Genomic DNA, 144,179 nt, shown 5'->3' with positions numbered 1-144,179 from the left:
TTGCTTTGCCAATTCTGTTGTTAAGTCTTTCTGCTGTATTTTTTGTTTGTTCCACTGAATTCTTCATTTCCAAATTTCATTTTGATTTCTCTTTAAGATCTCAATTTTGTGGGAGAAATTCTCTTTCATGTCATGTGTGGATTTCATTAGTTCATGCATCTGCTTCTGATTACTTCTAAGTAATCCTATGATCATTTTTTTAAAAATTCCATTTCTGGCATCTATTCTATTCAAATCTTATCATCTTCACAATCTAGTATTGAAGTGTTGTGTTCTTTTGAAGGCGTCATGTTGTCTTCCTTATTCTTGTTTCTTGAATTGGTGCATTTGTGGAGATATGAGATATTCATTGTGTGTGTGTGTGTGTGTGTGTGTGTTTGTCTGTGGCAGCTTTTATCTTTGGACTATGTCTGAGTGGATTAGTGGAGTGTCTGCTTTTAGGGAATACCTAGAGGGGTGTGGTGGGTGTGGCCAAGGAGCTCTGTTCAGTGCTCCAGGGTGAAAGGCATGTCTGAAGTGACACACCCAGGTTTGGCATGGTAAATCTCTCTCTCTCTCTTTTTTTTTTTTTTAAATCAGAGGGGAGGTTTGCTTTTGTTTATTTGCATAGACTCAGTTGAGCTCCTCTCCTCAAAGGAGACCAGTGCCTGGGCGCTAGCCCCACTGTGTATATTGTTTGTTTGCTCTGCCACAAGGACCACACAAAGGATCTGTGGTGTCCTCCATATAAGCTCAGATTCTTCAGCAATGTCCATCCACCAGGTAACCAGGGAGCCCTGATGGTGTGGAGCCTTCCACAGTTACTGCCCAAAGTCCCAGCCACACTGTGAGTCCTCCCACACAGCCTCTGTGTTTTCACAGTCCTGGTACACAAGCCTCCCACAGTCATGAGCATCCAGCTGTCTGTTCTCCCCACCAGACTCCAGTCTCCACCTGGCTAGTTGTTAGGCACAGACATGAGCTGGCCCAGCTGTTATGTATGTCCAAAATGGTGCCTGCTCTCTGTCAGCTTGTTACAGGATGCATTGAATGGTGATTGGGGAGAGAGAAAGGATGCCCCCTCCCCTTAGTTTTTTTCTCCTCTAGTTTGGCAGGTACACTCTCCCCCATGGGGCTCCAAGCCAGATTCCCTCTAGGCTCTTCCTGCAGTTTTTTCATCAGTGTCTTGGGCTGCTGCAGTCTGGTCTCATCTGATTCTCCAATGCTGGTGCAGAGGCTCTCGACTACTGCAGTCCTGAGTTGTGCATGTCTTCACCCTCCACATAGGTCCACTGTGTCCCTCTAATTTGCATAGTTTCCTCTGCCATTTTCTCCCTAATTCTTCCCTGAGACTGCACACTTTCCACTTTTTAAAACTATCTTCTCCTAGACTAGAGCAGCAAGCTCCCTCCCTCTTCCATCATCTTCCACACGCCCAAATAAAAAATCTTTTAAAAAATTATTTATTTGAAATTCAGAATTACAGAGAGAGACTGGGACTGGCACTGTGGTGTAGCAGATAAAGCCACTGCCTGCCATGCCGGCATCCCATATGGGAGCCAGTTTGAAACCCAGCTGCTCTACTTCCAATACAGCTCTTTGCTGTGGCCTGGGAAAGCAGTAGAAGATGTCCCAAGTCCTTGGGCTCCTGCACTTGTGTGGCAGACCCAGAAGAAGCTCCTGGCTTCTTGCTTTGGATTGTCTCAGTTCTGGCCATTGCGGCCATTTGAGGAGTGAGTCAGCGGATGGAAGGCTTTTTCTGTCTGTCTATCTGTCTCTCTTTCGCTCTCTTTGCCTCTGCCTCTCTGTAGCTCTGCCTTTCAAATAAATAAATACATCTTTTTATTTATTTATTTATTTATTTTATTTTTATTTATTTTTTGACAGGCAGAGTGGACAGTGAGAGAGACAGAGAGAAAGGTCTTCCTTTGCCGTTGGTTCACCCTCTAATGGCCGCCGCGGCCCGCGCTGCGGCTAGCGCACCTCGCTGATCCAATGGCAGGAGCCAGGTGCTTATCCTGGTCTCCCATGGGGTGCAGGGGCCAAGCACTTGGGCCATCCTCCACTGCACTCCCTGGCCACAGCAGAGAGCTGACCTGGAAGAGAGGCAACCAGGACAGAATCCGGCACCCCAACTGGGACTAGAACCCGGTGTGCCAGCGCCGCAAGGCAGAGGATTAGCCTAGTGAGCCGTGGCACCGGCTAATAAATACATCTTAAAAAAAAAGAATTTCAGAGAGGGGAGGGAGTGAGGGGGAGAGAGAGAGAGAGAGAGAGAGAGAGAGAGAGAGAGAGAGAGAATCTTCTATCTGCTGGTTCAGTCCCCAAATGGCTGCAATGACCAGGGCTAGACCAAACTGAAACCAGGAGCCAGGAGCTTCTTCCAGGTCTCCAAGGTGGGTGCAGGATCCCAAGCACTTGGGTCATCTTCTACTGCTTTCCCAGGGCATCAGCAGGGAGCTGGATCAGAAATAGAGCAGCTAGGAGGTGAACTGGCACCCATGTGGGGATGTGGAAGTCCACCCAATGTTTTGGCCTGAAAGGTCAAGCTTACTGCTTCAACTAGAGCCTTAATACTGGGAAAAGATGCCATCCCTGTGGCAGAATGGTGCAACAAGGTAAGCTGACATCTGCAGTGCTGGCCTCCCACATGGGAACTGGTTCAAGTCCTAGCTGCTCCACTTCTTCTTCTTCTTCTTCTTCTTCTTCTTCTTTTTTTTTTTTAAAGATTATTTATTTGAGAGGCAGAGTTATAGAGGGAGAGACAGAGAGATACTGGACTTCTACAACTGGAGTAAGATCCACTGTGGCGTATCTTGCTGCCTTGTGGACTTGGCATACTTTGAGGGTTACCTCTGGTGTATCCAAAAGAAGAGTCTGATATTTTCTTTCAAAGATTTTTTTATTTGAAAGACAGAGTTACAGAGAGAGGTAGAACTAGAGAGATAGAGAGGTCTTCATCCACTGGTTCACTCTCCAAATGACCACAATGGCCAGAGCTGAGCTGATCTGAAGCCAGTAGTCAAGGGCTTCTTCCGGGTCTCCCATGTGGGTGCAGGGGCCCAAGGACTTGGGCCATTTTCTGCTGCTTTCCCAGGCCATAGCAGAGCACTGGATCAGAAGTGGAGCAGCTGGGACTTTTACCAGCACCCATATGGGAAATTGGCACTGCAGGATGGGGCTTTAACCCCAGTGCTACAGCGCTGGCCCTGAGCCTGGTATTTTGTAAAGCATCCTCCTGTTAGCCACTGTTAATCTCTAGAACCCCTGTACATTGTATTTGTCGCTCCCCGTCTTCGTGGAGGAACGATACAGGACCCTGCGCTGTTCTTTCGTCTGCTCGGCCCTTCCCGGGTTTGCTGCTGGTTCTTCCCGGGTTGGCTGCTGGTCCTTCCCGGGTTGGCTGCTGGTCCTTCCCGGGTTGGCTACCGTCCCTTCCACCTCCATGGAAGGGCGGTTCCCCCTGCCACATTCCCCACTTCCGCAGGGGAGCGGCACACCGCCCGCCGTCTCTCTCGGGGGCTGCACAGGTGTTCCCCTTAGATGTTCCTGGTGCATGCCGTCTCTCTCCTCCTTTATAGTCCTCTTCCACCAATCCCAACTCTGCTACCCACACGCCGAGTACGCTGCTCTCCTCCAATCAGGAGCAGGTCCCACAGTTTATTGGTTGAACTGGAGGCAGCTGTGTAGAAGCTGTTTTCTTCTCTCCCAGCTCCATATTGTGGGAGAGCAGATGCATAGAATAAGTCTTAATTCCAGTAACTTAGTCTAGTCCGAGTTGCTCCCAGTTGCTCCCCACAGTATTGAGTTTGAACTTCAGGAAGCTGCCCCACTCAAAGTCACTTTGGTCGTTCCTTCTACCAAAAGTGCAGTAACAGTAATCCTCCCTCCCCCCACCTCCGCATCCAGGCTCTCCTGTGGCCACTAAATCCAGTTGTTTAGGAAAGTAAGTCACTGGTTGTGAAGGTGGGTCCAGTTTTAGGGTTAGAGCCCCCCGGGCTATTCCTTGCTTTTCTGTTACACAAGGGGGAAGGGCTTTTCTAGATCAGGGATTCTTTGTGCAGGGACCCCTGAAATAGATGCTTGGTTTGTTGTTGTTCTCCTGTCCATTCAAGTGAGTCAATGTCAGGATCCTTTAAGGCCTCATACAAGGGGTTGGTTTTCAACCCCAAATCCGGGAATCCCGATCCTGCAGAAGCCTTTCATGCCGGGAATGTCCGCAGCTGTTCTTCGTCTGTGGTAGCGCCATATGTAGTATAGCTTCCTTTCGATGCAGCAGGAAGGCCTTCTTTCCCATGGCGGGTCAGCCAGGGCTGTCACACTGTGGACTGTGCTGCTGCTTGCAGGTCAGCTGAGGCTGATCTGTGGCGGGTTGGCCTGAGCTGTCCTGCTGTGGGTCAGCTGTGGCTGTTCTGCAGCAGGCTGCCCTGGGCTACAGCAAGGAGGTGCTGTCGAACCTCAGCTCTCTCTGCCTTTCCACATCAAAGTAGTTGGGTTCCTGCCATCCACACGAGAGACCTGGATTGGGTTCCCAGTTCCTGGCTTCAGCCTGTCTCAGCTTCAGCCATTGCTGACATTTGTGAAATGAACCATATGGTGGAAGCTCTCTGTGTCTGTCTCAGTTTCTCAGCCTCTGAAATAAATTCTTCTTATTATTTGAGAGGCAGAGAGATAAATTATTTTATTTTAGAAGCAGACAGAGGAGAGACAGAAAGAGAGCTCCCGTTGTGTGGTTCATTGTTGGCCAGGCTGAAGCCAGATGCTGAGAACCCCATTCAGGTCTCCCATGTGGGTGGCAGGAACCCAAGTACTTGAGCCACATCAGCATGAAGCTGGAGGCAGGAGATGGAGCTAGGACTTGAACCCGTGTACTTGATGGAGGATGTGGGCATCCCAGCCGCCATCTTTTAAAAAAAGATTTATTTATTTATTTGAAAGGCATAGTTACAGAGAGGCAGAGAGAGAGAGAAAGAGAGAGAGAGAGAGAGAGGTCCTCCATCTGCTTGTTCACTCTGCAGATGGCCACAAGGGCCAGAGCTTTGCTGATCCGAAGCCAGGAGCCAGGAGCTTCTTCCAGGTCTCCCACATGGGTGCAGGGACCCAAGGACTTGGGCCATCCTCCACTGCTTTCCCAGGCCATAGCAGAGAGCTGGATCAGAAGCAGAGCAGCTGGGACTCAAATCGGTGCCCATATGGGATGCCGGCACTGCAGGTGGTGGCTTTACCCACTATACCACAGTGCTGGCCCCCCAGCTGGCATCTTAACTGCTAGTCAAAGTGCCACCCCAAACAAAAAAATTTTTAAAAATTATTCTAAGGTTTTCTCTGAGGGTTCTTTTGCATGCAATTAACATTTTAAATTTATTTTTTAAATTTAAGATTTGATAGTTCTGAACATTTTGCTATATTCATTTTATATATAGATATTATATACATATACATATATACTAGCATTTTTGAAAACATGGATATTAAGATCACAAGATGTGGGATGCATGACAATGATCATAAGAGGGAACATTAGGATATGTTGTCTTGTATATGGTATAATTCAGTGAAGCAATATTTAAACTACACACCAAATAATGTGACATCTACATAATTTTTATACTCTATATGCATTAACTTCTGCTTATAAGAGAAAACATGTGACATTTGTCTTTCTAGATCTGGCTCATTTCACTAAGCATAATGATCTCTAGTTCTATCCACTTTATCGCAAATGTCAGAATTTCATTTTTTAATAGCTCATTAATATTTAATCATGTTTGCATACCACATTTTCTGTATCTGTCATCAGTTGGTGGACAGACTAGGTTGATTTCATATCTTTGCTATTATGAATTGGGCTGTTATAAACATGAAAGTGTAGGTAACTCTTTCATAGGCTGATTTACTTCCTTTGGATATGATATAGGGGAATTAGGAAGGGAGTTGAATAGGAATAAATAAAGCTGATTTTTTTCTTAATTTCTGTGTAGCTCTGCATTGTAATTTCATCCCTTACCTGTCAATCCAGTATGCCCACTTTCCCATGGTGCACCTGTGTCTTAGCTGGGATCGGGAAGGAGGAGACTCCATGATGGCCTTGTGGAAGCTCCATGTAGAGACGCCATGAAACTGCCAGAAAGCCCCATGCATACTAAGCTCCACCCTGTTTATATGTTCAATTAGGACACCATCCCCCATCTCAAAAAAGTAACTGATAACAAGGGAGCTGTTTTCTTTTGCTCTTGGCTTCTGGATCATGCTTCTGGGTCCTTCTGTGGCCTCCTCTCACTCCCCTTTAGGTAACTCAGTAGCCCACTCATGATGCGTATCTCTCCCTTTGAGGTGGCCCACAGTCAGGTGTGAATGCATAGTTTCTCCTCTTTTAAATAAATCCTGCTCTCACTTGTGTGCGGTATTTATGCCTCTGCTTTGAATTCTTACCTCTGTGTGGGCAAGAACTTGGAATAAAGATTGAGGTACTTATACCCATAACAGATATATTCCCAGAAGTGGGGGAGGTTAGCATTTAAATCAGTAGACTGAATAAAACAGCTGGCTCTCCCTAATCAGTTGAAGACCTGCATGGAATAATAAAGGCAGCTCTCCTCTGAATAGGAGAAAATTCTTATTTGACTGCCTTGGAAATGGGATCTTGTTTTTGTTTTTGTTTTTGTTTTTTTTCCCCCTAGACTTTGGAATTGAGCTGAAATGTCAGCTGTTTACTTTTTTTTTTTTTTAAAGATGTATTTATTTGAAAGATAGAATTACAGAGAAAGAGAGAGAGAGAGCTCTTCCATCCACTGGTTCACTTCCCAAATAGCCTCAACACCCAGGGCTGGGCCAGGCTGAAGCTGGGAGCCTGGACTTGTTTTGGGTCTCCCACATGGATGGAGGGGCCCAAGGCACTTGGGGGCCATCTTCTGTTGCTTTCCCAGGTGCATTAGTAGGGAGCTGGATTGGAAGTGGAGCAGTCAGGATTCAAACTGGCACTCCCATATGGAGTACCCCTAAATGTCAATTCCTTCTAGATTCCAAACCTGTAGGCCTTCTAATACCCATCTGCTGTCCTTATTCTCAGGCCTTAATACCTGAATTCAACCTAAACCAATGGATCTCCAGGGTCTCCAGCTTGGCAACACACCATGTACATCTGGGGACATCTCCATTGTTGTGGAAGCCAATTCCTTATTCTCTCTCTCTTTCTCTCTCTTCACACACACACACATCCTGTTGTTCTGTTTCTCTGGAGAACCCAGCACTTTCTGGGTACTGTGAACCCCAACTCTGTAGGAATTGTTATTTGTTTGTGTAATGACTAGTTCGATTAGTTTAATAAAGTCTACTTCCCACTGCCATCTCCATCAGCTTCACCCCTCTCAACCCCTGCTTCAGCTTTGTCTGTTGTCGCTCCAAGGAGCAGAGCTTGGGTGGTGTCACTAATCACCCTGGGGTGACAATGGTTTGGTTGGATTTTCTTTCTGTTCAGCTCCACTGACTGTGGGCTGACAGCTCTGTTGTTCTCAGTAATGACCTGGGGATAAACTGCTGTACAAATGCAACCAATTTCTGAATTCTGAGGTTTGTCCTGACTCCAGGAAGACTCCCCCTAGCTGCCTTACTCTGTTTTTTTCCTTTCCTGTAGAGCAGCCGGTCTATAATTTAGTCTTTATCCAGATTGTTCTCCCAAGTGTCTTTCACAACAAGCTCCATTGTTCTTGTGAGCACCTAATGCTTGAACTTCTCCAGACTGTTGTAAATGAAGTCAGTTACTTTGGGAGGCAATTACCTGTTTTATGGACTGCTTTTGCTCCACAGCTAAATCTAACCTGGGCTGTGGAGCTAGGAATGGAGGTAATAGCAAGTTTCTCTCTGCATGACACCCTGACTCTAAGGTCTAAGGGCTTTGTGTATGTGGGGCACGGCGGGGCGGTGGGGGAGACCAGCAACTGTGAGGTCTCCTCTACTCATTCTCCTGTGGAACTTCCACTTCTCAAGCTGGGGCGAAGGTGGTCAGGGCCTTGGTGTCTTCAGCATGCCGTGCCCCAAGTAAGTCCCCTGTTTCATGAGTGGGAGCTAGGTAGGAGAGGGATCACCCACTTCTCCACTGCATTTGCTTGGGAATTAGCTTTAGCCATAGGTAGCTGGGTGCAAAATGAGAAACACTGATGTCCCGCCTCTCCTGTGTTATGTGACTATGTATCTTTTTAAAAAAAAAAATAGATTTATTTACTTATTCGAAAGGCAGAGCTACAGAGAGACAGAGTGAGATCTTCCACCTGCTGGTTCACTCCCCAAATGGTTGTAACAGCCAGGGCTGGGCCAGGCTGAAGCCAGGAGTCAGGAGCTTCATCTGGGTCTCCCGTGTGGGTCATGAGGGCCATCTTCTGATGCATTAGTGGAGAGCTAGATTGGAAGTGGAGCAGCCAGGACTCAAACTGGCACCTATGTGGGATGCCAGCACTACAAGCAGCGGCTTTACCCACTATGCCACAGCACTGGCCCTGGAATTATGTATCTTAATATTTATTCTAAGTTCTTGCCCCTCAGAAATAAGAATTGAAAGCAGAGACACTGGTAAGATACACAATGAGAGCATGAATTATTTAAAATGAGAGGGTGAGTATACATTTGTGAGTGAGTGTGGGCAACCCATGTAGAGAGATTACCCATCTTGAGTGGGCCAGAGAATTGCCTATGAAAAGAAAGCATGGGAGGAGGCCAGAGAAGGACCAATGAGGGTCAGAAGCCGAAAGGCAAAAGGGCTGTTCCCACATGTAACAGTCCCCTTTATGAGTTAGGAGGTAGTCCTCTAATTAAATATACAAACTCGGTGGAGTTTGGGCGGGGTTTAATGTGTGTGAGGCTTTCTGCAAGTTGGTGTCTTCTTCCTTGTCTGAGATGAGACACAGGTGTATCATGGGAAAGTGGGTGTACTGGATTGACAGGTAAATGGGTGGAATTACCATGCAGGGTTAGAGGCAGAAATTGAGGAAAAATCTTCCAGCTCACTTAATCCTGCCTCATCTTCCTGGCTATTTCCCCTGTATCACCTGGAAAAAAGCCCTTCACCTGGGAACTGGGCATGAGGAGCCCTTGTTCTTGGCTGCCACAATCTGAAGTGGAGGCCTCTTCATGGAGCTGGGGAGAGTGGTCTTGGTTCAGACAAACAGTTACTCACTTATTTTATGAAAATTTTGTAGGTTTTCTTGAGTAGATCTTTTTTCACTTAGTATTTATGCACAGGACTATTTCTAGAGCCTCCAAAGGGTTGTTTCTAAAGGTAATCTTTTATCAGTTCTGCTGGAAGTGCAGGTTGTGCTGACAGCTGATCCTCTAAGCAGGTGAATTTACTGGTCGGACATCTCAGGGGCGCTATTCAATAAAAGATAGAACCATCACCCTCATTTTCCTCCTGCACATGGATCTCATTAAAGAGCAAGTCATATTTTTTAAATCATCAACTAATTACAAATCCAAGCGTTTCTTTGGCTCCTACATATATCCTTGGTAGGGTTCGTGCCATATGTGGTCCTCTTATTGACATTCCCTGTGATAATGTAATAATAAGTTAATGAATTACTCTACTATTATTATAAAATCTCAAATACATGTTAATTACTCTACTATTGTAATAGAATCTCACCTGATATGCAGTAAGCCAGTCACTGACACTGGGTGATGAAAGAAAATGGGCATTTATTTAACAAAGCACAGAGCAAGGGGTTGTGTACCTATTGTTCAATTCTTAGACTCTGAAAGAGATTGAGACCATCGCTTCTCGGCCTTTTGGCTAAGATCAAGTGAAAGAGATTAAGAGTAATGAATCTTTTTATTTATTTATTTATTTGAAAGGTAGAGTTCCAGAGAGGCAGAGAGAGAGAGAGAGAGAGAGAGAGAGAGAGGTCTTCCATCTGTTGGTTCACTCCCCCAAATGGCCTCAGTGGTCAGAATTGGGCCAATCTGAAGCTATGAGCCAGGAGCTTCTTCCCAGTCTTCCACACAGGTTCAGGGGTCCAAGCACTTGGGCTGTCTTCTGCTTCTTTCTCAGGCCATGAGCAGGGAGCTGAATCAGAAGTGGGGCAGCTGGGACTCAAACTGGTGCCCATATGGGATATTGGCACCGTAGACAGCAGTTTTACCCACTATTCCACAGTGTTAATCCTGAGTAATGACTCTTATAGCTTAAAATAGAGGTTGAGCAGTGCATGGTCAACTTGTGGCAGGTCTCTGTTTGGTTCACAGTGCTCATGGCCTACTTTGGTCAGAAACAGGACATTTGGTGTTTTTTTCTGAGAATGATGTGATGGTAAGGTGGGTGCCAGTCTGTCTGGGGTCTGTAGGTAGATTGATTTTTACTTTATCAAGGCCCGGGGTTTCTAAGAAGCATCTCACTTTGCATTTGGATGTTAACTATAGGGGTCATCATCAGATTCTGAGTCTTGTTACTTGGGGTCTTCAGGGGGTTGGCCTGACCTATGCACCACTCCCTAATTTAAGTTGATCTTTAATCAGAAGTTGACTTGTAATCATCAAGTTGGAGTCAGAGGAACTGAAAGCCAAGAAGGAGATTCTAGGGCCTGATAGATTCTATATCAGAAGTATCAGGGATGGGGCTATGTTTCACTATGGCCTGTTTCAAGTCAACCATGCTTCCTTATATGAGCATTTAGATTGTTTCTAGTTTGTTGCTATACCTTATTATTTTGCTGTAATCGTTGGTGTTCAAATCTAGTTTTGTTTCCTTTAAATGATCTCCTTTTTTTCCTTTTGCCTCAAAAAGTGATATTTATTCAAAGAAAAAAAATGACAAGATGTCCATCCCTTGGCTCCCTCCCCTCCCTGCTCCTGCTGCTCCTCAGCCCCCCAGGACTGAACCCCAGCTGGGGCTAGGTGGCAGGACAGTCCATCTCAGATGAGGTCAGCAACACTGAGCAGCATCTCCTCAATGGAAGTGTTGTAGAAGGTCGCAATGTCGCGAAGAGTCTGCTTATCTTCTTCTGTCACCAGGTTAATAGGCACACCCTTACAACCAAAGCGTCCACCACAGCCAATTCTGTGAATATGGTTTTCCCTGTTGGTGGGAAGGTCATAGTTGATGACTAAAGAAACTTGTTGTACATCAATGCATCTGGCCTATGTGGAGACAGAGAGGAATTCAGTGCATATAATCCATCCAGAAGGAGCTTAGTGAGTACATGTAGGCAGTCCAAAGCAGGCAAAAGAAGCAAGCATCCCCTTGTCTCCTAGAGCATTTGGGCATGCCGGATTTTCTTCCAAGTTGCTACTTTCCTGAGAGAGGCACTAGTCAGGCCCCTGGGAAAGGGAATCAACTTGGATGAATGATCTCCTTAAGATGTGTTCCCCAATGTAGCTTTACTCAGGTTGAGAGTCTGATCACTTTTATGATTCTTGACAGCTATTGCCAAATTTCTCTCTAGAAAGATTTTGCTTGTTTGTAGTGCACTCCCAATGCACAAATACACTTATTTTTCTCACAATCCTATTAACATTGAGTTCTGTCTGTTTTATTCATTTTTGGTAATTTAATAGAAGTGCCGTGGGACTTTTATTTTGTATTTCTTTCATTATTAATGATGCTGCACATGTTTCCTAGTACTTGTTTATTAACATTTTCTTGCAGGTTAACTCTGTGTTTGATAGTCTCAATTTTGGGCATGCTGCATGTCACTTTTCCTTGCTGGGATGCAATTTCTCAAGCTTTATATCGGAAAAGTTGGACTATATAACGAAAAGAGGGAAATATGGTGGAATGAGAAGGCAGTGCCAAGATGGCCACTGGTAATGGAAACTGCCTGGCAACAGGCTGTGATTGGATGGCTTTGGAAACCGCCTGGCAACCAGCTGTGATTTGTTAGGGCATAGACCACCCCTTGACCAGATTGGCTTCCTTGGCTATATAAGCTGCTGTAGCAACTGAAATAAACGAGTCTGTAGGCTGCTTGCCTCAGGCCTGCTTTCACCAGACTCCTGGGGTCTATATGGTGACTCTGCGCCTCTTGCCCCACCACACTCTTCTTCTCAGGAAGGAATCCACAGAAACATAGTAGAACTTTGTTTTTCTTTTCAAAGATTTATGTGTTGGAGGCCGGTGCTGTGGCATAGTGGGTAAAGCCGCTGCCTGCAGTGCCCATCACACATGGGCGTTGGTTTGAGTCCTGGCTGCTCCACTTCTGATTCAGCTCTCTGCTAAGGCCTGGGAAATCAGTAGAAGATGGCCCGAGTCCTTGGGCCCCTGCACCTGCATAGAAGACTGGGAAGAAGCTTCTGGTTCCTGGCTTTGGATCAGCACAGCTCCGGCCATTGTGGCCATCTGGGGAGTGAACCAGAGGATGGAAGACCTCTCTCTCTCTGCCTCTGCATCTTTGTAACACTGTCTTTCAAATAAATAAATTTTTTTTTTGTTTTACAGGTAGAGTTATAGACAGTGAAAGAGAGAGACAGAGAGAAAGGTCTTCCTTCCATTGGTTCACTCCCCATATAGCCGCCACAGCTGATGCTGCGCCGATCCGAAGCCAGGAGCCAGGTGCTTCTTCCTGGTCTCCCATGCGGGTGCAGGGGCCCAAGCACTTGAACCATCCTCCACTGCCCTCCTGGGCCACAGCAGAGAGCTGGACTGGAAGAGGAGCAACCGGGACTAGAACCGGCGCCCATTTGGGATGCTGGCACTGCAGGCGGAGGATTAACCAAGTGAGCCATGGCGCTGGCCCATAAATAAATCTTTAAAAAAATTGTGTGTGTTTGAAAGGCAGAGTTAAAGAGAGGGAGAGGTAGAGGCAGAGAGAGAACCAGTTTGCTGGTTCACTCTCCAAATGGCCACAATGGCTGGAGCTAGGTTGATCTGAAGCTAGGAGCCAGGAGCTTCTTCTGGGTCTCCCATGTGAGAGATCAATTAATTAGAATAATGAACATCCTAAAGACAAAATTTTATTTAAAAACTTTAAAAAAGATTTATTTATTTATTTGAAAGGAAGATTTATAAAGAGGCAGAGGCAGAGAGAGAGAGAGAGAGAGGTTTTCCATTCACTGGTTTACTCCCCAGATGGCCATAATGTCTGGAGCTGGGTTGATCCAAAGCCAGAACCAGGAGCTTTTTCTGGGTCTCCCACACCAGTGCAGGGGCCCAAGAACTTGGGCCATCTTTTACTGCTTTTCCAGGCCAAAGCAGAGAGCTGGAGCAGCTGGGACTCTAACTGGCACACATATGGGATGCTGGCACTGCAGGTGGTGGATTTGCCCGCCATGCCACAGCACTTGCCCCTATTTTTAAAATTTTATTTATGAATTTGAGAAGCAAAGAAAGAGAGAGTGTGTGTGATAGACAGACAGTGGCAAGGACCCGACTACTTGAGTCATCATTTCTGCCTCCCAGGGTCTGCATTAGCAGGAATCTGGAATTAGGAGCAGGAGTCAGAGATCAAACCCAGTATTCAGATATGAGGCACAGGCTTTCTAATTGTTATCTTAACCACTAGGTCAAAGTTGGGTACTACAGATGCCAATTGAAGTCTTGTATCAGATTCATCATGTAGTTAACTCCTGTTATTTATCTTGACATAATTTCAGACTTTCACAAAAGTTGACTGTCGCTCCCCGTCTTCATGGAGGAATGACACAGGACCCTGCGCTGTTCTTTTGTCTGCTCGGCCCTCCCCGGGTTTGCTGCTGGTTCTTCCCGGGTTGGCTACCGACCCTTCCACCTCTGTGGAAGGGCGGTTCCCCCTGCCACCTTCCCCACTTCCGCAGGGGAGCGGCAGACGGCCGGCCGGCTCTCTCGGGGGCTGCTCAGGTGTTCCTCAGATGTTCCTGGTGCATGTTGTCTCTCTCCTCCTTTATAGTCCTCTTCCACCAATCCCAACTCTGCTACCCACACGCCGAGTACGCTGCTCTCCTCCAATCAGGAGCAGGTCCTGCTGTTTATTGGTTGAACTGGAGGCAGCTGTGTAGAAGCTGTTTCCTCATCTCCCAGCGCCATATTGTGGGAGAGCAGATGCATAGAATAAGTCTTAATTCGAGTAACAGTCTAATCCGAGTTGCTCCCCACAGTTGACAGAATAGTATAAAAAATCCTCATATAGTCTTTGATATGGGCAGGGAGGTAGCTACCAAAGAGGAGCTGAACTGTAGCTCCATGTTTGCCCCAGCTGCATGTACACTGCCCCAACCCTATTCCTACCATGCAGATCATAGCTGCCAAGGCAGCAGCGAGGGGAATTTGCTGCCAGGGTTTCACTGCTTTAGAAGCCTACTAAAAATATCCAGTATGGCAACAGGCTGTGTTCCTGTGATGATCTTTATGTCATTATAATAAAATTACCATGGTTGGCACATTCACTCCCATCATGTACCTGACACCATGGCACTTTCAAGATTCCCAAAAAAGGCGCAGAGGTGGGCAGCACTTATGCCCCACCCTGCCTCCTTTGAATATTCAGTTAAGCCCTGTCCCATCCACTACCCCTATACCTCATATTGTATGGGCAACTCTGACCCTTGTTGACTGCAGGTCATTCTCTCTAGAGCTTGTCTGCTCTTATCCCTTGAATGTGTACTTTCACTTTCAATAAATCTTAGTTTCTTGCTTATCTTTACCAATGTTTCTTCTCTGAATCCTTTCTCACATGGAGAAAAGAACCTGGACCAAGCCTAGCAAGTGCTACCCCCCCCCCAATACTTTCATCCAGATTTCCCGAATGTCAGCAGCTTAATATGCTGGTTTTATCAAACTCCTTTTGCTTTTTCACATATTATTTTTTGAACCATTTAAGATCAGTTTGCAGATATGATGCCACTTGGGCACTTTATTCTAAATATGTCAGTATATATATATATGTATATATGTAAAGTTTTGACTGTATGCTTTTTTAACAAATATTTATTTATTTATTATTTGAAAGGCAGAGTTAAAGAGAGACAGAGGCAGAGAGAGAGAGAGAGAGAGAGAAAGTCTTCCATCTGCTGGTTCACTTCCCAGATGGCCTTTCACAGTCGGAGCTGGGCCTATCTGATGCTGGGAGCCAGGAGCTTCTTCTGGGTCTCCTATGTGGGTACAGGGGCGCAGGCGCTTGGGCCATCCTTTGCTGCTTTCCCAGGTACATTAGCAGGGAGTTGGATTGGAAGTGGAGCAGCTGGGACACGAACCCCTGCCCATATAGGACACTGGCTCTGCAGGCAGTGGCTTTACCTGCTATGCCACAATGCTGGCCCCATCAGTATATATTTCTTAAAAACAAGGACATTTTCATAATACCATAGTATAGTTACCAAAGTAAAAATTTAGCATTGACAAAGTAGTATTACCTAATCTATGAATCTAGACTTTATTCAAATATTGCCTATTTCCCCCAAATTCCTTTTTAGCAAAAGAAAATTCTAGACCATGTCTTCCATTTAGTTGTCATGTCTCTTTAGTTTGGAAAAATTCTTCATTTTTTGTCTTTTACAACGCTGTTATATTTAGAGTATAGAGCAGTTATTTTTTTTAGAATGTCTCTCAGTTGGGGTTGTCTTTCTCCATGATTAGATTCAAGTTTATGCATTTATTTTTAAAGATTTTATTCATTTGAAAGGCAGAGGTGCAGAGAGAGAGAAAGTTATCTTCCATCTGCTGGTTCATTTCCCAAATGGGCATGGCTGGGCCACGCTGAAGCCAGGAGCCTGGAACTCTATCTGGGTCTCCCACGTGGGTGGTAGGGTCCCAAGCACTTGGGCTATCTTTTGCTGCTTTCCCAGATACATCAGCAGGGATCTGAAGTGGAAGTGGAGCAGCTAGGACACAAAACAGAGCTCACATGGGATGCTGGTGCTGCAGGCAGAGGTTTAACCTGCTACAGCACAATGCTGGCCCCCAGTTAATGCAACTTTGGCATCAGTACCACAGCCATCATATTAGAACCCATATAATGTTGATGTGTCCCTCTCATCACTTGGTTAAGGTATTATTTTTCCTTTTTAATTAACACGTATTTTGTAAGGAAATTATTAGAGATTATCCTGTAAATCATCATACTATCCACTAGTTTTAACATTCATTAATGACATTTTCCTTAATTATTACTCTGATGGCTGCAGAATGGTGGTTTTCTTATTTCATCATGCTTTGTACATTTATTAGTTAATGGAAGAGCTGTCCCTTATTTATTTACATCAATATGGACTTACGAATTGTGATTTGTTTAATGAATTATAATCCTTAGCTATCATAAACCCCTGTGCCACAACACCTGCCCCTGATTCCCGTATTTGACACTAGGAACCCCTTTATGATGGCTCCTGTGTATGTCCTCATTCTTCTTGGAGCGATTCTTTACTTTCTTATAAAATCAGGCATTCCATGCCCCTCTGCAATCAGCTGTTTTTCTGAGAAGCTCTATTTTCTTTTTTTTTAAAATTTTTTTAATTTTATTTTTTTGACAGGCAGAGTGGATAGTGAGAGAGAGAGACAGAGAGAAAGGTCTTCCTTTGCCGTTGGTTCACCCTCTAATGGCCGCTGCGGCCGGCGCGCTGCGGCCGGCGCACCGTGCTGATCCGAAGGCAGGAGCCAGGTGCTTTTCCTGGTCTCCCATGGGGTGCAGGGCCCAAGCACTTGGGCCATTGTCCACTGCACTCCCTGGCCACAGCAGAGAGCTGGCCTGGAAGAGGGGCAACCGGGACAGAATCCGGCGCCCTGACCGGGACTAGAACCCGGTGTGCCGGCGCTGCAAGGCGGAGGATTAGCCTAGTGAGCTGCGGTGCCAACCGAGAAGCTCTATTTTCTTACAGCAGAGAATATCATTTAAATACCAAGATCTGGTAGTGGATGTGCTCTCATTGTTATTTTTTTTTTTAAAGATGCTTGTTTGAAAGGAAGAGCTACAGAGAGGCAGAGGCAGAGAGAGAGAGAGGTCTTCCATCCGCTGGTATGACCGCAATGGCCAGAGCTGTGACAATCCAAATCTAGGAGATTCTTCCAGGTCTCCCACGCAGGTGAAGGAGCCCGAGGACTTGGGCCATCTTCTACTGCTTTCCCAGGCCATACCAGAGAGGTGGCTCGGAAGTGGAGCAGCTGGGACTTGAACCGGTGCCCATATGGGATGCTGGCACTGCAGGTGGCAGCATTACCCACTAGCCACAGTGCTGTACCCTCTCTTCCCATCACAGTATCATTGTTTCTAAGTTTTCTCCATAGAGATAAACGCACATTTGGGTGAACGCATTTTTCCCCCTTCAATATGCAGTTCGGTTATTCCCCCTGCCCCATTTCCCATATTCAGTGTGGTCATTATTCATTTGAAATACAAATAATTTATTTACTTATGTTTCTACTCCATATACAGCCCTCTTACACCATCCTTGTTTATTGTTTATTTTTCTTTCAAGGTTTTTTTCTTTTGTTTTCTTTTTTAAATTTACTTTTTATATAGTTACGATTTTTATTCATGAGAAACACACAAAAATGCCAAGCAAATGAACACTCTCAGGCAGCTTAGTGGGCGGACCCCGTACTTGACATGCCCCGAGGTGGGCTGGGAGGGGGGAGGTTGGGTGGGGTGGCGCTTTTTGGCTGCGGGGACCCCAGGCGCTGGCTGGGACCAGCAAGATGCAGCAGGCCCGAAGGAGGAACCTGACGATCCTCCTGTCAATCCTCTTGCCGAGCCCCTGCTGGCCCTTGCTCAGGACAGAGGCAACTGCTGAGGTCCCAGCCTCCTCAGGCTCAGCTGCTGAGACCTCTGGCACCATTGGGTCCCCACTGTTCTTGGGGCTGGAGGGGGCGGCCACAGGGACAAGGCTCGGGAGCTGGGTTGGCACCGGGGCTCCTTTCTTCTTGCAGTTTACCATGGAGAGGAGAGGCAGGTAGCAGGGAAGTGGCGGCAGGGTTAGGATTAGGCCCTGTAGCCCTGAGGTGACAGGGGCTCTTAAGTGAGAAGGGCAGGCACACTCTGGATTTCCCTCAAGGCCACACATGCAGGTGCGCCCCCATACAACTGGGAGGTTGTGCGGCAAGGCCACAGGCCAATGGGCGCCCTCCCCACAGGACTGCACCAGCTCCAGGCTCCATGAGTCCCATTGCAGGGACACACAGGACTGGGACCACCAGAGCAGCATAGCTCCAGCACCCGGCAGCAGACCCCGGCCTGCCAGGTACTCCTGGCCCTCTGGGTCTTCAGGAACCCTCAGGGAATGCATTAGGGTCACCTCGTCACCCTTGGCTTCTTCCTGTAAGGGGATGAACCACCAGTGGTGACGAACCAGTTCCGCCATAGGCCTCTCGTACAGGTCCAGGCTGAGCAGTGAGTCTGGTGTCAAAGGGGTTGCTCTGATCTTCCTGGAACAGCTTCACTGCCACCTGCCACTCGCTGGACACTTGGCAGGCCAGAAACACAATGCCAAAGCTGCCCCAGCCCAGGAGGGACAACAACTGGAGCTCAGGCTGAGGGCTGGTTTTGGCCTCAAAGTCCTCAAGGCCTTCCATGCTGGTGTCCCTAACTATTCTCTCTGATCTGCGCTAAGATTTCTGTCCACAAACACTAACTAAAGAGCTATCCTCATGGCAATACTTAAGAAAGTAAAGGGACGACAAGGGGACTACCTGCTGATCTCACTATGGTACCACACTAGCTATGCCAACTACACTAATGACACATAAGGGCAAGGCTAAGTACTATCTAAACAAAAAACAAAAACCAGAAAAACTCCAAAAAACCCACAACTGTGGGGAGCAACCCGGACTAGTCTAAGTTACTGGAATTAGGACTTATTCTATGCATCTGCTCTCCCACAATATGGCGCTGAGAAGGGAGAAACAGCTTCTACACAGCTGCCTCCAGTTCAACCAATAAACTGTGGGACCTGCTCCTGATTGGAGGAGAGCAGCGTACTCGGCGTGTGGGTAGCAGAGTTGGGATTGGTGGAAGGACTATAAAGGAGGAGAGAGACGGCATGCACCAGGAACATCTAAGGGGAACATCTAAGGGGAACACCTGTGCAGCCCCCGAGAGAGCCGGCCGGCGGTGTGCCGCTCCCCCGCGGAAGTGGGGAATGTGGCAGGGGGAACCGCCCTTCCACGGAGGTGGAAGGGACGGTAGCCAACCCGGGAAGGACCAGCAGCCAACCCGGGAAGAACCAGCAGCAAACCCGGGGAGGGCCGAGCAGATGAAAGAACAACACAGGGTCCTGTGTCGTTCCTCCACGAAGACGGGGAGCGACATAATGGTGCCGTGACTCGGATATGAAGCCTAGGCAGGGTTTAGTGTCGCTCCTCCACAAAGAGGGGGAGCGACATAATGGTGCCGTGACTCGGATAGGAAACCTAGGAGGGAAGAAATGGGAAGAAGTGGAAAATACCGGAGAGAGAGACTAGCAAAGAGCCTAGGGAAAAGCCGGACAGAAAAGGTGCCGGAAGAAGCTATCGAAAGCCTAGGCATAGACTCAGATTTGGACTGTGGGAAAGAAGTTAGGATTTAAAGTGAAAGCAAGAAGAAACTTAGACTCAGATACGGACTGCAGGTTGAAAGTGAAAGTGAAACCTATAAGAAACTTAGACTTGGATATGGACTGTGGGGAGAGGCCAGGAGAAATGAGGGAGGAATATTGTTGGAAGAAAACTTAGGGAAACATACCGGGTAGAGAAAAATGTTAGGGAGGATGAAGCCGTGAGTGCAGGCCGAGGCGGAGACGGAAGCCATCTTGGAATTCGTCAAATCAGCCCGGGGAGCAAGAGGCGAAGATCTGGAACCAGAGGAGGAGACGTGGGCCGCCAGGTTGGAATTCGCCAGGTTAGTCCGGGGAACTTGGATTGAATGCTAGTGGCGGAAACGTGAGCTGGGGCTGTGTGACTCGCGGAGGCTGCCGTGCGCAGAGAGAGCGTGCGGGGCACAAGTAGATAGGGAATGCTGGGCTAGTGCGAGACCGCGGAGTGTGTGCGCAAAGCCGAGCCACGCAGAGCCGGGAAGCCGCGCAGATGAGAGAGGCGCGGGCTGAAGCGGCTCAGAGCCGGGAAGTGCTGAGAAGCAGCCTCGGGGCGGGCGCCGGGAAGCCGCAGGGATAAGAGAAACAGAAGTTTAGAAGTAAAATGAGAGAAATAGGAATGCTGGAAGATAGAAGTAAAATGGGAGAAATAGGAATGCCCGGACATAGAGAAATAGAGAAATAGAAAGGCCACCCCACAACTTGGCAATGAGAGAGCTTGGATGCGGTCTGCCTGATTAGTGAGGCGATGAGCACCTGCGGGCGGCTAGCAGCTTATGCGCCGCAGGTCACCGAAGACAGGCACATTATCAACACCAATAAGCCTCCCCACAATACGGCAATGAGAAGGCTTGGATTCGGTTTGTCTGATTGCTAGGGCTTGTAAGCACCTGCAGGCAGAGCAGAGCATGCACTGCAGGGCACCGAACACAGGCACGCATCAGCGCCTAAAAACCTCCTCACAACATGGCGAAGAGAGGACCCGGATTCGGTTTGCCTGATTGATAGGACTTGTAAGAACCTGTGAGCAACTCTAGCAAGCAGAGCAGAGTGTGTGCCGCGGGGCACCGAAGACAGGCGCGTATCAACGCCAAAAATAAAAAGAAAGGGGGATCTGTGGGGAGCAACTGGGAGCAACTCAGACTAGACTAAGTTAGTGGAATTAAGACTTATTCTATGCATCTGCTCTCCCAAAATATGGCGCTGAGAAGGGAAACAGCTTCTACACAGCTGCCTCCAGTTCAACCAATAAACTGTGGGACCTGTTCCTGATTGGAGGAGAGCAGCGTACTCGGCGTGTGGGTAGCAGAGTTGGGATTGGTGGAAGAGGACTATAAAGGAGGAGAGAGACGGCATGCACCAGGAACATCTAAGGGGAACATCTAAGGGGAACACCTGTGCAGCCCCCGAGAGAGCCGGCCGGCGGTGTGCCGCTCCCCCGCGGAAGTGGGGAATGTGGCAGGGGGAACCGCCCTTCCACGGAGGTGGAAGGGACGGTAGCCAACCTGGGAAGGACCAGCAGCCAACCCGGGAAGAACCAGCAGCAAACCCGGGGAGGGCCGAGCAGACAGAAGAACAGTGCAGGGTCCTGTGTCATTCCTCCACGACGACAGGGGGCGACATAATGGTGCCGTGACTCAGATAGGAAACTTAGGAGGGAAGAAAAGGGAAGAAGTGGAAAATACCGGAGAGAGAGACTAGCAAAGAGCCTAGGGGAAAGCTGGATGGAAAAGGTGCCGGAAGAAGCTATTGAAAGCCTAGGCATAGACTCGGATACGGACTGTGGGAAAGAAGTTAGGATTGAAAGCGAAAGTGAAAGCTTTCATAGACTCGGATGCGGACTATGGCGGGGAAGCTAGGAGATTGAAAGCGAAAGTGAAACCTGGAGGAGGCTTGGACTCGGATACGGACTGTGGGGAGAAGCCAGGAGAAATGAGAGGAATATTGTTGGAAGAAAACTTAGGGAAATATACCGGGTAGAGAAAAATGTTAGGGAGGATGAAGCCGTGAGTGCAGGCCGAGGCGGAAACGTAAGCCAGCTTGGAATTCTTCAAGTCACCCCATGGAGCAAGAGGTGAAGATCTGGAACCAGAGGCAGAGACGTGGGCCGCCAGGTTGGAATTCGCCAGGTTAGTCCGGGGAACTTGGATTGAATGCTAGTGGCAGAGACGTAAGCTACGCTGTGTGACTCGCGGAAGCCGCCGCGTGCAGAGAGAGCACGGGGCATGAATAGATAGGGAACGCGGGGCTGGCGAGAGGCCGTGGTGCGGACGCGAAGGGCGTGGAGACCGCGGAGCGCGCGAAGCCAAGCCGCGCAAAGCCGGGAAGCCGCGCAGATGAGAGAGGCGCGGGCTGAAGCGGCTCAGAGCCGGGAAGTGCTGAGAAGCAGCCTCGGGGCGGGCGCCGGGAAGCCGCAGGGATAAGAGAAACAGAAGTTTAGAAGTAAAATGAGAGAAATAGGAATGCTGGAAGATAGAAGTAAAATGGGAGAAATAGGAATGCCCGGACATAGAGAAATAGAGAAATAGAAAGGCCTCCCCACAACATGGCAATGAGAGAGCTTGGATTCGGTCTGCCTGATTAGTGAGGCGATGAGCACCTGCGGGCGGCTAGCAGCTTATGCGCCGCAGGTCACCGAAGACAGGCACGTTATCAACACCAATAAGTCTCCCCACAATACGGCAATGAGAAGGCTTGGATTCGGTTTGCCTGATTGCTAGGGCTTGTAAGCACCTGCAGGCAGAGCAGAGCATGCGCTGCAGGGCACCGAACACAGGCACGCATCAGCACCTAAAAACCTCCTCACAACATGGCGAAGAAAGGACCCGGATTTGGTTTGCCTGATTGATAGGACTTGTAAGAACCTGTGGGCAACTCTAGCAAGCAGAGCAGAGTGTGTGCCGCGGGGCACCGAAGACAGGCGCGTATCAACGCCAAAAATAGAAAGGGGGATCTGTGGGGAGCAACCTGGACTAGACTAAGTTACTGGAATTAGGACTTATTCTATGCATCTGCTCTCCCACAATATGGCGCTGAGAAGGGAGAAACAGCTTCTACACAGCTGCCTCCAGTTCAACCAATAAACTGTGGGACCTGCTCCTGATTGGAGGAGAGCAGCGTACTCGGCGTGTGGGTAGCAGAGTTGGGATTGGTGGAAGGACTATAAAGGAGGAGAGAGACGGCATGCACCAGGAACATCTAAGGGGAACATCTAAGGGGAACACCTGTGCAGCCCCCGAGAGAGCCGGCCGGCGGTGTGCCGCTCCCCCGCGGAAGTGGGGAATGTGGCAGGGGGAACCGCCCTTCCACGGAGGTGGAAGGGACGATAGCCAACCTGGGAAGGACCAGCAGCCAACCCGGGAAGAACCAGCAGCAAACCCGGGGAGGGCTGAGCAGATGAAAGAACAATGCAGGGTCCTGTGTTGTTCCTCCATGAAGACGGGGAGCGACAACAACAAACACACACTGAATAACTACACTAACACAATGAAGTCTAGCAGCACTGCCTAACTAAAGGTGGGGGAAGCCAAAAATGAAAAAAAAAAAAAAAACTGCAAAAAAAGACAAAATGCGCAAAAAAAATGTGGAAAAAAGCAAGCTAAAACAGGCCGGCGCCGCGGCTCACTAGGCTAATCCTCCACCTTGCGGCGCCGGCACACCGGGTTCTAGTCCCGGTCGGGGCGCCGGATTCTGTCCTGCTTGCCCCTCTTCCAGGCCAGCTCTCTGCTGTGGCCAGGGAATGCAGTGGAGGATGGCCCAAGTCCTTGGGCCCTGCACCCCATGGGAGACCAGGAGAAGTACCTGGCTCCTGCCTTTGGATCAGCGCGGTGCGCCGGCCGCAGCGGCCATTGGAGGGTGAACCAACGGCAAAGGAAGACCTTTCTCTCTCTCTCTCTCTCTCACTGTCCACTCTGCCTGTCAAAAAAATAAAATAAAAAAAAATAAAGCAAGCTAAAACAAAATGGAAAAAGAATAAACAAACTAGAACAAGAAACAAACAAGAAGCACACCAACACCAACAAGCACAAACGCTAGGATAGATAGGTCCAAGTCACACACGTCACCACAATAGCTCCCTGGTAAAGCGGACAGAAACCTGGGCCAGGCAGCTGCTTATATAGGCATGTGAGATTCTGTAACTGTAGGGCTCCTTATGAAGTCAGAACAAGAAATGGATCAATGGCAGTCCAGCAGCGACTTGCATGAATTTGCATTCATGACAGTTGGTCCTTATGAAGTCAAAGCAGGGCAGGGACCAATAACAGCTGCAGCAATCCTCGGGGGTTCTCTCAAGAACCTTCCACATAAACCAAACCAAGGACCCCAAGAGTTTTTGTTTTTGGTTGGTGATAGAGTTTGATGTTTATTTTTGAGACATGTAGGATGCTCCAATGGCCTTTTCATTTCTTGTTTAAGAAGTGATAACAACTGTTGGGTTTTTGTTATTTTTTTTCCAAAGAAACCTTTTATTTATTTAAAAAAAATTTTTTTTGGACAGGCAGAGTTAGACAGTGAGAGAGAGAGAGAGAGAGAGAGAGAGGTCTTCCTTTTTTCATTGGTTTACCCTCCAAGTGGCCGCTACACCGATCCAAAGCCAGGAATCAGGTGCTTCTTCCTGGTCTCCCATGAGGGTGCAGGGCCCAAGGACTTGGACCATTCTCTACTGCCCTCCCAGGCCACAGCAGAGAGCTGGACTGGAAGAGGAGCAACCGGGACAGAATCCAGCACCCTGACCGGGACTAGAACCCTGGGTGCCAGCGCCGCTAGGCGGAGGATTAGCCTAGTGAGCTGTGGCGCTGGCCCCAAAGAAACCTTTTATTTAATGAATACAAACTTCATGCATTTCATAAGTACAACTTCAGGAATATAGTGATTCTTCCCACCATACCTGCCCTCCCACCCAAATTCCCATCCCTCCTCCTCCCTCTCCCATTCCCAGTCCCATTCTCCACTAAAATCATTTTCAATTAACTTTATACACAGAAGACCAACTTTATACTAAGTAAAGAGTTCAACAATTTTCTTTTTCTTTTTTATTTGACAGATAGAGTTAGACAGTGAGAGAGAGAGAAAGAGACAGAGAGAAAGATCTTCCTTCCGTTGGTTCACCCCCTAAATGGCTGCTATGGCCAGAACTAAGCTGATCTGAAGCCAGGAGCCAGGTGCTTCCTCCTGGTCTCCCATGTGGGTACAGGGGCTCAAGCACTTGGGCCATCCTCCATTGCCCTCCCAGGCCACAGCAGAGAGCTGGACTGGAAGAGGAGCAACTGGGACTAGAACCTAGCGCCCATATGGGATGCTGGCACTGCAGGTGGAGGATTAACCAAGTGAGCCACGGCATCGGCCCCGTAGAGTTCAACAATTTTCACAAACAAACAAACAAACAAAAAAAAACCTGTTCCTCAACAATTGAGGCAAGGGTTGTTCAAAGTCATTGCATCTCAAAGTTAATTTCACTTTTCTTTGAAGCTTAATTAACTTTAAAGGAGCACCCAAATATGGTACATCTTTTGTGAGCACTTAGACATAACTATAACTTATGAGACATAAGAGCATCCTACACTTAATACATTAAAAGAAAGTAAGTCCTTGAGAACAATTTTTTTAAAAACTTTTTAAAATTTTATTTATTTGACAGGTAGACAGTGAGAGAGAGAGAGAGTGAGAAAGGTCTTCCTTCTGTTGGTTCACTCCTCAAATGGCCACCACAGCTGATGTGCGCCAATCCGAAGCCAGGAGCCAGGTGCTTCCTCCTGGTCTCCCATGTGGGTGCAGGGCCCAAGCACTTGGGCCATCCTCCACTGCCCTCCCAGGCCACAGCAGAGAGCTGGACTGGAAGAGGAGCAACCTGGACTAGAACCCAGCACCCATATGAGATGCCGGCGCTGCAGGTGGAGGATTAACCAAGTGAGCCATGGCTCCGGCCCCAAGAACAATTTTTATCATTAATTAAGGAAGCACCTAGGAAAACAAGCAATGGAGTTGGACTTGGGCATAACTAAAACTTATGAGACTTAGGAATTTCCTCCACTTAATACACTTATATGAAATAAATATTTGAGAACAAGTTTTACAGTTAACTCTCATAATACAACTCTGAGGACAGAGGTCCTGCATGGGAAGTTAGTGCACAGTGACTCCTCTAGTTGATTTAACAATTAAAACTCTTATGTATGACGTCAGTGAATACCCAAGGTTCTTGACATGAGCTGCCTAGGCTATGGAAAACTTTTGAATCCATAAACTCCATCAATATTTAGACAAGGCCATAAATGTGGTGGATTTAGAAGGCTATGCCAAGATGGCCACTGGAAGTGAGCATCAGTTACTCAGGAATGGCTTCAGAACCCACCTGGCAAAGGAGCCTGTTTGTAAACAGGCAGTGATTGGTTACAGCATAAACCACCCCTTGACTGGATTGGCTGCCTCGGCTATATAAGCTGTTGTACCAACTGAAATAAACAAGTCTGTGGGCTGCTCGCCTCTAGCCCACTTTCACCCAACTCCCAGGGTCTGTGTCATAACTCTGTGCCTGTTGCCCCCACCATGCTCCTCCTCTCAGAATGAATCCACAGCAACACATAAGCAAAGTGGGAGTTCTCCCTTCACAGAAAAGTACCTCCATCTTTGATGACCACTTCTTTTGACTGGGGTCTCATGCACTGAAGTCCTTCATGTAAGATATTTTTTTTGCCTCAGTGTCTTGGCTTTCCATGTCTGAAATGCTCTCGTGGTCTTTTAGGCCAGACCAGAATACCTTAAGGGCTGATTCTGAGGTCAGAGTGCTACTTAAAGTGATTGTCATTGTATGAGTTTGCTGTGTGGACTGCTTCCCATGTTGGAGCATTCACTTCAATTCTATCATCTCACCAGACACTCAATCCTATGTACACGATCACCCCAACACCTAATCCCATCTATATGATCACTTTAACACTTAATTCCATATGATCACTTTAACACCTAAGATGGTACTATTACCAACCAGCTTAAGGGGATTTGGGTCCCATGCAGGTTTTTATGCTGTACCCTTAGAAGTTAGCCCATAGGAATGTATGCAGAACTATACAGCTTTTTTTGTTTTTGTTTTTGTGTTTTTTTTTTTTTTTTTGATAGACAGAGTGGACAGTGAGAGAGAGACAAAGAGAAAGGTCTTCCTTTGTTCCGTTGGTTCACCCCCCAATGGCCGCTGTGACCGGCATGCTGCGGCCAACACACTGCACTGATCTGAAGCCAGGAGCCATGTGCTTCTCTTGGTCTCCCATGTGGGTGCAGGGCCCAAGGACTTGGGCCATTCTCCACTGCACTACCGGGCCACAGCAGAGAGCTGGACTGGAAGAGAAGCAACCGGGACAGAATTTGGCACCCCGACCGTTACTAGAACCTGGAGTGCTGGTGCCGCAGGTGAAGGATTAGCCTATTGAGCCACAGTGCCGGCAACTATCCAGCTTTACAGTTACAAAATTCATATGCTTCATAATTACAACTTTAGGGACATGGTGATTCTTCCCACCATGCCTGTCCTCCCAACTATACCATGTCTATTTTTATTGATATTATCTTTTAGTATGTGAAACATTAGCATGGTTCCAAACCTGGAACTACTCAGAAAAGTGCTAATCTGAATTCTCACTCCTCCCCACATTTTTACCTCATTGTAGTTATTACTCATCCCAACTTCTCTGTAGGTCTGCCTACTTTCAGTAGGTAACGAAGTCATTGTTTCTAACTTGTCCTTTGTATGTGTGGGCACGTGTGTGTGTGTGTGTGTGTGTTTGTTTTGCTGGTGCTCTATGTTACTTCTGCATAAAACTCCAGTAATTGGATGTTCCACTTTCCTGTGAATGGACACTGAGTGTCCGGGAAGGAAGCCATTATAACCTAATCTTGGAAAGACAAGCCATCGCTTCTGCCTTATTATATTGTTTAGAAGTGAGGGGGCCAGTGTTTTGGCGTAGCAGGTAAAGCTACCACCTGCAAGTGCTGGCACCCTATATGGGCGCTGGTTCGAGTCCTGGCTGCTCCATTTCTGATCCAGCTCTCTGCTGTGGCCTAGGAAAGCAGTGGAAGATAGCCCAGGTACTTGGGCCCCTGCACCCACATGGGAGACACAGAAGAAGCTTCTGGCTCCTGGCTTCAGATTGGCTCAGTTCTGGCTGTTGCAACCAATTGGGGAGTGAACCAGTGGATGGAAGACTCTCTCTCTCGTTCTCTCTCTCTCTCTCTCTCTCTCTCTGCTTCTCTGTAACTCTTTCAAGTAAAATCAATAAATCTTTATAAAAAAAAAAGTCGTTAAGTGTAGCCAACACTCAGGGGAGGCTGCATACAGTCTAACTGCCAGCAGGCAGAGAACTGGGGGACTGGGACACTGTAGATGCTGCCCATACAAGGCTGGCTCTTTTCAGGGTCGCAGAATAGCTGCCAAAGACGATGCATCCACATTTTTCCTTAAAGGCAGATGCTCTCAGAAGACCTCTCTGGCCTTCTAATCTCCCCTTCCCCCAATTCAATCGCATATCATACATTGAGTTTTTGCTGTTGGCCAGGATCTTGGCTACTTCAGAGAGCTCACAAGTCTTAAAGAAGAGACATAGACACATATTCATACAGCAAATAATTGTAGTATACTATGGGAGATGGGAGTCCCAGTGGCTGAGGAAGCAAGCAGGAGCAATGCACTGAGGTTAGAGGATGTAGAGGAAGACATGGGTGAGCTGCATTTTGGAGGGTCAGTTGGAGGTAGGTGATTTGGCGGATAGGGTAAGAGAATTCCAGGTAATGGAATCCTGGGATTTAAATGTTACAGAAAAGTACTGAGAACAATGTACCCCTAGTTCCAATACCCAACTGTTAACATTGTTATTTTAAAAAAATTTATTTATTTATTTGAAAGGCAGAACTACTAAGAGGTAGAGAGAGAGAGAGAGAGAGAGAGAGAGAGAGATCTTTCATCCACTGGTTCCTTCTCCAAATGGTCAGGGACTCCATCCAGGTCTCCCTTGTGAGTGGCAGGGGCCATCAGCTGCTCCCTTCCCAGGCACATTAGTGCAAAGCTGGATCAGAACGAGGGCAGCTGGGGCTCCAACAGGCACTCTGATATGGTATGCTGGCATTGCAAGTGGTGGCTTAACCTAGCTGGTCACAGTATTATTGTTAATTTTTAGTTTTTTTTTAAGATTTATTTATTTATTTATTTGAGAGAGTTACAGAGAGAGAAAGAGGGAGGAGAGAGAGAGAGGGGGGAGTCTTCCATCCACTGGTTCACTCCCTAACTGGCTGCAATGTTCTAGGTCCTGCTGCGATCTGAAGCCAGGACCAGGAGCTTCCTCTGGGTCTCCCACATGGGTACAGGGGCCCAAGGACTTGGGCCATCTTCTGCTTTCCCAGGCCACAGCAGAGAGCTGGATTGGAACTGGTGCCCATTTGGGATGCTGGCAGGTGGCGGTTTTACCCACTATGCCACAGCGCCAACCCCTAATATTTAGTTTTTTTAAATGATTTATTTTATTTATTTGATAGGCAGAGTTTCCAAAGGGGGTGGGTTGTGATTGATCAATCTTCTATCCGCTGGTTTGCTTCCCAGATGGCTGCAATGGCCAGGGCTGGGCCAAGCTGAAGCCAAGATCCAGGAGCTTCATCAGGGTCTCCCACCTGGGTTCAGGGGCTCAAAAACTTGGGCTATCTTCCACTGCTTTCCTAGGCCATTAGCAGGGAGCTGGATCAAAAGTGGAGCAGGCAGGACTCTAACTGGTGCCTGTATGGGATGCCTGCCTGGTATTAATGTGTCAGCTTAACCCACTGCGTTGCAATGCAGGCCCCAAGTTTTTCTTTTTTAAAAGAAATCATGGCAGATCTGTTGAGGTGGATCGAGGAGGAGCGTGGTGGGGGCAAGAGGCAGGCAGACACCACACAGACCCCGGGAGTCCGGTGAAAGCAGGCCAGAGGGGAGCAACCTGCAGACTCGTTTATTTCAGTTGGTACAACAGCTTAAATAGCCAATCTGGTCAAGGGTCAGTCTATGCCCTAACCAATCACAGCCTGTTGCCAGGCAGGCTCTGTTGTCATGTGGTTTCCGAAGCCATCCAATCACAGCCTGTTGCCAGGCGGTTTCTGTTACCAGTGGCCATCTTGACATGGCCTTCTCATTCCACCACACAGATCTATCGAAGCCGTTTGCTGCCCAGCCCTTCCTTCTCCCCATGCCCTCCTCCACTCCTGCATCATTACCGCGTGTATCCATCTATCCATCTAATCCATTTTCTAGTTTTACACACGTTTTCCATAAACAGTACATACTGGCCTGTGCATTTTTAAATTTATGTAAATCATTTCACAGTGTACGCGTCTGAGGGCATATAGCTACTTCAATAATTCATGTAATGAGCTATCAAATGTTTATACATATAAGACTAGTTTTATTTGTTGTAGTATTTTATTGTAGGGACGTTTCACATTTTATTCATCCATGTCTTATTGGACATTCAGCTGTTTACATTTTTCAAAATTGGGCTTTCTAGAATATGTCTTGATGCACACCTGTAGGACTTCCTGTATTTTTTGACACTTGAAATTGCTGAGTAGTTAACATGGGCATTTACAATTTCACCACAAAGAAGTGGAATTGTCCTCAAAAGTGGTGGTTTTAATTTTACACTTCTACCTGCCATTTCCGAATTTCTAGTTTCAAGATTCTCTCTCTCCCCCGAAATGATCAAACACTAATATTTTACCATCGAAGGAGATAGGTTTCACGTGGTCATGTGAACAGATTGTTTCCGTGTTGTCTAGTTAACACGCAAAGAAAGGGCTAGTAGAGCAGACCTTGAAACGTTCCCTGTAGAGATCGCGGGTCCTAGCTCTTGGTTAGCCAGCAAGCGATGCCGCCAGCGCGCAACGGAGAGGGGGAAAGACTGGCCCGCCTCGGGGTCTGCGCCCCCCCCGCATCGCGCAGTTGGTACGTCCAGGCGGCGGCTTCCCCCGCGCTGCGTATTGGTTCCGTCTCCCAACGCCCGCGCCTGCGCCCGTGCGCTGAGCTCGTCGCCCGGCTGTCGCGCCTCGGCTTGGCGCTCTCCGTCCGGCCGCCGGCTCCTGACGCGCTGCGGCGGCTCGCGACCCCCGGCGCCGGGAGGAGGGGCTCGGCGGAGCGGCGCGTGCTGGCGGGTGAGTGAGTACCTGCCGCCTCGGCACACCTCCGGCCCGCCCTCTCCCCGCCTCCTCCGCGCCCTCGGCGGGGCGGCGGCCGGCTCCTCCGCCGGAGGGGCGCCTCCCTTCGTCTAGGTAGGCCGCTCGGGACGCCGGCCGACTCTGAGGTGGGCGCCTCGGAGACGTCGGGTGGGAAGTTGGCGATTCTGCCGTGGGCCCCTCGGGGCGCTGGGGTGGGCGGCTGCCGGGGGGCCTGGCCTCGCCTCACACCTGCAGGGTGGGCCCGGGCGGCCTCGTCGCCGAGGGCGGTGGTCCCTGTCTCCTCACTCGGGACTCCCCGGGCGGAGGCTCCGTCCCGGCCGCCACCCGCGCGGGAGGTCCCCGAGGCAGGAGCGGCCGCGCCGTTCGCCGCGGGCTCCTCACGCCCCCGCCCCTCCCCCCCTTCCGGACGGTTACCAGTTGATCGGGAGCACTGCTTTGACTGAAAAATTTTTTTTGGCCCAGAAAAGGAGATGCTCCTTAGAAATCCTCACCACCATATATACCCACCAGCGCCTGTGCACGGCGCCGGGCAGCGTTTGGCGTCTTTCCCGCCTGCGCGCTCGCTGAGCAACCCCGCACCGCTGGCCTCAGTTGACAGACGAAGCCCCGCGGAGGGGCCAGGGTGCTGATCGCCGTCGTGGCGGGGGTGGAGTGGAACCCAAGGCGCCAGACTCAGAGGTTCCCGCATCTAGACATCAAATCGTACTTCGTTAGGAGTAGCGCGGGTTTTATGCTGCTTTTTAAATTTTGGCCTGCTAAGGGAAAGGCAGTGCCTTGCAGTTGAACCAAAGAAAGTGTGCTTTTCGAATCGGATGCCTTGAGCTCGAGTTGCTAGCAAAACCATGGACCAGCTTACTGGCTGTTTGAGCAAGTTACCTTACATGTGTAAGTTGGCAATGTGGATATCCACAGCTGTGATGCACTGTGGATATATCCAGAATAGAGGCCAGGATTCAAGAAAAAATTATATTCAAGGTGTGTCTAGATTGAGGCTGAGTATTAAAAACTGGGAATAGAAGTGTGTGTGTACATTTTTTTTCCCCAATTACAGAAACAACCAAGCTCATTGTTACTTGTTTTAAATCAAGAGCTTGATACCATTTTTTTTTAAAATAAACTTTCAGGCCGGCGCCGCGGCTCACTAGGCTAATCCTCCGCCTAGCGGCGGTTTTCCATCCGATGGTTCACTCCCTAAAGGACTGCAATGCCCTGAGCTGATCTGAGCCAGAAGCTTCTTCTGGGTCTCCCACGTGGGTGCACAGGCCCAAGGACCTGGGCCATCTTCTGCTGCTTTCCCAGGCCATAGCAGAGAGCTGGATTGGAAGTGGAGCAGCCGGGACCTGAACTGTGCCCGTATGGGATGCTGGTGCTATAGGCTAGGGCCTCAACCCGCTGCTCCACAGCGCCAGCCCCGGTACCAAATTTCTGGAATAGTGACTTGTGCAGGTGTCAGTCATTCATAAAGGATTGATCTTAAGGTTCCTATACCACAAAGCTTCCAAAGCTATTTTGACAGGTTTGGTACCTAGACTGTCAAGATTTTAAATTACCTTGTCTGTGAATGTTCTTCAGATAGACCAAAATGATGGATGTGCTGAAAGAAAATGACAAATAATATCCCCTGAAAATTGGGGATTTTCAAGGTCACCACCAAAAATGCTGCCTTAAATAAATAACAGGTCTCATTATTGGATCACCTTTTGTATGTGTGTGTTCCTGTAAAGACACTTGTTCCTGTCGTGGTTAAGAAGTTGCTGTTGGCATCCAGACTCAATTCCTTTTTCATAGGCAGTTAGTGGTACTTCATTCTATAGCCAAGTTTAAAGTGAAGGTAAGCTGTTTTATTGAGGTCTTCATTTTGAAGAGCAGCAACTTTAACAACAAAAAAAAAGTTGTTGAGCTATACATTGACCTTGTTTAAATTGGCTGATCAATAACCTTTTTAATTTCAGAATTACTGTACAGAGAGTAATTTAGTGTGGCTAAATCTCATGAGGCACTGGAATTTTGGTACTTAGATCTGTGGGGTCCTCCACTTAATGCATTTTTTTTTAAGATTTTATTAGAGAGGCAGAGACAGAGAGGATGTCCGTCTGCTGGTCCACCCCCAAGATGGCCACAACTGCTGGAGCTGGACTGATCTGAAGCCAGGAGCCAGAAACTCCCATGTGGGTGCAGGGGCTCAAGTGCCATCGTGCACTGCCTTCCCAAGCCATCATCTAGGAGCAGGATTGGAAGTGGAGTAGCCAGGACTCTTAAGTGGTGCCCATATGGGATGCTGGTGCCGCAGGTGGAGGCTCACCCAACTGTGCCACAGTGCCAGCCCTGACACTGAATGCTTCTGTTTGATTCTGTCTCTGGTGTGATTCCTTAGAAACCCACATTGAGCCCATAGCACTATGCTAGGAAGAAGGGTTTTTGTTTATTTACATGCCATTAAGAAATTACATGTACTTGGTGGTATAACTACCCTTACTGTCAGATTTGAGCATACTGATTTAAATAATTATACAGACAGCATTTAATAAGATGGAGACTCTACCATATATTCCTAGGACATGATTTCTCCGTCTTTCCTTATGCTAATCCCTGTTTCCACCCCATGTTCTTTCAGATTCTCCCCTCTGTCGTAGGGCCATCATCTTCTACCCTGCTGGCTTGAACGCCATTTTTCCTTCCCTTTCTGTGATTCAAGCCACTTTAGATCCCATCTCATGGCCCTTCTTTTGGCTTGTGCCTTTTGGCTCTCCTGTCCTTACCCTTTCTCCTAATGATACCCTACCACAGTCCTGGTCCTTGCCCAACTGCTAAACAGAGATACACACACAGAGGCTTCTTCTCTGTTGTCATCCCTCAGCCCAGTCCCAGTTCTAAGGTTGAATCCAATATGCCACTACTGGCCCTGCAGGATTCTTGCCACCTCTCAAACTAGGTGGTATCTGCTTAGTGTCATGGGCTGGCCCTGTCTTTGGAACACCCTACCCTGAGCCCTGAGGTTTCAGATGTGGTTCAGAGTAGGATCCACAGATAGACTTTCTAGTTCTAAATCATGCTGCTGCCTGTTGGTGGCTATGTGACAGTAAGCAAATGACTTAACCTCTCTGTGCCTTAGTTTACTCTCTCTTATATATTCTAATTTTTTTAATGATTTATTTATTTGAAAGAGTTACACAGAAGGAACATAGAGAGATCGTCCATCCACTGGTTCACTCCCTAAATGGCTTCAATGGCCAGGGCTGGGCCAGGCCGAAGCCAGGAGTTGGGAGCTTCATTCATGTCTCCCATGTGGGTGCAGGGGTCCAGGGACTTGGGCCATCTTCCATTGCTTTCCCAGGCACATCAGCAGAGAGCTGGATTGGAAGTGGAGCAGCCAGGTCTCGAACCAGCACCCATATGGGATGCTGGTGTCACATGTGGCAGCTATACCGATATACCACAATGCTGAGCTCCCTTCTACATTATTTTTTTTTTAAGATTTATTTTTAAAAAATTTATTTGAAAGGCAGAGTTACCACAAGAGAGGAAGAGACAGATCTCCTCCATCTGCTGATTCACTCCCCAAATGGCTGTAATGGCCAAGACTTACCAGGCTGAAGCCAGGAGTCTAGAGCTCCCTCCAGATCTCCCACATGGGTGCAAGGGCCTAAGCACTTACACCATCTTCTGCTGCCTTCGCAGGTGCATCATTAGCAGGGAGCTGAATTGGAAGTGGAGCAGCCAAGTCTCAAGCCTGCACCCTCATGGAATCCAGGGTCACAGGCGGTAGCTTAACCTGCTCCGCGACAAAGCCTGCATCCCCCTTTTACATTCTTTTTTTTTTTTTTTTTTAAGATTTATTTATTTATTTGAGAGCTAGAGAGACAGAGAGAAAGGTCTTCCTTCCATTGGTTCACTCCCCAGTGGCCGCAACGGCCGGAGCTGTGCCGATCCGAAGCCAGGAGCCAAGAGCCTCCTCTAGGTCTCCCACATGGGTGCAGGGGCCCAAGGACTTGGGCCGCCTTCCACTGCCCTCCCAGGCCGCAGCAGAGAGCTGGATTGGAAGAGTAGCAGCCAGGACTAGAACTGGCACCCATATGGGATGCCGGTACCACAGGTGGGGGATTAACCCACTGCGCCATGGCGCCAGCCCCTGCCCCCTTCTACATTCTTGATAGTGTACTAGGAAAGACAAAATTTTTTAAATTTTTTGAAAGTTTTATTTATTTGAAAGGCAGAGTGACAGACTGTCCTTCAACTGGTTCACTCCTCAAAAGTCTTACATTTGAAGCTGAGCCAGGCCAAAACTAGGGTCCTGGAACTCTATCCAGATCTTCAATGTGAGTGACAAGGACCTGCTACTCCCATGGTGCTCATTAAAAAGGAAACTAGATTGGAAGTGGAGATGGGACTTGAATTTAGGGACTTTGATACAGAATATGGGCATCCCAAGCCATGGCTTAACCACTATGCCACAACTCCTGCCTTCAAAACTTTTTTTTTTGACAGGCAGAGTGGACAGTGAAAGAGAGAGAGACAGAGAGAAAGGTCTTCCTTTGCCGTTGGTTCACCCTCCAATGGCCGCCGTCCCGCGCTGATCCAATGGCAGGAGCCAGGTACTTATCCTGGTCTCCCATGGGGTGCAGGGCCCAAGCACTTGGGCTATCCTCCACTGCACTCCCTGGCCACAGCAGAGAGCTGGCCTGGAAGAGGAGCAACCGGGACAGAATCCGGCGCCCCAACTGGGACTAGAACCCGGTGTGCCAGCGCCGCAAGGTGGAGGACTAGCCTAGTGAGCCATGGCGCCGGCCAAAACTTTTAAATTATTTTAAAAATCTTTATTTATTTAAAAGGCAGAGCGACAAGAGGAGAGAAAGAGAGAGAGAGAGAAGGATAACAACCTTCCACTTACTGATTCATTCCCCAAATGCCCACAACAACCAGGGCTGGGCCAGGCCAAAGCTAGGAGCCTGGAGCTCCATCCTGTCCTCCCATAGTGGTTAAGCCATCATCTGTTCCTCCCAGGATGTGTATTCACAGGAAGACTGCATCCAAAGTGGAATAGCTGGGACTTGAACCAGGCCCTTTCATATTGTATGTGGGCATTTCAAGCAGTTAAAACCTGCTGTTCCCCACAATACCCACTCCTAAATTTTATTTACTTATTTATTTTTCCACTTCTAAATTTTTGATGTTATTTATCTTTTTTCTTTTGTTGTTTCAGCTGTTAATATCACATAAGAAATCATTACCTAATTTAAGCTCATGAAAATTTGTACCTAATGTTTTGTTTTAAGAGTTCTATAGTTGTAGCTTTTAAATTTGAGTCTTTGATCCATTTTGAACTCTTGTTTGGTGTGAGGTAGGTATACAATTCCATTATTTTTATTTGTGGCCCTATAATTGTCCCAGCTCTATTGATTAAATATTCTTTCTCCATTGAATGATCTTGGTGCCCTTGTTGAAAATCAGGTGTTGGGGTTGGCACTGTGGTGTAACAGATTAAGCTGCCCCCTGTGTTGCCGGCATTCCATATGAGCGCCTATCTGAGCCTAGCTTTCTCACTTCTGTTCCAGTTCCCTGCTAATGTACCTGGGAAAGCAGCAGAGGATAGCCCAAGTGCTTTGGCCTCTGCACCCATGTTGGAGATCCAGATGAAGCTCTTGACTCCTGGCTTCGGATCAGCCTAGTTTTGGCTATTGCAGCCATTTTGGTAGTAAACCAGTAGATGGAAGTTATCTCTCTCTCTCTGTAATTCTGCCTTTTGAATAAATAAATAAATCTTAAAAAAAAAAAAAAAGAAAATCAGGGGTCTATAAATGTGAACATTTTTCTGGATTGTTAAGTCTACTTTCTTGATCCATGTTTTTTTGTTTTGTTTTGTTTTTTAAGATTTATTTATTTATTTTAGAAGAGGGAGAGACAGAAAGAGATCTTCCATCCTGTGGCTCACTCCCCAGATTACTACCAGGAGCTTCATCCAGGTTTCCCACTCATGGTAGGGGCCCAAACACTAGGGCCATCTTCCACTGCATTTCCCAGGCTATTAAAAGCGAGCTGCGTCAGAAGTGGAGTGGCCTGGGCATGAACCAGCGCTCATATGGGATGCTGCTGAGGAAGTGACTTTATCCACTATGCCACAAGCTGGTCCCCCTTATGTCTCTTCTTTTTTTTGACAGGCAGATTTAGAGAGACAGAGAGAAAGGTCTTCCTTCCGTTGGTTCACCCCCAAATGGCTGCTACGGCCGGCGTGCTGCACCAATCCAAAGCCAGGAGCCAGGTGCTTCCTCCTGGTCTGCCCATGCGGGTGCAGGGCCCAAGGACTTGGGCCATCCTCCACTGCACTCCCGGGCCACAGCAGAGAGCTGGACTGGAAGAGGGGCAACCGGGACAGAATCCGGCGCCCCAACCAGGACTAGAACCTGGGGTGCCGGTGTTGCAGGTGGAGGACTAGCCAAGTGAGCCGCGGCACAGGCCCATATGTCTATTCTTAAGCTAGTTCTCTGCTAGCTTTGTAGTAGGTTGTGAAATCAGAGTATGTGTCCTGCATCCTTCATTTATTTATTTATTTTTTTGTAAAAACCTTTCCTTTGGTATCAACCTGACAACTAATGGTAAAAGGAAATTATTTGAGAGAGAGGCCGAGACAGAATGGGAGCTCTCATCCTCTGCTTTACTCACCAAATGCCTGCAGTGCTGGCTCTGGGCCAAGCCAGGAACCGGAATGACAATCCAGATCTCCCATATGGGTGGCAGGAACCTGATTACTTGTTATCATCACCATTGTCTCCTGGGGTCTGCACTGGTCAGAAAGCTGGAGTCAGGAGCCAGACCTGCCAATTGAACCCAGGTACTCAGTGTGGGTTGTGAGCATCTTAACCTCTAGGTTGAACACATATATCTGGATATTCTTATTTTATAAAAGGATAGCCATATTTTCGAATTATTTATTTTTAAAAAATACTTATTTACTTGAAAGGCACTGAAAGCTCTGCCACCTGCTAGTTTACTCCCCAGATGCCTACAACAGCTAGTGCTAAGCCAGGCTGAAACAAGGAGCCAGGGACTCCAGCTGACACTTAAACCATCATTTGCTGCCTCCCAGGGTGCATAGTCACAGGGATATGGATCAGAAGTAGAGCTGGGACTCAAACCCAGGCACTGTGGTATGAGATGCAAGCATTCCATATGGTAGCCTAACTGGCTGCACTACAATATCTGTTACCCTGAATATTATTTTTAAGTTGTGAAACTATCACAGAATTTATTGAACATGTGAATCAAGGAGAAAACACCTAAAGTTACACCTTTCTAATTTTATTGTTCTAAAACTTGTGTAATTCATTTATTTAGTAAGTATTTATCAATAACCTGTCATTTGCCAGGGAATATGCCAGATGCCAGGACTGTACTGATATTCTTTTCTTCCTGAAACCTATAGTCTGTTGGGAAAGACATACATTTCCTTAAAAATCACATGAATGTATAATTACAACTGTTAAAACTTATTTTACGAAATTTTTATTTATTTGTGAGAAAGAGAGACTGACGTTTCCTATCCATTGGTTCGCTCCCCAAATGTCCACAATGGTTGGGCCTTGTCTAGAACTAAGCTGGAAACTGGGAACTCAATCCAGGTCTCCTTATGGGTTGTAGAAACTCAATTACTTGAACTGTTACTGCTGCCTCTAGGGTCTGCATTAGCAGGGAAACCAGGGTCAGCAGGTAGAGCTGGAGTCCTAGCTACACAGACATGAAATACAGACATCTTAACCACTAGGCCAAATTAAATCTTTTTTTTTTTTTTTTTTTTTTTTTTGACAGGCAGAGTGGACAGTGAGAGAGAGACAGAGAGAAAGGTCTTCCTTTTTCCGTTGGTTCACCCCACAATGGTTGCTGCGTCTGGTGCGCTGGTGCACCATGATGATCCAAAGCCAGGAGCCAGGTGCTTCTCCTGGTCTCCCATGTGGGTGCAGGGCCCAAGGACTTGGGCCATCCTGCACTGCACTCCTGGGCCACAGCAGAGAGCTGGACTGGAAAAGGAGCAATCGGGACAGAATCCGCCGCTCCGACCAGGACTTGAACCCGGGGTGCTGGCGCCACAGGCGGAGGATTAGCCTAGTGAGCCGCGGCGCTGGCCTAAATAAAATCTTTAAAAAAAAAAAAAAAAAAAAAAAACCTGTGTAAGGAAAGGAATATAGCTAGATTTTAAGAACTTAGGACTTAATGGGGCCGGTGCTGTGGCGCAGTAGGTTAATCCTCCGCCTGAGGCACAGGCATCCCATGTGGACACTGGTTCTGGTCCTGGCTGCTCCTCTTCCGATCCAGCTCTCTGCTGTGGCCTGGGAAAGCAGTGGAAGGTGACCCAGGTCCTTGGGCCCCTGTACCTGTGTGGGGGACCTGGAGGAAGCACCTGACTCCTGGCTTCGGATCAGTGTGGCTGTGGCCATTGTAGCCATCTGGGGAGTGAACCAGCAGATGGAAGACCTCTCTCTCTCTGTCTCTACCTCTCACTGTCTGTAACTCTACCTCTCAAATAAATAAATAAAATCTTTAAAAAAAATGGCAGGAGGTCAAATAATACATATAGGACAAATGTGGTAGACCATGTTAACAGTAAACATGTCAACTATAAAAGCGATGGGAAGTCATTGAAGTTTTATAAGTAGTCAAATTAAGATTTGCAGTTTGAAAAGATAACAGCTTTAGTGTGTAGGGCAGCTTGGAGAGGGTAAATCATAAAAGTAATGAACCCGATTCAGAAACTCTTGTCCACTCGAGAGTTACCGATAGCTTGGACTATGGTGGTGATGAGAGATAAGCAGAATGGAAAGGTTAAAGAGATAGAAGATGAAAGCATTAAATTATTAGGGCATAAGAATGAAGCGGATGTTAAAATTGAGAGAGTCAAACATAGTTATTTAAAAATTTTATGTACTTTTTTTTTTAAAGATTTATTTATTTATTTGAAAGTCAAAATTACACAGAGAAAGGAGAGGCAGAGAGAAAGAGAGGGAGGTCTTCCATCCGCTGGTTCACTCCGCAATCGGCCGCAGTGGCCGGAGCTACGCCGATCTGAAGCCAGGAGCCAGGTGCTTCTTCCGGGTGTCCCATGCGGGTGCAGGGGCCCAAGGACTTGGGCCATCTTCTACTGCTTTCCCAGGCCATAGCAGAGAGCTGGATTGGAAGTGGAGCAGCCAGGACTTGAACTGGCGCCCATATGGTATGCCTGTACTGCAGGCGGCGGCTTTACCTGCTATACTACAGAGCTAACCCCAAGAATTTTTTAATTTTTTTAAAAGTACAGGTCTTGGGCCCAAGTCTTCTGGCCCCTGCACCTGCATGGGAGACCTGGCTCTTGGCTTCGGATCAGCACAGCTCCGGCCATTGTGGCCATTTAGGGAGTAAACCACTGTATAGAATGTCAATGTCTTATCTTGCTCCTTGTCTTAAAGAGAAAGCTTTCAATCTTTTATCTTTAAATATGATATTAGCTTATTAGCTGTGGACTTCTTGTAAGTTCCCTTTATTAGACTGGGGCATTGATTTTTTTTTTTTTTTTTTTTTTTTTTTTTTTTTACAGGCAGAGTGGACAGTGAGAGAGAGAGAGAAAGGTCTTCCTTTGCCGTTGGTTCACCCTCCAATGGCCACCGCGGCCAGCGCGCTGCGGCCGGCGCACCACGCTGATCCGATGGCAGGAGCCAGGAGCCAGGTGCTTTTCCTGGTCTCCCATGGGGTGCAGGGCCCAAGCACTTGGGCCATCCTCCACTGCACTCCCTGGCCACAGCAGAGAGCTGGCCTGGAAGAGGGGCAACCGGGACAGAATCCGGCGCCCCAACCGGGACTAGAACCCGGTGTGCTGGCGCCGCAATGCGGAGGGTTAGCCTGTTGAGCCACGGCGCCGGCTCTGGGGCATTGATATTTAAAAAAAAAAATGTAGGAACTGATGTTGTGGTGCAGTGGGTTAAGCCACTGCCTGTGATGCTGGCATCCCATATTGGAGTAGTGGTTTGAGTCCTGGTTGCTTGGCTTCTGATTTAGCTCCCTGCTAATGCACCTGGGAAGGCAGTAAAACATGGCCCAAGTACTTAGGCTGCTGTTACCCATGTGAGACCAGGATGAAGTTCCTGGCTCCTGGTTCAACCTGGTCCAGCCCTGGCTTACTGTGGTCATTTGAGGAGTGAACCAGTGAATGGAAGATTTGTCTCTTTTTATATATTTATGCCTCCTCTCTCTCTCTCTGTAGCTCTGCCTTTCAAATAAATAAATCTTGAAAAAAAAAAAACCTTGTAAATTATTAATGTGTATCAAGAAAAGCAGTTGCCTAAATTAATATATAAGGAGCTAGGATAAATTATTATATTACTGCTTGAAATTTCACTGTTATGATATTTATAGATATATTTTCTTCTGTAGAAAAAATAAACTTAAAAATTTTTTAAATTTATTTGAGGCATAGAGAAAGACAGAAGTGGGGAGACAGGTAGACAGAGAGCTTCCATCTTCTAGATTATATCCTAAATGTCTGCAGTGGCTGGGGCTTTCCCAGGGCTGAAGCCAAGAGCCTGAAATGCAACCTAAGTTTCCCATGTAAGCGGCAGGAACCCAATTACTTGAGCCATAACTACTGCTTCCTGTGGTCTGCATTGGCGAGAAGCTGGAGTCAGGAGCTGGAGCTGGAAGTTGAACCCAGATATTCTGATATGGGATGCAGGTATCTTAATCATTAGGCTAAATGCCCACTTCCTCAAATACAATTTTTAGTGAATGCTGGAACAGTTCAGGAATTCACTTTTACTTCTGTTAGATGAGTATTTTTTAATTTTACTTGACAAAATTGAATAGCTTCTGGAAAAGTTTGAGTAATTATTTATCCTTATATTTCAAACAGAAGGATGGCACGGAGAAAGAAAAAAGTTAAAGAAGCCCTGGAATCACAGAACCTGGAGAAGAAGGATGACGAAACTGCAAGTCCTGTCAATGTCAAGAGGAAGCGAAGACTTGAGGATGCACTCATTGTGATATCTGATAGTGATGGAGAGGTCAGTATTCTTTTTTTTTTATTTTATTTTTATTTATTTATTTATTTTAACAGGCAGAGTGGACAGTGAGAGAGAGAGACAGGGAGAAAGGTCTTCCTTTTGCCGTTGGTTCACCCTCCAATGGCCGCCGCGGCCGGTATTCTAAAAAGTGGAGCCTTAGGTCTCAAATTAGAACTACCAATGGATGGTTGATTTTGCAACTGTACATTAATGCTAGCTTGCTAAGACCATGAAATTTTTACTCAGTTTCATTTTGATTTATAAATGGAATTAAGAATGACTTAAAGGAAAGTAATCATCCATTTTGACTATGTCTTTCCATTCTCTCCTGGTCTGTAGAGTTTCTGATAAGAAGTCAGCTGTGACTCTAATTGGAGATTTTCTGAAAGTAATCTGGAGTTTCTCTTGTACACATTTTAGAATCTTTTCTTTATATTTTACTGTTGAAAGTTTGTAATGTGTCTTGCTGATTATCTTTTCTGGTCATGTCTGTTAGGAGTTATATGTGCTTCCTGTACTTAGAAGACCCTTTCTTTCTCCAAACTGGGGAAAGTTGTCCGGATTATTTCACTAAATAAGCCTTCTAATCCATTCTCTCTTTCCACACCTTCAGGAACTCCTAAGACATGTTGGGTTGTTTGATAGTATCCTGTAAATCTCCAACACTGTTTTTTAATTTCTTTCTTTTTTTTTTGGTCTGACTGAAAAATTTTCAGATTTATCTTCTAGCTTGTTATATTCTTTTTTTTTTGCCTCACCAAGTCTGTTGTTAAGGCTTTCCACTGTATTTTTTATTTGACATATTGAATTCTTCATTTCTAGTATTTCATTTTGATTTCTATTCAAAATGTCAATTTCATGGGAGAATTTTTCGTTCATGTCATGTATGGATTTCTTTAATTTGTAAATTTGCTTCTCACTGCTTCTGAGTAATCCTATGATTAATCTTTTGAATTCCATTTCAGGCATTTCATCAATCTCTTCATCTTCACATTCTAATATTGAAGTGTTGTTGCGTTCCTTTAAGGGTGGGTCATGTTATCTTCCTTATTCTTGCTTATTGAATTTCTGCGTTTATTTTTAGGAATTTGTGGAGATATTTGTTGTTTTTTTCTTCGTTGGTTTTTTCCTCTGATGGCTTTTATATTTGAACTATGCTGCTGTAGCTTATTGGAGTGTTTGTTCTTTCAGAGAATTTCCAGATGTGTGTGCTGGGTGTGGCCAGGGAGCTCTGGTCAGTGCTCCAGGGTAGGGCTAGTATCCAGGGTGACAGACACCCAAATTGGATGTGATAGGTCTGCTCTTGTTAACAGAAAGGGGAGGTATTGTTACTTTTGTTGGCATAATCACACTCTCACCTCCTCTCTTCCAAGGTGATCCATGCCTGGGTGTTAGTCCTCAATGGGTGCAATACTCATCCACACTTCTGTATGAACTGAACAAAGGATATGTGCAGTCCTCAGTGTGAGCAGGGATCCCACTGCAATAACTCACCCCAGGCAATCAGGGAGCTCTAAGCTTGTGAATTTGTACATAGTGATTACTAGAGACCCAGCTACACCCTGCACCCTCTCATGCAGAGTTCCCATAGTTTAGCACACAGGGCTCCTGTAGTCACGGGGTGTAGAGGTTCCATTTGGCCCCGCTAACCTGTCATAGAGAGGCTGAGATGTTCCCAGAGTCAGCTATATGTGCATACTTTGCCTAGGTGATATGAGCCTTGGAGCCCGTTTTTGATATGTTGAGAGGCTGGGGAGTACCTCACAGTCCTACGTGGGTACCCAGCCCCCTGTCAATCCCCCCAGCAAGACTCAAAGTCAGTGGGGAACGTGGAATTTTCCCTCTGGTAAAATCCCTGGATCACACCCATGCACAACAGCTTCTGGCTACAACCCTACTCATTTTCACACTCACACTCACGCCTTCTCCCCACCAGTTGCTGGGCGGGCACGTATGAGAGTCTCTGCAGCCGGTACTGATGTTGTGCTCCTTCTCCTTGCCTGTTGTTGGATGCCTGTACCCACGCTGCTGCTGGTGCCTCTGAGAAGATGGCCTCTTAGCCCTGCCAGTTGCTGGGTGCATGTACAGGAGCTGCTGACCAACTTATGACCAACAAATGGCACCTACCCTTTCTCAGCCAGTTGCCAGCCACTGTTGTAGTAGGATAGGGAGAGCAAAACATGCCCCTTTTTTTCTGCTGTGGTTAGTGGGCACCCTGTTCCCCTCAGGGCTCCAGGCCGGTCTCAAAGACAGTGAAATCCACGAGGCTCTCCCTCTATCTGTAGCACCAGTGGCACAGGCCAATGCAGGCTGATCTCACCTTGCTTTCTAAAGCTGGCCTAAAGCTGGCGCTTTTTCTTTTCTTTTCTTTTTTTTTTTTTTTTTTGACAGGCAGAGTGGACAGTGAGACAGAGACAGAGAGAAAGGTCTTCCTTTTTTCTGTTGGTTCACCACCCAATGGCCGCTGCGGCTGGCACGCTGCGGCCTGCACATTGCGGCCTGCTCACTGCGCTGATCCGAAGCCAGGAGCCAGGTGCTTCTCCTGGTCTCCCATGCGGGTGCAGGACCCAAGCACTTGGGCCATTCTCCACTGCACTACTGGGCCACAGCAGAGAGCTGGACAGGAAGAGGAGCGACCGGAACAGAATCTGGTGCCCTGACCGGGACTAGAACCCGGTGTACCGGCACCGCAGGTGGAGGATTAGCCTATTGAGCCACAGCGCCGATGCTGGCGCTTTTTCTGGTTCTGGGCTACTGGGTCTTGTGTGTTTTTGAGCATTGCTGCATGTCTGCACCTTCCACACAGATCCACGGCATCTCTTCTTCCACAGAATCTCCACTGTGGGTTTCCCTCCATCTCCTCCCTGAGAATGCACTTTCTCTACTTTTTAAAAAAAATTTTATTTTTGGTACTATTTTCCCCAGGCCTAGAGCAGTCCACCTTATCCCTACCTATTCTGCCATCTTGGTATTGTGAAAGTTATATATATTTTAATCAGCAACATTAAACTTTTCTTTCCTTTCCTTTCTTTTTTTTTTTTTTTTTTTTTGACAGGCAGAGTTAGACAGTGAGAGAGAGAGAGACAGAGAGAAAGGTCTTCCTTCCTCTGGTTCACTCCCCAAATAGCCGCTACGGCCTTTGCGCTGCGCTGATCCGAAGCCAGGAGCCAGGTGCTTCCTCCTGGTCTCCCGTGTGGGTGCAGGGCCCAAGGACTTGGGCCATCCTCCACTGCACTCCTGGGCCACAGCAGAGAGCTGGACTGGAAGAGGAGCAACCGGGACAGAATCCGGCACTCCAACCGGAGCTAGAACCCGGTGTGCCGGTGCCGCAGGTGGAGGATTAGCCCATTGAGCCATGGTGCTGGCCTTAAACTTTTCTTACATCTTTATTTTTACAATATTTTCCCATAATCCTGTTTTTAATTAAAATTTTTTGTTTAAACTTTTTTTGAAGATGTGAAAATATAAAGAACAAAACAACTCATCAGTTTTACTACTTGGAAAATCCATCTTAATAGTTACAAAAATGTTATATACATATACACATACACACTGATACATATTTTTTAAATATTTATTTATGTATTTATTTGAAAGATAAAGTTACAAGGGTAGGAGGGTAGGGCGAGGTCTTCCATCCACTGGTTTACTCCCCAGATGACTACAATGGCCAGGGCTGAGCCAGGCTGAAGCCAGGAGCCTGGAACTTATTCTAGGTCTTTTATGTGGGTTTCAGGGACCCAGACACTTGAGTTATCTCCCAAGGTGTACATTAGCAGGACCTGCAGTTGAGATTGAAGTTGTGACTCCAAGTCAGAGATTCTTTTTTTTTTTTTTGAATGGTAGAGTTACAGACAGAGAGAAGGAGAGACAGAGAGAAAGAGAGAAAGGTCTTCCATCCACTGGGTCACTCTCCAAATGGCTGCAGTGGCTGGAGCTCAGCCGTCTCCCATGTGGGTGCAGGGGCCCAAGAACTTGGGCCATCTTCTTCTTCTTTTTTTTTTAAAGATTTATTTATTTATTTATTTGAAAGTCAGAGTTATACAGAGTGAGGAGAGGCAGAGAGAGAGAGAGCGAGCGAGCAAGAGAGAGAGAGAGGTGTCTCCCACCCACTGGTTCACTCCCCAATGGCCACAATGGCCGGAGCTGTGCTGATCCAAAGCCAGGAACCAGGACCTTCTTCTGGGTCTCCCACTTGGGTACAGGGGCCCAAGGACTTGGGCTATCTTCTACTGCTTTCCCAGGCCATAGAAGAGAACTGGATGGGAAGAAGAGCAGCCAGGACATGAACCGGTGCCCATATGGGATGCTGGACCACAGGCAGAGGATTAACCTACTGAGCCACAGTGCCGGTTGGGCCATATTCTATTGCTTTCCCAGGCCATAACAGAGAGCTGTTGGAAGAGGAGCATCCAGGACTAGAACTAGTGACATATAGGATGCTGGCACTGCAGGTGGAGGCTTAGCCCACTATGCCACAGCACTGACTCCCAACCAGCATTCTAACTTTTGTGCCAAACACCTACCCGAATTTTTCTTTTCTTTTTAAGATTTATTTGAAAGGTAGGGTGGCAGACGGGGAGAGAGAAAGGGGGAGAGAGAGAGAGCTTCCATATGCTGGTTCAGTCCCCAAAAGGCTGCAACAGCCAGGCCTGGGCCAGGCAGAAGCTAGGAATCTGGAACTCCTTCTGGGTTTCTCATGTGGGTATCAGAGGCCTAAGTATTTGGGCCATCTTCTTCTGTTTTCCCAAGCCCATTAGCAGGGATTGGAAGTGGAGCAGCTGGGACTTGAACTGGCATTCACATTGGATGCTGGCTTTGCAAGTGGTGATTAACCTATGCCACAACACTGTTGCTCCAATTTTTCATTTATTATAGGCTCATTAATTCAACATTCATTCAACATTGAACATCAGTGAGCACCTACTGTGTACAGTTTTAGGGACTGGGAATGCAGTGATGAATGAACAGCACAGACACTTTTTTTAAAAATAACTTTTTATTTATTTATTTGAAAGGCAGAGTTACAGAGAGAGAGGGAGAGACAGAGAGAGAGAGAGAGAGGTCTTCCATCCATTGATTCACTTCCCAAACAGCCACAATGACTGGAGCTGAGCCAGTCTAAAGTCAGGAGCAGGAGCTTCTTCTGTGTCTCCCACATGAACGGATGGGCCTAAATACTCGGGTCCTCTTCCACTGCTTTCCCAGCCACACTAACGAGGAGCTGGATTGAAAGTGGAGCAGCCAGAATTGGAACTAGTGTTCATATGGGATGCTGACATTGCAGGTGGTGGCTTCACCTGCTAAGCCACGATGCTGGCCTCAGAAACTTTCTGTTCTTGTGAAGCATAAATTCTAGTGAATCTTTTCTTGATTAAGAGCATCAGGCATGTTTCTTAAGGTTCAAGAAACCTTAAACTAGGTTGTTTTTTTTTTTAAGGCTATTTATTTAAATCATTGATTTTCATAATATTTTTAAAAATTTCATTCAGGCAGATTTTTCTGGAATTTTATAAGCAGCCCCAATATCAGTGGTTCATCTTTTGGTCTCTTTAATCATAGAAATAATGGAGAAGTTTTGTTTATCCATCATCCAGACTTCCAAAACTTTCTTATACCCTAATGAGTACAAAAGTCTTTTGTCTTATGTGGTGTTTTGACCTGTTTTAGAAGCTATTGTTGTGACTGGCACTGTGACACACTGGGTTAAGCTGCAGCACCAGCATCCCACATGGGCATTGGTTTGGATCCCTGCTCTTCAACTTCTAATCCAGCTCCCTGGTAATGTGCCTGGAAAAGTAGAAGATGGCCCAACAACTTAGGTCCCTGCACCCACGTGGGAGACATGGATGAAGCTCCTGGTTTTGGCCTGGCCCAGCCCTGTCCGTTAGGACCATTTGGGGAGTAAAGCAGCAGATGGAAGATCAATTGATTCATATTTCTCTTTCTCTCTCTCTTTTCCCCCTCTCTGTAACTCTTTTTCTTTTCTTTTTTTTTTTTTAAAGATTTATTTATTTATATGAAAGGTACAGTTACAGAGAGGCAGAGAGAGAGAGAGAGAATCTTCCATCAGCTAGTTCATTTTCCAAATGGCCTCAATGTTCTAGGTCCTGCTCCGATCTGAAGCCAGGAGCCAGGAGCTTCTTCCGGGTCTCCTACACAGGTACAGGGGCCCAAGGACTTGGACCATCTTCTTTTTTTTTTTTTTTAACTTTTATTTAATGAATATAGATTTCCGAAGTACAGCTTATAGACTACATTGGCTTCCCCCTACCCCCGATGACTTCCCTCCCACCTGCAAAGCTCCCCTTTCCTGCTCTCTCTCCCCTTCCATTCATATCAAGATTCATTTTCAATTTTCTATATATACAGAAGATCAGTTTAGTATACATTAAGTAAAGATTTCAAGAGTTTGCACCCACATAGAAACACAAAGTGAAAAATACTGTTTGAGTACTCGTTATAGCATTAAATCTCAATGTACAGCACATTAAGGACAGAGATCCTACATGAGGAGTAAGTGCACAGTGACTCCTGTTGTTGACTTTACAAATTGACACTCCTGTTTATGGCATCAGTAATCTCCCTATGCTCCAGTCATGAGTTTCCAAGGCTATGAAAGCCTTTTGAGTTCGCCAACTCTTATCTTGTTTAGACAAGGTCATAGTCAAAGTGGAAATTCTCTCCTCCCTTCAGAGAAAGGTATCTCCTTCTTTGAAGACCTGTTCTTTTGGACCATCTTCTATTGCTTTCTCAGGCCATAGCAGAGAGCTGGATCAGAAGTGAAACAGCTGGGTCTCGAACCGGTGCCCATATAGGATGTCAGCGCTGCAGGTGGCGGCTTTACCTTATTCTAAAAATAAGAATATGAAAAGAAGCTACTGTCAAGAAATATATAACAAAAGAGTATTTGTATATTTGATATCCATTGAGACTGTAGACAATTCAGGTGTGTTTATAATGACTTTTCCTACAAAGTCTTTGTTAATATTTTAGAGATAACGTCACAGTTAAATGGTGGAGTGTGCAATGAATAGTTTTGGAAGTTTTAAACCAACTCCATTTCTTTAACAGATACTGGTACTATTCTGGCAGATCTGGGGCAGATTGAAGCCAGGAGCTAGGGATTCCTGATCTCCCATGTGGTTAGCAGAGGCCCAAGCAGGGCCCATTCTCTGCTGTCTTCCCAGGTACGTTAGAAAGAAGCTGCATTGGAAGTGAAGGAGCTTGGATTTGAACCTGTGTTTTGATATGGGATGCTGGGGTTCCAACCAGTGGCTTTACCTACTGTGCCACAACACTGGTAGCTCATTCAGTACTTGAAGAATATTGTTTCAGAGTAAGCATTGTGGTGCAGGGTAAGCATCCCATATTGGTGTGCCTGGGTTAGAGTCTCTGATTCAGCTTCCTGCTAATTCGCACCATGGGAGACAGCAGATTATGGTTCAGGTATGTGGGTTCTTTCCAGCAATGTGGGAGACCTGGATGGAGTTCCTGACTTACTGCTTTAACTGGGCTCAGACCCGGCCCTTGCAGGTATTTGGGAGTAAACAAGCGAATAGAACATTTCTCTCTCATATTCTGGTTTTAAAAAAAAAAGAAGATAAAGAATGTTCTTCCATTCTTTTTTTATTCTTTTTTTTTTTTTAAGATTTATTTTACTTATTTGAAAAACAGAGTTACAGAGAGGCAGAGAGAGAGGTAGAGACAGAGAGAGGTCTTCCATCCGCTGGTTCACTCCCCAGATGGCCACAATGGCTGGAGCTGCACCGATCCAAAGCCAGGAGCTTCCTGTCAGCGTTTCAGATTGAGAGCTCTGCCTGCTATGCCATAATGCTGGGCCCTGTAAAACAAGTCTTAAAGATCAAAATTTATGCCTGTAAACTTTTAAAACTTTGAATAAATTAAGTATTTCATATGCAAACCATTACAAACTTATAAAATTTTTCTTCATATTACAGGTACCTAGTTATCTACTGTAGAATCCTTCAGAAATTTTCCTTTCTTCAGTGAATGGAGTACTGGCCTTGTGTTCATGATTGCTTTCTCTGTTGCTATTTCCATTACATTGTGCTTATCTAGATTTCTTTTGACTAGTCTTATAACATTTTGGCTGGCGCTGCGGCTCACTTGGCTAATACTCTGCCTGCGGCGCCGGCACCCCAGGTTCTAGTCCCGGTTGGGGCACTGGATTCTGTCCCGGTTGCTCCTCTTCCAGTCCAGCTCTCTGCTGTGGCCTGGGAAGGCAGTGGAGGGTGGCCCAGGTCCTTGGGCCCTGCACCTGCATGGGAGACCAGGAGGAAGCACCTGGCTCCTGGCTTTGGATCGGCGCAGTGCACTGGCTGCAACGTGCCAGCCTTAGCGGCCATTTGGGGGTAAACCAACAGAAAGGAAGATCTTTCTCTCTGTCTGTCTCGCTAACTAACTGCCTGTCCAAAAAAAAAAAAATTAAAATAGCATTTCATTTTACATTCTATTACTTTTTTTTTTTTTTTTTGACAGGTAGAGTGGACAGTGAGAGAGAGAGACAGAGAGAGAAAGGTCTTCCTTTTCCGTTGGTTCACCCTCCAATGGCCGCTGTGGCCAGTGCACTGGGAGAGCAATCGGGACAGAATCCGGTGCCCCAACCAGGACTAGAACCCGGTGTGCCGGTGCCGCAGGTGGAGGATTAGCCTATTGAGCCATGGTGCCAGCACATTCTATTACTTTTAACCTACTTGAGTCTTTACATTTAAGGTACATTTTTCACAAGCAGCATGTATAGTTGAACTATCCAGTATGAAAGCTTTACCTTCTAATTTAGGTGCTTATATAATTTATTATTTTTTTTGTGATTATTGGAAATATTTAGGATTGAGTCTGTCGTCTTGCTCTTTGTTTTCTATTTGTTCTTTTCTTTTGCTACTATTTTGACCTTGGGTCAGTATATTTGTTCTATGACCTTTTTTGACTTGCTAGTTATAATGCTTTGTTATTTTAGTGATAGATTGAGTTTTTATCATGCATATTTAGCCCAACAAAGTGTACCTTTAAGTGATATCAGAACACTTACATAATAAAAGTACCTTATCTTTATGCTTGTATATGTATTGTAAATATTTTATTTGTACATGAATTATAAACCTCATAATAAGCTATTATTTTGTTTAAACAATCAGTTGTCTCTTAAAAAGAAACAATTTTACATATTTATCTATGTAGTTACCAACTTTGGTATTCTGTATAACTCCAGATTTCTGTCTAGTGTCATGTTTGTCTTATTTTGCTAGTGCTGTGCCTTAAACAGCAGATAACCATCTTCACAGTTCTGAAGATTGGAAGTCCTAGATCGAAGTGCTGACAGGTTTGGTGTGTGATGATGGTTTTTTGTGTGGATTCTCTTTGTTTTGTTAGGCAACTGGGTAAGGAGAGTGCATGCAAGGTCTCTGATATCTTTTTTTTTTTAAAGATATATTTATTATTTATTTGAAAGAGTTACACAGAGAGAGGAGAGGCAGAGAGAGAGAGGTCTTCCATCTGCTATTTAACTCCCCAGTTGGCCGCAATGGCTGGAGCTGAGCTAATCCGAAGCCAGGAGGCAGGAGTTTCTTCCAGGTCTCCCATGTGGGTACAAAGGGACCAAGAACTTCAGCCATCTTCTACTGCTTTCCCAGGCAATAGCAGAGAGCTGGTTATGAAGTGGAGCAGCCAGGACACCAGCCGGCACCCATGTGGGATGCCAGCACTGCAGGCGGTGGCTTTACCCGCTGCACAGTGCCGACTCCTTCAATATCTTTTCTAAGGGCACCAAGCTCATCATGGGAACCCCACATTCATGACCTCATCTAATCCTCATTACCTACCAAAGGCCTGTCTCCACATACAGTGAAACTGGGAGTTGGGACTTCAACATAGGAATTTGGGGACTGGGGGATTACAATTTACTTCACAGGAATATTCCTGCTTACTGAAAGACTTTAACATTTCTTGAGAATGAATTTGCTGGTAGTGAATCCTTTTAAACTGCAGTATGCCTGAAAGGTCTTTATTTCTTGTTTTTAAAACTAAAATTTTTAATTTAGGATACAGATTTATAAAACTTTTTCAGAGGCCATCATTGTGGTGTAATAGGATATGCTACTGCTTGCAGTGCCAGCATCCCATATGGGCTGCTCCACTTCCAGTCTAGCTCCCTGCTAATGCCTGGGTAAGCAGCAGAGGGCAACCTAAGAGCTTGGGCCTCTGCACCCAGGTGGGAGACCTGGAAGAAGCTCCTGGCTCCTGGCTTCAGCCTGGCCCAGCCCTAACTGTTGTGGCCATTTAGGGAGTGAACCAACAGATGGAAGACCCCTCTCTCTCTCCATCTCTGTGCCACAGTGTCAACCCAGCCCCCATCACCTATCTTTTCAACCTTATTCCCTGTAACACCCTGGTCCCACTAGGACATCTGAATCATTGACCTCATCTCCTTTACACTGTCTTTTTTTTTTTTTTTTAAGATTTTTTTTTTTTTTTATGTATTTATTTGAAAGGCAGAGGCAGAGAGAGAGAGACAGAAGTCTTCCATCCACTGCACTGGTTCTCCCCAAATGGCTGCAACTTGCAATTGCTGGAGCTGGGCCTATCCAAAGCCAGGAGCTTCTTCTAGGTCTCCCATGCGGATGCAGGGTTCCAAGGTCTTGGGCCATTTTGTACTGCTTTCCCAGATAGCAGGGAGATGTATCAGAAGTGGAGCACCTGCACTTGAACTGGTGCCCATATGGGATGCTGGCACTGTAGGCAGCGGCTTTACTCACTGTGCTACAGCGCCAGCCCCTACTGTCTTATACCTTGTGTCCTTGCTTTCCTTCTTACCTAATTTAGATCATACAATTATATTAAGAAGCCCCTTGTTAACAATTCCTTCTTAATAATAAAATTTAGCTTCCTTCTGTTATATTCCATGTCAATGCCCAATCTTGATTAAATCCAACTCTACCTTTTATGCCTATGTCTACTGAATGTGACAGGAAAAAAATACACATGCCAGTGATGACTGGGCTCACTTTTTATTTAAGATCACAAATTTCAAGTGGTTCCTCAGTACTGCTTAGCAATCCTACTATGTTTCCTGAGTCAGTTTATTCTTCTCTTGTGTAGGCTTTTTCAGATCTCTGCTTTCCTCAGTCTTCCAACATCATGCTGAATTCTCTTTACTGTTATATCTTTGTTCCAGTGTGCTAGCTTTATTAGAGATAATTTAGATGATATGTAATTCACCCACTTGAAGTGGTTTTTAGTGTATTCACAGAATTTGGTGACCATCACTGCAATAAGTTTTAGAATATTTTCGTTACCCCTAAGAGAAACCTGTTCTTACTCATAATTCTCTAGTTTCCATCAAGTCCCCAGGTTTAGGCAACCACTAAGCTACTCAGTATGAATTTGTCTATTCTGAGCATGTCTCAATAGACTCATACAATCAGTATATGTAAGTAGCAGGCTTCTTTTACTTAACAGACATTTCAATTTGAATCCATGTTGTAGCACATATCAGTACTTCTTTCTTTTTTTTCCCCACAGTGGCTGTTTCATTTTACATACCTCCCAACAATGTGTTACAGTTCCAGTTTTCCATATTCTCATCAATGCTTGTTATTTTCTTTTTTAAAATAGTTGTCTAGTGGATGTAAAATGATATCTCATTGTGATTTTGACATTGTTTGTACATTGATTGTATTTTCCTGATGGCTAATGATGTTGGACATCTTTTCATTTATTTGTTCCTAATTTGAATACCTTCTTTGGAGAAATGTCTATTCAGGTCCACTTTCAATATTTTAATTGGGTTGTTTGTCCTTTTATTGTTGTGTGATGAGTTTTTTGTATATTCTGGATATTAAATCCTTATCAGTTATATGATTTGCAAATGTTTTGTCCCATTCTTGTCCCCACTAAGACATTCTTTGTCCCAAGAATGTCTTAGCCTCTTTCTTTTATTTTTTTAAAAAATTTACTAATTTATTTGAAAGGCAGAGCCACAGAGAGGCAGAGGCAGAGAGAGAGAGAGAGAGAGAGATCCAGAGAGCTCCTATCCAGTGTTATACTCTGCAGTTGCCTGCAGTGGCTGTGATTGGATCTGTCCAAAGTTGGGAGCTGGGAATTCAGTCCAGGCCTCTCACATGGGTGGCTTCTGTTGGCCTCCCAACCCAACATCTGCATTAGCAGGACTCTTTTTTTTTTTTTTTTTTTTGACAGGCAGAGTTAGACAGTGAGAGAGAGAGAGAGAGAGAGAGACAAAGAGAAAGGTCTTCCTTTTTCTATTGGTTTACCCCCCAAGTGGCCTCTATGGCCGGCACCAGGTGCTTCCTCCCAGTCTCCCATGCGGGTGCAGGACCCAAGGACCTGGGCCATCCTCCACTGCCTTCCCAGGCCACAGCAGAGAGCTGGACTGGAAGAGGAGCAACCGGGACAGAATCTGGTGCCCCAAGTGGGACTAGAACCTGGGGTGCCGGCGCCACAGGCGGAGGTTTAGCCTAGTGAGCTGTGGCGCCGGCCAGCAGGACTTTTGAGACAGAAGCCTGAGGTGGGTATGAACCAAGCTACTCCTATATAGTTGGGATGTCTTAACTGGAGTTTTACCTGCTATACTAAATGTCTTCTTTTTACTTTCTTGTTAGTGTCTTTTGATATACAGTTTTAACTTTTGATAATGTCCAGTTTATCCTTCTCTTTGTCTTTTTTGTGGTTTGTGCTTTTAGTGCCATAGTGAGAATTCATTGCTGAATATGAGGTCTTGGAAATTGATCCCATTTGCTATTGTTTACAACACTTCTGACCCCATGTGTGCCCCCCCCCCCCCAATACTAAGCGGTTCTCCAATTTTGTGAATACCAGATAAGTGTCCTACAATTCAGTTGAATTCTAGGACTATCTACCTGGAGTTCCTAACATATTCCACAAATTAAGCTGACTCCTGTGAGACTGCCCCCTGCTTCAGAAACTAACTGCAAGTCCTTCTATATTCACTGAGTAGTTAAAAATTGAGGGTTCGGCCGGCGCCGCGGCTCACTAGGCTAATCCTCCGCCTAGCGGCGCCGGCACACCGGGTTCTAGTCCCGGTCAGGGTGCCGGATTCTGTCCCGGTTGCCTCTCTTCCAGGCCAGCTCTCTGCTGTGGCCCGGGAGTGCAGTGGAGGATGGCCCAGGTGCTTGGGCCCTGCACCCCATGGGAGACCAGGAAAAGCACCTGGCTCCTGGCTCCTGCCATTGGCAGCGCGCCGGCCGCGGCGGCCATTGGAGAGTGAACCAACAGCAACGGAAGATCTTTCTCTCTGTCTCTCTCTCTCTCTCACTGTCCACTCTGCCTGTCCAAAAAAATTGAGGGTTCCAGCCTGGAACTCAATCCAGATCTTCCATGTGGGTGGTAGTAGACCAAGTGTTTGAGCTATCACCTGCTGCCTCCCAGGGTGTACATTAGCTGGAAGCTGGAGTCAGGAGCAGAGTAGGGACTCCAGTTCAAGCACTCTGATATGAAATGTGGCATCCCAAGCAGGTAGAATCTTAACTGCTTTGTAAAACTTCAGTTCCCTTTTATTTTTGTTGTTGCAAAGTATATGTAACATAGAATTGCCATGTTAACCATTTTAAGCTTACACTTCATTGGCATTAGTACATTTTTACTGCTGTACAGCCATTACCACCATCCATCTCTAGAACTTTTTTGTTTTCCCAAATTGATGCTCTCTATACATTAAGCTATAACTTCCCTTTTCCCGCTTTCCCAGTCCCTGGCAACCACTATTGAACTTTCTGTCTCTGAGTTTGATGATTCTAGGTTCCTTATGTAAGTGGAGTCACACAGGATTTGTCTTTTGGCGACTTGCTTATTTTACTTAGAATAATGTCTAAGGTTCATCTTTGTTATATGTCAGAATTTCCTTCCTTTTTAAAGTTGAATAATATTCCATTGTTTATATGATACTTTTTTAATATATCCATTTTTCACTTGTCTTTTTTTTTTTTAAGATTTTTTTATTTATTTATTTGAGAGGCGGAATTACAGACAGAGAGATGGAGAAACACAGAGAAAGGTCTTCCTTATACTGGTTCACTCCCCAGATGTCTGCAACAGCTTGGAGCTGGGCTAATTGGAAGCCAGGAACTTCTTTTGGGTTACTTGTGTGGCTGTAGGGGGCCAAGCACTTGGGCCATCTACTGCTTTCCCAGACCATAGCAGAGAGCTGAGTTGGATGTGGAGCAGCCGAGACTCGAACCGGCACCCAAATGGGATGCCGGTGCCACAATTTTCCTGAATTATAGTTTTTTCATTGTTACATTTTTATTTCCAGAGACTCCAGTTAGGCAGATTGGATCATCTTTGCCTGTTATCTATTTCAGCCATTTTTTTTTTCTTTCCTGATTTTTTTGGGGATGTCTTTTCTTCAGTGCTCCTGATTACATTTTGAAGTGAGGTGGGAGTGGTGTGTTTGATTCTTTTTTTTTTTCTGACAGGCAGAGTTAGACAGTGAGAGACAGAGAGAAAGGTCTTCCTTTTTCTGTTGGTTCACCCTCCAAGTGGCCTCTACGGCTGGTGTGTTGCAGCCGGCATGCTGCGCCGATCCGAAGCCAGGAGACAGGTGCTTCCTCCTGGTCTCCCATATGGGTGCAGGTCCCAAGCACTTGGGCCATCCTCTGCCTTCCCGGGCCACAGCAGAGAGCTAGACTGGAGGAGGAGCAACCGGGACAGAATCTGGAGCCCCAACTGGGACTAGAACCTGGGGTGCTGGCGCAGCAGGTGGAGGATTAGCCTAAAAAACCGCGGCACCAGCCTCTTTTTGTTTTTATAGAGTTTTTCATTTATCCTTTTTCTTTCTATTCACTACCTAGTAGGACATAGGGTGATTTAAAATAAATTACTATACACTAAATTTAAACATTATTTTTGGATTTTAAATCTTGAAGCAAATATTTGTGATCGTGTGTGGATGCTTTGGAATTAGGCTGGTTTTTACATAACTGTTCATATGGCAATTACTGTTCCAGTATATTACAAATCTTAATTTTTATGGTTTTTCTTCATTCTTGATCTTACATAGTTTCATTTTTATACTGCAAAGGATCTTCTGATGGTTTATGTGCAGGTTTACCACAATCATTCATTCTTCAGAGGGCTCTATTAGCCATGATGTAGGTAAGAGATACAGAAAACTACTACTTTTTTTTTTTTTTTTTTTGACAGGCAGAGTAGACAATGAGAGAGAGAGAGAGAGAGGTCTTCCTTTGCCGTTGGTTCACCCTCCAATGGCCGCCGCAGCTGGCGCACCGCGCTGATCCGAAGGCAGGAGCCAGGTATTTATCCTGGTCTCCCATGGGGTGCAGGGCCCAAGGACTTGGGCCATCCTCCACTGCACTCCCGGGCCACAGCAGAGAGCTGGCCTGGAAGAGGGGCAACCGGGACAGAATCCGGCACCCTGACCGGGACTAGAGCCCGGTGTGCCGGCGCCGCAAGGCCTATTGAGCCACGGCGCTGGCCTTCTACTTTTAATGTCAACCACTCTGATCATATTTCTTGTTTTGTATTAGGAGCCAAAGGAGGAGAATGGATTACAGAAAACAAAGACAAAACAGTCGAACAGAGCAAAGCGTCTGGCTAAAAGAAAAATTACACGTAAGTTTTCATATTTATGTTGAAAATGGTTTGGAATTTTCATAGGATTGACACTTTTTTATTATGAGTTCTTCAAATAAGGAGATGTGTGCTTCCTGTTTATCCTGGAGTCTTAAAATTTTAGGAGTTGCTTATAGAATTACCCACAGTTTATACAATTGACTTGTTAGAGACAGAGTGTTGAAATTCAAAGTGCGACTTTCATAGACACATTGGGCTTGGATGTTCACTTTATCGCTTGTTGTATGAATTTTAGGCAAGTTACTGTTTTTAGCTTTTCTCTCTTTCCTCATCAACAAAATGCAGATAAACATTCACTAGAAACTCACTTAGAAGAGGCTCAAATAATGGTACCTATGACTATTTTTGTGATTAGAATCCTTTGCTTGGGGCTTCCATTGTTGCTAGTAGGTTAAGTTGCCACCTGGAACACAGGCATCCTTAATGGGGAGGGGGAAGGAAAGAAAGAAAGAGAAAGAGAGGCCGGCGCCGCGGCTCACTAGGCTAATCCTCCGCCTTGTGGCGCCGGCACACCGGGTTCTAGTCCCGGTCGGGGCGCCGGATTCTGTCCCGGTTGCCTCTCTTCCAGGCCAGCTCTCTGCTGTGGCCAGGGAGTGCAGTGGAGGATGGCCCAAGTGCTTGGGCCCTGCATTCCATGGGAGACCAGGAGAAGCACCTGGTTCCTGCCATCGGATCGACGCGGTGCGCCGGCCGCAGCACGCCGGCCGCGGCGGCCATTGGAGAGTGAACCAACGGCAAAGGAAGACCTTTCTCTCTGTCTCTCTCTCTTGCTGAGCACTCTGCCTGTCAAAAAAAAAAAAAAAAAAAAAAAAAAAAAAAAAAAAAAAAAGAGAGAGAGAGAGAAAGAAAGAAAAAGAGAAGGAAAGTAAGAAAGAAAGAAAGAAAGAAGGGCTGGCTCTGTGGCGCACTAAGTTAATCCTCTGCCTGAAGTGCTGTGACCATTTGGGGAGTGAAGCAATGGAACGAAGACCTTTCTCTCTGTCTCTCCCTCTCACTGTCTATAACTCTACCTCTCAAATAAATAAATAAATCCTTAAAAGAAAGAAAGAAAGAATTCTTTGTTGGAAGTTTTTCATTCACTTCTGTCTGTGTTTTTCAATTATGATGTTATTCATTATATTTTTGCAGGAGTCTTTTTTTTTTTTTTAAGATTTACTTATTTACTTGAACATCAGAGTTAACACAGAGAGAGAAGGAGAGTCAGAGAGAGAGAGAGAAAGAAAGAGAGGTTTCCATCCCCTGGTTCACTACGCAATTGGCTGCAATGGCTGGAGCTGCACCAATCCGAAGCCAGGAGCTTCTTCCCGGTCTCCCACGGGGGTGCAGGGGCCCAAGGACTTGGGCCATTTTCCACTGCTCTGCTAGGCCATAGCAGAGAGCTGGATTGGAAGAGGAACAGCCGGGACTTAGAACCGGCGCTATAAGGGATGCCGGTGCCGCAGGTGGAGGATTAACCTGCTGCGCCATAGTGCTAGCCCCTACCTTTTTTTTTTTTAAAGAGAGTTTTTTGTGGGTTTTATGGTTTTTCTTAGTTTTTAAGATTTATTTATTTATTTGAAAGGCAGAGTTACAGAGAGGCAGAGTCAGAGAAAGAGAAAGAGAGGTCTTCCATCTGCTGATTTACTCCCCAAATGGATGCAACAGCTGGAACTGCACTGATCAGGAGCCAGGAGCTTCTTCTGGGTGTCCCATGTGGGTGCAGGGCCCAAGGACTTGGGGTTGTCTTCCGCTACTTTCCCAGGCCAAGGCAGAGAGCTGGATTGGAAGTAGAGCAGCTGGAACTCAAAACCAGCACTCACATGGGATGCCGGCACCACCTTACCTGCTATGCTACAATGCTAGCCCCATACTATTATATTTTTTATAGAATTTTTTTCTTTCTAGATTTATCTATTTAGACATTCCACATAAGTGGAATCATAATTTATGGTCTTTTATGGCTGGGTTTTTTTTATGTAGCATTTTTTCAGGTTCATCATGGTTTAGTATGCATCAGCATTTGTTCTTTATTATCAAGTAAATATTGCTGTACCTCGTTTTGTTTATTCATTTATCATTTGATGGATATTTGTATTGCTTCTGTTTTTTTGGCTGTTAGGATTAGTGTAGCTATGAAAATTTGTGTGTAAGTTTTTGTGCAGGGATACATTTTCATTTCTCTTGGGTACTTTAAAAAGTTTGTGGAAACTAGAATGGGTTTTTTTGTGTGTGTGAAATAATGTTTGAAATCTATGCATAGTTTTTTCATGCTCCTCATTTTCTGTGGACATTTTGATGACCATTTTGAAATGTGGATTTCAAGATTTTTTTTCAACAGTACTAAAAATTTAAAAAAATTTATTTGAGCAACTGGAATTGTGGCGTAGCAGGTTAAGCTAAATGCCTGAGATGCAGACATCCCTTATGGATGCTGGTTTGAGTCCTGGTTGCTCTTCTGATCTAGCTCGCTGCTAATCCACCTGGGAAAACCCAGAAGGTAGTCCAAGTACTTGGGCCTTTGTACCTTGGCCTCTTTGTCCAATGTGACCATCTTGGGGAATGAACTAGTGAATGGAAGATCTCTCTGTCTCTCAGAAGTTAGTGCTTCCCTTTTTTCCCTTTCTTTCTTTTCTTTTCTTTTTTTTTAAAGATTTATGTATTTGAAAGCAGAGTTGAGAGGCAGAGTGAAAGAGATCTTCCATCTGATGCTTTACTCTCCAAATAGCAGTGACCAGAGTTGGTCCAGGCTAAAACCAGGAGACAGGAGCTTCATCTACTTCTCCCATATGGGTGGGAGGAACCCAAGCACTTGGGCCATCTTCATCTGCTTTCCCAGGCACATTAGCAGGGAGCTAGATCGGAAGTGGAGCAGCTAGGACTCAAACCAGCTCCTATATGGGATGCGGGCACTGCAGGCTGCAGCTTAATCCACTCTGCCACAGGACAGCTTTTATACAGTAGACTGGTGTATTTCTCTCTTGATACTTGATAGTCTGATTTTATGAGTGGGTGCAGGATAGGACTTCTTTGCTGTTCCATCTGAAATATTCACTGTATCCTTGAGTCTAGGAGTTTGAGACTTCACATTGATTTTTCCTATTCCTTGTTGGTGTAGGTTCTCTGATGATTTGGGCTTGGACAGTTTCCTGTTCTGTTCCCCAGAGTTAAAGAATTATTTTTATATTTTCATTCCCCAGCTGCAGTGTGACTTCACCCGTGGCCTAGGAACATTAGATTTTATTGCCCTTCTTCCAACATTTTAAGGCTTTTGTTCAGTATGGGAGATAAAGATTATTGTGGGCTTCCTTGCTTTCCTGTCAGTAGTTGATCTTTTCCTCCTGAGGGTCTGTAAAAGAGAGGCTTTCTTGGCCGGCGCTGCGGCTCACTTGGCTAATCCTCCGCCTGTGGCGCTGGGACAACAGGTTCTAGTCCCGGCCGCTCCTCTTCCAGGCCAGCTCTCAGCTGTGGCCTGGGAGTGCAGTGGAGGATGGTCCGGGTGCTTGGGCCCTGCACCCCATGGGAGACCAGGAGAAGCACCTGGCTCCTGGCTTCGGATCAGCGTGGTGCGCCGGCCGCAGCTTGCCAGCTGTGGCGGCCATTGGAGGGTGAACCAACGGCAAAAGGAAGACCTTTCTCTCTGTCTGTCTCTCTCACTGTCTAACTCTGCCTGTCAAAAAAAATTTATTTATTTATTTATTTTTCAAGATTTATTTATTTGAAAGGCAGAGTTACTGAGAGAAAGGGACAGACAGGGAGAGAGAGATCTTCCATCTGCTGGTTCACTCCCCAAATGCCTGTAATGGCTGGGGTTGGGCCAGGCTGAAGTTGGGAGCCAGAAACTTAATCTGTCATGTGGGTGACACCAGCCCAGGTGACAGCACCTGCTGCTTCTCATGATGCACATTAGCAGGAAGCTAGAGTCAGAATGGAGCTGAGACTTGGACCCAGGCACTCTGATATAGGATGCTGATACCCTAGCCAGCCAATCGCCTGCCCCGAAAGTTGTATTTAAACAGAAACAAGTCTGATTAAAATGTAACTAGAAGCTCCAAGAATTTAATCCTCTATTGCCTTAGGGGAAGTGGTTATTTGTTCATTCAGTATAGTTTTTTTGTTTTGTTCCTTTTTTTTTTTTTTTTTTTTTTTTTTTGACAGGCAGAGTGCTCAGCAAGAGAGAGAGACAGAGAGAAAGGTCTTCCTTTTTCCATTGGTTCACTCCCCAAGTGGCCACGGCCTACATGCTGCAGCCGGCACACCACGCTAATCCGAAGCCAGGAGCCAGGTGCTTCTCCTGGTCTCCCATGTGGGTGCAGGACCCAAGCACTTGGGCCATCCTCCACTGCACTCCCTGGCCACAGCAGAGAGCTGGCCTGGAAGAGGAGCAACCAGGACAGAATCTGGCGCCCCGACTGGGACTAGAACCCAGTGTGCCGGCGCCGCAGGCGGAGGGTTAGCCTAGTGAGCCACAGCGCCGGCTGGCGTAATTGTATTTTTAACTTATATAAGCAGAAGGTTTAGAAGGATTTGCATATGGTCAAGATAAGAACAAATAAAAATCTGGGCTGACCTTATCCTATGGGATTTTTTCTTAAAAGATGGTATCAGGGCTGTAGCTGTGATATAGCAGAAACCCCTGGCCTGCAGTGCCACCTGCAGTGCTGGCATCCAATATGGGCACTGGTTCAAGTCTCGGCTGCTCCTCTTTCTGTCCAGTTCCCTGTTAACGAGCCTAGGAAAGCAGCAGAAGACATCCCAGGTGCTTGGGCCCCTGCACTTGCGTAGGAGACCCAGAAGAAGCTCCTGTCTCCTGATTTTGGATTGGTCCTGCTATGGCCGTTCAGGCCATTTGGGGAGTGAACCAGTGGATGGAAGACCTCTATATCTCTGCTTCTGCCTTTCTGAAATTCTGCCTTTCAAATAAAATAGATAAATTAAAATTGATTTCTCTTGTGCGCCCTTCAAACAGATGGCAGCTTTATATGATATGCCACAATTCAAGTTCCCACTGTGGACTCTTGAGTCTTTCTGTTCCAGTTGGAACTGCTTAATCTCTTATGCTTGGAAACTGAAAGTGATTGTTTATTGTTTGAGTCTAAAGCAGCAGTAAACTTGTTTCATGATTCTCAACTTAGAGCATTGAGAATGTTGTTTATTAATGCACCATTGGTTCTTTTTTTTTTTTTTTTTTTTTTTTTGACAGGCAGAGTGGACAGCGAGAGAGAGAGACAGAGAGAAAGGTCTTCCTTTGCCGTTGGTTCACCCTCCAATGGCCGCCGCGGCCGGCGCGCTGCGGCCGGCGCACCGCGCTGATCCGATGGCAGGAGCCAGGAGCCAGGTGCTTTTCCTGGTCTCCCATGGAATGCAGGGCCCAAGCACCTGGGCCATCCTCCACTGCACTCCCTGGCCACAGCAGAGGGCTGGCCTGGAAGAGGGGCAACCGGGACAGAATCCGGCGCCCCGACCGGGACTAGAACCCGGTGTGCCGGCGCCGCTAGGCGGAGGATTAGCCTAGTGAGCTGCGGCGCCGGCCTATTAATGCACCATTGGTTCTACTAATTGAATCCTGGACTTTACCTTAACCTGTCTTCCTGAACATTTTGTTTCCCTTATCCGTATCATACGTTCCAGGTTTATGATTTTATTTTAGTGGACTGCATCCTTTAGTTGCATCCTGAGTAAGGATAATGGGGAGGTAATTTTTGAGTCCTTACATGAATGAAAGTGTCTTTTATCTTTACATTTGATAAGTCATTTACTTGAATAAAAATTATGTTTTGAATCTCCAGGATTTTCTTCAGAGTCTGAAAGTAATGCTCTGTTGTTTCCTTGTTTCCAATGTTGCTGTTGAGAAATTTTTTAAAAAATTATCTTTTGTTAGCTGGAGGTTAATAGTTTGTTTATTCTGAGAGTTTCAGAGTTTTGAATGTTCATAATGATATTCTATGATATGTACCTTTTGTCATTTATTCCATTGGGCATTTAGTGAATCTCTTAACCTAGATACTTACTTCTTTGAATTCTTATTTTAATGAATAAATTCTATTTATTCAAGAGTCACACACACACACACACACACACATACAGGAGAGAGAGATAGAGTACATACAAGCAAGATATTCCTATCTGCTGGTTAACTCCACACATTTGTAGTGGCCCCTCAGCTGGGACTGAAGGCTGGATCTGAGAGCTCAATCCAGGTCTCTCATGGTGGCAGAAGTGCAGTCACTTGAGCCATTACTGCTGCCTCCCAGGGTCTACATTAGCAGGAAGCTGGAGTCAGGAAAGGAGCCAAGTATTAAACCCAGACACTCCTTTTTTTTTTTTTTTAAGTTTTTTGAAATTTTTATTTAAGGAATACAAATTTCATGCATTTAATGTATACAAATTTGGGAGCATGGTGATTCTTCCCCTCCTACCTCCCTCCCACCCATGCTCCCACTCATCTACCTCTTCCCTCTCCCTCTCCCTTTCCCATTCTTACTTTTTACAAAGGTCAGTTTTCAGTTAATTTTATAAGATTAACCCTATACTAAGTAGTGGGTTCACTGAATAGTATGAAGAAAAAAGAAAAAAAGAACAGAAACACTCTTATGTTTGATGTGGGTGTGTTACTGCTAGGTCAAATGTTTGTCCCTCTTCAGTTCTTGGACTTTGTGGTACTATTTCATTGTAATTTCTTCCTTTTCATTTTCTGTCATTTTTCCATTTTCTTTTTCTGGATTTCTGATGATCTCTTTGTTGGACCTGCTGGGACTGGCCCTCACAGCAGGTCATCCCATAGAGCAACCCTTCCATCACTAATTTGATGACCTGTTGTGAGGCTTCATATATAATAATTTTTTGTGTTTGATTTCTTTGCATATAAGTGTCTTTCTTCCCCCTCTATGTAAGATCAATGTGTATGTCTGTAAAGGAGGATGTTTTCCTACTTAATTATAATAAAGGCTTACTCAGTTTAACTTTTACCAGTTGTCTTTTTTTTTTTTTAAGATTTATTTTATTTATTTGAAAGAGTTACAGAGAGAGGTAGAGACAGAGAGAGAGGTCCTCCATGCACTGATTCACTCTCCAGATGACTACAATGGCCGGAGCTGCGCTGATCTGGAGCTAGGAGCTTCCTCCAGGTCTCCCATGTGGATGCAGGGCCCAAGGACCTCGGCCATCTACCGCTTTCCCAGGCCACAGCAGAGAGCTGGACTGGAAGAAGAGCAGCTGGGACTAGAACCTGTGCCCATATGGGATGCCAGTGCTTCAGGCCAGGGCTTTGACCCGCTGCGCCACAGTGCTGGCCCCGTCTTTTTTTTTTTTTTTTTTTTTAAACCAGTTGTCTTTTATAGCAGTCATGTTGGGGCTGGTATCATGGTGTAGCGATTTAAGCCTCCACCAGTGATGCTTTCATCCCCTATGGATATGTGTTGAAGTCCCTGCTGCTCCACTCTGATCCAGCTCTCTGCTAATGTGCCTGGGAAAGTAGCGGAAAATGGCCCAAGTACTTGGGCCCCTGCACTCCCATGGAGACCCTAATGAAGCTCCTGCCTCATAGTTTTGGCCTGGCCCAGCCTTGGTCATTTTGGCAATTTGGTGGAGTGAATCAGTGGATAGAAGATATCTCTCTGTCTCTCCTTCTCTCTGTATAACTACCTTTCAAATAAATAAGTTAAGCTTAAAAAATAAATCATGTTTTATTTCTCTTTAGTCTCCTTCATTTTGAACACTTCCTTAGTCATTCCTGGACCTTTATGACCTTGACTTTTGAAGATTATAGGCTGGTTATCTTTTTTTTTTTTTAATTATTTATTTGAAAGGTAGAGTTATATATAGAGAGAGATAGTTCTTCTATCCATTGGTTCACTTCCCAAATGACAGCAACAGCCAGAGCTGAGCTGATCCGGAGCCAGGAGCCAGGTGCAGTGGCCTAAGCACTTGAGCCATCTTCCACTGCTTCCAGGCCAAAAGCAGGGAGCTGGATTGGAAAAGGAGCATCAGGGAATTGAACCAGCGCCCATATGCAATGCCAGTGCCACAGGCACCGGCCCCAAGCTGGTTATCTTATAAGATGATCCTTAATTGTTTTGCTGTTTTATTATCTAATTTGGAACATGATCTTTGGCAGGAATTTCAAAAACTGATGCTGGTGTCTTTTTTATTATTTTCTATCATGGTGCATGATTTCAGTTGTCTTAGGTGGTGTTCACTGTGATTAACATCATAAAGGTGCTTTCTGTAGGCCTTTTTTACTGCAAAGCTCCTTTTTTTTTTGTAATTAGTGCTTTGTAAGAAGGTACTCTGAAACTGTGTAAACCATTTGTCATTAGTTTTTTTAACAAAGATTTATTTATTTGAAAGAGTTACAGAGAGAGAGAGAGAGAGAGCGCGCAAGAGCGAGCTAGCAAGATTTCCCATCCGCTGGTTCACTCCCCAGATGCCCAGAGCTGGGCCAATCCAAAGCCAGGAGCCAGGAGCTTCTTCCGGGTCTCCCACGTGGGTGCAGGGACTGAAACACTTGGGCCATTGTCTGTTGCTTTCCAAGGCCATTAGCAGGGAGTTGGATTGGAAGTGGAGCAGCTGGGACTCGAACCTGTGTCCATATGTAATACTGGCAGCTTTACCCACTTTAATTAACTTGTTTATACCTGTGTAGACTCATAGTTTTCTTTGTTTTAGTCAGTGGGTTATAATTGGTTATAATCACCCTTTAATAAAATTTTTTTTAAAGATTTATTTTTTCATTTGAGAGGCAGAGTTACAAGAGAGGGAGAGACAGAGAGTTCTTCAATCCACTGGTTCACTCCCCCAAATGGCTGTAACAGCCGGAGCTAGGCTTATCTGAAGCCAGGAGCTTCTTCTGGGTCTCCCACATGGGTGCTGGGGCCCAAGGACCTGGGCTATCTTCTGCTTTCCTAGGCCATAGTGGAGAGCTGGATCTGAAGTGGAGCAGCCGGGTCTCGAACGGGCACCCACATGGGGTGCCAGTGCTTCAGGCCAAGGCATTAACCCTCTGTGCTACAGTGCTGGCCTCTTTACCTGTTTGGATACCCTCCTTATCTCACTTGGATTCCAATACACCATGCTAGGCCATTTCCTACTGTGGGCTCTCTGGACTATTGATTTGTGTTCTGAGGTACTCCCACTCATAGATTCCTTCCTTATCTCTAGCATGGCATGCCAAGCTGCCTAGCATAATGATTGTGAAATTGTCCTTGTTGTGTGTAGCAGAAGTTCATTGTTGAGAATGCAGTTCTCTATGCAGCTATGCCACAGTGCTGGCCCCAATGATGCAAGCATCTTAACCACTGGCTAAAAACTCATCCCTCATTCTGGTTTTAATTTGTATTTCTTTGATGGCTAATGAGCACTCTTTTCATGTTCTTATTGGCTATTTGCATACTTTGCTTCGTTAGGCAGCTATTCAGATCTTTAGCCAACTTTTTTTTTTTTTAAAGATGTGATTATTATTAAATTATGAGTTGTTTATGGTAGTTTTGCAAATATTTTCTCCCAGTCTCCCAGTCTGTAGTTTACTTATTTGTTTTCTTAGTAATGTCCTTTGTTGACAATGGAAGTTTTAAAATTCTGTTTTTTTAATTTTTGTCTAAGAAATCTTTTTGCCTATCCCTAGGTAGATATTCTTTTTTTGGAAGGTACTTTGCTTCATTTCTTATGTTTAGGTGTATACCCAAATTAATTTTTAAGTGTGGTTTGAGATAGTGGTCAAGGTTTATTTTTCCATACAGGAATCCAGTTGTTCTAGAATGTTTATTAAAAAGACTTTTCTCTCTGTTTTGATATTTCCCTGAAACCTTTGTAGAAAATTATTTGTATGAATGTTCCTGACTCTGTTCTGTTTCAGTGATCTGTTTGTTGATACTTAGGTCACTACTGTATAGTCTTGATTACTGTAGTAATCAAGCAAGTTTTGATGTCAGGCAAATAATTTATCTACCTTTTTTTGTTTGTCTATTTAAAGATTTATTTATTGAAAAGCAGAGTGATAGAGAGAGAGAGGTTTTCCATCTGCTAGTTTACTCCCCAAGTGGCTATAACAGCTGACACTGGTCCAGGCTGAAGCTAGGAGGCTGGAGCTCCATCTGGGTCTCCTGCACAGGTGGGCAGGGGCCCAAGTACTTGAGCCACCTCCGACTGCTTTCCCATGTGCATTAGCAGAGAGCGGGGATTGGAAGTAGATGTATGGAATGCATATGTTGTGTCTTAGCTTACTACACCACAATGTGGGTCCCTCTACCTTTGTTTTTGATTATGTTGATTGGTTGCTGTAGATCCTTTGTATTTCATTCATGTTTCAGAATTTTCCATGAGAATTTTAAAACCAGTTTTTAATTTTATAAGAAAGCATGCTGGGATTTTGAATGAGGTTGAGTTGAATCTGTAACAGTCTTTTTATGACACACACAAGTAGCATTTATTGAGCAACTACCCTGCTAACTTAAAATCTAAGAGAAGAGAGACTTTTTAAGAGAAGTTTTAGGTTCACAGCAAAATTTTATAAGTACTATAGTATTCCCACATACCACTTGCTGATACCAATTTGCCTGTTAATATTTCCATATGAGTAAGCTGTGTGGGTTCTTGCCACATGTTCAGAGAAGAATCCTGAATACTGGCTCAAACAAACCAGCCAGCATGGTAAGTTTTTAAGCTTTTTATTCAGTAAGAGAAATGCATAGGAGAGTGAGGGCTTTAAGGGAGAAGGAAAAGTCTGGAAATTAAGTTGGGGTTAATACTGAGCAGAGAGCAGGCCAAGAGCTGTGTGCAGTGAGTGGTTATGAGCAGCCACAGACAGCTTAGCACTAGCTGTGAAGCGAAGGCGAAGAGAATGTGGGCGGCCCTGAAGGCTCGGGGCAGCAAGGGCATCAGGGCAGGGAGGGAGAATAATGGCCAGGCCCACATCTTCCAGGTCTTTTATCCACTTCCAAAGGGGAGTAGTCATGTAGCCTGCTTGGTAAGTGGGCATACAAGTGTGGTCAGATTGGGGGGTTGAGGTCACACAGGGGACGTGGTGAAGGCGTGGTCTTCCAGCTCACAAATTAATCCGTTTTGTCCTATATGCCTGCTTACATCATTGCCTCCACACATACTTAACCTCCCCCACTGTCAACATTTGGCATAAGAGTAGACAGATGTTACAGTTAATGGAACTATATTATACCAGCACATTGGTATTGAGTGGTATTGAGTGATCACTTAATTTTTTTAAAGATTTATTTATTATTTATTTGAAAGATTACACAGAAGAGCAGGGGGGAGAGAGAGAGAGAGAGAGATGTCTTCCATCCACTGGTTCACTCCCCAAATGACCACAAAGCCTAGCTAGGCCCATCCGAAGCCAGGAGCCAGGAGCTTCCTCCACGTCTTCTATGTCAGTGCAGGAGCCCAAGCACTTGGGCCATCTTCTACTGCTTTCCCATGCCATAGCAGAGAGCTGGATCAGAAGTGGAACAGCTGGGACTTGAACCAGTATCCAGGCATTGCAGGCGGTGGCTATCTGGAGGGTTAAGGAAGGCTGTAGTTTGGAAATAACATTCCAGCTGAGTTCTACAGGATGAAGAGAAATGAACTACGCAAAGAGGATGGGGAGGAGGGATCCAAGGGCTAAAGCATTTGAACACCCTGAAGCTAGGGGGTCATTGGCTCAGTAGGTGCTAAAAGAAAGCTAGACTAAATGTAAATGTAAATGTAAATGCTGAATATATTGAAAAAGACTGAATCAAAGTAGCACAAAATAAATTAGGGTAAGCAATCCCTACAATTAAACCCAAGCATTAAACATGCGTCCTTGGGTGAGAGTTTGGTGTAGCAGTTAAGATGCCAGTTGAATGTCCACATCCCATATTTGAGTTTATGAGTTCAAGTCCTGGTTTTCCTTCTGATTCCAGCTATCTGCTAGTTTCCTTCTGATTCCAGCTATCTGAGCCACAGCAGATGATAGCTCAAGTAGTTGGATGTCTGCCACCTAGAGAGGACACCTAGATTGAGTTCCTAGGGCCAAGGGTCCTGGCCTTGGCCTGCACTAGCCTCAGCTGTTGCCAGCGTTTGAGTAGTGAATCAGTGGATGGGAGCTCTGTCACTCTGTCTCAGCCTCTCAAATAAATAAAAAATTTAAAGACTTTTGTATCCAGCTGAATTTGAAATGACCTTAATGGAAACAAAAATATAGGGGCTGGTGCAGTGGCATAGTAGGTTAAGCCTGTTCCTGCAGTGCCAGAATCCCGTATGGGCATCAGTTTGAGTCCTGGATGCTCCACTTCCAATCTAGCTCCCAGCTAATGGCCTGGGAAAGCAGTGGAAGATGACCCAATTGCTTGGGTCCCAGCACCCCGCTCCTGTCTTTGGCTCTGCCCAGCTCTGACCGTTGCTGCCATTTGGGGAGTGAACCAGCAGATGGAAGACCTGTCTATCTCTCCCTCCCTATGTCTGTAATTCTACCTCTCAAATAAATACATAAATCTTTAAAAGAAATAAAAATATAATCTATTAAACTTTGTGGGATACAACTAAAGAAGCATTTATAGGGAAATGTACAGCTTTATATAATCACATGAGAAAAGAAAAAAAAAACATTTAAAATCAATGATTCAAGCTTCCCACCTTAAGAAGCTAGACTATGAAAAGTAAAATTAACCCAACCTATGTAGGAGGAAGTATGAGGAACAGAAATCAATGAAAGGTAAGCATACAATAGAAACAAATTTCAAAACTGGTTCTATGAAAAGATAAAGTGCCATAAACCTCTCAGTAGAAGGATAAGAAAAAAATAAAGAATAAACGAGGGGACAGCATTAAAGATATTACAGTCACGGGCCAGTGCCGTGGCTCACTAGGCTAATCCTCCGCCTTGCGGTGCCGGCACACTGGGTTCTAGTCCTGGTCGGGGCGCCGGATTCTGTCCCGGTTGCCCCTCTTCCAGGCCAGCTCTCTGCTGTGGCCTGGGAGTGCAGTGGAAGATGGCCCAAGTGCTTGGGCCCTGCACCCCATGGGAGACCAGGAGAAGTACCTGGCTCCTGCCACCGGATCAGCGCGGTGCGCCGGCCGCAGCGCGCCAGCCGTGGCGGCCATTGGAGAGTGAACCAACGGCAAAGGAAGACCTTTCTCTCTGTCTCTCTCTCACTGTCCACTCTGCCTGTCAAAAAAAAAAAAAAATTAGTTTTTGGAAGGCAGGATCCATTGAGCATCCTACAGTGCAGACCTCTGATAGAAAGAGTGAAATCAAAGACTCCTTGAGTGGAACTCAACTCTTAATTAGATTGTATAGACTCAGGGAATTATCTGAAATGATTTCCTACCCCAAAGGCAAACAGCTCAATTTTAAAATTCATTCAACATGTGTCTGTTGTGTTCCCATTTATGTGCAAGGCGTTGAATGGGGCACTGGGGACGTATTTGTTGTGTGGTAATTCGTTATAGTCATTATGTTTGTTGATGCTACAGTTCCATTTTTTTTTTTATAAAAGATTTATTTATTTATTTGAAAGGCAGAGAGAGAGAGAGAGAGAGAGAAATATTCCATCTGCTGATTCACTCCCCAAACGGCCACAATGGCCAGACCTGGGCCAATCTGAAGCCAGGAGCCAGGAGCTTCTTCTGGGTCTCCCTCATAGGTACAGGAGCCCAAGGCCTTGAGCCATCTTCTACTGCTTTCCTCAGCTATAGCAGAGAACTGGATCAGGAGAGGAGCAACTGGGACTTAAACTGGTACCTATATGGGATGCTGGCCCTACAGCTCCATTTTGACCAGGGAAAATCTTTTTTTAGTTGACTCCTAAGTTCTTCTGATACAATTCTTATAGTGTTTGATAAGTTACTTGCTCACGGATATGATAAGTATTCTAGTTCATCTTGTATATTTCATACTCCAGACTTGGAATCAGCCATTTTTTTCAGTGTATTCCGGTGCTTTTAATGGAAAATGGTGTTTGGAGGGCACATCCTGGTCAGTAAGGATATTCTTTTTCACTAGGTAAATCAGAATTCTGAAGAATAAAATCATTCTGGTTAAATGTCAAGTGTAAACATTAGCAGAAAGCTTCAGAGTAGGAATCAAATTTATTTATTCATCAAGTATTTATTGAATATCTATCTTGGGCAGATACTCTTTTATGTGCTAGAGATACAATACAGACAAAAACTCTGCTTTTGTGGGAACTTGAAATCTAGTTGATCCAGAATTCTTGTTGTAACTACTGCTAATGATCTTGGCCAATATTTTACTTTTTGGGACTTAGCTCACATGTAAATTTATAAAATTGTACTGAATGATCTATATGTAGTATTGAAAAGTTTAATAATTCTGTTTTTTGCCTCCATGCTTATTCAATATTTGTGGTATTCCTTCCTCCCCTTTCCCTAAATTCTTGCAGAGATGACAGAAGAAGAACAGTTCGCTCTGGCTCTCAAAATGAGTGAACAGGAAGCTAGGGAGGTGAACAACCAGGAGGAGGAAGAAGAGGAGCTTTTGAGGAAAGCCATTGCTGAAAGCCTGAATGTAAATATGCTATGTTGAAAAAGTTTGTTGGGGATTGATCAGCAATGTTCTTTGACTTCCATAGTGTTTTAGTTACACTAGGAACTACCTATAGTAGCTTATATGGTTTTAACTAACAGATATTTCCTCCAATAATTTTTAAAGTCTGTGTTGAATTGTTGGTTAGCTCGGTTTGACGTGTTTTGCTAATCCTATGTGAAAGAGTTTTCTTCTATCCCACAGATTTTCAGTCCGTGGCTTAAAAGAACCGTAGTAAGTTTGCAGCTTCTGAAAAGGTTACAGAATACCAAGAACCCAAAAAGGGAGCAAGATAAGGCATTTATCTCCCCTGATTTGTGGGAAGAGCAAGGGGTATGAAAGTGGTGGGTAATGGAGAGAAAGAATTGGTAGTTTTAAGAATAATCAAATAATGTTAAAGTGTGACTTAAATATGCACTTGAAATGATTTGAAATACTTGATAATGGCAGGTCTTGAGCTATCCCTCATGCTATTTGCATCTCTTTGTTTAACATTGATTTAGTATAGTGATATAGTACATCTCTTCGCATGTAGGCGTTCGATACCTGTTGTAGAATTCATTTAAACTGAGCCATCTACTTTCGGAGAGGAGAAATTCCTAGGGACAGTGGCCTTCCCTTTTTGTCCTTCCTGTGACTCTTCATGTATAGCTGTTTTAATAATAAACCTGGTCTGGTGTGGAATGACTTGTTTCAGAGCTGCCGACCTTCTGATGCTTCTGCTACCAGATCTCGACCTCTGGCCACTGGACCGTCTTCACAGTCCCACCAAGAGAAAACCACAGACTCTGGGACCACTGAAGGCATGTCTCCCTGTTCTGACTCCTTCCACTCGTGAAGTATAAGCTTACCACAGGAATGTCATGCTGAAAGTAGATACATAGAAATGCCCAAAGTCCCTTTGGTGATGTTAAAGAGGTTCAATTAGAAAGTAGTTGACATCTCACTAATATCCAGTTTACCTTATCTCCAAAGAAAAACCAACATTTTATTAAACCCAAAGAAGAACCCTTATTCACATTATGTAATTCTTGGTAAGTGATAGCTTACCAAGCCCTCTTAATAAAAAAGTTTGTCCTTAGCCCTACTTTTTCTCAAATACCTACAGGCATATGGCAGCTGGTACCTCCATCACTGTTTAAAGGCTCCCATAAAAGTCAGGGAAACGAGTCTGAGGAAAGAGAGGAGCCTTGGGACCACACTGAAAACACTGAAGAGGAGCCGGTCTCTGGCAACTCAGGAAGTTGGGACCAGTCAAGCCAGCCAGTGTTTGAGAATGAGAACGTTAAATGTTTTGACAGATGTACTGGCCACTTGGCTTCCCACACGCAGTGTGGGAAGCCACAGGAAAGTACTGGGAGGGGTCGTGCTTTTCTCAAAGCTTCCCAGGGCAGGGGGGACAAATCTAGGCACTGTCTGCCTACCCCAGATGCCAAAGGTCTTCAGGACATTGGGGGCAGTGTGAACTACTTCTGGGGTATTCCATTCTGCCCTGCTGGAGTAGACCCAAACCAATACACCAAGGTCATTCTCTGCCAGTTGGAAGTTTATCAAAAAAGCCTGAAAATGGCTCAGAGGCAGCTCTTAAAAAAGAAAGAGTTTGGGGAACCAGTGTTACCTAGACCTCCTTCTCTGATCCAGAATGAATGTGGCCAAGGAGATCAGACTAGTGAAAAAAATGAAGGCGTCTCAGAAGATACGGGAGAAGACAAAGAGGAAAGGCAGGAATCTAGGGCATCTGTCTGGCACTCAAAAACCAAGGATTTACAAGAATGTCCAATTAAAAGCTTGAAAGAGAAACTTTTGTTGGAGGAAGAACCAACAACCAGTCATGGTCAGGTAAGGGTCAGTGATACTGTAATTAAGGATGATTTATTCACAGGTTAAACAAGGATTATTTTAGCTATTTGTTATTTTTGTGGTCTCCCCACCATTGATTACTAAAGTAATATGTGCTCACTGTAGAAAATCAGGAGAGTACAGAAGAATACAAGGAAGAAAAAATTACCTGTAATTCCAGCACTAGGAAACAATCATCATTATTTCTATGCATATATATTTTTTGTTTTCAATTTTTGTATAAAATGAAGACTCTACTGTGTAAACTTTGATCCTTTTCTGCACTTTATAGTTTATCCTAGATCATTTTCTGTTTATTAAATATACTTGAAACATCAAATACCACAATTTATATTTTATTTTTAAAAATTTTTATTTTGGGGCTCATATTATAGCACAGCAGATTAAGCAGACGTCCTGCAATGCCAGCATCCCATATGAGTACTGATTTGAGTCCTGGCTGCTCCACTGCCAGTTCAGCTCCCTGCTGATGTGCCTGGGAAAGCAATAAATGATGGTTTAAGTACTTGGACCCCTGCCCGCCATGTGGGAGACCCAGATGGAGTTGAAACTCTAGGACTCTGTCTTCCACCTGGCCAAGCCTTGACCTTTCTGCCCATTTGGGGAGTGAACCAGCAGATAGAACCACCTTTCTCTCTCTCTAACTCTGTCTTTCAAATAAATAAAATTGAGTAGATAATAAATTCACATGGCTCAAAATTCCTGTAGCAGCAGGGCCAGCATTGTTGCTCAGCAGGTTAAGCAGTTTAAGCCACAGCATCCCATATGAGCACCAGTTTGTGTGGCTGGCTGGTTTACTTCTGATTCAGTTTTCTGTGCCTGGGAAAGCAGCAGAGGATAATCTAAGTACTTGGGGCCCTACCACCCACATGAGAGATATGGAAAGTACCTTGCTTCTGGCTTCAGCCTGGCCCAGCGCTGGCGTTTGCAGCCATTTGGGGAGTGAACTAGCTGATGGAAGATCTGTCCTTCCTTTCCCCTCTTTCTGTAACTCTGCCTTTCAAATAAGTAAATAAATTTTTTTAGGAAGTTCCCCCAGCTAACCAGTTCTGCTCTTTGGTTTCAGTCTGTGTTGCTGGTTTCTAGTGTATCCATTAAAGATATTTTATGTAGTGCAAGCAATGCTTGTACTTATGATAACATACTGTCATCATTTTGCACCTTGCTTTTTTCATTTAATGTTCTATGAGACCATTCCATAACAGTACATAAAGAATTTTTTTGAACATGACTGTATCATGCATGGATGGGTCATAGTTTATTTTATCCAGTGCTCTATTGTTAGACTTCAGGTTGTTTATGATATTCTACTATTAAAAATAGTACTTTGACTACTCTTTTACTGAGGATATCTCATCCACATGGGAGATATCGTAGGATAGTTTCCTTTAGATATGATTGGTGGATCAAGGGATACGTGCATTTACAGTTTTGTTAGCTATCGCCAAATTGCCCTCCAGAGAGGTTGTATGTTAAACTCCTACCAAGCAATGTATGAATAGTAGTTTTTTCATATCCACACCAATACAGTAATAGACATCTTGACCTTTACCAGTCTTGATTTGAATAATGGTATTTCATTGTAGTCTGAATTTTTATTTATCTTATTATTTGTGAGGTTAAACCTTTCTCTACACATGAGACCCATTTTTATTTCTTTTCTGTCTGTTGAGGGCTTTTGTTCATTTTCCTTCTTCAAATTCTCTCTCTCTTTTTTTTTTTTTTTCCACAATTTGTAGGCGCCCTTTATACATTGGGAGAAAATAGTCCTTTGCCTATGAAATGAAGAACAGATAGTTTATCAGTATACTAACCCCTCCCCCAGTGGTGTATTTCTGATTATGCTTGTTGTTTTCTATAATTTACTGAAACCATTCTCCATCTGGGGACATTTAGGTTGCTTTTACTGGTTCACTCCCCAAATGCTTGTAGTGGACTTGGATCAGAAGCCAGAAGCCAGGAGCCAGGAACTCAATATAGGTCTCTCTTGGGTAGCAGGGCCCCAACACTTGCTACCTTCCAGAGTGTGCATTAACAGGAAGCTGGAATTTGGACCAGAGGTATTACTTGAAACCAGGCATGCTGTTTATGGAATGTAGGTGTCCCAACCAGTAGCTTAACCACTAGGACAAACACCTGTCCCTAGGTTGCTTTTTTTTTTTTTTTTTTTATTTATTTTTTTATTTTTTTATTTTTTTTTTTTTTATTTTTTGACAGGCAGAGTGGACAGTGAGAGAGAGAGACAGAGAGAAAGGTCTTCCTTTGCCGTTGGTTCACCCTCCAATGGCCGCCGCGGCCGGCGCGCTGCGGCCGGCGCACTGCGCTGATCCGATGGCAGGAGCCAGGAGCCAGGTGCTTTTCCTGGTCTCCCATGGGGTGCAGGGCCCAAGCACCTGGGCCATCCTCCACTGCACTCCCTGGCCACAGCAGAGGGCTGGCCTGGAAGAGGGGCAACCGGGACAGAATCCGGCGCCCCAACCGGGACTAGAACCCGGTGTGCCGGCGCCGCTAGGCGGAGGATTAGCCTAGTGAGCCGCGGCGCCGGCCTCCTAGGTTGCTTTTTAAATCTTTTTATTTTAAAATTTTTAAAATAAGGTTTATTTTATTTATTTGAAAGGCAGAGTTACAGAAAAAGAGGGAGGAGAGGGAGGGGAAGATCTTCTATCTGCTGGTTGACTCCCCAAATGACTGTGACAGCTGGGTTTGGGCCAGGCTGAAGCTAAGAACCTTGGAACTCCCATGAGGGTGTAGGGGCCCAAGTGCTTGGGCTATCTGCTGCTTTTCCAGGTTCCTTAGCAGGGAGCTGGATTGGAAGTGGAGCAGTCGGGGCTTGAACTGGCACTTATATGGGATTCCAGCATCACAAGCAGTAGCTTAACCTGTTGCGCCATAATGCTGGCCCTAAAAACTTTTTAAAAATTTGTTTGAGAGGAAGAGAAGAGGTCTTCCAACCACTGGTTTACTCCTCAAATGGCCTCCATGGCCAGGGCTTGGCCAGCCTGGACCCAGGAGCCTAGAACTCCATCCAGGCCTTCCTTGGGGATGGCAGAAGCCTAAGTGCTTGAACCATCTGCTCCTGCTTTCTCACACATATTAGCAGGGAGCAGGATTAGAAGGAAGCATCTAGGACTTGAACTGCTATTCTGAGATGAGATGTTGGCATTGCAGGTGGTGGCTTAGCCTTCTGCACCACAATACTGTCCCTTAAATATTTATCTGACATAGCTCGATTGTATTTTACAGGAAAGCTTATATTTTTCTCTGAATATTACAAAATTAATCACATAATTATACATTTATCATTGTAAAGTATTGTTTTATGATTATACTGTTTTATTCTTTCTTGCTGTTTGGAGTTTTTAATTTGTTTCAGTTATCCTATTTGTTTCTTGTATTTTGGTAAACGTTCAAGAAATGGTAGCTCTGAGAAGCTTCATAGCATAATGTAGAGAGAGCATGGATTTGGTGTTTGAAGTTTGATTTTTGTATATTAATAATTGTGTGTCTTTGAGAAGAACATTTGTATTTGCAATCTCAAGTTTTACATCTGTAAAGTGAGAATAGCTATTCCTTTCAACAGTTTTAATGATTGAAATGAATTTGTGTAAAATGTCTTATGCTTAGGAAATTATTGACACTCAGCTAATGGACCAGATAGTCATTCATTGCAGATCCCTGTAAAGATCATTCTTCCTTAGCAATCCTGTTCATCCACATTCTGCAAAGATTGTTATATGCGAAGAGAAGGCGTTTTCCTTTGTAGTTCTAAGTGCTGGACTCTTTTCCAAAGGGGAGTTAGGTGTTGTTACGATAACTTTTTTTAAAAATTTTTTTATAATTTTTTTAAAGATTTATTTTATTTATTTTAAAGACAGAGTTACAGAGAGAGAGGTAGAGACAGAGAGAGAGAGGTCTTCCATCCGATGGTTCACTCCTCAGATGGCCGCAATGGCTGTAGCTGTGCCGATCCGAAGCCAGGAGCTTCTTCTGGATCTCTGCCATGGGTGCAGGGGCCCAAGGACTTGGGCCATCTTCTACTTCTTTCCCAGGCTACAGCAGAGAGCTGGATCGGAAGAAGAGCAGCCGGGACTAGAACCAGCGCCCATATGGGATGCTGGCACTGCAGGCCAGGGCTTTAACCCACTATGCCACAGCGCTGGCCCTGATAACTTGTTTGTGTGTTATATCTAATTCAGAGATGCTCCTTCTTAAACTAATAAACTAACTTCAAAGAGTTGTACGTGGTGAGTTATTATAATTCAGGTTATTAGCCTAAAGAAGGATTCAAGGGACTAGACTTCTAGAGCATAGACTTACTCAAATTCTGTATTGTATTAAATGTGAAAGCAGTATTTTTGAAATAACCTGAAAGTGATCAAAATCTAGTATCTGGTCTTATTAGATGTTCTCTGACTGTTAACTTCATAAACAATATACCAGTTACTAGAAGTAGTTTTATTAATTTGCCTTATTTGCCACAACAAACAAGAAACCATGCCATAAGAAAACCATACATCTCAAATTCTAAAACAGATCTGAAGATGGTACTAGACCTAGAAACTCATCTCTAATTTTTCTGTATCATCACTTTACTGCATTTTACTTCATTCTCCTTATAGACTGACTTCCTTTGCTCTGTTTCTCAGGTTAGGCAGAATACTGTAGGTCTCGAACTAAACATTATGTTACAGATTTACTCTCCCAATTCCAATTTTAGATTTTAAGGAAATTGATGTATGGCCCATTTGGTGTTAGTAGTCCTTACCATCCTAGTTGACTCTGGCCTTGAAGAGGATATATGTCAAATTGTACAAATGTCTGTGAGCCCACTGCTAATGGGAATGGGAGGAATGAGGGACAGTCCTTGGTAAAAAGAAACCAGGCAGACAGCCAAGTCATAGTCATTAACACTAATTTTAGAAATCATTTAGAAATGTTGACAAACGCTAAAAAGTTTAAAGAATAAAGTTAATAGCCACCACAATCCTGTCATCCAATGTATCCCTCTTTTTCCCTTTACCTATTTTTATATGGCTTAGATTGTATTATTATATTTTTAATTGAATTTATGTAAGCATTTTCTCATGGTAGTAAAATTATCTATAGATTTCACTCACATTTACCAGGAAATTTTAAGCATTTTTCTTTTGCTGGATATTTTGGTTATAATAAACATCCTGTACATGAAACTTTTTTTTAAGATTTATTTATTTATTTGAGAATCAAGAGTTACACAGAGAGAGGAGAGGCAAAGAGAGAGAGAGGTCTTCCATCTGCTAGTTCACTCTCCAGTTGACCGCAACTACTGGAGCAGCACCAATCCGAAGCAGGAGCTAGGAGCTTCCTCCAGGTCTTCCCACACGCGTTCAGGGGCCCAAGGACTTGGCCATCTTCCACTGCTTTCTCAGGCCATAGCAGAGAGTTGGATGGGAAGTGGAGCAGCTGGGAGTCGAATCAGCACCCATATGGGATCCTGGCACAGCAGGTGGTGGCTTTACCCACTACACCACAGTGCTGACCCCGTACATGAAACTTTATTCAAGATCATAGTTCCTCCCTCTAGCAGTTTATGAGAGAATGACTGGTTCAGTGCAGCCTTGCCAACATAGAATAGTATGTTTAAAAAACAAACTTAACCAATTTTATAGATTAATGAAAGGCTTATGATTATAATTTTACCTTTCATGTTGATATTTTGCTTTTAGGAACAATGGATAGAATGTTATGTTCATCAAACATTTTCTGTGAATGTAGCTTTGCTGGAACTGTCCTTATTTGGAACTCCTTAGTTAATAGAGGTATCAAGAGAATTCTAGAAATGGGAACTCAGAAAAACGTTTACACTGGAGCAAATGGCTTAGTCTATATGAAGATTATTAAAACTTTAGGATCAGAGGTTTCTGGCATCATTGAGACAAAATAGAGAAGGTGTTAATTAAGACCAAGAGAGCACATTACCATTATGGCAGGGAGGTGGTGAGGGTTGTTTGTTGATGTGAGTACTTTTCAGAGTCAGATCCTTAATTTTGCAGTTCAGATGCTGGAACGACCAGATTTTGTGGGTTTGTAAGGACTGACTGTGGCTAATCAAACTTGAAATTGGTATATATACACCAAATAGCTACTAAATTGTTGTGGATTAGAGGCATTTGAGATGACCAGAATACTCAGATCCACTATTTGCCTTATTAGGTTGAAGGTATCTGTAAGATCAATGCAGTAATTAGAAAATGGAATTTTTAAAGAATAATTCAACTGGTCTATAGGTAGGCCTGATAAGCTATCACTGCACCACAACGGAGGACATTACTGTGTTGACCAGATGATATGACTGTTCCTAATGTTGAAGACAGTCCTTGATTCAGCATCTTTGGATTTTTCCTTTGTAGATTCAATGCAAATTCTCTTTTTTCATCAACATACTATTTCTTCAGAGAATGTAAATGTCTTGATTAGGCCACAGCTTCCTTAGTTACTTATTCCTGTCATGCTTCCCTGTTTACCTTGGGACAATCTAATCAGATTTTATTTACTTGTTTTACCATCTTATCTTCATATTCTGGAAGAAACTACCCCTATATTCAGATTACTGCCATTCAGATGTTGATTTAGAGATTAGAGTGGTATTGAAATGAAGATATTCTGTGCTGAAATGGTTGGGAATGATAGTGGTTAGTGTATGGATTTTGGAGTTGGACAGGTCCCAGTCCCATTTTTGACTAGCTGTATGGATCAGAAGTGAAGCAGCCAGGGCATGAACCAGTGCCCCTCTGCGATGTTGGCGTTGCAGACAGTGGCTTATCCATTATGCCATGATACAGGCCATCAAAATACTAATTTTTAAAATATTAATTATTTTCATCTATTTGGAAGGTAGCATAACAGAGAGAAAGAGAGAGATCTTCTATATGTTGGTTGACTCCCCAAATGCCCACAACAGCCTGAACAGGGCCAGATTGAAGCCAGGAGCTTGGAACCCTGTCTGGATGTTCAATGTGGTAGCAGGGATCAAAGCATTTGAACCAGCATCTGCTACCTTTCAGGTGCATTAACAGAAAACTGGATTAGAAATGGCATAGCCAAGACTAGAACTGGCACTCTGACTTGGGATGTGGGCATTCCAAGTGTTGGCTTAATCTCCTGGGCCACAACACCTACCCCTATCCTCATTTCTAAAGTAATTTTATAGTTTTTATCTCAAAAAGTTCTTAGGAATAGTAAAGGATATAATGTGATTAGCATAGGCCTGGCACTTAATAGGTTCACAATAATTTTTAAACAATCTGGAAAGGTTTGAGATATGCGTTAGCCTAAGTAGAGATGATTAATGTCTTGATACCTTCTGAAGCCCAGAGCTTATTAGTTAACTAGTATGCTAAGAAAGCAAAATTCCACTCATTAGGCACTAGGTGGCAGCAGTGTTTTTTTTTGTTTTTGTTTTTTTTTTTAATGAGAAATTCACTACTGAGTGGAGTCAGGTGAAGTACTTATTGCACTTGTATTTTGGTCCTTTTGATAGTTTTGTCCAACTCTCATTTTTTTATTTATTTTTTATTTTTTTTAATTTTTTATTTATTTTTATTTTTTATTTTTTGACAGGCAGAGTGGACAGTGAGAGAGAGAGACAGAGAGAAAGGTCTTCCTTTGCCGTTGGTTCACTCTCCAATGGCCGCTGCGGCCAGCGCACCGCGCTGATCCAATGGCAGGAGCCAGGAGCCAGGTGCTTTTCCTGGTCTCCCATGGGGTGCAGGGCCCAAGCACCTGGGCCATCCTCCACTGCACTCCCTGGCCACAGCAGAGAGCTGGCCTGGAAGAGGGGCAACCGGGACTAGAACCCGGTGTGCTGGCGCCGCTAGGCGGAGGATTAGCCTAGTGAGCCGCGGCGCCGGCCAACTCTCATTTTTTTCTAGTGATGCATTCCTGATCGTTGTACAATTTTATCTTCTTTTTACCTGAGGATTTAATTCAACTATTCCTGTGTTTTTCACAGACTACTTACCTGAGTGATAGGAAATTACCTTTTAAGGCTACTATTTAAAAAATATTAATATGAATACAAAGAGATAGAGACAGAGAGATTGTCCATCAGCGATTCACTCCCTAAATGCCCACAGTAGGTGGAGCTGGCTGAAGCCAGGAGCCTGGAACTGAGTCTGGGTCTCCCATGAAGAGGGCAAGAACCCAACTACTTGAGCCATGATTGGTGTCTCCCAGGGGTACATTAGAAGAAGGTGGAATCTGAAGTGGAGCCAGGATTCAGTTTGGGATATGAGTATCTCAAGTGTGCTCCTAATTGTTAGGCCAAACACCTGTCCTGCAGTTAGGGAACTGAAAAGTTCAGCCAATAGCTTTATATCTATGAAAGAAGCCTCTCAGTCAAGGCACTTTCTCAGAAGTCTGCCAAAGGCAGTAGTATCTGCTTTTTCTGCGTTCTCTTCTGTATATGTATTTGTTTAATGAATTGACATTTGCACAAACTTTGCCATTAATGAATGAAAATAATCTTTCCCATATGTAATCCCTATGCTTACATTTCTTAAAAGGTATCCTGAAGCCAGATGTCAAAACCATTGTGATAAAATTTGTAGTAAAAAGGATCTTTGTTATCTTCCCTTTGGAATATCTATGTTATAGCTTTCTTGTGCTCAGAGAGACTTCTTTCATGGATTACAGTGTTTTTGCTCAGTGTTTTCATTGAAAACTGTTCTCTATATTTTCCCCTTCTAAAATAAAAGCTTAATAATTGCTTTTTTGAAATTATTTTGACTTACCAATTAAAACTTATATATACAAAGTACATTGTACACATTATTTGTTTAATTCTCACATAATCTGTGAGGCAAGTTGTTAATTTTAAGATGAGGAGAGAGATGTGATTTAACCAAGATTACAAAGTAGGTAATTTAGTTCTGATTTAAATACCAGCTCTCTGGCTTAACAAGGTATGCTCCCCCTCCCCTCTTTTTTTAGCTAAAGCTTACTGACTTACATAAAATGTTTTATTCTTGTTTGTAATTTTTGAATGATATTGAATAGTTAATATTTTTTTAAAAAGAAACCAGCAAGTCTATGACTATATATTTAGAATGTTATGTATTTCTTTGCAGTCTTCTCAAGGGCTGTTTGTTGAAGAAACTTCTGAAGAAGGAAACTCTGTACCTGCTTCACAGAGGTGAGATTATATATTATCGTGAGTCTGAATTCTCTGCTGATTGTGCCAGCATAAAGAACATGAATCACATAAGTGAAACTGTGCTTGGACAGCTTGCCCAGGAGCTTTTAGCTCTTTTATATGCACGAGCTAGGAGAAACCATTATTAGCTCCAGTGTCTGAAATATGCATTTCACAGAAGCCTAGACTGTTAGGGCCCGATCTTAGAGGTTTTATTGTCTAGTTCAACCATCTTGGCATAAATTCCATTTATATTGTTTCCGAAAAGTGATCATATCTTGCTATCCTTTTTTTTTTTTTTAAAGATTTATTTATTTAAAAAGCAGAGTTACAGAGAGACAGAGGCAGAGAGAGAGAGAGAGAGTTCTTCCATCCACTGGTTCACTCCCCAGAGGGCTGCAATAGCCAGAGCTGTAATGATCCAGAGCCAGGAGCTTCCTCCGGGTCTCTGATATGGATGCAGGGGCCCAAGGACTTGGGCCATCTTCTGCTTTCCCAGGCCATAGCAGAGAGCTGAAGCAGCCAGGACTCGTACTGTCACCCATATGGGATGCCGGCACTTCAGGTGGCAGCTTTACCCACTAGAGCACAGCGCTGGCCCCCTGCTACTCTTTTTAGGATTTGTTTGTCTATTTGAAAGGCAGAGCAACAGAGAGAGAAGGAGAGACAGAAATCTTTCTTTTGCTGGCTTACTCTCCAAATGGCCATAACAGTCAGGTCTGAGCAGATTGAAGCCAGGAGCCAGGAACTCACCATAGTTTCCTACATGGGTGGCAGGGGCCCAAGTTCTTAGACCCTCATCCATTGCCTTCCTAGGCGCATTAGCAGGAAACGATTGGAAGCAGAGTAGCCAGGACTATAATGGGCACTCTGATTATGGGATGCCAGAATTACAAGTGGCAGCTTAACCTGTTAGGATACACTTGCCAGCCACCCGCACTTCTGTTAACTATACTGTATCAGTTAGAAGGCTCTAGATTGATTTCTTTATGTTGCTTCTTCCTATTTCCTTTCTCTCTTTATTCCCTCTGCTTATGCTTATTTTATTTGCAATTTCAAACCTTTTACATCTTTTAAGTCTACCCTTAATACTTACATCTTCTTGGAAGAATTCATATTATTCAGATCATATAAAACCTGTGTCATTCTAGTTCTGTCCTGTGCCACTTTGTATATCATCTTTCCAATAAATGATTGTTTGCATTAATTCCTCCATTATTATTATTGATTGGTGGGATCACCTTCTAAGTCTTCTTGCACTAATAATAGGTAGTGGTTTGGTTATAAACTATACTATTAACTGGATCAGGCTTCCAATCACTTTTCTCCTTTGTCTAAAAGATGAATTTGGGGGATTTCGTAAGTGCTTGATTTTGTATTGAGTGTCTGTCATCTCTTACGGAAGTTGAAGCCCAGTTGTATTCTGCTATAATTTAGGTGATGTTCTCAGATTTTTGGTTGATAAAACTAGGTATTTCTTCATGGGCTGAATATAGAATGGCTTTGATTTAATTATCCTGCTGTTAAGACAGTTTTGGAAGTGGTTTTAACTGGAGTAGGCCTTCTACTCCCTGTAGTCCTTTCTGCTTTATTGTGGTAAGCCTTGTGCAGAACAGATGTAGGTTTTAATAAATGATTATACGCTTTGTCACCAGGAGAGAGTTGGAATCGCAGGCAATGTGGTTTGATTTCAAATTGATTAGCCTGGGCCGGCGCCGCGGCTCACTAGGCTAATCCTCCGCCTAGCGGCGCCGGCACACCGGGTTCTAGTCCCGGTTGGGGCGCCGGATTCTGTCCCGGTCGCCCCTCTTCCAGGCCAGCCCTCTGCTGTGGCCAGGGAGTGCAGTGGAGGATGGCCCAGGTGCTTGGGCCCTGCACCCCATGGGAGACCAGGAAAAGCACCTGGCTCCTGGCTCCTGCCATCGGATCAGCGCGGTGCGCCGGCCGCAGCGCGCCAGCCGCGGCGGCCATTGGAGGGTGAACCAACGGCAAAGGAAGACCTTTCTCTCTGTCTCTCTCTCTCACTGTCCACTCTGCCTGTCAAAAAAAAAAAAAAAAAAAAATTGATTAGCCTATTTTATAAATGTCAACAAATTGTTTTGTGATGGACCCTTTGAATAGAGCCTTGGTGTTCCATGCAGAGTAAACTCTGTCTGATTTGGGTTTATAACAAATGCTATGAGATGTTTTATTTAGAGAGAGAAATCACTTGTGGTTTTCTGCAGGATTTAGTTATTTATCATGAGGCAGTAGTGACTGTTCTCTGTGGTTTTTGGTTGATGTTAGGATTCGTGTTTTTAGGTGTCTTGCATACTTGATCAAACTAATCATAAAGCTCTGTTGAAGTATGAGGGGCCTAGCCCAGTTGGCTTGGATCTCTCAGCAGTGTGTTCACATGTCAGGAAGAGATTGCATTCCATAAGCAGGCAGGGAAAACCAAGCGGTTAGATGAGGGAAGCCATTCATAATTAAGTTTTTCTCAGAAGAAATATTCAACTTAGGTTGGCAGATTTTTTGCTATAGGGCAGTTTGGGATTGTATTTTATTTTTGTTGCTTAGAGAGCCACGACTTGAGATAAAGAGGAAATTTAACCGCAAGGTAAGGGAAAAGCTAGTGTGTTATCAGGAAAATCTCCATGACTTCTCTGTTTACAGAAACTTCAGCCTTCAGAAGGCTGAGATGAAGAATATAAAACATCTCTGACATCATTGTATTGGAGTGGAATTTTATGTTCTGTGATATCCTCAGAGTGTTCTTACCCTTCACCCTTCCTTTGTGAAGGTGCCAAAGGGGGCTTCTTTTCATTAAGTAATTTCATTGGAACTGAAGTTGTATTTTTGGCCTGGAGTTTTCACTATCAATTCCTTGCTTCCTTTTTGTGCTTTTGTGGTATTGGACAGCAGGAATCAGGTTACCTGTGGCTTTCTGAATGAGTCACCATTGCTTTCGGCCCCATGTTCTGATTTATTTTTCTGGGAATTCACTGGGGGTTTGGTTCTTTTTCAGCATTGCTGCTTTGACCAGTAAGAGAAGCTCAGTTCTTATGCCTGAGAATTCTGCAGAAGAAATCACTGTTTGTCCTGGTAAGCACCGCTGGTTATTTTATTGAATTTCTGATACTTAGCCCCTCTACTTTTTCATTCTTACTAATTTTGCTGATTATTCAAACTCACTCTTGGGAGGCTTGTGTGTAATTGACACATGTATATATCTCCACACACATATATATACATAAATATACACAGAGATTTGTTTTTATTGGACATTGGCTCAAATTCTCAACCTTTTCTTAGTAGTAATTTGGTTCTGAAATTAATGTGACTCCTCTATCTGCTTGTTTGTTTACTGACCTCATCAGATATCAGCAAAGCATCAAGAACAACACTTATTGTAATATATATTCAGACCCAGAAGGGCTTTGTTCTGATTTATGTGTCCTCAGGTTGTCTTGTCATTAAGAAGATTTTTCTGAGAACTTTTTTCCTCCAATTATTTTTTTTTTAAAGATTTATTTATTTATCCAAAAGAGTTACACAGAGAGAGAAGGAGAGGCAGAGAGAGAGTGAGGTCCTCTATCCGCTGGTTCACTCCCCAATTGGCTGTAACAGCCTGAGCTGGGCCGATCAGGAGCCAGGAGCTTCCTCCAGGCGTCCCATGTGGGTGCAGGGGCCCAAGTACTTGGGCCATCTTCCACTGCTTTCCCATGCCACAGCAGAGAGCCAGATTGGAAGTGGAACAGCCGGGCCTCAGACCAGCACCCACATGGGATGCCAGCACTGCAGGCAGCAGCTTTACCTGCTATACCACAGCGCCAGCTCCTCCAGTTAGTTTTAATATTACCATTCATTGAGTTCTTACTGCATATGGTGTCTAGAATTTTGGGGACAGTTCTGTCATTGACTTATTTTTAATTAAAAAATTTTATTTTGTTTTGGGTAGGGGAGAAACAACCATCTGCTGGTTCATTCTTCAAATGCTGCAATAGCTGGGGCTGTGTCACACTGAAGCTGGAAGCTGGGAATGCAGTCTAGATACTTCCATGTGGGTTGCTGCAACCTAGCCTCTTGAGTCCTGCTAATGCAGACCCTGCTGTCTCCCAGGGTCTGCATTAGCAGGAAACTAGTGTCTGGAATAGAGCTGAGAATTGAACATGGTGGGATGCAGGTGTCTCAAATGGGTGGCATAATAACTACTATGCCAAATGCCTGACCCAAGACTTATTTTTAATTTTAGACAAGATACTTTAAGTGCTTTAGTTTGTGTTTTGTTAGTTGTACTTTGCTTTAAGCATAAGAGATGCTCATTCAAAGTTGCACATGGATGGATTTAGATTTAAAAGATAATTTTTGGTTTGAAGATTTATTTACTTGAGTCAGAGTTACACACAGAAGGAGAGGCAGAGAGAGAAAGAGGTCTTCCATCTGCTGGTTCACTCCCCATGGGCCACAACGGCCAGAGCTGTGCTGATCTGAAGCCAGGAGCCTCTTCTGGGTCTCCCACGCAGGTGCAGGGGCCCAAGGACTGGGGCCATCCTCCACTGCTTTCCCAGGCTATAGCAGAGAGCTGGATCGGAAGTGGAGCAGCCGGGGCTAGAACCAGTGCACATAAGGGATGTCAGCACTGCAGGCAGCAGCCTTACCCTATATGCCACAGCACCGGCCCCAAAATAATTTTGAAGGAACTAAGATAACCACTTAGATTATCCAAGGGAACTTTTACGTTGAATGATTGTATAATACAAAGGATTTGTGACAGGAACCACTACTTTTTAAAGATTTTGTTTTTAGCTTGTATTTCCTTTTTTGGGCTTCTTTAAAAAATTGAGTCCATTTTATTTGTCAGTAGCATTATCCATATGAGGGAGTTCAGACTAGTGTTCAAACTCTGTGGATAGTAAATGTTGAACAAGTGTTACTGTAAGTCTTACTTGGTTTTACCCTTGGGTCTCCTATAGCTTGCCAGGGAAAGAGATATTTATAGCTTTTTTTTTTTTACTAGAAATTTATTTATTCATTTGAAAGAATTAGAGAGAGGTAGATACAGAGAGAAAGATCTTTCAGTCTGCTGGTTCACTCCCTAAATGGCTGCAAGGACCAGGGCTGAGCCGGGCCAAACCCAGAGCTTATTCTGGGTCTCCCACGTGGGTGCAAGGGCCCAAGCACTTGGATCATCCTCCGCTGCTTTCGTAGGCACATTAGCTGGTAGCTGGATCAGAAGTGGAGCAGCCAGGACTCGAACTGGCGCCCATATGGGATGCCGGCATCACAGGTAACCACAATGCCAGCCCCACTTGGATTTTTTTTTTTAAGATTTATTTTATTTATTTGAAAGAGTTACACAGAGAGAGGTGGAGACAGAGAGAGAGGTCTTCCAACCACTGGTTCACTCCCCAGATGGCTACAATGGCCAGAGCTGCGCCGATCTAAAGCCAGGAGCTTCTTCTGGGTCTCCCATGTGGGTGTAGGGGCCCAAGGACTTGGGCCATCTTCTACTGCTTTCCCAGGCCACATCAGAGAGCTGGATCGGAAGAGGAGCAGCCGGGACTAGAACCAGCACCCATATGGGATGTCAGTGCTTCAGGCCAGGGCTTTAAACCCACTGCGCCACAGCGCCAGCCCCTAGATGTTTTAAAATTTGGTTCCTTTCAGTTTGTTTTCCATAGGAACTCAAACTTACTTTACATATGTTCTAAGAAAGCCTTACATATATTTTTAACATTTGAAGTCTATCATAAATATATTTATTTACATTTAAAAATTTTTATTTATTTGAAAGAGTTATAGAGAGAGGAAGGGAGATCACTCCCCAAATGACACAACAGCCAGGACTGAACCAGGCCAAAGCCAGGAGCCTGACACTCCATCCAGATCTCCCCCATGGTTATAGGGTCTGAGCACTTGGACTATCATTCGCTGCTGTCCCAAGCACATTAGCTGGGAGATGGATCAGAAGTGCAGCATCCAGGACTCAAACCAGCACCCATATGCAATGCTGACATTGCATGCAGTGGCTTAACCCGCTGTGCCACATTGCCAGCCCTGATATTTATTTACTTTAGAAGTTTACTTTGGTTTTTAATTTAAGTGGTTCCTTAATTCATTGGAAATGTTTTACAATTGAATTACTGCCTAATGATACCCACTACCAAGTGCTCTGTTTTAACAGGAGCACTCAAGAATGCTCTGCTATCTTGTGAAAGGAAAACTTTCTTGCTCTCTCTATGGGACTGCTGACTTAACTCTATCTTTCTGGGAAGTCACTCTGTCAGTCTTCTGTTTAGGATGATGGCATGTGACGTCATCATGGGTTCTCCCAAGAGAAACCTGCAAATACAGTGATTTTGAAAGCCCTCATTAATAAGGGAAAAGCAAGCCCTTCATAACTAGTTAGATAGCTTTTATGGTCATGACTTGCTGTCATTTGCCTGCTGATTAAGTCCAACTGTTTCCTGACATAAACCACTTCTAAATGAGATTGCAAGAGATTTCCATAACTTTAATGTTTCTTTTCCTGAGAAACTATAGCTACTTCTCCATGAAGCCAAACTCCTGGAATTTCTTTTTAATATATAATTAAGAGCTATGTATCTAAATTGTTGGAGTAAATTTGTTCTGAATGAGTAAAGCACAGATTGAGTCTAGTAGTGTGTGTTACCTTTTCCTTTTGTTTAATATTTCTTATATTTTCAGTGATCTGAGATTAAAAATTACACTTTTTAGTGTTACTCATTTTGTTGAAGAAGCAGGATTTTACAGACTTTGCCCACACTATGCATGCTACTAGAATTGCTTATTTCTGAGGAGCTAATATCTTTTTAATTTGCCTTTATAGTTGGACACTGAGCTATTTACAGAAAGTTTAACTGAAGATTTTTTTTTTTTATTTGAAAGTCAGAGTTACACAGAGAGAGGAGAGGCAGAAAGATATATATAGAGAGATCTTCCATCCACTGGTTCACTCTCCAATTGGCTGCCTTGGCTGGAGCTGCGCTGATCTGAAGCCAGGAGCCAGGAGCTTCTTCCAGGTCTCCCATATAGGTGAACAGGCCCAAACACTTGGGTCATCTTCTACTGTTTTTCCAGGCCATAAGCAGAGAGTTGGATTAGAAGTAGAGCAGCCAGTACTTGAATCAGCGCCCATATGGGATGCCGGCGCCACAGGTGGAGACTTAGCCTACTACGCCAGCCCCTATAAAATAAAATTTTTTTTTTTTAAATTTTGCAGGCAGAGTTAGACAGTGAGAGAGAGACAGAGAGAAAAGTCTTCTTTCCGTTGGTTCACCCCCAAAATGGCTGCTACGGCTGGGGCGCTGCGCCGATCCAAAGCCAGGAGCCAGGTGCTTCCTCCTGGTCTCCCATGCGGGTGCAGGGGCCCAAGCACTTGGGCCATCCTCCACTGCCTTCCTGGGCCACAGCAGAGAGCTGGACTGGAAGAGGAGCGGCTGGGACTAGAACCTGGCGCCCATATGGGATGCCGGCACCGCAGGCGGAGGATTAACCAAGTAAGCCATGGTGTTGGCCCCTATAAAATAAATCTTTTTTTTTTTTTTTTTTTTTTGACAGGCAGAGTGGAAAGTGAGAGAGAGACAGAGAGAAAGGTCTTCCTTTGCCGTTGGTTCACCCTCCAATGGCCACCGTGGCCGGCGCGCTGCGGCCAGCGCACCACGCTGATCCGGTGGCAGGAGCCAGGAGCCAGGTGCTTTTCCTGGTCTCCCATGGGGTGCAGGGCCCAAGCACCTGGGCCATCCTCCACTGCACTCCCTGGCCACAGCAGAGAGCTGGCCTGGAAGAGGGGCAACCGGGACAGAATCCGGCGCCCCAACCGGGACTAGAACCCGGTGTGCCGGCGCTGCTAGGTGGAGGATTAGCCTAGTGAGCCACGGCGCCGGCCAAAATAAATCTTAAAAAGAGGGCAAGAGAGTTCTTTGGGATCCTTGTGTTTTGTTTTTGTTTTCAAGATTTCTTTATTTACTTGAGAGACAGAGTTATAGACAGAGGGAGAAACAGAGAGAGGGGGATCATCCATCCACTAGTTTACTCCCCAAATGGCCACAACAACTAGGGCTGGGCCGATCTGAAGCTAGGAGCTTCCTCTGTGTCCCCAACTCAAGTTCAGGGGCCCAAGCACTTGGGCCGTCTTCCATTGCCTTCCCAAGCGCATTAACAGGGATCTGGATCAGAAGTGGAGCAGCCAGGACCTGAACTGGCACCCATATAGGATGTCAGCACTGCAGGTGGCAGCTTAACCTTTTATACCAAGTGCTGGCTCCCCTCTCTGTGTTTTATTAAAAAAATAACAACAACAGCAATGACTAAATTAGAGGTAGGTGTTTGGCATAGTGGTTAAGTTGCTGCCTGAGATGTCCACATCTCATATTGGAATGCCTGATTCTAGTCCCAACTTCTGTTCTTCCGATACAGCTTCATGCTAATGTATACCCTGGGAAGCAGCAGGTGATGGCTCAAGTGCTTGGGTCCCTACCACACATACAGGAGACCTTGATTAAACACCAGTGTCCTGGCATTGGCCTCGCCCAGCTATGGCTGTTGGGCATTTGGGGAGTGAACCAGCAGATGGATGATCACAGTCTCTGTAGTTTTGTTTGTTTTTTGGGGAGTCTCTCTCTCTGCCTCTCTTTCAAATAAGATGAAAATAAATAATTAAAATTTTGGAAAGAATACGTTAAAGAAATCATATCTTTGTCTAGAATATATATTTTATTTTGGTCCCAATTTCTGTTTTTTTTCCCCTGTTTTCTGTAGTTATCCCTTTCATCTTAGCACTAACATTGGCATATTTTTGTTTTCTGTCAAAATTAATATACTTTAGAACTATAGTGGAAATAAGCCAAATGGGTCAACTGGTGAGTGGGTAAACAAATCATGATATATCTTAACAATGGAATACTGCTCAGCAATAAAAAGGATCGAACTACTGATATATGTAGCAATGTGGGTGAGCTTCAGACTTACACTAAGTAAGGGAAGCTGGACACAAAAGACTGCATACTGTGTGATTCTATTTATATGACATTCTAGAAAAGGCACAACTATAGGTAGAGTAGATTGATTATTGAATGCAAAGGGGTACAAGAGAACTTTTAGGGTGCTGGAAATGTTTTGTATCTTGATTGGGTGGTGATTACATGGTATAAATGGTACCATGTATAAAATGGTATACATTTGTCAAAACTTACCACACTGTATTTTGAAAATTGGTGAATTCTGTTGTGTGTACATTATTCTTGAGTGAAGCTTTAAGAAGAAACAAACTAAATCTCTATTGCCACTGTAGCATTATCATACTCTAATTTTGAGGAAAAAAAGTGGATGCTTGTTTTTTTAACTATGAAAACACAAAATGAGAATTAATGAAATTTTGATTAAGAATTTCTTAAATTACAGAGACACAACTGAGTTCCCCTGAAATTTTTGACCTTGAAAAAGAAGTCTCTCCAAGTAGCAGAGACATTCCAGATGAAATAAGAATAATAATGGCGGATAAGAAGGTGAATATTCTCCTCTATAATTTTCCTCAGTTGTTTCTTTCTGCTAGTAGACCTTCTGAAACAATGTTGATTTTGGTTGAGAAGATTTAATGTACAAGGTTTTAGTTTTTGGGATATCTATCTCAAGTTGAGAATCTATTAGTTAAGATTGGGTCAGCACTATTCCTAATAATAGCAGTTACTATTTCTTAAGTGCTTTTCTATAAATTAGTATTTCTATTATAAATGAGGAAATGGAGGCTTAGGATATTTGAATAATTTTTTAAAAGATTTATATTTTTGAAAGGTAGGATGACAGAGAGAAAGAGAAAGAGAGGGAGACCTTCCATCTACTGGTTCCCTCCCCAAATGACCACAACAGCCAGGTCTGGGCCAGGCTGAAGCCAGGAACCAGGAACTTCATTCTTTTTTTTTTTTTTTTTTTTTTTTTTTTTTTAATTTTTTTGACAGGCAGAGTGGACAGTGAGAGAGAGAGACAGAGAGAAAGGTCTTCCTTTGCCGTTGGTTCACCCTCCAATGGCCGCCGCGGCCGGCGTGCTGTGGCCGGCGCACCGCGCTGATCCGATGGCAGGAGCCAGGAGCCAGGTGCTTTTCCTGGTCTCCCATGGGGTGCAGGGCCCAAGCACCTGGGCCATCCTCCACTGCACTCCCTGGCCACAGCAGAGGGCTGGCCTGGAAGAGGGGCAACCGGGACAGAATCCGGCGCCCCGACCGGGACTAGAACCCGGTGTGCCGGCGCCGCTAGGCGGAGGATTAGCCTAGTGAGCCGCGGCGCCGGCCCAGGAACTTCATTCTAATCTCCCACATAGGTGGCAAGTACTTAAGCCCAAGTACTTGAACCCTCCTCAGATGTCTTCCCAGGCACATTAGTAGGAAGCTAGATTGGAAGTAGAGCATCTGGGACTTGAACTGGTACTCTGATATAAAATGCTGGCATTGTAGGTAGCACCTTAACCCACTGCACCACAATACTGGTCACCAGATATTTAAATTTGCTCTATTTGTTAGTAATGGTAGAACTAGAATTTGAACACAGATTTGTTTCCGAAGTTCTAGGGCATCTTTCATTTTGTAATGATATGTAATAGATGAGCAATCTTAGGGGAAAAATATTTTATATCATGACAGAAACATAAGTTTTAGCCCTAATATTTAGGGGAACACAGAAGAGAAATGCTTTTCTGAATTTCAGTTCTTCATATGTAAAATAGAGATAGAAATAATTGTTGTTATTAAGATTGAATTAATTGAACATGTAGCAGAGAAAGTGGTAGTAGTGTGTGTGTGTGGAAACAAGTTATTGTTTTACTGCTTTGTGATGTATTGTGGCTGTTAAATGATATTACTGTTACATTACAGCTTGCTAATAACAGAATTACTTGACAGTATTGAGATATTTAGAATACCCAAGTCAGAACTGCAGAACTGTAGTCTCTCTCTCTCTGTTTTTTTTTTTTTTTTTTTTTTTTTTTAAGATTTGTTTTATTTATTTGAAAGACGGAGTTGCAGAGAGAGGTAGAGCCAGAGAGAGACAGAGGTCTTCCATCTGCTGGTTTACTCTCCAAATGACTGCAATGGCCTGAGCTGAGCTGAGCTGAGCTGAGCTGAAGCCAGGAGCCAGGAGCTTCTTCTGGGTCTCCCACTTGGGTGCAGGAGCCCAAGGACTTGGGCCATCTTCTACTGCTTTCTCAGACCATAGCAGAGAGCTGGATAGGAAGTGGAGCAGTCGGGACTCAAACAGGCACCCATATGGCCGGTTCAAATGCCACAGTGCCATCTCCTGTAGTTTCTCTTGATCTGATTTCCCTCAGCAGTGAGGTTTCCTTGGAAATAATGTTTTCTGAATATCTTGCTTGAGAATTACCCATGGTTGGAGTCTCAAATATTCAGCTTTCAGAGGAGTTTACTAAAGGTATTCAGAGTGAAATACTAGTTCAATTAGTGCATGTTTAGAAACTTTTTTTTAATTTATTTGAAAGACAGAGTTACAGAGAGGCAGAGGGAGGGAGGGAGGGAGAGAGAGAAAGAGGGAGAGAGAGAGAGAGAGAGATTCTATTCACTAGTTTAAACCCCAAATGGCTGCTAGAACCAGACATGGGCCAATCTGAAGCCTGGAGCCTGGAGCTTCCTCCAGGTCTCCCACATGGATGCAGGGCCCCACAAATACTTGGGCCATCTTCTACTGTTTTCCCAGGCCTTAACAGAGAACTGGATCGAAAGTGGAGTAGCCAATTAGAGCATTTTAAAAAATGATTTATTTGAAAGGCAAAGTGATAGAGATCTTCAATCTGTTGGCTTACTCCTCAAGTGACCATAACTGCTAGGACTGGGCCAAGGCGGAGCCTGTAACAACTCTATTTGAGTCTCCCATGTAGGTACAGGGCCCCTCAAATACTTGGGCCATCTTCTGCGGCTTTTCCAGGCACATTAACAGGGTGCTGAATCAGAAGTAGAGCAGCCACAACTTGAACCAGCACTTCAGTATGCGATGCCAGTATCCCAGGCAGCAGCTTAATTTGCTGTGCTACAACACTGACCTCTAATTAGTAAGTTTTTAAGTCAGCTGTCTTATTATGATTCTGTGGTGGGCCAGTGCTATGGCATGGCTGGTTAAGATTGCAGCACCAGGCCGGCGCTGCGGCTCAAAAGGCTAATCCTCCGCCTTGCGGCGCTGGCACACCGGGTTCTAGTCCCAGTCCGGGCACCGGATTCTGTCCCGGTTGCCCCTCTTCCAGGCCAGCTCTCTGCTGTGGCCCGGGTGTGCAGTGGAGGATGGCCAAAATGCTTGGTCTCTCCATGGGAGACCAGGATAAGCACCTGGCTCCTTGCTTCGGATTAGCGCGGTGCACCGGCCGCAGCGCGCTGGCCGCGGTGGCCATTGGAGGGTGAACCAACGGCAAAGGAAGACCTTGCTCTCTCTCTCTCTCTCTCTCTCACTGTCCACTCTGCCAGTAAAAAAAAAAAAAAAAGACTGCAGCGCCAGATGCCATATGGGTGTCGGTTTGAGTCCTGGCTGCTCCACTTTTGATCCAGCTCCCTGCTAATATGCCTTGGAATGCATAGAAGGTGGCACAAGCACTTGGAGCCCTATGTTGGAGACCCAGATGACGTTCTTGGCTCCTGGCTTCAGCCTGGCCCAGCCATGGCCATTGTGGCAATTTGGGGAGTGAACTAGCAGACAGAAGATTTCTCTCTCTTGTTCTGCCTCTCTCTCTGGAACTTCACCTTTCAAATCAATAAATAAATATTGTTTAAAAAAAAATATTCTATAGTAAAGGAGAAAATATCTAAAGAGACCAAGATTCCGTGTCCAAGTATCTCTTTTGCGAAATAGCTGTGTAACATTTTAAAAGAAGTAGAAGCAACTCTGCAAAGACCAAAGTCCCGAGTGCTGTCTCACTTATATTTTTCACTCTTGAGGTTTCTCCATAGGTAGTTAATCTTAAAGAGACCTTTTAAATGGTGCTAAGAAAAATATTTTAATACAAAAATGTTGTGAAACCTGAGTTACCTCAAAATATGGTTGGAAATGGTCTCATATCCAAACTAAGACAGTAAGAGACTACTCCCTTTAATGGTTGAAGGCTAATAGTTGAAGGTACATTCTTTGCATTTCTTAGAGCCTGTGATGAATACAAAGGAATAGTATAGTGCTGGGTGTGAACACCCAGTGCTGAGTGAGTTTTAGAATGCTAAATAGGCGGACACCTCAGCTCAATAGGCTAATCCTCCGCCTTGCGGGGCGCCAGCACACCGGGCTCTAGTCCCGGTCTGGTCCAGGCACCGGATTCTGTCCCTTGTTGCCCCTCTTCCAGGTCAGCTCTCTGCTATGACCCGGGAATGCAGTGGAGGATGGCCCAAGTGCTTGGGCTCTGCACCCCATGGGAAACCAGGAGAAGCACCTGGCTCCTGCCTTCAGATCAGCGCAGTGCGCCGGCCGCGGCGAGGCAGCCTTGGCGGCCATTGGAGGGTGAATCAACGGCAAAGGAAGACCTTGTTTTCTGTCTCTCTCTCTCTCTCTCACTGTCCACTCCGCCTGTCAAAAAAAAAAAAAAAAAAAAAAAAAAAAAAAGAATGCTAAATAACTACTCAGTCACCACTAACTTTCAGTAATTCAAGGTTCCTTGCAAATTTTACGGTGTGCCCTCCATTCTGCCATATGTCCCCCACCGCACTCAAATAGCTTTGTCTCAAAAATGCTTAAGATTTTGAACATAGAATCCTTTGTAAGAAGCTCAGTGGCTAAGTTTGGAATAACGAGCACCTAGAATTTCCAGGCCCATTTAACTGTCCTTACCTCCTAGAGCAGAATGATAGAACCAGATAATCTCCTGATGTATGGTACCATCAGCTTCTAGAAATAAAGTAGAAGGGAAGATTCTTGCTTTAGCCACAACACAGTAGGGTAGAATTACTGAAGGTTTTGATGCCAGACAGGTCTGCGTTATCCACTTACCAACTTTGCAATCAGCAGGGTACTTTGCCTTTCCAGGCCTCAATTTCCCCTTCTGTAATGCTGGAGTGAGTTATGCAGCTATCCAGTCAGGGTGTTTTGAGAGATGCATATGGAAATGCTTGCCACAGCCTAGCATAGTATGAGAACTCAACCACTATTAGTTCTTTTCTCCTCTTTCTATTTTTCCCTTTTAGAATATGTCTTTTTAGTAAAAGGCAGATAGATGTGTTGCAAAAACAGGACATTTTTGGCAGGTATAGAAATTATTTCACTGGATGTTTAGATGGCCTGTTTTCCAATTCTTCTAGGTCATACTTGAGCAGTAGATGTTAGGAATGGCTTAAACTTAGAGATCAAGTTACGACAAAACAAAAAATGCCAGTGGATCAGAAACAAAATTATTTTTATTTATTGCAGTTTTGGTCCTGTTTAATTCTTGACCCAGAAGAGGGTTTATTTTTTCCCCCTAGTAGTAAGATGTAGTGACAACCTCGGATGCTCTTTGCTCTTAAATGGAAGCTCTAGCTGTGCAGGACATGCTGTCCTTTAAAGCACGTGTTAGGTGGTAGTGCTGCAGTGCTCACACGTACTGTTGAATTAATCACTGCAGAGTTCTTGGCTCTGACTAACCTGTGCAGATAAAATAAACTGCCTCTGAGAGACTGGTAACTACAGGAGAAATGGTGACTATAAAGCACTGAGAGGAGTAAGAGAGTTTTGAGAGTGGTTTCAGCAGAATTCATTATCTTAACTAATGACTTCTCCAGTGTTTAGGTTTTATTTTCCTCCTTCAATCAAAAAAAAAAAAATCACAAAATATAGGAGGTGTTATATGTTGCTAATCTAAGTACAGACTTACTAAGTTTCAGTTAGTTTTTCAGCTCTTTTTTATGTTTTTAAAGATTAGATTTTGAAAGGCACAGAGAGGGAGAGGGATCTCCACTGGTGTGTCTGGTTCACTCGCTGGTGCATGCAACAACTGGGACTGGTCCAAGGCAAAGCTGGGAGCTGGGAATTCAGTCCCAGTTTCTGTGGGGGTGGCAGGGACCCAACTACTTGGGCCATCATCTGCTGTCTTCCAGGGAATGCATTAACAAGAAGCTGGAATTGGCAGCAGAGCCAGGACTTGAACCCAGAAATTCTGAAAAGGGATTCTGGCATCTCAAGTGGTGGCTTGACCATTTTGCCCAGTGCCTACTCCAGACCTATTTTTTTTTTTTTTAAGATTTATTTATTTATTTGAAAGAGTTACAGAGAGGCAGAGAGAGAGAGGGAGAGAGGTCTTCCATCTGCTGGTTCACTCCCCAATTGGCCGCAATGGCCGGAGCTGCGCTGATCCGAAGCCAGGATTCAGGAGCTTCTTCTGGGTCTCCCATGTGGGTGCAGGGGCCCAAGGACTTGGGCCATCTTCTACTGCTTTCCCAGGCCATAGCAGAGAGCTGGATTAGAAGTGGAGCAGCCAGGACTCGAACTGGCACCCATATGGGATGCCGGTGCTGCGGGTGGTGGCTTTACCTGCTATCCACAGCACCGGTTCCTAGACTCGTGTTCTTAAATCCTTTTGTGCTGCTTTTGGCTTAGAGCTGTTTTGGCTTTTAACTTCCTTTGTCTTAAAGTTGCAATGATCACAGTTCTTTTGTGAGATTAAAAAACTATCTTTAAAATCAAAATATGAAACACAACAGACAATGATGCAGTGAGGACTGTGCCTTGTAGTGTAGAGATCAGTGCCCTCAAGTTTCCAAGTAGTCCTGAGTTTGAATTTTAGCTCTGTCACTTATTTGTTCTGATTTGTGCATGTTACTTTACTGTTTGGTAACACTTATATGTAAAAAGGGCACAGATCTTCATCTGTGAATTTGACTAACTATGGATTGAGGAAAGGGTTAGGCCTGTGGTTGTATTTGTACTAAACATGTACAGACCATTTTTCTTGCTATTCTCTGAACAATACAATTACTATTTATATAATGTATATATAATAGTAGGTGTAATAAGTAATCTAGAGATGATTTAAGAGTATTTAAGAGGATGTATCTAGGTTATATGCAAATATGACTCTGTTTTATGCAAGAGACTTGACCATTTATAGATGTTGTTATCTGTCATAGGGGGTCCTGGAACTAATAACCTTCAAGTACTGAGAGGCAACTTAAATGAAGTATAGGGTGGAATCTCTTGCAGTTCTTTAGGAGGAAATATATTTTACAAATTAAGACTGTTAAATAGCCATCTGTCCTGTTCTTTAGGTTGGTAACAGGGAAGATACTGAGAAGGAAATACCTGCTTCTACCACCTCATCCAGTAGCCAGGTATTATGTCCACTGTGTGACCAAGGCTTCCCACCAACAAAGATTGAGCTCCATGCCATGTACTGCAATGGTCTGGTGAGGCAAGATACAGGTAAAGACTCATCAGAACAGCCAAACTCTTTCATTTGTGTGGTGGTTTTGTACAATATTATGCAGGGGAAACATACAGCTCTTCTTTAAAATTGTTACTCTCTAGTTAATTTTCTAGTATTTCATGTTCATTATAGCTTTTGGCAGATACACTGTCTTTTTTTTTTTTTTTTTTTTTGACAGGCAAAGTTAGACAGAGAGAGACAGAGAGAAAAGTCTTCCTTTTTCCATTGGTTCACCCCCCAAATGGCTGCCATGGCTGGCGCATTGCGCCGATCCGAAGCCAGGAGCCAGGTGCTTCCTCCTGGTCTCCCACGCGGGTGCAGGGCCCAAGGACCTGGGCCATCCTCCACTGCCTTCCTGGACCACAGCAGAAAGCTGGACTGGAAGAGCAGCAGCCGGGACAGAATCCGGTGCCCCAACCAGGACTAGAACCTGGAGTGCCAGCACTGCAAGCGGAGAATTAGCCTAGTGAGCCACGGCGCCGGCCAAGATACACTGTCTTATTACACATATTTCAGTAGAAGAGGAAGGGAAAAATCTAATCTTTTAATTTTTTTAATTTATTTCTTTTCTTTTTTTATTTTATTTTATTTTTTTGACAGGCAGTTAGACAGTGAGAGAGAGAGAGAGACAGAGAGAAAGGTCCTCCTTCCGTCGGTTCACTCCCCAAATGGCCGCTAAGGCCGGCACACTGCGCCAACCCGAAACAAGGAGCCAGGCCCCCCCCCCCCCCCGATGTTTGATGCGGGTGCAGGGGCCCAAGCACCTGAGCCATCCTCCACTGCCCTCCCGGGCCACAGCAGAGAGCTGGGCTGGAAGAGGAACAGCCGGGACCAGAACCCGGTGCCCACATGGGATGCCAGCGCCGCAGGCGGAGGATTAACCAAGTGAGCCATGGCACCAGCCCCCATTGTACTCTTCTATATACAGCAGAAGTTGAGGATCTGAATTTGGTCATCAGCTCCTTTTAAAAAAATTTGTTTATGGGGGCTGGCGCTGTGGCACAGCAGGTTAACGCCCTGGCCTGAAGCATCGGCATCTCATATGGATGCCGGTTCGAGACCCGGCTGTGCCACTTCAGATCCAGCTCTCTGCTATGGCCTGGGAAAGCAGTGGAGGATGGCCCAAGTCCTTGGACCCCTGTACCCATGTGGGAGACCCAGAAGGAGCTCCTGGCTTCGGATTGGCACAGCTCTGGCCGTTGTAGCCAATTGAGGAGTGAACCATCATTGGATGGAAGACCTCTCTCTCTTTCTCTCTACCTCTCTGTGTAACTCTGACTTTCAAATAAATAAATAAATCTTAAAAAAAAAAAAAGAGGCCGGCGCCACGGCTCACTAGGCTAATCCTCCACCTAGCAGCGCCGGCACACCGGGTTCTAGTCCCGGTTGGGGCGCCGGATTCTGTCCCGGTTGCCCCTCTTCCAGGCCAGCTCTCTGCTGTGGCCAGGGAGTGCAGTGGAAGATGGCCCAGGTGCTTGGGCCCTGCACCCCATGGGAGACCAGGAAAAGCACCTGGCTCCTGGCTCCTGGCTCCTGCCACCGGATCAGCGCGGTGCGCCGGCCGCAGCGCGCCAGCCGCGGCGGCCATTGGAGGGTGAACCAACGGCAAAGGAAGACCTTTCTCTCTGTCTCTCTCTCTCTCACTGTCCACTCTGCCTGTCAAAAAATTAAAAAAAAATTAAAAAAAAAAAGACAAAGTGTTTATGTATTTATTTGGGAAGGAGGTGGGGAAAATGGGAGGGCATGGTCTGTTGTCTTCTGATTGATTCTCCAAATGCCTGCAACAGCCAGGACTGGGTCTTGGCTGAATCTGGTATATTGAATCCCATTCCAGGTCTCTCATATAGGTGGCAGGAGCCCAATCAGTTGAGAACACCACTGCTGCTCCCCAGGGTCTGCATTTGCAGGAACCTGGAATCAGAGCTGGAGCCAGGAATTGAACCTAAATACTCTAGTGTGGGATGTTGAGTAGCACTGAAGAACTGAAATTTAGAGGCAGTTTTAATTTGACATAGCTTTTTAGTCTGATTTTATAGCTGAGAGTTCTAGTGACTGGAAAAATTCTGGGACTAAACATTTGGTGAACAGAGAGAGAAGAGGCTTCTTATCTATCTCACCAAGCAGACTTACACAGCTGGTATAAGTCATCTGAGTCAGTGAATTAACTCAACATTGAGGTCCAGAGTTAAATGAGCTTGAGAGTAAGCTGAATGTCCATTTGAACTCTAGAAATAGATGATTTCAGGTCAGAATTATTAGTGAAGAAGTAGTACAAGGTAGTTCCCACTTAGGTCTCATACTAAACTCTGCTAGTTTATGCTCAGACAGGAAGCTTTAGCATTCACTGTGTACCTTTCAGCTGCATGATAATTGCTGTTAAGTGTGTTCTTCTGTACTAGAGTGTGGTAAGGGAGCCCACCACCCCAAGTCCTTTCTGTTGAAATTGATTCAGACTTGTTTCTGAATTTTCTCAAGCCAAATGCAAATTTGTACTACTAAATCCACAATTTATTCCTTAAAAAAAAATTGAGGTGGGGGGGTGGCTGGTGTTGTGATGCAGTGAGTTAAACCTACACTTTCAACTCTGGCATCTCATGTGGTTGCCAGTTCGAGTTCTGACTGCTCTGCTTGTGACACAGCTCTCTGTTAATGCTCTTGGGAAGGCAGTAGAAGATGGCCCAGCTGCTTGGGTCCCTGCCACTCACGTGGGAGACCTGGATGGTGTTTCAGGCTCCTGGCTTCTGCCTGACCCAGCCCCGGCCATTGTAGCCATCTGGGGAGTAAATTAGCAGGTGGAAGATCTCTGTCTCTGTCACCCTGCCTTTCAAATACCAAATTATGGGGATTAGGTAGAGGGTATCTTCCATTTGCTGGTTTGCTCCCCAAATGCCTGAAAAAGCTGAAATTGGACCAGACTGAAGCCAGGAGCAATGAACACCATCCAGGTCTCCCATGTGGGTAACAAGAACCCAAGTACTTGAACCATCCTCAGCTACCTTGTAGGCGTGTTAGCAAGAAGCTGGATTGGAAGCAGAGGTTCCAGGACTGAAACTGGCAGTCTAATATGGGATATGAGCAGCTCAAGTGACTCTTTAACACATTGTTGTGTTTTACTCATCGAACTTGTTGAGAAGCTGACACCATCAGGTGGCAAAGTAGACTGAGACTTATCCATCATCACCTTTCAGATTATCTTTATTCTGCTGGATCTAGGGTCGGTGACTCTGCCTGATGCTACTCAGTTAGGTATACACTTCGGTCTTGTAGCTTTCAGACATTATATGGATATAAATGTGTTTTCTGATATAATAGGATCTAGTCCTTATATTCTTGGCACCATTTGTCTGTGGCTCTAATCCAAATGCCTCAAACCTCCAACTGAGGATGTCTGCTGTGTTATGAATGATGGTTACATTTTCTTTTTCATAGGGTTATTTATTATAAAAATATTCTGAAGTATGATAAAGACAAAGTATTGCATTCTTCTTCAGTGCCAGCTTACCAGCTTGTCTACCAAGAACCAGAAATTTGATTCCTTTCTACTGCCTATTTACCTGTAATTCATCCAAATATTTATTGAACACTTTTTTTTTTTAATTTTTGTTTTTTGACAGGCAGAGTGGACAGTGAGAGAGAGAGACAGAGAGAAAGGTCTTCCTTTTGCCATTGGTTCATCTTCCAATGGCCGCCGTGGCCAGTGCGCTGTGGCCGGCACACTGCGCTGATCTGATGGCAGGAGCCAGGTGCTTCTCCTGGTCTCCCATGTACTTGGGCCATCCTCCACTGCACTCCCAGGCCACAGCAGAGAGCTGGCCTGGAAGAGGGGCAACCGGGACAGAATCCGGCGCCCCAACCGGGACTAGAACCCGGTGTGCCGGCGCGGCAATGCGGAGGATTAGCCTAGTGAGCCGCAGCGCCGGCCCACTTTTTGTTATGTGGGTGATGCTAGACTTTATGTGGATTACTAAAGAAGTTTAAAACAAGATTTCTGCCATCAAGGAACTTATATTTTTATTGGGAGAAATTAATATTTACTTAAGAAATTAGTTACAAGAGGACACAAAATGAATGATGGTATACCCAAGTGAATGTTCTGACAGTGAGTACAATGGGAGAGAGAACTGCAGTGAATAGGGATGATGTTCCAGAGAGCAAAGGCTTAGCCTGGGCTGTGAAGGCTGGATAGGTTTGGATAAACCTATTGAAAGATAATAAATAAGATAGAAAACAAAGGAAAGGGCAACTAAAGAATAGCTTCCTATTAATTTTCCTAGTAGTGTTAGCTTGCTAGTCTAAATCATCCTGTCTGATAACATTTCAGGCCCTGTGAGTGTTTGGAGCAGGGATTTCTAGTTCTCTTTGGAGTTTTCCCACTCTTCACTTATGCCTTTACTTTCCTGGGAACAAAACTGAAGTGTGAATAGGTTGGGGAAGTAGTTAGAGGAATTATGCAAACCATTTACTAGTGTACCTGGAATATAATGGACCTTTAGTAAGCTTGGTCTGTTAACTTTGTTTCCCCACCAGCTTGCCTGCTTCTGTCCTTGCTAGAGACAGAAGGTAGTCATTGTTGTGTTATGCAGCTTTGTGACTGGTTGAGACCCCAGCCTAATGTTTTAATCTTTGGTAAAAAGAAGCCTCCCCTACTGTGGAAGGGAAAGAGTTACTCTGCTAGAAGATACATAACCCAGGCTGGGAAACTATTAGCCTAATGCCTTGTTGGGGGTGGGGGGGTAGAGTGGAACAGGGGAGGAATGCCTCCCAGAATTAGGTATGCAGCTTTCTCCTCCTTCCTGTTTTCCCCTGAAGCTCATCCCAGACATGCTTGGTTTGGCTGTATAAAAGAAATAGTAATTAGAGTCATTTACATGAAGTGTCTACCATTTATGCCTAGTTACCGTGCAGTACAATAACAATTATGCATATCATTAAATACATGTCTGATTAACTTTGCTGTAAGTTTTATTTGATTATAATACTACACTCTGGTTAAGTTGTCTCAGTCTGCTCAGTTTGTTGCTTACTGACATGGCTATCTGTTCAGAACTGAAAAAATTGAAGGGGGGATTGTTCTTAAAGGTATTGTTTGAGAGGATAAGATTCGTTAAATTCATCTAAACTAGAACAATGTAGGTTCCCTTGGCATTTGTTTTCTAGAAAAAGTATTTGAGACAACTTTTAGTTAATTCACTTGTTTTATCCATCTATGAAAATAAAGCTCCCAATGCAGTATGTATTTATTAAATACCTACTGTATACCAGATATAATGAACAAAAGCCCTGATATCATGGAGCTTATATCCTAGTAGTGGGAAGCACACAATAAAAAAATATACATACAGTATGTCAAGTGATGATAAATATTTTGGAGAAAAAGTAAAGCAGAAAAAGAGGGGATAGTAAGTACTTAGGTTAGGCAGTAGCAATTTAGAATAGGTGGTCAGAGAAAGTTTCATTGAGAAGGTTATATTTGAGCAGGTATCAAATAAAGTAAGAGGATTTTGAAGTGAGAAGAAAAATGTGTTACAGACAGGAAACAGTTCATTTAAAGACTCTAGGATATGAATAGGCTTGAATGTGGCTGTAGTAAGAAAGTAAGGGAGAGAGACCATAGAGATAATTGCAGAGGGGATAGGTGGACAAATCACAGGGCTGTTAGGCTTTTCCTTGAGCAAAGGAGGAACCATGGGAGGATTTGAGTGAAGAATTAATATTTAAGCAAAGGATCATGCTGGTAGCTGTGTGGATGCTAGATTATTGGAGTAGGGGACAAGGGTAGAAGGTGAATTTGGGGGTGGAGAGGCAGTATGAAAGGGTGGCAGAAACATGAGCTTTTTAACTAGGCAGATCTGCACTTAAATTTAGGGTGTGGTATTTGCCAGTTTGGTAATATTTGACAAGTTTTTCAGGATCAGGTTTTTTATTTACAAAATTAAATTGACAGCATCAGGATTGTCATGAGTGTCAGAGATACTTTATAAACTACCTAGCACTGTGCCTGGCATACTCATGTTATTCTTGGCTAATTTTTTTAGTTTCTTTGTTTAAAATATTTTATTTATTTGAAAGAGTGACAGAGAGAGATATCTTCCATTCATTCCCTAGATGGGCATACTGGCTAGGTATGGGCAGAAGCCAGGAGCCAGGAACTCCATCCAGGTCTCCCACATGGGTGACAGGAACCCAGCTATTTGGGCCATCTTCTGATGCTTTCCCAAGTGCATTAACAGGGAGCTGGGTTGGAAGCAGAGCAGTGGAGACAATATAGGATATAGGATGCCAGTATTGCACTATAACACCAGCCCCATTATCTATATAGTCTTTCTGAGTCTGTTTCTGTGTACTAACATGTAAAGTATAAGCCATCAGCTGCTAGAACTAAGGGGAAGATAAAAGTCAACAGATAATAGGCAAATGGTAAGAATAAGTTATTGAGAAATAGATCATAGGAGAATTAGGGAAGATAAAGGCCTTAATTGTATACACTTTGGACCTAGAATAGAGGGTTATGGCTTAGAATTAGGGTGGATTTTCTCTTCAGGGGTTATATCCTAGAAAAATAATGGTGTATGAGTGGGCAAGTTGGGAGAAGTAGGGATCCTTCTTGTAGATACTGCCTGAGAGCTAACAGACAAAGATGAGACCTATAATAGGTAAGATTTGAACATCTGTAAGTAAGACTTATTCTTAAATTAGACAAAATTGTTTGTTTTTTATATACTTGCAGTTGCCTACTTGAATGTAATTTGTACCCCATTCTATCTTCTCATTTGCATTAATGTGGTTTTTGTGTTACCAGGATGATTAGAATTAGTGTCTTGCTATTGGCACCCAACTACTGAGGTGTTAACAATAGTGAAATAGCATGGGTTTAATAGAAATAACATGGATTTTGGAGGCAGACTGAGCTGTAGGGTGATACAAATCAAACACGGACCTTGATCTCACTGAGATTATAGTTCAGTTGGATAGATAAAATATGTACATGAATAACTAATAAAAGGTCAGAACTACTAAGGGATATACAAAAACAAAAACAAAAACACCTTGTGGTGTTTCAGAGGAAATGTGATCAGAATCAGAGAGGAGGGTATTAATGTAAGAGAACAGTAGGCAGAAAACGTATAAGTGGGAGGATGTAAAGGCTATACAGGATAGAGCAAGAAATTCATTGTGGTTGTGGTGTAGGTATTATGCAGGAAAATAGTGGGCCCTTGGAAAATGACAAATGTTACTTGAGTTTTATGGGTTAATATGGGGACAAGTTTTTTCTTAACTTCTGTAAGAATGATTTGTGTGTTTACCATATTATATAGAGATTTTTTTGGATACAGATGTTAGAAATATATTATTTGGAAGTCTGGGGTTAAGGTAGAGCTCAGATGATATCCCTTTCCAACTTTAACTCTGCTTTGTCTCTTTAGTATTATTGAGAATTCTTGGGGGTCAGCGCTGTGGCACAGGGGTTAAAGTCCCAGCCTGCAGTACCAGCATCCCGTATGGGCACCAGTTTGAGTCCTGGCTGCTCCACTTCTGATCCAGCTCCCTGCTAATGCATCCGGGAAAGCAGTGGAGGCCGGGTCCAAGACCTTGGGCCCCTGCACCCATATGGGAGACCTGAAAGGAGCTCCTGGCTCCTGGCTTCAGATTGGCTCAGCTCCAGCCATTTGGGGAGTGAACCAGTGGATGGAAGACAGACAGACAGACAGACACACACACACACACACTCTCTCTCTCTCTCTCTCATCTTTCAAATAAATATAATAAATCTTTTTTAAAAATTCTATTAGTGGCCGGTGCTGTGGCTCACTAGGCTAATCCTCCATCTGTGGCTCCGGCACCCCGGGTTCTAGTCCCGGTTGGGGCGCCGGATTCTGTCCCGGTTGCTCCTCTTCCAGTCCAGCTCTCTGCTGTGGCCCGGGAGTGCAGTGGAGGATGGCCCAGGTACTTGGGCCCTGCATCGGCATAGGAGACCAGGAGGAAGCACCTGTCTCCTGGCTTCGGATCGGCATAGTGTGCCGGCCATAGCAGCCATTTGGGGGGTGAACCAAGGAAAAAGGAAGACCTTTCTCTCTGTCTCTCTCTCTCTTACTGTCTAACTCTGCCTGTCAAAAAAAAAAAAAAAAAATTCTATTAGTATCTGTTAGAAAATTTTATCAGTCACAATAACAGAGGGGTCCTCAAAAAATTCATGGAAGATGCATATTAATGGATTTTCAAAATTTTTCGCACCAAAATAAGCATCTCTTTTTTAAAAAAATTAATTTATTTGAGACACAGAGATATAAAGCAAGTTCCTGTGTGCTGGTCTGCTTCAAAGATACCCACAACAGCTGAGGCTGTGCCGGGTTTGAAGATGGGAGCTAGTAATACAATTCAAGACTCCCATGTGAGTGGCAGAAACTGAAATCACTTGAGCCATCATTACTGCCTCCCAGGGTTTGTGTTGGATGCTGGAGCCAGAGCTAAGAGTTGAACCCAGGCACTCCTATGTGGGAGATGGGCATCCTGACTGCCTGACTAAATGCTTGTTCCCAAGCTAATCTTTAATTCTGTTTTTTTTTTTATGAACTTTTTGAAATACTTCATATATTATCAAGAATATAGGCTTAGGCTGGTACTTGGTACAGTGGGTTAAACTGCTGCCTGTAATGCTGGCATCCCATATGGGTGCCAGTTTGAGTTCTAGTTGCTCCTCTTCCCATCTGGCTCCCTGCTAATGTGCCTGAGAGAGCACAGAAGATGGGCAAGTTGTTGGGTCCCAGATGAAACTCCTGGTTTTGGCCTGGCCCAGTCCTGACCAGTGTGGCCATTTGGGAAATGAACTAGCAGGTGGAATATCTATCTCCGTCTCTGTCTCTGCCTCTGTCCCCCCGCCACCTTTCAAATAAATAAATAAATCTTAAAAGAAAAACAAAAACAAAAATATGGGGCCAGCGCTGTGGTATAGCAGGTAAAGGGTAAAGCCAGCACTACATCCTGTATGAGCACTAGTTCAGGTCCCAGCTGCCCCACTTCCGATCCAACTCCCTGCTAATGTGCCTAAGAAAGCAACAGAAAATGGCCCAAGTATGTGGGCCTCTGCACCCATATGGGAGATCCAGAAGAAGCTCCTGACTCCTGGCTTCGGCCTATCTTTTATGGCGAGTGAACCAGAGGATGGAAGATTCTCTCTCTCTCTCCCTCTCTCTCTCTCTCTCTGCCCCCGCTCCCGCTCCTGCCCCCGCCCCCGCCTCTGTCTCTCTAACTCTTAACTCTGCCTTTCAAGTAAATAAATAAATCTTTAAAAAAATTTAAAAAAGAATTTAGGCTTTTGCCATTCAGCTCCATAATTGTTAGCTTGTGTTTTCTTGATTCATGGTTCTGACTTGGCAGTTGCAACTGTGCTGCAGACAGGAGTGAAGGGGAGTGATTTTGAACTTTAATACTCATTTCTGCAATCTCTTGGAATTAAGCTTATTCTAAATTATGGTTGAAGTAAGTCAGTTCTAAATAAGTGTTAGTTTGTATCTTTTGTGTGTTGATTTGTCTTTCTTGCTTCCTTAATTTTATTAAAACATGTTTATTGACAGTAGTTTTACATATTATATGTTTTTTTTAAAGATTTATTTTATTTATTTGAAAGAGTTACAGAGAGAGGTCGAGACACAGAGAGAGGTCTTCCATCCGCTGGTTCATTCCCCAAATGGCCTCAATGGCCAGAGCTGCGCTGATCCAAAGCCAGGAGCCAGGAGCCTCTTCCGGGTCTCCCACACAGGTGCAGGGGCCCAAGGACCTGAGCCATCTTCCACTGCTTTCCCAGGCCATAGCAGAGAGCTGGATCTGAAGTGGAGCAGCTGGGTCTCCAACCGGTGCTCATATGGGATGCTGGCGCCTCAGGCCAGGGCGTTAACTTGCTGCGCCACAGTGCCAGCCCCCATATTATATGTTTTTTTGTGTAGAAAGTTATAGTATCGCTAAAGTCATTTATTAAATTTTTTTTTTTTTTTTTTTTTTTTTTTTTGGACAGGCATAGTTAGAGAGAGACAGAAAGGAGTAAGGTCTTCCTTTTCCATTGGTTCACCCCCGATCTGAAATCAGGAGCCAGGTGCTTCCTCCTGGTCTCCCATGCGGGTGCAGGGCCCAAGCACTTGGGCCATCCTCCACTGCACTTCCGGGGCCACAGCAGAGAGCTGGACTGGAAGAGGAGCAACCAGGACAGAATCTGGTGCCCCAACCAGGACTAGAACCCAGGGTGCCAGCGCTGCAGGCAGAGGATTACCCAAGTGAGCCACGGCACCGGCCAATGACATTTTATTATACTTTGTATTTCTTTGATTCATAAAGTTGAAATTTTTTTCTTTTTTAAAAAGCTAGTTTGTATTTCTTCTTTGAGGTATTTGTTCTCTGAAGTTTGCCCTAACATCTGTTGGGATCTTAGTACTCTTTTTATCAGTTTGGTTTTTTTAAAGATTTATTTGATTTATTTATTTTAAAGTCAGAATTAGGAGGAGAGAGAGAGAGATCTTCCATCCACTGATTTCATTTCTGAAATGGCTACAGTGGCCAGGGATGGGCCAGGCCAAAGGCAGGAGCTTCATCCGGGTCTCCCATGTGGATCCCAGTCTCAGTTTGGCCGTCTTCTACTGCTTCCCCAGGCACATTACCAGGGAGCTGGATCGGAAGTGGAGCAGCTGGGACACAAACTAGTGCCCATATATAGCATACCTGCTATACCACAATGCCAGCCCCTATCAGTTTATATAAGATTTTTACTTATAAAATACAAGTGATTTCCTTTTTGCTTCAAAGGTACTTTCCAGATTTTTTCTACTCACCTGTCAGTTCTCACAAAGTTTCCAGATTATGTAGTCTAGGACAGCAGCACACTGTCAGAGCTTTCATTTCTTGAAACAGGAGAAATGTTAATCTTGCAGAAGGATCTAATCCTTGTGAACAGAAGTGGCACTGATACAGGGAAAAGAGTATGAGAATCCATGCAAGATTAAGGCTGTAGGGAAAGATGGATAGCAAGTGGAATAAAGAATGCATTGCCATTGATTTCAGGAGGAAGATGCAAACTGGTTCAGCAGTCAGCAGGAACTGCCTAATGTGGTACATTTAAAGAAATTGAGACATAACTCCAGAGTACCTAGGAACTTAAAAACATACTCTTTTCTCCCTGAATATAATAAAGTAATAGAAATAAAAATCAGCTAATGAAACCACCATATATATTTGGTATGTGTCTTTGTTGTTTTCTGGAGGTTGAGGGAACAAGTACTTCCCCTCCTCCCATTGACTCATATTGGGATTCTAGTGCATACATACATACATACTAGAAGTCATCACAAAATTTATAGAAATGGAAAAGCTATGCATGGACTTCAAAAACTTCATATCAAAATAAACATTTTTAAAATGTTTATTATTCCATTACTTGAGCCATCATCCCTGCTTCCTAGAATCTATATATATATATATATATATATATTAGCAGGAAGCTGGAGTCAGGAACCAGAGATGAGAATCAAGCCCCAGGTGCTCCAATATGGGACATACACACTGGAGTCTTAACTCTTAGGCTAAATGTTTACCCCCTAAACTTATCTCTCAATTCCATTTTCCCATGAACTTCTGGATATACCCTCATTATATCTCCATCCTGTTTTTATATTTGGCTTATCTTCTTTTATACTGTACCATAAGCATTTACCTAATATCTTATGCTATTAGAAGTTAATTATATTTATGAGCCTGTTTATAATTTTTTATTTTAACAATTATACAAAGTTGGGTAAATATATTTTGAAAGAGGAAACCAAAGTGACAAGGGCAGCTTATAAAATGAAATGCACAGGCATTTAAGAAAAGGATGTTTTTAAAAAGAACCTGAGTGGCCGGCGCTGTGGCTTACTTGGGTAATCCTCCGCCTGTGGTGCTGGCACCCCGGGTTCTAGTCCCGGTTGGGGCGCCGGGTACTAGTCCCGGTTGTTCCTCTTCCACTCCAGCTCTCTGCTGTGGCCCCGGAAGTGCAGTGGAGGATGGCCCAAGTGCTTGGGCCTGCACCCCCATGGGAGACCGGGAGGAGGTACCCGGCTCCAGATTTCTGATTGGTGCAGTGCCGCTGTAGTGGCCTTAAGGGGAGTGAACCAACGGAAGGAAGACCTTTCTCTCTGTCTCTCTCACTGTCTAACTCTGCCTATCAAAAAAACAAAAAACAAACAAACAAAAAAAACAAAACCTGAGCACTGGGTCTGTGAGTTACAAAGTAGATTCCTCTTTAGAAGAACTTACCCAGAATTGTTTGGTGTTTTTTGGGAAGGCCATTATCTTATTCGAATGCCAGTATTACTGATATAGAAATATTTCATAATACTTAGCTGCTGGATGAACTCAGGTTAGTACCTCTACCCCAGACTTATGTTACACTGTGTGTAACTCTTCTAGAATTTTTTTTGAAGATGTATTTATTTGTTTAGTTGTTTAGTTATTTGAAACAGTTAGAGAAGGGAAGAGACAGAGATCTTCCATCTGCTGGTTCACTCCAAAAATGGCTGCAATGGCCAGAGTTAGGCAGGCCGAGACAAGGAGCCTGGAACTCCATCTGGGGCTCTCATGTGGGTGGCAGGCACCCAAGCACTTATTTATTCTTGGGCTGTTTCTCAGGAGCAGGGAGCTGCATCAGAAGTGGACTAGCCAGGACTTGAGCTGGCACCATATATAGGCAGTGATGTTATTAACCTACTGCATCACAGTGAGTACTTTGCTCCAGTTACTTCCACCACCACCCCCATGCACCACCTCATCTCATTTGTCTTTTGACAACTTCTAATCAGCCTGTCTGTTGGACATCTCATGTCAGCCACCCCATGATGCATTAATAAAGTTACTGTATGATGTGACATGTGAAATGGCAGTCTGACTACAACTCCATGTTTGCTTGAGCTCTTGGTGCCTTTGTTCTGCCCATCCTTTTTTTTTTTTTTTTTTTTTTTTTTTTAGATTTATTTATTTGAAAGACAGAGTTACAGAGGTAGAAACAGAGAGAGAGGTCTTCCATCTGCTGGTTCACTCCCCAGATGGCTGCAACGGCCAGAGCTGTGCCGATCCAAAGCCAGGAGCCAGGAGCTTCTTCCGGGTCTCCCACGTGCGTGCAAGGGCCCAAGGACTTGGGCCATCTTCTACCGCTTTCCCAGGCCATAGCAGAGAGCTGTACTGGAAGAGGAGCAGCCAGGACTAGAACCGGCACCCATATGGGATGCCGGCGCTTCAGGCCAGGGCATTAACCCGTGGCACCACAGAGCCGGCCCCTGCCCAACATATTTCTTTTGGAGATTTTTTTTTTTTGAATATTTATTACCTTACTTGAAAGACAGGTAGCCATATCTCCCATCCAATGGTTCCCTTCTTCAATACCTGCAACAGTGGAGACTATTCCATGCCAAAGCCAGAAACTGGGAACTCAACATCTTGTTCCTCTTTACATTGACTTTGCTCAGTTACTGTACTTCTTGTGCCTTGATACTAAAGAGCCAGGCCTCAGGATTTCTTTTAGTTCTGCCAGATGTGCTTATTCCTTCCTTGAAAAATAAAATAGCTGTTTTTAATACCTGAGTTAAAACCAAGAGCATTATGTGTTGAAGGAATATTAACAGTTAAATACCATTTTAGAGAAGTTCTCTCACTTCATGATCTAGTCACACTTCTTAATTCAGGCATCTAGAACATTTTAAGAAAGAGAAAAGTTTAAGGAATTAATTAATATTAGATTGGTGATCACCATTAGAACTACCTTAAAGCCACAGTCAGAACTATTACCTAAGGTGGTAAGTATTGTTATCTCCCTTTTATGGATCATGAAACTGCTATCAGAATGGTTTACCTACTTATCCAGCATAAGACAATAAGAGGCAGAATCAGGTCCCAAGCCCTGATCTGCCTGACTCTTGAGCTAGTATTCTTGGTTACTATGTTCTCTGCTTTTTGTGTGTAGAAAAGGGAAACAATAGGAGAGAAAGTGTGAGGGTACCATAGGAAACCCCCTCAGTTTCCAAATACTACAATTTTTCACCTCTGGGAATAAACATGAAGTCTAATCTCGCCAGAATTGACCTTGTCAGCTTTTCAGTTACCTGAGAGAAACGGTTAGATTCAGGCTCTTCCCTCATGAACAGAGTCCCAGTGACTTAGACCTCTGTAAAAGCTTGAGTGCAAAGTTAAAAGATAAATAGGTAAACACTTATTTTTGGTGTGACCGTGCACAGCCTTGAGTTTGTTACTAAGGAATTTTCTAAAGATCTGATGTGGAGGAAAGCTTGAGAATAAGATAACTGTTTTTCCATTAAGTAAAAGTATTTGATTTGCCAAGTCTTTCTAAACCATACCTAACATTAACCAATAGAGCTACCACATAGGAGCACTTTTTGTATATGTGTATTCTGTTTAAATCTGTTGAAGCAGATACTCCACTTATATAGAAGAAACTGCAGCCTTAAAGAAATTACTTTCCCAAATCACATCCCTAGAAAGTTGCAAGAGCCAAGATACACAGCTAGGTTTAACTCAAAAGCTAGTGCTCTGTACTCTAAGTAATTACTCATAAATATTCAGACTAAAAAAGAAACAGCAAGGTTCAAAATACTTCATCCAACATATTGTTTAAGAATTTAGAGTAGGGGCCAGCACTGTGGCATAGCAAGTAACGCTGCTTCCTGCATCCTATATGGGCACTGGTTCGAGTCCCAGCTGCTCCACTTCCAATCCATCTCTCTATGGTCTGGGAAAGTAGTGGAAGACGGCCCCTGCATCCACATGGGAGACCCAGAGGAGGCTCCTGGCTTTGGATTGACACAGCTCCAGCCCTGTGGCCAACTGGGGAGTGAACCCGCGGATTGAAGACCTCTCTCTCTCTCTCTCTCTCTCTGCCTCTCCTACTCTCTCTGTGTAACTCTGACTTTCAAGTAAATAAATACATCTTTAAAAAAAAAAGAATTTAGAGTAAAACTGTGTGTGTAGAAGGACAAGGTAAGGATAATTGTGAGAATAAATGCTACCCTCTTGATTGGGGATCAAGGTAGAAGGATGGACTAAGGAACATGCACTCTGTTAGCTAATACGTTTTGTTAATATTCTAGTTGTTAAGTGATGAGTTCACATAGATTGTTGTGTACATATCACATTACAAAACATTTTGAAGAGCTGGTATGTTTCTATTATGGACTGCTGTCATCTATTACATTTTCAGAGGAATCTTGGTAAAGCATTTACTAGTAAGGTGCAGAGAGTTTCAGTCTTTTCTCCATATGGAACTATCTAGTATTAATTTAGACTCTGATGACAATATACATATACTTGACTTTGATTGCCATTAATGATTCTTTAGAAACAGAACTCTTAGTGTTTTTTTTTTTCTGGGTCTTATCTTTGCCACCTAACTTTCGTACTAGTTTTCACAAAAGACAGTGGTCAGTTTAATTATTATTCTGCAAAAAGACTTTGTGTGTGTGTTTTACTTACAGAAAATTTCAAACATAGAAATTGAGAGAATAGTAGAACCTTGAAGCTGTGTGTTTTACACACATCAATTTATGGCCATTGTTTTTGATCTACAGTATATTCCATCCATAAACCTCCTTCCCCAGATTATTTCAGATCACATCCCAGATATAGTTTTATTATGTTACTATGTATCCCTAAGAGATAAAATATTTTAGAAAACACCTAATCATAATGTTCTACCACCTATAAAAAAATAACAATTCCTTAACATCAAATATCTGGTCTGTTCAATCTCAGTATCATAATTATTTTTTACAAGTAAGGTTTGTTGAAATCGGGATCCATACAAGATTCACTGCAAAAATTTTTTGATGCTAATATCTCAGTCTCTTTTAATTTACAGAAGAGTCATACTGCAAAAAGTTATTATTCATGATTTTTATATATAAACTTAATAATGTTATTAATAGTAACTGTGTCATAGTCATTTTTATTCCTTCCATATCATCTAACACAGTAGTATGGAGGTTGGCCCTAAGGATATATACTCTTATTTTTTTTTTTGACAGGCAGAGTGGACAGTGAGAGAGAGAGACAGAGAAAGGTCTTCCTTTGCCGTTGGTTCACCCTCCAATGTTGGCTGCCGCGGCCAGCGCACCGCACTGATCCGAAGGCAGGAACCAGGTGCTTTTCCTGGTCTCCCATGGGGTGCAGGGCCCAAGCACTTGGGCCATCCTCCACTGCACTCCCGGGCTATAGCAGAGAGCTGGCCTGGAAGAGGGGCAACCGGGACAGAATCCGGCGCCCCGACTGGGACTAGAACCCGGTGTGCTGGTGCTGCAGGGGGAGGATTAGCCCATTGAGCCGCGGCGCTGGCCAAGAAAATATACTCTTAAAAGCAAAGGTTACTTAGGAAACTTTTTCTTTTAAGGTTCATTTATTTACTTTAAAGGCAGGGTTACAAAGAGAGAGGGAGGCAAAGAAAAAGAAATCTTCCATCCACTGGTTCACTCTGGGCCAGGCCAGAGCCAGGAGCTTATCTGGATCTCAATGGTAGGGACCCAGGTATTTGGGCCGTCTTCTGCTTTTTTTCCCAAGCTATCAGCAGGGAACTGGATCAGAAGTAGAGCAGCCGGGACATAAACCAGCATCCATATTGTATGCTGGTATTGCAGGTGGATGGCCTTACCTGCTAACATCACAATGCTGGCCCGATCAAACTTTTTTTTTTAAATGTATGTGTGTATTTTAAGACAGAACTCTTCCATACCCTGGTTCATTCCTCAAATGTGTGCAAACAGAGCCAGGCCAAGCCAAAACCAGTAGCCAGGAATTCTACCTGACCTCCTACATGGGTGGCAGGGACTTGAGTACTTGAGCCATCTTCTGCCTTCAAGAGTGCACATTAGGAAGCTGGATTGGAAATGGAGGTTGTACTCAAACCCAGGTCCCAACATGGGGCAGGTGTCCCAAGCAGCTGCTGCTGCTTTTTTTTTTTTTTTAATAAAGACAGTTGCCACTGGCTTTCAGAATCCACTCAAAGCCACACTGCCTCTTTTTTTTTTTTTTTTTTAAGATTTATTTATTTATTTGAAAGAGTACACCGAGAGAGAGAGAGAGGTCTTCCATCTGATGGTTCACTCCCCAGTTGGCCGCAATGGCCAGAGCTATGCCGAAGCCAGGAGCCAGGAGCTTCTTCTGGGTCTCCCAAACAGGTGCAGGGGCTCAAGCACTTGAGCCATCTTCTACTGCTTTCCCAGGCCATAGCAGAGAACTGGATCGGAAGTGGAGCAGCCGGGTCTCGAACTGGCGCCCATATGGGATGCTGGCACTTCAGGCCAGGGCGTTAACCCACTTTGCCACATCGCCAGCCCCAACCAAGCAGCTTTTTAACCTGCTGCACCACAATGCCCACCCCACCAACTTTTTCTTAAAAGGACAGATAGTAAATATTTTAGGCTTTGCAGAGTATATGGTCTCTGGTACAATTTTTCAGGCCTGTTACAGATGCTCAGCTTTGCCGTTATAGCACATAAGCAGATATAGGCAATTTGTAAATGAATAAGATGATTGTAATATATATTTTTAAGATTTTATTTATTTATTTATTTGAGAGGTAGAGTTACAGACAGTGAGACAGTGAGACAGAGAGACAGAAAGGTCCTCCCTCCACTGGTTCACTCCCCAGATGGCCACAACAGTCGGAGCTGTGCCAATCCAGAGCCAGGAGCCAGGAGTTTTTCCTGGTCTCCCACATGGGTGCAGAGGCCCAAGGACTTGGGCCATCTTCTACTGCTTTCCCAGGCCATAGCAGAGAGCTATCAGCAGCCAGGGGGCAGCCAGGACTAGAACCATTGCCAACATAGGATGCTGGCGCCACAGGTGGAGGATTAACCTACTACACCATGGTGCCAGCCTCCAAGGTGACTGTATATTAAAAACAGGTGGCTAGCTCTAGTTTGCCCGTCTCTGTTCTACTATATTTTTTTTTTTCAGAATGTGTTCTGTGCATTGCTAGGTTTTTGTGAGGGTGTCAGAAGCTCAGGGCCAACAGCATGAGTATTGGTAACACTTAACCTTTACTACCCCACCTCATCTGGAGCTCTACCCTGTGCATTTTATGTATTGGGTTTCATATAAGATTTATTTGCAGAGAATTTTCATATTTAAAAAAATAGGAGTTTATGATATACTCCTGGTCTTTATAGTAACAATAACAATACCACACTACCAGCCCTCTGTTTTTTATGATTAGGTTCAAGTTAAACATTTTTGGCATATTATAGCAAAAAACGTGTTGTCTTTTTTTACAATTTACTTATTTGAAAGGCAGAGAGGTCTTTCATTCACTGGTTCACTCCCCAAATGGCCAAAACAGCAGGACAGGGCCAGGCCGAAGCCAAGAACCAGGAACTTCCTCCAGGTCTTCCACATTGGTGCAGGGACCCAAGGACTTGTGTCGCCATCTGCTGCGTTCCCAGGCACATTAGCAGGGAGCTGTATTGTGGAGCAGCTGGGACTCAGCAGGCACCCATGTGGAATGCTGGCATTGCAGGCAGTGGCTTAACCCACTACACCACAATGCCAGACCCAAGTATTGTGCTTGTAAATGTATGAGGGATCAGATAATAGCTTTTTTATTGAGGTTATTAAATTTGATTTCTCTTATTAAGATGGTGTCTACTAGGTTTCCTTCTGTGAAGGCTGTGTGTGTGTGTGTGTGTGTGTGTGATCAGTGTGTTGTCTTTGGGCTTCTGCTTTGAGGATGCATGGTATCCTATTCCCAAACAGGCATACACCTGCATTTCGTAGCCATTGGTGACTCTTGCTTAAATTACTACTATGGTAGTTAATGGTGATTTTCATAATCCCATAATTTCTTCTGCATTGGTTAGCCGCCATTGTTTTGTAAAGAGGAACTTCTTCCCTGTAATGTTTCTTTTCAGTACATTGTGGACTTATGAATTCATTTTGTAAAAAGATTTTATTTATTTGTTAGAAAGGCAGAGTGAGAGAGGAGAGTCCGAGAAATCTTCCATCTACTGGTTCATTCCCTAAATGGTCACAATGACTGGAACTGGGCCGCTGAAGCTGGAAATCTGGAAGTTTATCTGGATCACCTTACATGGGTGGTGGGGACATAAGCATTTGGGCCATCTTCCACTACTCTCCTAGACACATTGGCTGGGAGCTGGATCAGAAGCAGAGCAGCTGAGACTCAAAATGGCACTCTAAAGTAGAATGCCAGCATTGCAAGCAGTGCTATACCAGAGTGCTGGCCTATTGTAGAAAAATTAATCTATTTGAGAGACGGAAAGAGATAGAGGGAGAGAGCTCTCAAGCACTGGTTGAGTACTCAGATGGCCAGTACTGGGCAGGGCTGAAGATAGGAACTGGAAACTCAATCTAGGCCTCCCACATGAGCGGCAGAAATTCAGTTACTCAAGCCATCACTAATCTCTCAGGGTCTGCATTGGCAGGGAGCTGGAGTCAGGAACTAGATTTGGGTATTGAACCCAGGCACAACAAGATGGGATGCAGGCATCCTAACCTGTCTTAACTACTAGAACAAACAGCTGCTTCTATTATAGACGTAGTTAGGTAAAATTTACTGAGGGAGGCCAGTGCTGTGATGCAGTAGGTTAATCCTCTGCCTGTGGTGCCAGCATCCCACATGGGCGCCAGTTGTAGTCGACTGCTCCTCTTCCAGCTCTCTGCTATGACCTGTAAAAGCAGTAGAAGATGGCCCAGGCGCTTGGCCCCAAAGTGCTTGGGCCTCAGCAACCGCATGGGAGGCCCACAAGAATCTCCTGGCTCCTGGCTTTGGATTGGCACAGCTAAGGCTTTTGTGGCTATTTGGGGAGTGAACCAGCAGATGGAAGACCTCTCTGTCTCTCCGTCTCACTGTCTTTAACTCTACATCTTAAATAAATAAATAAAATGTTTAAAAAAGAAATCTACTGAGGAAAAAGTACAGCCATGATCTAGCCCAGCTCAAGCTACTGTTAACAGTTATATATAAATATAGCATACATATATATACTATATATAGTTATATATATTATAATATATATATGTAACTTTCCTTTTTTGGTATTAGCTTTTAACAGTAGGTTTTACTTATTTTTTTTAAAGAGAAGACAGAGAAATTCTCTCCCTCTTTCTCTGTAATTCTGACGTTCAAATGAGCAAGAAGACAGAAATTTCGGCTGGCGCTGTGGCTCATTAGGCTAATCCTCTGCCTTGCGGCGCCAGCACACCGGGTTCTAGTCCCAGTCGGGGCGCCAGATTCTGTCCCGGTTGCCCCTCTTCCAGGCCAGCTCTCTGCTGTGGCCAGGGAGTGCAGTGGAGGATGGCCCAAGTGCTTGGGCCCTGCACCCCATGGGAGACCAGGAGAAGCACCTGGCTCCTGCCATCGGATCGGCACGGTGCACCAGCCGCGGCGGCCATTGGAGGGTGAACCAATGGCAAAAGGAAGACCTTTCTTTCTGTCTCTCTCTCTCACTGTCCACTCTGCCTGTCAAAAACTAAAAAAAAAAAAAAAAAAAAGAAAGAAATTTCTGTCTGCTGATTCAATCCCCAAATAGCTGCAACAGCTGAGGCTGGGCCAGGCCAAAACCATGAGCCAGGAGCTTTTTTGGGGTCTCACATGTAGGTGCTGAGGCCCAAGCACTTTGGTCCATCCCCTGCTGCTTTCCCAGGCACATTAGCAGGGAGCTGGATCAAAAGTGAAGCAGCCCAGACTCAAACTGGAACCTGTGTGGGATGCAGATGCTGCACACAGCATCTTAACCCACTATGCTACAGCACTGGCCCCAGTAGGTTTTATTTTAAACCACTTTTTGTCTTGTCTTTTTAATAGTTTAGAGAATCCCTGTGAGCTTGTCATCCAGCTTCAACAATTATGAACATATGACCCACCTTTTCTGTGTATGCCATCCTACCCCTTACTCTAACCACCCCCAATAAATTATTTTGATATAATTTTCATTATATCATTTCATCTAAAAATATTTCAATATGTATCTTTGAAAGATAAGGCCTATTGTTTTATGTACACCTACAGTTATATTTTACCATTATAATACCAGTACCATTATAATGCCTATCAGCATGCCCCTTTCACTAATCAACTCATAATTGTAAAAAATGATTTGTTGAGGCTGGTATCGTGACATAGTGGTTAAAGGTGCTGCCTGTGATACTACCTCCCATATGGGTGCTGGTTTGTGTCCCTATTAATCCACTTCTGATCCAGCTCTCTGCTAATGTGCCTGGAAAAGCAGCAGAGAATGACCCAAGTGCTTGGGCCCCTGCACCCATGTGGGAGACTCAGATGGGGCTCTTAGCTCTTGACTTCATCTTGGTCCTACCCTGACCATTGTGGCCATCTGGGGAGTGAACCAGTGGATGAAAGATCTCTCTCTCTCTGTCTGTCTCTGTCTCTGTCTCTGTCTCTGTCTATCCCTCTTTCTCTCTATAAATCTGCCATCCAAATAAAATAAACCTTTAAAATGTGTTTAAATCATGATACACATTTCTTTTACTGTTTTTTTTTTTAATTTTAGCTCCCACAGATAAGAGAGTACATGCAGTATTTGTCTTGCCTTTTCCAGCTTATTCTCTTCACATGACGTCCCCCAGTTGCAGCCACTTTGATTCAAATGATAGGATTTCAGTTTTTTTGTAGCTGAATAGTATTCCTGCATGTGTGTCGTGTGTGTGTGTGCACGCGCACATCCATTCATCTGATGATGGATATCTTGGTTGATTCCACGTTTTGGCTGTTGTGAACAAAGCTGCTATAAACGTGGCTGACCAGCTATCTCTGATACAATGTGTTCATGTCCTTTGGGTAAGTGGTTATATATAATGGAATCTTTGGATCATATGCAAGTCTATTTCTAGTTTTTAAAGAAATCATACTGTTTTCCAAAGTGGCTGCACTAATTTACAGTTTCCATTCTTCTTATAACCCAATTCCATCTATTTGGGATCATTTTTCTTTAGTCTGAGGAGCTCATTTTAGTATATTTTATTTCCAAATTCAGGCCAACCACAGATGAATTACTTAACAGAGATTTCTTTGTTTGAAAACATTTGTCTCACCTTCATTTGTGAAGGGCATTTTTATTGAGAACTGAATACTAATTAGGCAGTGATGTTTATGGGGGGGGTGGGATAAACATTGAAATACAGATTATAGTATACATAGGGTTTTTAATTTTTCCTAGAGTCTATACAAGTAGTATTGTCTTTCATATTGTATCAGGTTGGAAGGCACATATTATCTGGTTATCATTTGTGATTTTTTTTTTTAAAGATGTATTTATTTACTTTAAAGGCAGAGTTACAGAGAGGCAGAAAGAAAGAGATCTTCCATTCTCTGGTTCACTCCCCACAGGGCTGCAATGGCCAGAGCCGCACTGATTCAAAGCCAGGAGCCAGGAGTTTCTTCCAGATCTCCAATGTGGGTGCAGGGACCCAAGGACTTGGGCCATCTTCTATTGCTTTCCCAGGCCACAGTAGAGAGCTGGATCGCAAGTGGAGCAGCCGGGACTCGAACCGGCACCCATATGGGATGTTGGCACTGTGGACAGCTGCTTTACCCGCTACACCATAGTGCCAGCCCCTGTCTGTGATTTTAAGATCAATCAGGGTCCGGCGCTTTGGCTTGGCAAGTAAAGCCACTGCCCACAGTGCCGACATCCCATATGGGATAAAACTTCATGACTGAGGAAGGTCAGGATGAGAGAAGGCAACTTGTACTTGGGTTTCTGGCTGTGCTTATTGCAGAATACTCAGTTTAGACAATATCTGAGTAATTCAGCTGTATTGATTTTACTGTATAATTTGTGCTTCTTTACTGACAGTCCAATTGATACTTTTTTTTAAAAGATTTATTTATTTATTTATTTGAAAGTTAGAGTTACAGAGAGAGAGGTCTTCCATCCGCTAGTTCACTCCCCAGATAACTGCAATGGCTGGAGCTGTGCCAATCTGGAGCCAGGAGCTTCTTCCGGGTCTCCCACGTGGGTGCGGGGGCCCAAGGACTTGGGGCCATCTTCTACTGCTATCCCACATCCCAGGCCATAGCAGAGAGCTGGATTGGAAGAGGAGCAGCCGGGACTAGAACCGGCGCCCATTTGGGATGCCAGCGTTTCAGGCCAGGGTGTTAACCCACTGTGCCGCAGCACTGGCCCCAATCTAATTGATATTTATTTAACCACACCATAACCCAGATACTATGGTACTGGCTAAGGATACAGTACTGACCAAAAGAGAAGTCTTGTGCTCTCATGAAGCTTACAGCTCTTGAAACTTATTTTATCTGTGAGGAAAATAGATAAAATTTAAGAAAAATAAGGCAAAAAGAGAGTATGGATAATGGTTGGAGCAGAGAAAAGGTGGGAGGTCTTTTTAATTGAAAGATCCAAGAATACTTCTTGAGGTGGTATTTGAATGGAGTATTTCCATGTCAAGGGAATAAAGAACCTAAAGCCAGAGTGTGTTAGGTGTGTTTCTGATTGCTGCCACAGTGATGGAAGAGAATGAGCAACAGCGGAAAAAGGGGAAGTGACCCAGGCTTTTTGTACTTTATTCTAAATGTAATGAAAAGCCTTAGAGAGATTGAGAATAAGGGTGGATGATGTAATCTAATTGTGGTTACTATGTGGAAAATGGCCTGTGTAGGGACAGGAGCAAAAATAGAATCAAGGAGTCTGAGCAGGGGGCTGTTTGTATTATTCCAGGCAAGATCTGGTGTGTGTGTGGATTGTGGTGGTAGCATGAGGTGAAGAAGTTGTTAGATTTGGGAACATTTTGAAAGTGGAACCTAAAGAATTTGTTGGAATGCAAGATAGAGACGACGACTCAGGAGATACCAAATATTACCCCAAACAGTTGGGTTAATGAGGACTTCGTTTTTTGAGAGTGGGAACACTGGGTCAGGAGCAGTTTTGCAGAACGAAATTATGAATATGATTGTGCTTGTAATTTTAGGATGCTTAGTGAGTAACCAAATAGAAATATGTTGAATAGAGTAGTACATACAAGTCTAGAAGTAACCGAGAAATATTCCAGCGTATTTGTATGCTGCTGACAGTGATCTAAAAACAAGGGAAATTGATGATTCAGGAGAGATGATAGCAGGAAGGGAATACTTAAATAGGCATGAGACATTCGTATTAAGGATCAAATGGAAAAATTAGCCTTAGATAGCTCTGTGGGCAGTTCATCTTGTGAGGGAAGGTGGGTGCAGATGCAGGTAGATTAGTAGTTTTGGTGGTCAAACAACATGGAAATTTCCCCAAGTACTCCTTTTCTCATCAGAAAATAAGTTTGAAAGCTTGGTGGTTTAACACTGGAAAATTAAAATAATAGAGTACACCACAGAATAAAGGACAAAGCCCACATAATCTAAAAGGACACAGAAAAAACATTTGACAAAATTCAGCACATCTTTTTTTTTTCTTCTTTTTAAAAAAGATGTATTTATTTATTTGAAAGTCAGAGTTACACACAGAGAGAAGGAGAGGCAGAGAGAGAGAGAGAGAGGTCTTCCATCCGCTGGTTCACTCCCCAACCAGCAGCCAATACGGAGCCAGGAGTCAGGAGCGTCCTCCTGGCCCCCCATGTGGGTACAGGGGCCCAAGGACTTGGGCCATCTACTACTGCTTTCCCAGGCCATAGCAGAGAGCCAGTTCGAAAGTGGAGCAGCCAGGACTTGAACCCATATGGGATGCCGGCACCGCACATTCACCTGTTATGCCGCAGCGCCGGCCCCAGCACATCTCCCCCCACTCCCCCCAAGAAACCTTTTATTTAATGAGTACAAATTTCATAAGTACAACTTTAGGAATATAGTGATTTTGCCCACCATACCCGCCTTCCCACCCCCACTCCCACCCCACCTCCTTTTCCCTCTACCATTCCCAGTCTCATTCTGCATTAAGATACATTTTTAATTAACTTTATACACAGAAGACCAACTTTATACTAGTAAAGATTTCAACAATTTGTACACACACAAAAAAATATAAAAACCTGTTTGAGAACAAGTTTTACAGTCAGTTCTCATAGTACAACTCATTGAGGACAGAGATCCTACATGGGGAGTAAGTGCATGGTGACTCTCTCTTGTTAATTTAACAATTAACACTCTTATGTATGACATCGGTGATCACCTGAGACTCTTGCATGAGCTGCCAAGGTTATGGAAGCCTTTTGAGTCCATAGTATTCGTCATTATTTAGACAAGGCCATAAGCAAAGTGGAAGTTCTTTCTTCCCTTCTGAGAAAAGTACATCCTTCTTTGATGGCCCCTTCTTTCCACTGGGTTCTCACAGAGATCCTTCATGTAGGATTTTTTTTTTTTTTTTTTTTTTTTTTTTTTTTTTTTTTTGCCATGGTATCTTGGCTTTCCATGCCTGAAATGCTCTCATGGGCTTTTCATCCAGACCAGAAAGCCTTAAGGGCTGATCGTGATGTCAGAGCAGCACAGCTTAATGATAAAATACTGACAAACTAGTAGATAGGAACTTCCTAAATTTGATAGAGATCTTCTATAAAAAACCCACAACTAACATTGTACTTAGTGATGGAAGACCAAAAGCTTTCCCTAAGGTCAGAATCAAGAGACGAGTGTCCACTCTTGCCACTTCTGTTCAAAATGGTACTGAAGGTTCTAGCCAAGACAATTAGGAAAGAAATAAAAAGTATCCATATTGTAAAGGAATAAGTAAAATACTCCAACAGATGACATTTTATAAATCGAAAATTCTAGAGAATCCAGAGAACTAATAACATGAGTTGAGCAAGTTTGTGGGGTACAAAGTCATTATACAAAATTAACTATATTTTATGCACTAGCAATGAGCAATCTGCAAATGAATTTAACAGTTCCCACTTAAATAGTATCAGAAGGAATAAAATGCATATTTGAGAAAAGAAATGTAAAACTTATACTCTGAAACTACAAAGCATTGTTGAAAAAAAATTAAAAAGCCTAAATAAGTGATGCTATGATTTAAATTCTGTTTGTTCCCTTAATGTGGAAATTTAATCTCCATTTTGAGGTTGGTAGTTAAAGGGAAAAAATTTAATCCAGCTATGTTATTTAGAGGAGGAGCCTTTGAGAGACCATAGAATTGAATAAATCATTAGAGTGGAGCCCTATGGACTGAATCCTGATGACTTTATAACAAGTAGGAGAAAGATGAGATAGGCAACACACACATGCATGTTACTTGTCTCTCGTGTTATCTGATGCCCTATGACCTCTAGGACTCTGGCAGCAAGAAGACCATTACCTGATGAGGTCCCTTGCATCTCCAGAATTGTCTTGTTGGAATATGAGTTTTGGGATCATCTTATCAGTTTATACAAAGAAGTTTGCTTTGAATTTGTAGAGATTTGAAATAAACCTCTTTTTTTAATGAAGTAGCCTGCCTCAAGTATTTCATTATACTAACAAAAAAAAAAATGGTCCATTACAAATAGATATCTCATCATGTTCAAGGTTTAGAATATTTTATAGTATTCACCAAATTAATTCACAGATTCAAATTTGCTGTCAAAGTCCCAACCAACTTCTTTGCAGAAACTGTTAAATTGATCTTAAAATTCAAATTGAACTATTTGAGGATTTCAAAAAGTCTATGAAAAGTGGAATTATAAAGATTAGATTATTTTGGTTCAGAAAATTTTTCGACCATGATTTTTTTGTTTTTAAGATTTATTTTATTTATTTGAAAGAGTTAGAGAGAGAGGTAGAGACAGAGAGAGTGATCTTCCATCTGCTGGTTCACTCCCCAGATAGCTGCAATGGCCAGAGCTGCGCCAATCTGAAGCCAGGAGCTTCTTCCAGGTCTTCTATGTGGGTGCGGGGGTCCCAGGACTTGGGCCATCTTCTGCTGCTTTCCCAGGCTATAAGAGAGCTGGATTGGAAGAGTAGCCAGGACTAGAACTGGTGTGCATATGGGATGCCGGCTCTTCAGGCCAGGGCTTTAATCCGCTGCGTCACAGTGCCAGCCCTATGATTTTTTTTTCAACATACATTTTCTATGAACTTTTTTAAGACTGCACATACAAGGGAACCATGATAGAATAGTCTTGAAAAAGAATAAAGTTCAGAGTTCATACTTTGAAATGTTATGACTTACTAAATCAAGACAGTGAAGTGTTGGCATAACTACAGATACATAGATCAAACACAATTGAGGACCTAGAAATATGCTTGTTAACCATTGATTTTTGACAAGGATCTCATGACCATTAATGGGGGAAATAGTCTTTTTCAATAAATAGCGTCATGATAACTGAAGATCCAAATCTACCATTCACTGTATACAAAAAAATGGATCAAAGTCCTCAGTATAAGTTCTTAAAGTTTTATAAACTTCTAAAAGGCATATAATACAAGGACCTTATATATGGCAATGGATTCTTATCTAACACCAAAAGCAAAAGCAACCAAAGGGGGGGGAAAAACAGGTAAATTGTACTTCATCAAAATTTAAAGCTTGTTTATTGAAGGGTGTTATCAAGGAAATGAAGACAACTTACAGAATGGGAAGAAATATTTGCAAATCATATATTGATAAGAATTTGGTACCTAGATATATAAAGAACTCTTACTACTCAACAGTAAAAAAGCAAAACAGCCCTATAGAAAAATGGGAAGTGAACTTGAGTAGATTTTTCTCCAAAGAAGATGTTCAGATGTCCAATAAGCGGGTGGGCATTGTGGCACAATGAGTTAAACCACCACTTCTGATGCTAACATCCCATATTGAAGTGCTGGTTCAAGTCCTGGCTGTTTCACTTCTGATCCAGCTCCACCTGAAAAAGCAGTGGATGATGGCTCAAGTTCTGGGGCCCCTACAACCCTTGTGGGAGGCCAGGATGGAATAGAATTCCTGGCTTCTGGCTTTGGCCTGGCCCAGAGCTGCCCATTGTGAGCATTAGGGGACTGAACCAGCAGATGAAAGATCTTACTTTTGGCCTGCGCCACGGCTCACTTGGCTAATCCTCCGCCTGCGGCGCCGATACTCCCGGTTCTAGTCCGGATTGGGGGGCCGGAATCTGTCCCAGTTGCTCCTCTTCCAGCCCAGCTCTATGCTGTGGTCTGGGAGTGCAGTGGAAGATGGCCCAAGTCCTTGGGCCCTGCACCCGCATGGGAGACCAGGAGAAGCACCTTTATTTATTTATTTTTTGACAGGCAGAGTGGACAGTGAGAGAGAGAGAGAGAGAGAGAGACAGAGAGAAAGGTCTTCCTTTACCGTTGGTTCACCCTCCAATGGCTGCTGTGACTGGCATGCTGCAGCCGGCGCACCATGCTGATCCGAAGCCAGAAGCCAGGTGCTTCTCCTGGTCTCCCATGCGGGTGCAGGGCCCAAGGATTTGGGCCATCCTCCACTGCACTCCCGGACCACAGCAGAGAGCTGGACTGGAAGAGGGGCAACCGGGACAGAATCCAGTGCCCCGACCGGGACTAGAACCCGCTGTGCCAGCGCCATAGGTGGAGGATTAGCCTATTGAGCCGCGGCGCCGGCCCTATGCTTTTCTAAAAGCAGATTTGTATTGCATTCCTTGTGCTTTTTTTTTTTCAGCTTTATGACCTTGATCAGGCTATTTAATATTTTATCATTCATAAAATATAGAGATACTGGTATGTGCTTGCAGGATTATTGTAAAGATTAGAGAGATTATGTTTATAAAACTTCTAACACAGAGTAAGTCCCCATAAAAGATCTTTTTCTCCCAGAATCCATTGATATATTTAATTTGGCAAATACTTATTAGCATCTAATCTGTGCTACATTACTGTGGATGCTGAAGGGATCGACAAAACAAAACCCAGAATCTCTCAATTCAGGAAGTTGAATGTTATAGAAGGCAGTCTTGACATATAAATGAATCATAACCAATGCTCAGGACAGTAGAGATAAATATAAAGTGCTAGAAGCAATTAATTTTTTGTAGTCCTGTCTGCGGAGTGATTCCTAAATATTTTCTTTGAAAAAATACTTGGTAGCTAAGATGGGGGCCAAAGATAAAGGAAGGGAAAAAAAACTTAAAGTGATCTTTAAGGTACCAGTCTTTTAAGATTGATTTCAGCAAGGTACTTGATAAAATCTCTCTTGAAGTCCTTGTACATAAATTGGAGAAGTGTAGGCTGGCTGATAGAATAAGAGATCGATTTAAAGCTGATTCTACAACTGTGTTCTGAATGTTTTTCTCCTGGCATTGTAGAACAATGGATTAAGCTGCTACCTGCATATCAGCATCCTTTATGGGTGCCAGTCTGAGTCCCAGCTGCTCCACTTTCAATCCAGTGCCCTCTAATGCACTTGAGATAGCAGTAGAACATGGTCTGAGTACTTGGGCCTTGCCACCCATGTGGGAGACCCAGATGAAGCTCTAGATTCCTGACTTCAGCCTAGCCAGGCCCCAGCCATTGCAGCCATTTGGAGAATGAACCAGAGAAGGGAAGATCTCTGGCTCTCCCTCTGCCTCTATAATTGCCCTTCAAATAAATAAATAAATCTTTAAAAAAAAAATGAGTACCTATAATCTGCCCTCCACTACATCCCCACCTTTTAATTTTTAATTCAACAGTACCAAACAGTATACAGTGAAAAATATGTCTCTCTCCTCTTCCAGTCCCTGGAAAGGGACACACATCCTTGTCATCTTCCCCAGAGGCAAACACAGTCATTAGTTGCTTGTGCCCAGGAGCTTGTTTTTCAGTGCACATCTCAGTACACTTTATACTATAATTATTTTTTAAAGATGTATTTATTTATTTGAAAGAGTTACACAGGGAGAGAAGGAGAGGCAGAGAGTGAGAAAGAGAGAAGTCTTCCATCTGCTGGTTCACTTCCCAATTGGCTGTGACAGCTGGAACTGTGCTGATCTGAATGCAGGAGCCATGAACTTCTTCCAGGTCTCCCATGCAGTTACAGGGGCCCAAGGACTTGAGCCATCTTCTACTGATTTCCCAGGCCACAGCAGAGAGCTGGGTCAGAGGTAGAGCAGCTGGGACTCGAACTGGTGCCCATATGGGATGCCAGCACCACAGGCGGCGGCCTCACCCATTACGCCACTGCACTGGTCCCTGTGCTATAGTTATTTGAGTGGGTATTATGTCTGCCTTAGGAAACTGTAACTTCCTTAAGAGCAAGAACCCTGCCTCTTCTCCAGATTATTTGCACATTGAAAATTCTCAATAAATATTTGCTAAATCAGTTATTTAAGGAAAAGATGGACCAGGAGAAGATAAGCTTCTGTAGTAACAAGTCACAGTTTTCTGTCCTTGGCTGCATCCTTTACAATCATTTTTCACCAGTGACTTGGATGAAGATATAGAAAACATTTTCTTATCATATATGAAGATAGCACAGAGTTGGAAAAGAGAACCTATAACATCAGCTAACAGTCAAGACTGTAGATAATCTCAACCAGACTGGAATGTTCAGTTGAAAAGAACAGGACCGAGTATAAAGTCCAGTGTTTTGAGGAAGAAAAATACCCAGCAATCTGTTCACCAGTGTATAGAATTGAGAGACTTGTCTTGATAACATTTAATTTGAAGATGATTTGGGAGAGTAAGGGGTGGAGCTTAATTGTTTTTAAGCTCAGTCTAAGCAACAGTATGCCCTGATTATTAATAAATTAAATACAGCCTTGACTGAATTAGTGGAATGTGATTCCAAATGGAATAGTTCATGATTCTTCTATTCTCTTTACTGGTCAGACTGCTTGTTAAATATTGGGTTCAGTTTGGGGTGCCACATATGTAAAGAAAAACTGACAGACTAGAATATGCTTAGAAGAGGTTAACAAGGAAGGTAAAACATTGATGACAAAGATTATATGTCCTGACTTTACTACTTACCAGTTGTGCCTAATGAAATCAATCTCGTGCATTTTATTCCCATACATTTAAAAGAGGGGAAAGTAATAATACCAAGTGGAAGGATGATCATAAAGATTGGAGCTAATCAAAGTCTTCAAAAGGCTCTGCAATCCAAGTGTTTATATAGATGGGCTTAATGAATAGTTATGGACTGTCCTTTGAAGGGGGTTACATTTTAGTGGGGCAGATAACTGAGTAAATCCAGGATTATAATGTAGCTTGTTAAATATCTAAGAGCTAACTTATGGAAAGGGTGGTAAATACATTCATAAGACCTCCAGTACATGCAGGTTGAGCCAGGCTAGGCAAACCTAGGGCCAGCTGTGGACCAAATCCTACCAGATACCTGTTTTTAGTTTTGCTGGCACACAGCCACACCCATTTGTTTACATATAGCCTATAGCTGCTTTCCTATTACAATACAGAGTTGAATAATTATGATAGACCATGTAGTCTACTGAGCCCAAAATACCAGCAAACTATATGGTTTGCGTACCCCTGAACAAGATGGATGCTCGATAGCCTATTTCATGAACTGGTAACATTTCTACGCTCTCTGTTGTAGGGGTTTCGAGGAGAAGGCTACAAGGGTTTGATGTGAAATGGTCATACTTTCAGGTTTTTTGTTTGTTTTGCAGTTACAAGAAATGAAGACTGAAAAACACTTGATTAATAACTTCCAAAATCCCTTAAGAGACTATGATTTTATAACATTTAACAGACACGTTTCGATATGAGATGATGTGTTTTGTTTATCCTCTGGGCTAAAGCCATCTCTACCCCCTAGAATTGGGAGGTGGTCATAGTGTAGTGGAGAAGACTGCTTGTGTTAACTATTCTGAACTGTTATAACTGTTCACTTGTAACTGGAATACTTTCCTTTTTATTTTTTTAACGATTTGTTTATTTGAAAGGCAGAGTTGGAGAGACAGAGAGAGAAATCTTCCATCTACAGGTTCACTCCCCAAATGTCCCAAGACCAGGGCTGAGCCAGGCTTCAGCCTGGAGCCTGAACTCTGGGTCTCCCACAGGGTGGCAGAGGCCCAAGCACTTTGGCCATCTTTGGCTTCTCAGGTGCATTTGCAAGGAACTGGATTGGAAGTGCAGCAGCTGGGACTTGAACTGCCATCCATATGGAATGCCGGTAGGCAGGTGGCTGCTTAGACTGCTGTGCTACAACACCGGCCCCTCAATGCTTTTCAGCCTTTCATAGATTGGAGCTTATGTAGATATTCAGATGTAGCTATCATTACTATATTTTGTAGAGTTCTTCTTTGGAATGTGTGTCATACCAGATGATAGAATTTTTTTTAAAGATTTTATTTATTTATTTGAGAGGTAGAGTTACAGATAGAGACACAAAGAGAAAGGTCTTCCTTCTGTTGATTCACCCCCAAAATGGCCACTTCGGCCAGAACTATGCTGATCAGGAGCCAGGTGCTTCCTCCTGGTATCCCATGCGGGTGCAGGTGCCCAAGCACCTGGGCCATCCTTCACTGCCTTCCCGGCCCAAAGCAGAGCGCTGAACTGGAAGAGGAATAGCCAGGACTAGAACCCGGTGCCCATATGGGATGCCAGCGTCGCAGGCAGAGGATTAGCCAAGTGAACCATGGCGCTGGCCCCCAGATGATAGAATTTTGACTAGGAAAGTATAAATCCCTCCCTTGAGTGCTGCAAGTTGGTAGTACCAAAAAAAAGCCTTTCTTGGTTGTGAACTAGATCTTTAGATCTCATGGCTTACCAATTAGGGAAATACCTTGAGGCAGGCAGTTTTGGTACATATATTATAGGCATTAGTCTTTTTTTTTTTTTTTTTTTTTGATACAGTTAGAGAAAGAAAGGTCTTCCTTCAGTTGGTTCACCCACCAAATGGCCGCTACAGCTGGCGTGCTGTGCCGATCCAAAGCCAGGAGCCAGGTGCTTCCTCTTGGTCTCCCGTGTGGGTGCAGGGCCCAAGGACTTGGGCCATCCTCCACTGCCCTCCGGGCCACAGCAGAGAGCTGGACTGGAAGAGGAGCAACCGGGACAGAATCCGGCGCGCAGGCGGAGGATTAGCCCAGTGAGCTGCAGCGCCAGCCTATAGGCGTTAGTCTTAAGTTGAGGCTTCTGAGTGCACTTCTCCCAATGGAGTAGGGGTTTAAACTTTGTTTCTTCCTGTACATTTTGTCTTTTGTGTTCAGAATCTACCCCAGCTAACAATACACATTTTTTTCTTCCCCTTCCCTCCTTTCCCATCCCCTTCTCTTCCCTCCCCTCCCCTTCCTTCCCCTAATTGGAAGTGTTGACTCGGAGACAAAAAGAGGCCAAGAGCAAAACTGACAGTGGGACAACTACTCAGACTTCCCTAGGCGTTGACAAGTAAGTGTGGTGTGTTCACGGAGCTCTTGTTTAATATACCATTGCTTGGACCAAATAAAGACATAAGTTCCTATCTTATGCTCTGTTTCTTTGGCTTTGACAATCACTTTATTGCTTGGATAGTCAAATTTCTTTTTATTTTTCTTATTCCCATTTTATGTTCAGTGTTGGTGCTCTGTGTCTCTTATAACTAATTCTGTCACCCATTCACTTCCACTTCCACATTAGGTTTCTGTTTTCTTTAAATTTACATATTGGTATTTGGTGCTTTGGGGAAGCAGTGAGCGTTTTGCTGTGTAATCATAGAGAAATTGAGTTGTGAAAGGTTGGACAGTACTTTTATCGAAGACTTCCATTTGCTGTGGGCTGCAGGCGGAACCCAAAAAGCCTCATTTCAGAGGCAGGGGTCAGGTGTAGGTACTGCCTCCTGAGACTAGAGCCATGATCAACAGTAAGTTAGAACAGTTGGTTGCTAGGCAGAAACTTCTATCTTTGAAACTTGTATTCTCAATCCTAAATTTCAGGGCTGCCTTCCCTACTCCTCCTCCTGCAATGTAGACATTCCTTTAAGGTTGTATTCCTCATGTTATAGTGCAGTAATTTTTTTTAAGCATTTCTATGTCCCTGGCTAGACTGTGAGTTATTTGAAGGCAGATACTTCCTGTCATTCATGTTTTTATCTCTAGCATCTAATAAAATGCATCTGAGACAGCAGTAACAATAGTAGCTGTTTGTTTCTTAATACTACGTGCCAGTCATTATGCCGTGTGTTATTTACCTTATGACTCTCACATTAGTGGGTAAATTGATTATTATTTCTTTCTTTTAAAAATAAACTGTAGAAAAATTATAGGTGATGACTGGTTAAGGCCAGATGTCCAGTAGAAACAGTATCTATTTGACTCTAAAATTCCTGCTCCTGTTGCAGTGCTGTCTCTTATGCAGTACAGAATTAATAAATATTTTCTGTATTGACGAACATTGGAAGGTATACTGGTCTGGGTTTTCTCATAAGGCAAGAGTTTTGCTTGCATTCTTCCATATAATTAAGTCCTTGGGAGACATGTATTTTGCCTATTTTAAAGACCTCCAGAAAAATTTTTACTTAGAGCTAATCCAAGTCTCTCTTGCTGTAGTTACTGAACAGTAATGGCTGGAAAGAGAAGTCTAAGAAGCATGCATTAGAAAGTTTTCTTTAGCTTCTTAAAAATAAGATGCTGTTAAGAGTCAGGCAGATTTGGGTTCTGACACTTAACTAGCTATAGGATTTTGGGGAGAAAAGTTCCTTCCTAATAGAGCTTATTAGAGTTAATTGAGAAATTGTGTTTAAGGGCCTACCAGAGAGTCTCACCACAGAGAAAATACTTAATACAAGTTCATTTCCTTTCTTTTCCCCTAGTAGTTTCATTTTCACTAATACTCAGCAATCCTTATTTCAAAGTCACACATTCCTCTCTTTCTCCAAACTCTGCTGTTATAAAAAGATAAAAAATATCTGTGTGTGAAATTAAGCAAAAGCCTCTGGCAGAACCACATGTTTTAGTAACTTCCTAGTTGATGTTGCAGGTTGTAGAATTAAGGAAGTCAGCATATAGACAGACTTGATTTACTAATCAGACAAGTTCATCCAGCCTGGTAAAAATGTCATCTTGATTTAATGCTCTTGGTACTCCTTTTTCTGATGAAATTTTAACTTCTTCTTGAAAAAACTGTTACACTTAATTTCATAAGAGTTTGACAGAATATTTTATGTCTGAAGAGCAATCAGCATTGTTCGAGATAGTTAGAAGAGCTATTTCATTACCATCCCACTGCTCCAACAGCAGGGTACAGAGATACAGCCAGAAAACTGCTAATCACTCAGTCCTTTTGATTGGCATCAGGTTAGTTTTATTGGTGGTCCTGCTGAGCAAATCTACATTGGTTGACATGTCTTGTTGCAGAATAACTTTGAGACATGGAAACACAAATTGAGACATATCCAGGAGCCAAGAGGCAAAAGCAAATCTTAAAGCTGCTTTTTCTCCCTCTCTTTCTGATTTGCTAGAAATGAGAAGTGTTACCTCTGTAAATCCCTGGTCCCATTCAGAGAGTATCAGTGCCACGTGGACTCCTGTCTCCAGCTTGCAAAGGGAGACCAAGGAGATGGGCCTGAAGGGAGTGGTAGACTGTATTCCCCTGTGGAGGGGAAGCGGCAGCAGCGGCTGAGGAACCCAAAGGTATGTGTGGAAAAATTACCTAATCTTCTTGATTCTCAGTTTTTAAGAGACCACAGTTCTGCTGTGGGCTTTTTCCCCTCTTTCCCTCCTCATCTACCTTCTGTTTATTTTGAAGCAAAATTTATGCCTTTTAAAGATTTTTTTCTTTTAATTCCAAAAGTAGTACATGTTCATTGTAGAAAATAAATACACAAAGTTAAAAAATATAAAGAATAAAGAGAAATTATCACCCTCAATTTAGCTACTCAGCAATAGCAGCTTTTAATATCTTGGCCCTTTTTTTTAATAATCTTTGTGCACTTTTAATATAATTGACACTGTTCTCATTTCCTCTTTTTCTCACCTTCTCTCCATGTATATACAGTATGTACTATAAATACATAAATATTTGTATAGTTGTGTATATAAATATATACATGTGTGTGTATGTGTATATACACACACGCTATGTATAGCTTTGTTATATATAGTTTCTCTGTGTGTTTATAGTTTCTATCTTGGATTTATAAAAACTGAAGGTATAGCATAAATATCTTTCTGAGTTTATTTTTAAAATTATTGTTGAGTTTTTATCACATAGATGATTGCTTAAACCATTCTCACTTTATTGGACATTTAGATTCTTTACATTTCTTCAGTATTGTAAGACTATGTTTAAGACATTAATCAAGCCGGCGCCGTGGCTCAATAGGCTAATCCTCCACCTTGCGGCGCCGGCACACCGGGTTCTAGTCCCGGTTGGGGCGCCGGATTCTGTCCCGGTTGCCCCTCTTCCAGGCCAGCTCTCTGCTATGGCCAGGGAGTGCAGTGGAGGATGGCCCAGGTGCTTGGGCCCTGCACCCCATGGGAGACCAGGAAAAGCACCTGGCTCCTGGCTCCTGCCATCGGATCAGCGCGGTGCGCCGGCTGCAGCGGCGGCCATTGGAGGGTGAACCAACGGCAAAGGAAGACCTTTCTCTCTCTGTCTCTCTCTCTCACTGTCCACTCTGCCTGTCAAAAATAAAAAAATAAAAAAAAAAAAAGACATTAATCAGTCTTTGTAACATTGATTATATCCTTAGATCTCTTAAAGTGGAATCTATAAAGTTTCTTGAAACATTCTGCCAAATTACTTTTCACTCTGCTGGAAACATAACATGAAATCGGCTCTGTTGAACTCCTTGTAAGCATAGCCTTGGGACAATACAAAACCTAGGCCCTAGTAGGCCTTATGATTAGAGATAAGGAAGAGCAAGTCTTGGCTTAGAGATCAAAGATAAAGCAGCAGCTCCATTTTCTCTAGGGTTCTAACATAGCAGTCCGTCACTTTACACACGAAGATGAGAAGCCATTGTCATGCCAGAGAACAGGACTGTCCTTAGGAGTGGGGGGAACTCTGAGCTGGTGATTTGGAATTGGGGTTTTTAAGTGTGACCAATGCTGTAGAGCCAGTTTGTGCTTCTGGTATTGTTGCCTAAAGAAGCTATCTTGAAACTTGTTGCTATTATAAATCTCTCATTGGTCAGAGACTGCTATTCTATAGTGTGATTGGTGGACGGTTTTGGCTTGATTCTGTTACCTATTGTTGAATAATATTCTTGTCATAGACATATGATTTCTTCATTGCAGTTTGGTTTTTCATTTGTATACCCTCATTTATTAGAAAACAAGACTTTCCTAGAGCTATGCTCCCACATCCTATGGAACCAGGTATGGTCTGTTGTATTGTGGACTCCCTACCAAAAAAGTAATTCTTTCACTGATTTCTCTGTCACAGGAAAAAGGCCACAGTGAGGGCCGACTCCTCAGTCTCTTGGAACAGTCAGAGCATAAGACTGCAGGTGAGGACTCCAGGACCAGGTTTTTGGGCTTCTGCGTAAGGTCTTCCAGTAGAAATAGCCACTGCCAACACTTTGACTATTTGTTGGGTTATGTGAGTGCCCATTTGACTCAGTCTTCCAGCTTTTGAGATTCAACCTAGATGATCTCTCCTTAAGGAAGATACCCTTTTGTACTTGTTGTGTGTTTCATTTCAGGCTTTATAAAGCCTGGGGTGAGACTACCTGTTGAACTGGGAAAAAAACATTCCCAAATCCCATGGGAATGACAGAGGCCCTCTAAGTATATCTTTTGAAGGATCAAGCATGAAAAACCAGGCGTGTAGGCATTACAGACTGCTCCTGATGTTTTGTGTCTTTCATATATTACTTTCAGCTTAGTATCCCAGCCTATGTTCCTGAGGGATTGTAGGAAATAACTACATTTCTTTGTGCGCAGTAGTTATGGGGCAGCAGTAGAGAGTATTGATCAAGAGCATTGCCTACATGGGAACACCAATTTTATAGTCTGTAAGAATTAGACCTAGTAAAGCTCCATGTGTATTCTGTGGCATAAGTAAGTTCTAGATAATAGCTGCTATTATTATTGTTATTATTAATTACTTTTGTTAAAATTCACTAGATGCAGAGAGAAGAGGAGCTCTTGCTCAAGCCTAGTGAGATTTGATTATCTAGTTCTAACAGTTCATTCCTACCAAGCAATCTAAATCTGTGGTGCCTTCTGATGACTAAAAAAAAAAAAAAAAAAAAAGCAAACTCTCCAAACCTTGTATCCTGCTGCCTGTAGATCAATAGGTTGTAAATCTCTGCAGGTGGCAGATCTGGCAGCGTCTTGCTCCTCAGGTCCAGATTTGAAGTAGATTTATTCAGAGGTTTTTCATTTCAAAGTGGTCATACCTCTGTTAGTTAGCCTGTTGGGTGCTAATGCTCACATTCCATTGGCAATGGGCTGTTGAAAGAAGTACCTAGAACACAGGAAGCACTAGAGTGGTGACAGGTGGTGTGACTACAGCACTTAGCCAGCATTGTGACTTTCTCTCTCTATTACAGATGCAGAGATAAAGACCGAGTCTTCAAAAACAGGAGCCTTCAGGTGAATTGGGATATACTCTGAAGTGTAGCTGTCAGCAGTTCTAAAAAGCACAGCCCTGTCCTGTGTTCTGTGTGGAGTGCGATATTCACACTGTAGAACTATTGTGACCTCTCCTTCTCTGTGTAACTCTCGGGTCCCCCACATACCTGGGCTATATATTAAATGGCCAGCTCAGTGGACTTATGGTGTTAAAACAGCAGAGCGAATGCCATGTCTTACTCCGTACCTCTTTATTTTTAGCCAATCTAGTCCTCTGACCTAGATTTTAGTTGGCTTAGGATTGGGGTCTGAATCCTCATTCTCTGAATACCTAACTGTGTAGTTTTAGGTATATAATTTACAAATGTCCTTATCTATGAAAGTGAAATGAAGTACTTATCTGGTTGGATTATTACAAAGATCATGTGTACTGGGGCCGGCGCCGTGGCTCACTTGGCTAATCCTCTGCCTGCGACACCAGCATCCCATATGGACGCCGGATTCTGTCCCGGGTGCTCCTCTTCCAGTCCAGCTCTCTGCTGTGGCCCGGGAGGGCAGTGGATGATGGCCCAGGTGCTTGCATCCGCGTGGGAGACCAGGAGGAAGCACCTGACTCCTGGCTTCGGATCAGCATAGCTCTGGCTGTAGCAGCCATTTGGGGGGTGAACCAACGGAAGGAAGACCTTTCTTTCTGTCTCTCTCTCTCACTGTCTAACTCTATCTGTCAAATTAAAAAAAAAAAAGATTATGTGTACTAAGTGTACTAATAATATGTATAAAAAGCTCTGGCAGAGTGGGTAGCATACCCTTGGTGTATATTAGGCATATATTGAATCTGAACTTTCCCTTCTCTACAGGGTGCCCTCTCCAGAGGTGGAAGAGGCAGGCTGCAGCAGAGCAATGCAGAGTTCCCTCACCAATTTTGACTTAAATGAATCTCCCATCAAGTCTTTTGTTTCCATTTCAGAAGCCACGGATTGCTTAGTGGACTTTAAAAAGCAACTTTCTGTCCGCTCAGGTAGCCGGACAAGGACCAAAGCAGGCAGAGGAAGAAAGAGAAAATCCTGAATTTCTAGAGTTCCAAGGTTGACGAAACCATTAGCAATAGGGGTGGGCCATGTTCATGAAGCCATTGTGGCCTCCAGTTTATTGTTGACCAAGTTTCAGCCCTGCAGTTTTCATCACCAGCACCTACTCAGCATCCTGGTTTTTATGTTTTCTATGATCTATACAGACAACTGTGTGTAGTGTTCTGTTTTATAACAATCTTTTGAATTTATCTACAGTTAAAAGAAAATTTAAATATATTTATGTTTGTATGAAATCTTATTTCTATAGATGGAGATTTTCCTTTTTCCGCCTTATTGCAGTTTTGGGGTACAGATATTTTAATTGTAGGAGTAGTTCTCAGACTCATGAATTACCTGTTCTGAATGAATTCCATTACTGATTTTTTTTACATACCACCTATATTCAGTTAATGTGTAGTGCACAATTCTGAATATCGCAGGGATACTCCCTTGACTGTTTCTGACATCATTCTGAAAGTTGCCAGGGGCACTGGATCCTGCTACTTACTCTATCCCTACTCTTTGACCTTTTACTTTATTTTGCTGTCCTCATCCAATTAAGGATCCAAGCCAGAACATAGACCTTTTGAGGTCCTACTATTCTCAGGAATTTGTAAGTGAATACTGTTATTATTTCCTGTGCAATTATTTTTCCTAAATAGATTAGCCAATGGGGATTCCAGGAATATTCATCTGTTCAAACCAAGATTGATAGTTTTGTTGCAGAGGTCATAAGCAGTAACAAGAAATAGGTTCTATTTCAGTAACATTACTAGAATAATACATGTTCTTCACCACACTGCCTGGGAGCTTCGGTGCAGAGCTGAGCTGTGCTCTGTTTCAGTGCATAGACATACTTGAGAGGTGAGAGGATATTAAATGGCAGAAACAACTACCCGAGGGAGAAGATCCAACAAGGATATTAAGAAAACTGTGGCTCACACTGATTTGAAGATATATTGAGAGATGGTAGGAGGTGACTGTTGACCAAGAAAGGAGTTTGGGTCAGGTCAAGTGAGCTCACCACTCAGACTCTCCTAACTGATACATTATGTCCATTGTGACATTTTCCTTCATTTTGAAACAAAAATGAGGCATGTGATGGGAGAGTTCATAGAGAGCTAGGATGTAAGACACGGTACATGAAGTATTGTGTACCCTTTGCACACAAGCTCTCTGAGTTAAAAGAAGGCAAGATAGCAGGCTTGCTGTCTATTCCTTCAGTAGGTAATGTCTTGGAGCCAGTGTTGTGGTGCAGCGGGTAAAGTCACTGCCTGCGATGCCAGCATCCCATGTGGTGCCGATTGGTCCCGGTTGTTCTTCTTCCAATCCTGCTCCCTGCTAATGTGCCAGGGAAAGCAGTAGAAGATGGCCCAAGTCCTAGAGTCCCTGCACCTACATGGGAGACCTGGAAGAAGCTCCAAGCTTCAGCCTGGCCCAGCCCTTGGCTGTTGCAGCCATTTGGGGAGTGAACCAGCAGATGGAAGATCTCTCTTCTCCTCCCCTGTCCCTCTTCCCCTTCCTCTCTCCCTCTCCATCTTCTCCCTCTCTGTAATTCTGGCTTTAAACTAACTAAATAAATAAATCTTTTTTTAAAAAATAGCTAATGTCTTGCTATTGCATGGTACTAACATTATGACCCACGTAAGTAATAGCTATTTTTTGTGAGCAAATACTGTGGTCCAGGCCCTGTGTGTATGCCTTCTTGTAATCCTTATAGCAACCTCATAAGGTAAGTATTACCTCTCACTTCCAGATGAAGAGACAAAGGCTCAGCGTAACAAAGACGCTGATTTTTCATGTCAGTGGGAGAGCAGTGCTCCTACCCTTCAGTCCTAGAGAAAGTGCTGTATTTTGACAGTAGTATTTCGTTTTCCTGTTCTCCTTCTAATGACGAATTTATCAGTTATGTCCTATCAGCTTAACTCTTCCTTGTCTTCTCTCATTAAATGTCAGTATTAGAAGTAAAGCTCTGGGGCAGGCACTGTGGCGCAGCAGGTTAATGCCCTGGCCTACAGTGCTGGCATCCCATATGGGCGCCAGTTCAAGTCCTGGCTGCTCCACTTCCAATCCAGCTCTCTGCTATGGCCTGGGAAAGCAGTAGAAGATGGAAGTCCTTGAGCCCCTGCACTCATGTGGGAGACCTGGAGGAGGCTCCTGGCTTCAGATGGGTGCAGCTCCGGCCCTTGGTGCCAATTGGGGAGAGAACCATTGGATGGAGGATCTCCCTCTCCCTCTCCCTCTCCCTCTCCCCCTCCCCCTCCTCCTCCCCTCCCCTCCCCCTCTCCCTCTCCCCCTCCCCATCCCCTCCCCTCCCCCTCTCCCCCTCCCCCTCTCCCTCTCCCTCTCCCCCTCCCCCTCTCCCTCTCCCTCTCCCTCTCCCCCTCCCCCTCCACCTGCCCTTTCCCTCCCCCTCCTCCTCCCCCCTCCCTCTCCTCTCCCTCTCCCTCTCCGTGTAACTCTGACTTTAAAATAAATAAATAAATCTTAAAAAAAAAAAAAAAGTAGAGATCTGGGGCCAGTGCCATGGTGCAGTAGGTTAATCCTCCACCTGCGGTGCTGGCATCTCATGATGTAGGGGCTGGTTCTGGTCCCGATTGCTCCACTTCCAGTCCAGCTCTCTGCTGTGGCCTGGGAAAGCAGTAGAAAATGGCCCAAGTCCTTAGGCCCCTGCACCCACGTGGGAGACCAGGAGGAGGCACCTTGTTCCAGGCTTCAGATGCACAGCTACCGCTATTGTGGCCATTTGGGGAGTGAACCAACGGAAGGAAGACCTTTCTCTCTGTCTTTCCCTCCCACTGTCTGTAAATCTAATTCTCAAATAAAAATAAATCTTTAGCAACAATAACAAAAAAAAGTAAAGCTCTATAAACAGGTGATAGTATGCTTATCTCTTGCCTGACGGTAAGTAAAAGTGCTGCTTCTAGAAAGTGCATTATTTAGCTTAAAATTAAATGGTCTCCATAGAACATGCAGGTTAGTGGCAGGAGGGTGTGGATCAGCCAGACCAGGAACCATAGTTAATTTTTAGCTAATAGGGAGTCAAGAGCAAACCACCCCACACACATACTTAACGTCTTTGCAACTATCTTGGGCAGGAACTGCTTGTTTATCCATAGTCTTATTCTCCCCAGGCTGTAGCTAGTGAAAGGATAGACAAAGTGAAAGATGTGTCATATCAGTCTAAGTCTGGACCTTGCTTCTGTTACAAATTCAGCTCCCAGACCTATTTCCTTGTCATGCTTGTCAATAAAATGGGAAACTTCATACTTACAGGGTTCTAAGGAGTCACATGATGTATATAAAGAGTGTAGCACCATATCTATCACATAGAAGATGAATTAGTGGCAGAAGCTTACTAACGTGATACTGTGATGCTAAGCTTATGTATCATAAGTGTTGCAGTAATGTGGGCCAGAGAGAGGTGGGCAGATGCAGGAGACAGCTGTCAGAGTGAGCAGCTGGGAGGGATAACCCTGGGTCCATCTACCACCAGCCTTCCACAGGGCCCTTTTGTACTGGGTGTTAAGAGCTCTCCGTGGATCCCTGGGATTCTTCTGAAAGATGGAAAGCAACAGTTCTCTCAGTATTGCTGATTCATGGAGGCTTGGGAAGCTTCACAAGCTATTACCATAACTTGGGAAGAAAGAAGGAGACGTTTTTGTGTTTTTGTTTTTTCATCTTTACAATAGACCTCTAGCCCTGGGCATTCATCCTTTCGCTATATACCCACTTAAAAAACACACACACACACACACACACACACACACACACACGTGACTGGCTGCCTAAGGCCTTCTCTTGGTTTATGTTGCTTACAAACTGAAGAGTGTCAGGAAGAAGCATCCAGCCAGTGAAACTGCAAGTTGGAAGATAAATAACCCCAGCCTCCTCAAACCTCTGAGGCATAGTCCACCTGTCAGGATTCCCTTGTAGGACTGAAGCTCATTTACTCTGAGCAGGAACTTATGGCTCCTTGCCCTTCCTAAATCAATTCCAACTTTCCTGGCAGGGCTGAGACCAAGACAGGGGTCTCCGGTTTGTGTAAGTGCAAAGTTGGCGTGCACCTGACCTGAGGGGATCTCTGTAATTCTATACCCTAGGCATATCACTTTCATCACTGACTCTGCCCTGTCCTGGATCACTTCTCAAGTAAGGTATTTGCACTCAAATTAGGTTGCTTCAGGGGGACTCAACATAAGCAAATCCTGTGAAGAAATTGGACCCCGGATTCTATGCAGGGAAATCAGGCACAGAAGAAGTTTGCCTAAGGTCACACAGCTGGTAAATGGGATGGGATGGGATGGGATTTGAACCAAGGTCTTTGTGACATTAGAGCGCATGTGCACTCTGTACCGTCCTACACCACCCCCCACCTTACACTCTAGCCACAAAACTAATGATTCAATTGGTAGTTCAGGATTGGGTGGGCTCTTTTCTCACCTGTGAGGCAGATAGCCTTGACCTCAAGTTGATTTTGGCAGATGGAGGTTTGGAGGAAGGGAAGGGAGGTAGTAAGTAGATGGGAAAGTTAGTTACCAGTGAAAAGATAGAAGAGTGTACGTACTGCTGAAACCACTCGTACCCGGAAGGCAGGAAGCAGTTACTAATTTCCTTTCAGTTTCAACAGCCCTGGACTATTTGTGGAAGGCTCTTAAATTAAAAAAAATTAACTGATACCTGTTCTGTATCAGGTCTAGAACTTGGTCCTAAGCCTCCAAAAATGAATAGGAAACATTCTCCAGAAACTCACAGTACAATGGGGAAGATAAACACATAAACAGATTATATTAATAAACGGTTAAGTACAACGATACAAGGCAGTTTACTGACAAGCTCAGAACAAAGAAGGGCCTGGCCTCCCAGCCCAGCAGTGGTTCTCTAGCCCTGCCATCCCTGCCTGTCCCCATTCCCTTGTGGACAGCTGGAGACTGGCATTAGGGGCTGTACGGAAACGTGTCAGGCCTTGTCTTTCTTTGCCCTCATTGGTCAGCGGCCACCTGGTGTCTGAAGAGCACTGCTAGCAGCTGCAGTGCCTCTGCAATGGCCAGGGCTGTCCCAGCTGCCCACAACCCTCAAGTCCAGCCTCCTCCCTCCCCGGCCTTGATCCAGACCATCCCTGGCACGGGGGGCCCCTGCTTCTGAGGGAATGAACACAATTTCCAAGAACAAGGAGAAACGCTGGTCAAGGCTGTATCCTCACCCTGAGTCCTGGCAGTCAACATGAGTTGCAGCTGGGCCTCCCACATTGACTCCCAAGTAAAGGACGTCGAGAGGTAGGAAGCCCAGGCTTGGCAGGATGCTGCCTCTCTCTGCCCGCCACTTGCTGCCTTTCCGAGCCTGTATATCTGGTTCGTACTCCAAAGTGTGCAGCAGGACTGAAGTCTGCTGTGCTTTCGGGCCTAACCTTGTCAAGATTGATAGAGGAACCTGCATCCTGGTGTCTGGTGGAGGTCTTGTACTATTCGTGGTTAATGGCAGGGTTACTGCTGATGGGATAGCCTGAAGTTTTCAAGTCTGTCCACCATTTTGCCTGAAATGAAAACTGTTGCCATCT

General features: G+C 44.2%; 1 protein-coding gene and 1 non-coding gene across 14 annotated transcripts; one reads left to right on the top strand and one right to left on the bottom strand.

The window, feature by feature from the left end:
• Window positions 1–11,163: 11,163 nt before the first annotated feature.
• Window positions 11,164–11,307, bottom strand: LOC127490858 (small nucleolar RNA SNORA67). The gene has a single exon (XR_007919249.1). It is a non-coding gene; the product is annotated as a small nucleolar RNA SNORA67 (small nucleolar RNA).
• A 19,058-nt stretch (window positions 11,308–30,365) lies between these two features.
• On the top strand, window positions 30,366–138,876 carry UIMC1 (ubiquitin interaction motif containing 1). Of its 13 annotated transcripts, XM_070076435.2 has the most exons (15): window positions 30,448–30,594; window positions 41,486–41,636; window positions 57,179–57,263; window positions 71,639–71,763; window positions 72,479–72,584; window positions 72,890–73,620; window positions 82,749–82,813; window positions 85,821–85,897; window positions 92,219–92,322; window positions 99,028–99,181; window positions 132,366–132,444; window positions 134,492–134,663; window positions 136,420–136,483; window positions 137,531–137,573; window positions 138,410–138,876. In XM_070076435.2, exons 2-15 carry the CDS (start codon window positions 41,490–41,492, stop codon window positions 138,618–138,620), a joined length of 2,163 nt encoding a protein of 720 aa, XP_069932536.2. In that variant the 5' UTR covers window positions 30,448–30,594; window positions 41,486–41,489; the 3' UTR covers window positions 138,621–138,876. The 13 variants fall into 13 exon arrangements, with proteins under 13 accessions (XP_089191233.1, XP_069932536.2, XP_089191234.1 ...); XM_089335107.1 differs by lacking the exons at window positions 30,448–30,594; window positions 72,479–72,584; window positions 72,890–73,620 and adding exons at window positions 30,366–30,388; window positions 42,602–42,664; XM_089335104.1 differs by lacking the exons at window positions 72,479–72,584; window positions 72,890–73,620 and adding an exon at window positions 42,602–42,664 and having other exon boundaries at window positions 30,455–30,594.
• Window positions 138,877–144,179: the final 5,303 nt, after the last annotated feature.

The sequence above is a fragment of the Oryctolagus cuniculus genome, chromosome 6 (genome assembly GCF_051225735.1).
Source record: "Oryctolagus cuniculus isolate XC-2025 breed Fujian yellow rabbit chromosome 6, ASM5122573v1, whole genome shotgun sequence".
NCBI lineage: Eukaryota > Metazoa > Chordata > Mammalia > Lagomorpha > Leporidae > Oryctolagus > Oryctolagus cuniculus.
Note: the sequence above shows the minus strand (reverse complement) of the source record. Positions and strands in the feature narration are given on the sequence as shown.

What these genes read in the sequence shown, in the direction of transcription:
- UIMC1 (XM_070076435.2), top strand. Translation starts at nt 41,490, where the DNA reads ATGGCACGGAGAAAGAAAAAAGTTAAAGAAGCCCTGGAATCACAGAAC. An exon ending in TCTGTACCTGCTTCACAGAG is followed by an intron (nt 82,814 to 85,820) that starts GTGAGATTATAT and finishes GTTCTTTTTCAG; the next exon opens with CATTGCTGCTTTGACCAGTA. An exon ending in ACTTCCCTAGGCGTTGACAA is followed by an intron (nt 132,445 to 134,491) that starts GTAAGTGTGGTG and finishes CTGATTTGCTAG; the next exon opens with AAATGAGAAGTGTTACCTCT.